Here is a 138702-nt window from a genome sequence, read left to right as displayed (position 1 = left end):
GTCTAGGCAATGTAAGAATTGCCAAGTCTGGCTCGATAAATACCTTGTACAATTTGGTCCGTGCGAAACCTTGCACAATGCCGTCCGTATCAGCGATAACCAATGGACAGTGGTCTCATCTCAAATCGGCTGGCTGCTCGAAATCAACATCAGTTCTCAGCGCGTGTCATGAAAGTCGTTGATAATGGGATTGTGTCGTGAGCATACGTCCCCTCCCAAAAGAGAAGTGTGTTCTTGAGCTTCATCCCCAGAAAACCATTTCGCATGCTGTTGAGTAAACCGTCACTCTCACATACGAGTTTACAGTTGGTGACCTAATTCGATGAAGCGTTGACTGCATTAGAAGGCATTCCAACCAATACGATGCTACAGATCACAGTCTTTCTTGCAGAGCCATTATCTGATGTTCACGGGAGTCAAACTCCGTTGGACACAAAAATTTATCATTAACATCACATTTGCGAGATTTACATTCACACACAACGACTTACACGAACCTCTAAGGGGTTCTGGAGAAAAAAATATGCTCACCAAAATTTTCAAACCCACGAATATACATATGATAATCTTGAAGTTTCCGCAAGATGCATTGTCAGAAAATCATCTGTGACTATATCAGACAATGACCGTGGCTGATGTTTTAGAGAAACATCGCATCACAAAATGCACAGTCATCACGCTCTCAGACCTTGAAGAGACGCAAGAACTAAATAAACCCAGTGCTGAAGACACGCTGTATGCTTAGCATTTACAAAAACAACATATAGAAACGACAAGAGATCATACTCGAATCTAAACTTGACTGGCTAATCAGTAGTATCCTTACAAGCCCATTTCTCGTTTTCTTGATGTTTATGTAATTAAAATAAAGAATAAAATAAAGAATAATGGAATTTTAATCGGGTATTTAATTCACTTATTTACCTGTCAACAATACCGGAGAAAACAGATAAGTGTCAATATATACTAGAAGTTATTTTAGACAGATGCTTTCATTTTCCTGTAGGTTAGAAGTTAGGGGGGGAACAAGTCTCCATACTTTTTATTGACTTCTTAGCAGTCAGCGTGGGATTTGGTGCGGCCGTCTATGTCATTGCCGCACCCATCTTGCTCACCATGGAAATAGCGTCGGGGGTCTTGAGGGTGTCAGTTGAATTCATTTCAAAATAATAGAAAATAATTCTGAACTGTTTCCTCGATATCAGTATAGATATGTAATTGAAAACACTATATTCTGAGGCACGCTTACAAGTGCAGTCTCCAGTCTAGCAACGGTGCTTCCGTGTCAAATACAACTAAGCCTTACAGGGAGATTCGTGGAATAACTCATTGTACCTCTCGACACGCTGTTACCTTCGATGAAAAATTGAAAAATATGGTGGAACATCGAATGATGGTCGATGCTGGTTCCACTATTTATTGACCACAAATACTGCTCAGACGGAACTGCGGCAGTAGCCACATCATGAATACTACTGCAAGAAACAAATGGTAAAATTGACACACAGAGAGTAAAAATTCACAGTCACATAGGAAATGTTTCTGTCATATAAGTACATTACCAATAGTTAATATTAGAGCATAACATCTGTCAGCAAAGGTCAGTAAAATACTAGAATGTCATTATTCTAGATATCAAAATTTACATTTAACTTAAAAATTGTATGACTATTAAGCGTTAACCTCAAGTTTGACACTTGAGTTTGAAAGTGTGAACATTCCAACAACTCCCTACAATAACCAAATTTCAGAGTTGTCAGCTGTTGTCGAGAAATAGGATCTGTCTCTATCCATATTAACTTTTCCATCAAACTTCCGGTATTCCCAATCCCGAAAGTGTGAAGTGTTGAAGGTCTCGTGTTGGGCAGAAACAACTAAATAGATAGAAACATGGCTCTCAAATCACATGAAAGTTTGACTACAGGTGTTCAAAGTGTGAAAGCGCAAGTTTGACAACTTTTTAAATTTCAACATCACGTGATGTCAAACTTTAGTTTGCTGTGTGAAGGCCGCTTAATGCACAATACAATATAAAATGTAGGCTATAGATTGCAAACAACTGAAGGTACCAGACACCACGGAGACTAACAGTTACTTTGCTCGAAATTTGCGATTGCGGTCAGATAATGGCAATAATTGTCTCCCATCAGATTAAGTGTAACGTATGGTCGGCCAAATGGCAGAAATACTGCAAAGTAAAAACTGATGATGAACTTCTCTAATCAAGCATAATAAGTGGTTTTCTATCAGCCTTAGCTAAATATCGTATTGGAGTAAATGTCATGATTTATGATTACAGCGACCTTTGTTCAGAAAACTGAGGGAAGGTTTTCATTTAACACAGATCATCTCCGAGGTAGAACCAGTCTTCGTTTGAGGAAACAGTGTCATCGGGCATCGGTTTGGAGATAGGGTGACACTCGTTTAATCCTCCGTTGTAGCTGGCACCAACACAGGTGTCAGACATCACACAAAGAAGGAAACACGTCAACCTGGACTGCTGAGGGAAGGACGCAGCACCAGGGGAGAGCAGGTACTTTCCACGTACCACTCGATGCCAAGTAGAAGCACGTGGACCTGTGTTACGAAACAATATGTCCATGGTTAAGTGTTTCGAGAGTCTGTTATCTACACTGCAAAAATAGACTGCATTCTCAAACGGATAATCATGTAACTCCTAATTAGAACGCAACATGTTCTTATACAGGGTCCTGATAATTAAGCCCAGGACATATAGATATGTGTGCGTGTGTGTGTGTGTGTGTGTGTGTGTGTGTGTGTGTGTGTGTGTGTGTGTGTGTGTGTGTGTGTGTGTGTGTACATATACTTATATGGCATCATTAGTATTCATTTTATATAAAGGGAATATTTTAAATTTTATTTCCTTTCCTGCTGCGTATTTGTCGTTGATGGCGCTTACAGGGATGCACCTGGTTTTGGGGTCCTCGATCTGCTGTTTATGGACGCGCATTCCGTCCCCCAAGCACTCCGTTTGTCCAATGTATTCTTCATGATACCCTTGGCACTTAATAAAATAAATAATATGTTTTGCGGAAGCACTCATCGACAAATGCTCAGCAGGGAAAGAAAAAAAATTCCCTTTTTATGAAACGAATAAAACTGATGATGCCATGCAGCGTAAAGCTTTTCATTAAAGAATTGTGTCCATCGTTGAATAAGTAACAATGTGTTTGAATAATACTTGTTTTTCTTATGCATTTAGTACTGCAAATCTTAAAGTCGCCAATTGTGACGACATGAAAACGTCGCTTCACAGCATTTGTATACAGTTGCATTGTGACGTCATGACAAAAGTGACGTCATAACAATCTGTTTAACTGTAACTGAGAAAGAGAGAGACCACACCAGCTTAGATATATATCACAACCGTGATATGTGTGATAAACGTGTAAGTCTAAAAGGGTATCATCTATTTTTTTATAATTAATATGGTACAATACACAAACAATACAATGTTCACCCTACACATGCTTGTATAATTGCAGGCCAGTTAAAAGGTAACAGGCTGGTTCATTATAATATAAGTGTCTTAGTGCTCCGAATTAAAGTTATCGCTGCAGGAAAACGGTGTCTAAATACCAACATGCGCCATGTCTACAAACTGCTCTTGTGAAAAATCATGGGTTCGTTTCTGGACAGTAAATTATCATTTGCATAAAGTTTGATTTTAACTACTGTTATGTAGTTCGACAATGTGCTTAGCTTTACCCTCTGAACAGTAAATTGTTACACCTGTTATCACACACAACATAGTTCTTTGAGGGTTCTCCTTAGTTAGGGGCACTTACCTTTTTCAGGGTCTCTATTATGAACTCCGTGAGATGCTCAAGGTTTCATCTTAACTACTTTTATCTAGTTCGAACACTTGGTTTCAGTTCGTTGAAATATTCATTGTAAGAATACCTTGGTTTCCGCTATTGCGGAAGTGGATACTGGGTAATGTAGGAATCTGAGTAACAGAAACCAACTGGAGCCCCTACTGGAAAGTGGGTAACGAAAACGCACTGGGGTCCATACTGGAATGTGGGTAACAAAAACGCACTGGAGCCCATACTGGAATCTGGGTAAGATAAACTCACTGGATTCCAACCGGATTGTGGGTAATTTGTGAGTTTCCGTTTTCCGGAAACTTGATGGAAATGGAAAGAAACGGTCCGGAAACCTAGAATGAAACTTAAGTTTCCATTTTGTGTCAGTTAGGTTTCAAATGTCCGGAAACGAAGTTATTTTTGCTGTGCTCGTCACAATCAGACGTCTCGCTGGGTTGTCTACTACTTTCATCTCATCTATTTTCTGACTGAACGACTGACAACCGTGTTGTATATATGTGTTTTTTTATCTTGTAAATGACTTACAGAATTATGCTTCCCAATAATCTGATGGCCATCGATTGTGACGGAGCAATTGTTATGTTACCCATGAAGTTTAAACACCAGTATACGGCAAGTTCACTAACTGCACTTGCGAACATCTGTTCGCTTCCGTACAGCAAAGGTTTTATACGTATCATCATACACAACATAGTTCTTTCAGGGGACAACATATTTAGCGGTACCTAACGTTTTCAAGGTCTATATTATTAACTCTGTGAGATGCTCTAAAGTTGATTTTAACTACTGTTATCTAGTTCGAACTTGCTAACTTTACCTGGGCGTATTCCATACACTTCTATTTCACAGACGGTTAGAAGATCCCGATAGTGAGAAGTTGTAGGTTTCCAAATCCGAACGAACCTTCCCAGTACTGCACTCTCACACTGCACGTTTCCAGTAAGGCCAAACACACCGACATAGGCTTTACAGACGGTCGGAGGTGCTACTGAACATCTAGATGGGTTTGTCTTGTAGATCTCAATGACAAAGTCATGAAGGCGCTCAGCTGAAAGCATATTGTTGCATAGAGGTAGTCTGTTCATTACAAAAACTTTCGGTAACTTCCTTGTTGTAGTGGTGTTTTAGTGATATAAAGAAACATATAATTCCACGACTTCGTTTTATACTTGCATAAAATTATAGGCATCATCGACCTAGCTAACTGTGGGGAATGCGGACTTAAACTTACGGACTTCGTCACCTCTGTTGTAGATTGTGACGTTGTGGACCTCATACTGGCCCAGGAGATCTATGACAATCCAAGGTGACCTGTCATTGTCAGCTGTGGAACTACAGACTCCATGATGCCAGTTTGTTCCAGGATGGCCATCCACTGAATTCTCAGCAGCACCAGAGACTGAATCCCCCGAAAACAAGCTACTCATCCATGCCGGTTTGTACAGCGCAAGGTTCTGGCCACAGTATACTTGTGCTGAAAACACAAGTTAGAATCGATAATCTGTCCTCTTTCAAAATCAGTTCAAGAGCAAGTTACCCTCCACAGAATTACCAAGTGAACGTAGAATAAATGAATGCAGTGCGACAGCTTTATATATTAAATTCATGTATAAAGACTCACAGTCACAAAAGCCCTTCCACTAGACTGTATGACAAGAGAAATGATTCCAACTTTTTCAATCATCTACTTTCGCTTACTGTCGGACAATATTCCAACATTGTGTGTATTGATCATGCCTTACAGACCGTACTTCTGATCCCTCTGTCAAAAACTGGGTAAAACTCTTCATACAGAAAAATTGAAGTACCACAGTCAATATTCAGATTAAATAGCAGGCTTCTTTCGGAAATCCTGCTCTCACGATTTCGACTTGGAGACGTCTTTTCACCATATCCATTTATTACATGCGTTGATCTGCTCTCCATTGCATTCAAACGTAGCCCAAAGATCAATGTAATCAAAGTCAAAGGTCAACACCAATTGCATCGTTGGATATGTGGACGACTTCAGATGGTTCAGAAGAAAGCTCATCTGAACTGGTTAAAATATTAAAACAATTTGTTGTGATGAACATACTTTTTACATGGCAAGGATCAAATGGAAAACGTTTGCTGGTGAAATGAACACTGTCACATTTCAGGCCACAGGTATCGACGAAATGAGTGAATTACATTCTGAAAAACAATTTTCAAATCCTGGCAATGTTGCTTTTCACAGAAAAATAACCTAAAATAACCTACATACATAAGTCCTACAGGTGACATTACAAATTGCCCGTTATATTATCATGAACAGCAAGTGAAATAAATGTCAAAATACTTTGAAAAACGTCATGCGTGCCTGCGTGTGCCCACATCCTGGTTGCTGAGCTAATGGAATCACACAATTTATGAACAATTTAAGGCACAATTATTTGATGGAACAAATGTGTGAAGTGCCGTTTTCTTAGAACCTGCCTAACGCTAAAGTTAAACAAAATAAGAACATTTAAAAACGTAAACTGCGTTTGTGTGGTTCAGTGTTAATTGCTCATGGCCGCACTCAGCAACGTTCACAAGAAAATGTGTTTACTTATAAAAAGATGCAAACTGGTTATCTTTCATAAACCACCATGTCCATTTGGTTGGCTCTCACTACGGTCTTTGGTTCCTGAACGTATATAGTAACCTGGAATCCACAGTGTTGTTTTACACTGCACACACCGATAATATGACTCAGTGAGCGAGGAAATACTGATACATTATAAAACCATCTGCAACAACTATGATGCCCAAAAATACGACATACCAAGAGTTTTCCAAATCAGCACACCAGTTAACAGTTTGTCAGTTTTCATCCTGAAGCTTGCCTAACCCTGCAGTCTGCTGCTGGCTTTGATACCAATCCTGATAGATGTAGCGGGAATGAGAAGCGTTGTGCTCCTCCGCTTCATCTAAATAATACACGCAGTGCTTTTAGGTATATAACAGAATGTAGGGCAGGTGACACATAAGTGTGCCACTATTGTAGACTGATGCCGTTTATTTCTAGAAGCATTTGTCTAAGTGGCATAAATGTTCATACATCATTCAACTATTCACGTCCAGGGCAATTCCCCAGCAGGATTTACACCCCGTACCTTCAGGAGTGTGTGGATTTTGACAAAATTAGTTGTTGATACAACTATAGTTCGTTCGGGTTCAACAACAAATTATTGAAAACCATAATGGAACAGCGCCTGGCTATTGCTGGGGTCATCTCATCTGGCTGCCCCGAGTGCTGAATGTGTATTGGTGCAGCGGCAGCTGTTCTATCAGCCGTTTCTCACCCCACGGTGTGAAGCGTAAAAATAACACAGTATTACATGATGGTTTCTTAATCAACGTTTCCTTCATCCATGAAAAACGTTAGATTTCAGATCCTGTTAGGTTCAGAGGTTTCAAGACCATGTGTTTTATATATGTTTTGTGTTGTTATCCCTATTTCGAGATATTTAATCATTAATCATTTGGACTGCAACCGACTATGGTGTAATTAAAATAACCCATTCTTTTTTAATAAAATACATCTACAAGACGAACACTGTTGAAACTCACTCTTCAAAAAAAAAGGAACGCAAAATGAAATTCTAAAATGATACAATTCTGTACACATATGTTAACTCAAACATTCTTTTTAGGTTACACATTGTTTCTGGGTTGTTTTAGAAGATCATGCTTGACCAAACGCAACCAAAAATGATTTTGAACGGTTTTATCGATCAGGATTGTCATGATTGTCATGCAGCACGAATATCAGGCACACTGATTGTTTCTCACGTGCAAAACATGAGTACAACATGTGACTATAAAAGTACTGTACAGCAAAATGGGACATCTCAATGCTGTCGGGCGACATCAGGCAATTGGACGATTGCAAGCTGTCGAATAAAAGAGTGAGGCCGCAATGATCTTCAACGTTCATCCCAGCACAATAACTCGATTGTGGGATCGATTTCGTCAAACAAATTCGACAAATGACCGTCCAAGATCAGTAAGACCTAGAGTCACCTCACCTACCCAAGCTCGGTACATCCGGCTAACCTACTTGACCGCCATCCTACCGACCGGGACACACCACAAGAACCGTTTCGACCCCGAAGAGTATCCAATCAGACATGAAACCTGGCAAACTTGAGGCGAATATGATTTAACGATAAATTCCGTTATCTCCTCAGGCGACTTGACGGTAGAGACCGTGTTTACAGACGACGTCATGAACGTTTTGCTCCTACCAGCATCAGACAAGTGGACAGATTCGGCGAGGTGAGTGTAATGGTGTGGGGAGAGATTTCATACACCCGCAGATCGGAACGTGTGGTTGTCCAAAGCAGCCTGACGGCCTATCAGTATATCGACTAGATTCTCCGTCCACACGTCCTTCACCTTGTTGACCGTCAGTGGCAGCTCTTCCAACAGGACAACGCCCCACACAGCACGTGCCACCGTGGACTACTTGGCCAGTAACACCCTCCTCCCCTTGCCCTCCAGACCCCGAATCTAAACCCAATGGAACACCTTTGGGATCAGATCGATAGACGGGTACATCGACGTCGTAATCCACCACAGAATCTTCAACAGTTGTTCCACATGCCGCAGGAGGAATGGAGAAGGATTCCACAAATCTGTACCCAGGGAGTGTCGGGCAGTGCTAGCAGGTGGAGGTGGACATACGAGGTACTGACTTCAACACTGCCTAATGGACAGCAGTAATTACTGTGATGACTCTTCAGTTCTACTGGACAGTATTATCGGAGTAACCTGTCTGCGGATTTATTGGGCATGTACACGTCACTTTCAGGACAAGAAGCTGTATCACAATGGTGTGTGTATGAAATCAACTGAACAATATCGTTCAAGTCACACTACAAAGGTTTTCCGAAGCGGGATTGGAACCGCAATTCTCTCATCCGTTGGCGGACGCTCTAACGCACGGCCACCGGCCCGACGAAGACAAATGGATTAAATTATCTAATTATAGTTACTGTCATCAAATTGACTTTACGCGCCCTTCAGTTATTGTTATGCAGCTTCATTAAATGATTATCTACGTTGTAATTGCCCATCATTGTGTAATATATGATAGAGAAAACACTCCTCAGTGTTGGTAGACAATGTAAAACCATCGGTCCGCCCCTCGGGATTTCCCGCCCCTTCCGGTTTTACATTGTCTACCAAAACCTCGTGTTTTCTCCTATACAACAATGAAAATATATTTTACTACCACCTCTGATGTCAATGGCACTAAATCTTCAGTCCATTGAACACGTAAAAATAGACCATATTAACATCCGTACGTAAGTCACAAAACTTGCAAAGTTAAATTTAAACTCACCAATATTTTAAACGTAGTATTTTTGTCATTTTATATTTCTGCTACATTTCCCTACAATCGCCATCGGCTGGTGTCAATCAAGCTAGGGTCCATGCAGGTGGCAAATGTAATGTAAGCCCCTTTGGTCCCTGGTATAGTGATCTACCATCAGTTGTTGGTGATCTATAGCCTATTTTTATATTATGTATTGTCCAAGTTTTAACTTCATATGATAGTTTTAAATTCGAACTGTGATATTCTAGTTATTTTACCGTACTTTGAGTGCGGATTTTATAATATATACATATTCTTTAAAATCATGTTTGTTCTCGTCACGATATGGCTGAAATATGGCCGATGTGACATTAACTTTTAACTCACCTACTCACTCACTATCAACATCCCGTCGTATAATTTCCTACAATCTTATAAAATCCGAACGGTTCAAAACTGCGTTGAAAAGAATGTCCCAAAAAAAGATGGCAGTCAGAGGACTGTTCATTGTTCATTGGGGCGGTGGGGTAGCCTAGTGTTTAAAGCGTTCGCTCGTCACGATGAAGACCCGCGTTCGATTCCCCACATGGGTACAATGAGTGAAGCCCATTTTCTGGTGTCCCCTGCCGTGATGTTGCTGGAATATTCCTAAAAGCGGCGTAAAACTAAATTCACTCACTCACTCACTCATTGTTCATTGTCCATTCCTTTCAAAAGAAATGAGTTGCGCTGAATTGGGTTTTACCTCAAATCGGCATTACTCCAGCCATAGAGTGATGAGATCAAGTTTGCATTCATAACCATTTTTAAATCCCACTTCCAAAATAGTTATATTTTTAAAATATAAATAGTAATTGCATTATTATTTTAAAACGGATAATGTCATAGCAGGACAGATATGAATGGGTATTAAGACAGTGTTTAATGCGACAGCTGGTCACAGTTTCGCCCTGACCACTTAGATCAGTGTCAACTGAAGAGGTCGACATCCACACACACGATGATGCTGGTCAGTGTTCTATCTGACATATGAACGACCTCAACGTATCACATGAGCAGTCATTCCACTGGGGAGGGGTTCCACGAAGTTGCACACAATCTTCATTCACAATGGCGAAATGTCTGAAATCTACGACGACATGGCTTGGTTGATTTCGACGCCAGTTTGTGTAGATGGGGCGAGTCTTGTCCGTCCAGTAGTAGGTATCGTTTTTGTATATATCCTTTAGTCCGATCCATTCTACAATATACAAAGTGTAACAGTAATTGTTTTCAAATAGTGTCATTCCAAAACAGCAGTCCCACACCCACAAAACTTGGAAAGGGGGACAATCTATTATGAACCATTTCTACTTTACCACGTGATCTCGCCAGTTTCTATCAGGATTAATGTTTGTTACCGTAAAGCTGATTAAAATGCTTATTTCAATACGTAAATCCGGGCCTACATTACCCTACATCCGGCTAATGCGCCAGCCATTAGATGCATCAAACAGAGCGTGCGGGGTCGAATCCAGGGTCAGTACTTCATTAGGTTATTGCAATCTAAACTATCCTACCTCACACATGAATGTCGCTTTCTGATTGGATAAGCGCTATTCTATTATTTTCAATGTACCCCGCTTACAGGTGACGTACTATTTTGAATGTACACAGCTGGGAATTCCGAACTCTTCTGGTGCTTCACGGTAGTACTTATTTGTCTCGAATACCATTGAAGCACGGAAATTACCGATGTTTTGCGATTGAAAATCGATGGAAGGGAGATAACTAAATCTGTTTACCTTGTGTCGTCTGCAAAATGGCGATTCGCCTCACATTCAACAGAAGTGCTTCAAACAGCTCGAAATTAAAACTCAGGTGTTCGGTAAGAGTTGTTCACTGGTCCCTCGGGGTCCATGGGCTTATGTACCCTCGATGTTTGTTTATGTTCCCCTCGCCCTGCGGCTTGGGGAACATAAGCAAACCTCGAGGGTACACTCGCGACCAGTGAACAACTTATAATGTAACACTCGCTAATCTCACTACTTTTAAAATGACCTTGTGTATTCGTGTATCAAAATAACAAGACATACACAATAATATTACAATATCTACAAAGATATATTTCAGTAAATATGGTATGGGCATTGGAGAGGTTGACCAATGACATAAATTCACATCATCAAATAACAACATGCATAAAACTTATACAATGTCTGATTGATAATGGTTATTGCTAATTATAAACGGTGTTCATCTGTTTCGAATGGCCAGCTCAAATGTAAAGTAATCCAGACAGATGTCTTACGATCCAATTTTTAGAAATCACATAACAGATTCAGGTGGAGGACTGACGCTGTAGTGGGGTCCAAACGTCTTCAAGCCTGACAAGGCATCGAGATTTACATGTCAGTTAATTAGAAGCAAATTTGGTTGTCATTATGAAAAGTAGTTATTGATATCACAGTGTACAGAGATATCCCTTTATATCAGTGTTGGTTTAATACATTTCACAAAGAGGACATCGGACCCATGTCAATTTCAAGATGTCTTAACGTAATGTGCATTTGAATATGCTTGAAGATTATACAAGGAAAAGACAGTGTTGGGGCCAGTAAAATCAAAAGTGGATCATATTTTATGCAGGGTTATTTTCGTGAAAAATTACAAAGGGACGATTATTTTGTCCAACATTTATGTCAATTAATACTTGGACAACCAAATCGATAAAGTGAGTGTTATATTAGAAAGCAACCTTCACAATAACACAGCATTTGCACATTACATCATCGGAACGAGAGCCCAGTCAGATAAATTTCATTGATTAACTTGCACGGATAATGTGAGTTCAGACAAGGCAAGCGCTTGCCTCATTGTCTCAATTTTTCCAGAATGTTATATACAACGTTATTCTAAGCTGTTCCCGAAGATCCTCAGTATTCCGTACCCAAAAGCATCTAATCAACGAAACGTACACACAACTGACTGCTTCTACTTAACAATAGTAATACCGCAACAACTAACTATTGTCAGCGCACAATGTTATGATCTTCTACTAAATCTGACCACAAATGTAATACAATTATGGCATTGGTTAATAACGAATTACACAATTACACTGACATCGCAAAAGTAGAACTTGGATAATAAACAACTCCACGTACCATCTCCTACGAGAGAAAAGATTATTCCGATTTGAGTCTCTTTATACTTTGAGTCAATCCGCAGAAGCGTTCCCCCGTCAGCTTCACAGACTTTCAAGGCATCGTCCCATCTCAAGCTGTTGGTATATGACTTCACAAACACTGTGTGTTTACCATCACGAAGTTCTTTGTAACCTGTAGCAATAACAACAAACTATTGCATGCTTAACTCACCTACGGCAATGTACAGTTCGTACGTGTAAAGCTTAAATTCATACCATCCAACGAATTGTGGGCTTCTTCATATGAAATGGAAATTGTAATCATGATCCTGACACATTGTCTTTAGTATAGGAAGGAACTCTACCATCTTTTGTATTCAATAACAGGTAACAGGAGAACAGTGTTCAACCAGACCAGCAAGTCTTGACTACCCGATTCCGTTATTCACATTTATCAATGTGTTTGCTCCTATCTTCATCTGGAGAACTGCAGACAACCCTGACCGAGAATCTTTTAGTCACGTCTAACGATAAGCACAGACTGATGGGGACCAATGGTCATACCCGTACCCCTTTCAGGAGTGACTGTAATGACGTGACACGTAGCAGATATAATGAATATTTTACCCAAATTCACTCTATTCAAAACACGACCCGTGAAGGTCCCGGGATAGAATAGACCTTCAACAACCCATGCTTGCCATAAAAAAAGGCTACTGTGCTTGTCGTAAGAGGCGACTAACCCGAACGGTTGGTCAGGCTCGCTGACTTGGTTGACACATGTCATCGGTTCCCAACTGCGCAAATCGATGCACATGTTGTTGGTCACTGGATTGTCTGGTCCAGACTCGATTATTTACAGACCGCCGCCATATGGCAGGAACATTGCTGAGTGCGGTGTAAAACCAAACTCACTCACTCACTATTCACAATACGAACCGTTCCGTTTCCATTTAGATTCGATATCTTTGCTTTGTTCGTGTTTATACTGGTTGATTTTGTCCTGGAACGTATCCTGCAATTCTTCCTTTCTGCAATTCGGGGACACGCTGCGTTGGTCAAGGCTCTTGGAACAGTTGTACCAGTCTGAAGCAATTGGTTTAGCATCCCAGATTTCCAATGAGCACTGTGTATTGGTTGGTTTCTTTACATGCCTGTAGGTAATTTCACACTTATCTACAAAAGAAACGTTCCAAGGCAGAACATTAATCCGATGAGTCACTACGCAGTTATCAATTCTCAACTGATGACACAAACCTGTCTACAATTATTGATATACACATTGGTATACTAGTATACCACTGAACAAGTAGGGGATATTGCATTTAACGAGCATACAACAAGCCATTACCCATGGATATGGGAAAAATCAATACATACCAATACATATGAAACATTTCCAAATGAATGGAGGAATTTGTCACATTTTTCCTTATTTTCTCTTCATCACTGTTTCCACTTTGGCTTCATCATTTGCATTTTGTCAATCTTGTAAATCCAACATCTCCTACTTTTTAATGGTATGTGTGAAACGCGATGTCCGTCCATTGGTTAAATTCATATCACACAGACCTGGGAACATTTGAGGCGATGGTTTTCCTTTATTACCATGGGCGATTCCAAAACTAATCTTCTGCCAAACTTAATATCCTCTAAATGACCTCTGGAGAGATTTTCAGATTTTCGAATAGTATTACCACTTTTCCACGTCGGAAACAACACAAAAGGTAAGAACTTTTATTCTTGTCATTTTCACATCAAATTCAAACGGTTTCTTTAGAATTTCAAAAAGAAATGTTCCGTTTCAACATGTCTCTTGTATACCGTGTAAGATGTTGAGTGTAAGCTCGGTTTGGCAGTGGTTTGGGCAGTAGGGGAGTGTGTTACGATAGCCTGCATGTAGGTTACCCACAATTCATGAAGCAAAATGGCACTTTTATATATATCAAATCATGAACTGTAAACATTTACCAAATAGACAGGAAATTGTTGACAGGTTGCGGCTGTTTGGTCCTGTGCCTAGACAGCGTATGTCGTGTACATGTGTGAAGTCATCCCTTTGTTCCTAATGAAAATATATCAATAAAGTACATTCAACCATTGCAAGATTTGTCTCATAAAAACATCTAAAGGGTGCAGAACTTTTTATGATAAGCTTATTTCCAATTATATATACCGAAATGTTTGTAAAATGTGGCAGCTATTATTCCCGGAAACAGATTTAGACTGGGAAAAAATATTTACAGAATACAGAAAAGGTTTGCAAACAACAAAACTCATAGATTTTCAATACAGATTTCTGCAAGGTGCTATTTATACTAAAACAGAATTGCTTAAATTGAAGAGAGTTGATAGTAATATATCGCTGTTTCTGCAAGAATCTAAATGAGAGTGTGTGTCATGTGTACTGGGAATGCCAAGTGACTAGAACGTTTTGGAGAAAATTACAAATTTGGCTTAACAATTCATTCCCTCATCCATTTCACTTTACAAAACATATGGATTGGTTTGGTACTCTACACCGAAATACATTACTAAATCACATCATCATTGCAGCCAAAACACACATTTATGTATGTAGTATTAATAATATACATCCCACATAAATTCATTTACAAAAACCTTAAAAGAAATTTTCTTTGTCGAGAAACATATATGCCAAAATATAATAAGATAGACCATTTCAATCATAGATGGGTTCGTCTTTTCCCAGAACTTGGATAAATTGGAATGTTTCCATATATCTGTCATATATCACCTATATCAACCTGTATATGTTTATTATCATAATGTAATATAAATTATAATTTCTGTATATCATCCATCGATATGTACCTGTGCTTTGTATATGACACTATATGTAATTACCTGAACCAATAAAAAAGTACATTCAATATGGCCCTGAACTTGTTTGTTCAAAAGCAATTTGAAGAAATTCTTAGAATCATTTTTGAACTATTTCCAGTAGGAGATTTAAATATAAGCGTAAAATTAAGTATCACCGTAAACTTAATTAACGGTATGTTACCAGGGGCGTAGCTACTATTAAAAGCTGGGCATCACATGATATTTGCTAGAATGGTTCGCAAGCCCTCAATAATATCTAAATATAAAGTTTTGCAACATATCGGGCTTACAGGAAGAAAATGGCTTGCTACTCGCCTAGTCACGCCGATTCTTGACGGTAAAGGGCCCTTTAGAGTAGATTCTAACATAGTTCTGAAGCACATGACACCACAAGAACCATTTTCCTGATGACAGTCAAAGAAATTGTACTTACGAGTTTTTGTGATGTGTCATGTTTCTCACGCTTCCCCTTCGGTATGAAATGACAGGTGAAAAATCGAAATTGCAGGGCTACCGGTCCACACATCCCACTTTTGTTACAAACGGCTGTACACGTTTGGACGTGCTGTATCTTAACGGGTCTGATATGGACCAATACAAGAAGGATTAATACAGATGAAACTGTCCGCTTCATTTCTGATCTTCCTCGGCAGGTTTTTATTCGACAATGTGTCATTGACATTTGTGAAATTTGTTTCAGCATTGTTTCCATCCAGACAAATAGACTGCTCATATTTGGGCTATACTCATAAGAGATGCATAGCGATGCTATCTCAAAGAATGGCGGATGTCATAAATATACATTCCCGTCATATCTTCCTGGTTGATCTTCATAGCTAAATAACGTGTCAAAGTATTTCAATAAAGAAGTCTCTACTAAACAAAGTTTCCACAGTACTTATTCAAGCGAGTTTATTTAGTGTTTCGGCCATGTTCCCTGGATGTTCCTTGGAGTAAAGTTGAATGATTCAAATATAGTTTCACGCACGTGACTGACAGAACATTTGCTAAATTAACGTCTTGCGAACATACTATACTGTTACAAGTAGTATAATTATGTATGATAGTGCAAAATGTTAGAGAGAATAAATACACACAAGTGTTGGCGACAAACATTTAATGCAAGATTCTTCACATCTGGATAAATTGTAACATCAAAACAAATCACAATTACGACACACTCGTGCGTATGGAGTCATTCCTGAATTTGATACTTTCAAGGAAGGTCTGTTTAACGTCTGTTCCTCATGTAGTTGTATTTTACTTCATCTGTGACTGATGGCTTCTCAAATCTCTCGAGAACATAGAGTGTTGATGTCATATGGTGCACAATCCAAACTGAAATATCAAATAAATACATTTTAGAAAACAAGTCATTTGGATGACATTTTCAGTAAACCATTATTAACACATGTCAACACTTTACAGCATTTATCATTTATGAGCACTGTTACAAATTAGTATTTAGTTTTAGGAAGACGGATATACCTTTTCAATATATAGGCCTCAGGGGCCAAATCTGATATTTGAAAGATTTGTCCGGTGTCACACGTATGGAAGATCTCAAAACCATGTTTCAATAAAGGCTAGATATCAATTATAAACCTGATGCCATTCGAATACCGAAAATACTATTTCTACTGGCACTGAATGCATTTGCTTATCATAAATATGCAGAAAATATATTACAATAATACACTGGATCATCAAATGAACATGCAATGAATAAGGATTCTGTTCTAAGGATCACATGTGCTAAGCATGATTTTACTGGGTGATTAAAAGTAACCTGTTGTTAGAATCATACTATATTAACACAAAAAAAGCAAAACACTGTACATAAGGCACTACAGGAATACCTGTAGTGACGTCGATGGATTCCCTTTCGACTGAAATCGAACCGATATCAACAAATTACTCTTAAAACAACCATTCAAAATCTTCAGTACATCTCCTTTCATTATGAACAATATGCACCTTTGTTATTATGCACACCACAGCATGAACCCGTCAAACTGCTAAAATAATATTTGTGTGAACCCATCACACTGCTAAAATAATATTTGTGTGAATCCGTCACATTGCTAGAGATAAGATGTGTGTGAACCCATCACACTACTAGAAAATAATATTTATTTGAACCCATCACACTGCTAGAAATAATATTTGTGTGAACCCATCATATTGCTAGAAATAATATTTATTTGAACCCGTCACACTTCTAGAAATAATATTTGTGTGAACCCATCACACTGCTAGAAATAATATTTGTGTGAACCCATCACACTGCTAGAAATAATATTTGTGTGAACCCATCACATTGCTAGAAATGATATTTGTGTGAACCCGTCACACTAGTTAAAATAACATTTGTGTGAACCCATCACACATTCTAGAATAATACGACTATTCAAATATAAAGAGATGCTCACAATAAACCATGAACGCAACGTTGTTCTGTCGTGCTTTAGACATCAGAGGGGTAGAGGCCCAACAATCTGTTAAAGATTGTGGCATAATTTTCTACTTCATTGATAGTTTTAATTCATGGCCACAGATGCATCACAATTACGAATCTCTTAAAATATACGAACATCACTTTGTTAACTGAGACAATTAATGCAGTGGTATATCATCATAATTATTATTATCATCATTATAATCTATTAAACACGCTCGTTTAAGATTAGAGAATGACCCGACATGCGTCTGCAGATTCTTGAAGATCAATGAAGATGAACATGTGAATAATTACGCGAAGCTGTTATTGATATTCTACACTACATTTAATCACAAATTGACTCCCTTTAAATATGTAATGTTTACAAGTTGCGAGTTTCTATTCTTTACACAATCGATTTGAACCCTTAGTTATGATTCTTTATTACAACCACCGCTCCGCTATCCCATTGTTTGGTCCTATAGTTGTGAACAACAAATTGAAATGCATGCAATAAAAACTAAAGTTAGAGTTCATAAAGATAAGCTCTGTGAAATAGTTATCAAGAACAGAGGTTTTGTTTTGCACATCCTTCCTTACTCCCCTCCTCCTCCTCCTCCTCCTCCTCCCCCTCCACCACCACCCTCCCTCCACCATACGTTAGTTTCCCGATATATGTACGATCTTTATGTGTTGGCTTAACATTCGCCCTGAATGCCCCGATGTGGCTTGACTCGCTGATACTATCGCATAGCATTTCCATGACAGGCCCATCGAGTAAATTAGGTCTTTATAAGACTTGAACGCCTTCAGTTTCTTGAGGTCGTATTCGCCCCTGTTGTAGCTTAAATAGTTGGAAATTTCATACAAACAAAATAAGGGAACATACAAACAAAACATCCGAATACAAGGCAAGCATAAAGGGGTCTGTGAATTGGCATCATTGTTCCTGCAAACTGGTTGTAACATCTCTCTCAGGATCGTCCAGTGTCCTGTCAGGATCCTCTTCTAAATCCAGTTTTCTCAAGCAAGTTGCTAATGCATTAAGCACTTCTTTCCAGTGTCCGGAAGTGGTAATGACATATCTTTTCAGAAAATATGTCAGTTCGGGCACTTAAAAATTCTTCTGGAAATCCATGATGTAAAAAATCAATACGAAGAAAAACTGTCTCCTACTGTATGGAAGCCATTTTGTGAAGACAGCGTGACCTTTGTCGTGTCATCATGAAGCAGAAAATGGACTATTATCAATTCCTTATCAAAACTGACATATGAACAATACTGACACATTTGCATAATGACTACTCCCAGTTTGACCACCCGTCCAATACACAACTTGTTCGTGTCGAGTGGAGTTTAAGTGCTAGCTCTCTCCTCTCCTTAGATAGACTGTTTCGCCAACATCTATAAACAATGACCCCGGGTTCATACAATATCTATTCAACTAATTACATAGATCATTGTTGTGGACGAGTTCAAGCATATACATACATTGGGTTACACGATATATAATGTACACTACATAGTAAGTCAATTAAGTAGTTATTGTGTTGTATATTGTTGTGTATGTTGGGCCGCACAAGTTGTAAAACTGTGAAGGGTCCGCCATTGACAGCTCAATGAATTCCTGATACTTAAATAGCCCATTCAGGAAGCACATGTACCGTAAGTCCCCATGGTCCCGAGAGTGGTGATCTACCTTTAGTTACTGGCAACCTATAGCCCATTTTATATTGTATTGTCCTCTATAGTTAAAGAAAGTAATTATGAGTTTCTGTTAGGTTCATCATGGTTTCAATTTGATTCAGGGAAATTGAGTTAACAGCCCTACAATAAATTCAACGACATCATCGCGCTCGGTAAAGATGGAGCACGTATTTGTGTTATAAAGTTAATAGTTTGTATGGAAGTTGGAGGGATTTTATCCAATTTTCATTAAAAAAATCTACCTGTACTATCTGTTTACAACGTTTTAACCCAAGTAGAGGAGTTATCTCACTTGGCTTCTATAGGTGGGCTCTGGGATGTTCCCTTATTGGTAAGTAGACAAAATGGGAGCAATCAGCTATACAGGTACGGATTATTAAGTGTACGGGTGCTCCATGACATGTGTGTATTCATTATGAGTGATCAAACTGGGAGTAGGAATAATGGAGGGATACCGCCATGAACAGTGTTTACCACTAAACAATTTTAGACTAAGACAGATGTTCACAATTCGGTTGCAGCCTCTTTAGTAAAACCACAGTATAATATAAATTATTTGTTTCGTTCACTCCCGCCTTTTTTTCAAAAATGAATATATTTCACAAATAATCTTTCGTCAATCAGACCGAGGCAGATATTTATTAAACATTTATTCCTGGTATTTGTAACAAAGAATAACGTTTTGTTTCGGCGATTCTTAAGTCTGATAACATTTATGAATAAACGATGCCATTTAAAAAGTGTCATATTTAACATTTGTTTATTTGGGATTTCACTTTCTCAGAAAGGTACTGATTTAATAGTACTTTTTACTCATGAAGTGAGAACAATTTACATTTGTCAAGGGGCACTTTAAGTAGGTTATCTTTTCTACTAAGGTAATGCCTCTGACGAGAGTGCGAGTTCGGATCCAGGATAGAACTCAACCCAAACAACAATATTGTAATTACTGTGAAAGTGAAACCCCGGAACCACCATCAGTCAACGCGTATTATTTCGACATTCAGACACATACGTTTAACATAGTTTATCATAAAATCAAAATCTGTTTTCTGTGTTTACGCTTTGGAGATAGTTTTCCACGGAAAAACTCATGTATTTGTCTGTATCAACCGTTCTAGCAAGTATTTTGGCTTTTTTAACCCAACCTAAACAGATCTCATGACGGCAAGAAAACGTCAAACAATTGCCTTGATCGATGCTCATGCTGTTGATCACTTGATTGCGAGCGAGGTACAGCTGAGTGGGGCGTTAAACATCAAACAAAACTAACCATACACATTGCACAAATTAAATTATGTCCTAATTCATAAAGAAACACCACAAAATATTTAAAAACTACGAAAATGGAGTGAGAGGGACTTTTAAGTCACTGGCAACATTCAGTCTAGTAACTGTGTTATATGTATATGTGTATACATATGTGAAAAGCAGCACCGGCATGCCATTCCTATTTGACGTAGTAAAATATGTATACTGTATGTGAAGAAATGGAGACATTAACCGCATGCTTAGCTGTTCAAAGCTCTTCAACATGAAGTTAGAAATGGATTGGGGATTGGAACCACGAATCCGAATTTTGTTCACAATCGGTATTGGAAAGAAAAGAAGAACAAAAACAATAAATGTTTTCACTTTCAAAATCCATGGACACGTCTTAAAACCTTACATTTTGGCGCCATGGTGACAGTTTTATTTATGACAACCATTGTCTATTCGGCAGCAACCAACTTACTTACATACGAGTAAATATATACAGACTGAGAAGGAGAAAGAATGCTATAAATTAGTCTTGTGTCTCTGGTAATGTCTCATAACACAGGCGTCTGTCTATACATCTCTTTCGACTTGTTCTTGTTGAACTCTCATGTTTTTACAGTCACATAGTGCCAAGTAGTTCGTAAACCAGTATGGCTGACTAGGAACACACGCGAACAAGTACTGCAACATATTTAAAACATGAAGCACCCAGTAATTGGAGTCAATCAGTGATTACCACAGGTTGCGGAACATGCCTCTAAGGCAGTATACATAGTGGTAGTAATCATGATCTGAATGAGGATCCATAATGTACAATAGTTTCTATCAAGGTTATAATTAGGGTTCAAACCTGAATCTATGTCTTTGCAATTAGTATCGACAAGATCTGTAACCGTGAATGCTTCCATTGACAATCAAAACTATTTCCATCATATAGCTAATTATAATATACTGCTGAGTGAAGTGTTAAACAAACAAACAACAAACAAACCAAGGACATTCTTTCATGCTATTGTCGGATTCTTTGGCTACATCAAAGATGGTGTTATCGTGGTTATGTTGTATAAGATATTCTGAAAGATACATGACACGACCACTGCTGGAACAACTTCTAACAAGTTGGGACTATTGCATTCTTTCCAGGATGATGAAACAATTTACTCTAGTCATTCTTTAGACAGCATGACTTCTCATCCTTTCATACTGGCAACATACCTAGACCTACATTTTCGAAGCTCTGTTAGCGTTAAGATAGTCGTAATTTAATGTTAATGTATGGCACTAACGACTACCTTAATGCTTAGAGGGCTTCGAAAATTTAGGCTCAGAGTATTAGTCACGGTCAAGGGTCTATATTTTCGAAGCTCTCTCAGCTCTAGGATAGTCGTAACGTAATGTTGATGGATGGCATTTACGATTATCTTAGTGGTAAGAGAGCATCGAAATCTAGGACCTGACGATTAGACTTGTCTCCATTGGCGACCGTTGTGCCCCTCAAAAATCATCAAACATGGGCCGGGGCATTCGCTCATGAATCAAGAATCATGGTTTCAGATGAGTTCATTAGTGGCTTAGTGGCTTTGACGTGTTTAGTGACGTCGACGTGAATGCAATGTGCACCTGAGCCTGAGATCTTATAACACATTTGTCAGTGGATCCGTCATAGTGTATGTTGTCATCACTGACTGAGGGTATCCCAGACTCTGGAAATCTTTGGATCGCAGGACTCTCGTGACACAATATTGACAGCATTTATTAACACCTGTATCTATGCTTCTTCTTTCAGTACGACACGTGCTCACTTCGTTTGTGCCACAAGGAGCCGTGACCACTGCCCTATATATCACTTTTTTACACGATACGTATGACTCAGCGTCAAAGGCCGTCGAGCTCGGGTAGGTCTTGCATGAGGAGTGTTGAGTCTATGAATGTTTGACAAATCCACGAGGTATTGCGCACTACTGACACACAATTTTGACTTCTACTTAACTCTATTGTACTTCAAGTAAGTTTACGATCATGTATTCCTCGGTTGTACTCTGTTGCCAGTCCGTTCATTAAACGATACAATAATTGCTTGAAACAAATATCTCTTACAAAGTTTGAAATTGTAAGCTATTTTTGAGCATGTGGTGATTTATTATACATGGTTAAAGGAAGAAAGATGCATTTGGACCAGATGTTGGTGGTAAGTCCTTCTGATCCGTATTATAGCTAATTAACCTTCCAACTTATGTATAGTTCTGAATTTGATTGGATTTACGAATACATCGGTACCACCTGTTTTATGAAACCGTGTGTCCCATCATACACGGAAAGGCTGACATACAAACTCTTACTTTTCAGTAATGTTTACAAATTATGGATACATAATGCCATGAGATAGTGATCGGATGTAACACATGTTCTACTCAGCTGATGTTGTGATTAGGTGTTTGACTGTTAGAGTGTTGGTTCGAATCCCGAATGAGACTCAACCCAACAACAATACTTGAATCTGTACTTTGCCAAGACGGTGAAATCAGAATGAAATACCATCATGAGTTTGTATAAAGCGAGATCCGCCATAACGTTACATGAAGAGACCCTTGAAGGTCCGAGTTCGAACATTGGCTTTCAGTAACCAATGTCGTAAGATTATTTACAGACCGCCGCCCTATAGCTGGAATATCGCTATGTGAGGCGTAAAACTAATCTCACTCACTCAGTCAGTCACCCATCAAGTCTGACCACCCGATTACGCCTTTCGCTTCTGAAGACAAACATGGTCAGTCAAATTCTACATTTTCGGCACACAACTATGAAAACTTGTATTTTCCTGATTTGGGCATGACATGACATTTGTTTGGGTGTACTAACTGTTGGCACACCAGGAACTGTACAGAAACTAGTATCTCTATATATGTCAGTCAGGTGGCCATGTTTGTTTGATCAATAAAAACGCACATCATCAAACAAATGATGAAAAAAGTGTGTTGATCACTGAGGACGTATAGTACCACTTGGAATGATCGACGATCTGGAATAGCCCCGGAGACAACCGCGGAAACCACGTAAACAAAGGCACCGATTTCACTGCGGCAGTCAAGCATAATTGTTGATACAGATCAGCACGAAGGGGTTGGTCATAAGTGTTTATACGATGATTACGATACGTGTGTTCTTTTGGTTTCTAGATTTTGTCGGTAAGTAACTGCCCACTTCTCTTAATGCTGGATTCGCATGAGCAATGTTTTATATGGTATGTTACGGGCGCTAAAGTAACTGATCGCTTTCATTTTTCAGTACCTTATGTTTCACTTGATACCTACGGAACGTTTGGAGTCAGTTGCTGTTTGATTTCTTTAAATCACTTTGGGAATTGAATACTGCATTCAAACTAGTGGTGTCCATAATTTGTGCGGTTATCGTCATTTCACATTAGGTTATTGTGAAAGGTAAAAAACAGTCAGATTTGTCTACGATTTGTGCCATGGGTAGAAATGATTATGGTTAGGGATATGTATGTGTGCAAATTGGTAAAATGTAACGCAATGTCAAGATCAATGCATGTTCTTATGATTTGAGGTGTGTTTGGGGTGGAGTCTGGACGTGCAAACTAGGGCAACATTAGGGTTTTGTTAGCAGTGAACGATTGTCTGTTAATAATATGTGGTGTGAATAGAGCTGTGACGATATAGTGTAGTATCGACAATCTTGATACTTTATCGGACGATAAATATATCAATACTTTTTTCGTATCGTGATACGTATCGTTGAGCTTAATATTGTCAAGTTTCACTAGAGAATGGTGGTTATTTCAAAATCTACACTGTTACTTGATATGAAAATATACGTGTTTAAAGAAAATAATTTAAGATAGCATATCGTGATGTTCACCGAATCGAATGGTATTCTTCCAGTATATTCTTCAGCTCGGGGGCTAAAATTTCGAGATTTTTTATAATCTTAACCACGTATTATGTTAGAAACGTGACTGTAAATCTTCAAACACAATACAACCTTTTAACCATGAAATAATAACATATTACATTGTGAAATATATTAATCACATGAGTATAACGGGTCCGCGTATTGATACGGGTACCCGGATTACCCGACCGTCCAGGGTATGCAGGTTACCCGTCGCAGCCCTAATATTAGCTTTAAGTGTACATAACAACTGGCTTGAAGGGTGATGGTAGGATACCAGATTGAAGTAATTTTTGCGTGTCGAGTTGGATATTCCTCCGGCAATTTCGACTGGTTGCCCACGGTAGATGACATACATGCCCAGTGGGTAACGCAGTCCCGAACTGATCGATAGTAATCGAAAGCTGCGTGACACTCAATGGGTTTATTTAATTGTGACATTTCAAGTATCTGGGGACAGGGGTATGCCTCCCAAATAACTTTCAAATAAACTTAAACTTACCATTTTATTTTTAAATTTACGATTCTTGTTGTTTTAATTTGACTAACACTTCTTAAAATCGTTAGCAGCTGAAGGTATGATGTAAATCCAGCTAGAGTCCATGTAGGTAGCAAAAGTACTGTAAGTCCCCATGGTCCCTACCTTAAGTTGTTGGCGATCTATATTTAGGTTTTATATTGTACTGTCCAAATAGTACCATTAGTTTTTACTTCCGATGCTAGTATTAAATTCTAACTGTGGTATTCTAGTTGTTTTACGGTACTTCCTTGACAGGTTTTTCAAAATACACATGTCATGTATGTTCTCGTCACGATATGGCTGCAATATTGCCGATGTGACCATAAATACTCACTCACTCACTCACTCACTCACTCAGTGATATGCCCGGCTTGTGCACCCACCATGGACGGATTCTTTAACATTGCCCTGAAGTTACCTAAGTCTAAGGTAACCTTAGTGCAATGTTAAAGAATGGGAGTTAAGGTTAACCTTAGTAAAGGCTGTTTCGTGAAAAGAGCCCATGAACTGAAACTAAATGTACTGCCTACGTACGGTGATGTCAACACCCTGAGTGATTATTATCAAGATACCAACAGTGTCGGTATTTATTGGAATTAATTTGCATGTAATACTTAGGCTCATTTGTTTTCAGGGATGTTTTTAATAATTCTTCAAATGTATTAACTGTTTTGGTGTTTGTAGAAATATCTGTAATATTTTGAGTGTTTATGTAAGTGGGTGTGAATGGTGGGGCATTATGTGTGTGAGTTTGTGAGTGAGTGAGTGAGTGGGTTGGCTTTTACACCGCTTTTAGCCAAATTCCGGCAATATCGGCCAGGGGTACCAAAATAGGTTTCACTCACTGTACTTGTGTGGGGATTCGAAACAGGGTCATCGGCGTGACGAGCTAACGCTTTACCACTCGACTACCCATCCGCCCAGTGAGTTTGTGAAGAAAGGGAGACAGAAAGCAAATTTTAGGCAAGCGAGAGCTAGCAAATTAGTTGTATTGTCTTTCAGATCATTACTCGAGTATGTGGTACGCAACATCTTTTAGTTTTGTCTTCATATAGCCATGTACGAGGGGAAGTGAATGAGATTTTAGCCTTGCATAGGAAAACACAAACTATTGGTATGAACCACATTTATTTTTCAACATAGTCCCCTTGTGAGTCAAGACACTTGTTCCATCTTTTCTGCCAGGCGCTGATGCCATCTCTGTAGAAGGCGCCATTTTGGTCCTCAAACCAAGCCTCACTAGCAGCAATAAGCTCATTATCATCCTGAAATCTACGACCACGCAAGTGTTTCTTGAGATTTGGGAACAGATGGTAATCACTTGGTGCCAGGTCTGGAGAGTAGGGGGGATGCGGCAAGATTTCGTACCCGCATTCCTGGACAGCAGCGGCTGCAAGGCGAGCGGTGTGTACTGGAGCATTGTCTTGATGTAGAAGAATACCACGTCTGATCTTGCCCCGGCGCTTCTTCTTGATTGACTGTCGCATTTGCCTCAACAAGTTAGCGTAATATTCCCCATTCATTGTTCTTCCTTCTGGTAAGTAATTTATGTGGATGACGCATTTGCTATCCTAGAAGACTGTCGCCAGAACCTTCTGCACTGATCTGGAGGCTTTGAAATTTTTGGTCCTGGGAGAAGTGACATGTTTCCATTCCATGGATTCTTATTTGCTCTCAGGATCATAGTGGTGTATCCAGGTTTCATCACAGGTTACTAGCCTAAAGTGAAAATCTTCTGGATTCTTGTTGTATCTGGTTAGCACGGAGTTGCTTATGGTGACCCTTGTTTGCTTCATTTCATCTGAAAGCATTCTTGGCACCCATCTTGCGCACACCTTAGACATGACGAGATGTTCATGAAGAACTGCCTCGATGTATCCGTGTGATATGCCTGTGGTCTCCTCTAACTCGTGGAGTGTGATTCGACGATTGTCCAGCACAAGTCTATGCACTCTGTCAATGTTTTCCTGACTAGTGCTTGTTGTTGGGCGACCTGGACGGGGGTCATCTTCAAGACTCTCTCTACCATGCTTAAATTCATTGACCCATCGTTTGATGGCAGCAGATGAAGGAGAAGACTTCCCATAAACTGCTGAAAGCCTTTCTTCAATGTTCTTCGTCGAGTTTCCTTCAAGAACTAAAAACTTAATTACTGCTCTATACTCAATTATATTCATTTTCACTGCCGTGAGGGGGTCTCTTTCTGTCACTGTGAGGTGTTCAATAACTTCTGGGAGTAGGATACCAAAACTTATATATCACATCAGCTACACCCCAAGGTTCAGTGTTGTACCATAGGCTGTGACACCTGGGTATGAAAAATGCTCAAGACTCGAAACTTATTGACATCCCCTCGTATTTCATTATCATAATTGTGTCAGGTTGTATGATAATTTTGGTCGTTCGGGTGAACCACACATTGAATTTAGGTGCTTTTCACCAATTGTCAAGTTGATCTTCCGACTCAATAACCTGAAAAATCAATTCGTTTTAATTTTTGCCAAGCAAACATAGATCATTCTCAATTGCAAAATAACTGCTCAAGGACTAGCTATTGATGTGTGAAACGCGGACATGCTACTGACGGATACTGGAAGAGTTGGTGGTTGCCTCCCACCGACTTTCAGTAGACTGGCTAAAATCATCAATCATCTAGTACTGTTCAGGTGAATGAGTTTAGTTTTACGCTGCGCTAAACAATATTCCAGCTATATGTCAGCGGTCTGTAAATAATCGAGTCTGGACCAGACAATCCAGTGACCAACAACATGATCTGCGATCTGCGCAGGTGGGAACCGATGACATGTGTAAACCAAGTCAACGAGCCTGACCACCCGATCCCGTTACTCGCCTCTTACTACAAGAATAGTCGTCTTTCATAGCAAGCATGGGTTGCTGAAGCTCTACTCTACCCCGGGACTTTCACGGGTCACTGTTCGGGACTGTCAATAGATTGAGTGAGTAGGTCTAGTTTTACGCCGCGCCTAGCAGAATTCCAGCCATAAGAGACCAACAGCATGATTGCTTGTCCTCCCGATTCCGAGAATCAGCTCTTACGACACGCATGGGTTACTGAAGATGAATTCTAATCTGGATTGTAAAGGGTGACTTTGGGATCGTCATGACTGACAACACCTAGGGAGGATACATCCTTCGGTGTGACGAGCGAAGGCTTTAATGACAATACTAGACTACCCCCACCGGCCCAGGTTACAATGAACACGGGTAGTGGGGTTGCTATGGTAGTGTGTGGTCCTGTGCATATAGCTTTGGTCACAAATCAGTTGAAGTCAAGCAACATTGTGCGCAAAGAGCTCTTGAACGGGTGACAATGTTGAGCAGCTTGACTCCTAACAGTTTCTAGGACATGCGTTCTTTCTTTAGGCAAGTGTCTTTCCCAAATGAATTCCGCCTGAAATGGGTACCCGGTGGGATAAGACATGTGACTATTAACCTTCTAGTGCCTCACATGTGGCTTAGGTTACCCGGGATAACAATGGAACAAATATCAGATTGTTGTCTTTGAGTGTGCTCATGCATGTTGCGGAATTCAGCCCATTACCGAGTTCGTTCGAGTTCGTAATAACCATATCTTTTAATAATTTACTGTAGTTCAATATTTCATTTCCAGCATATGTATCGTGTGCATCCAACCTTGCGTTAAACAAACCAGTTTGGATGAGCACTGTCATCAACAGAGACTTTTCAACTATTGGCATTGGCGACAACGCTGTTGATGGTAACCGTGCGACAAGTTGGGGCGGCTGTACTGGCACTGAGTATCATGATCTATCCCCATGGTTCGTTGTGGATCTTCTTGGACAGTACGAAGTTCATAACGTTACCATTTACAACAGAAGTAATTACCGTAAGTGAATAAATGGTTTCAAAGGTATCACCAATATCCCAGCAATATGACGGCTGACCAGACAATCCAGTGATCAACAGCATGAGCGTCGATCAAAGCAAATTTGGATACCATAACATGTGTCAACCAAGTCGGCAAGCCCGACTGTCCTCTTACAATAAGCATGGGTTACTGAAGACCAATTCTTCACGGGTCTGTGGCAAGGGTTTTGTCCTCTCTATTTTAGTAATATTCCAACCACTACCGAGTCAGGGTGCACAAAAAATGGGACCACACCTGCCAGTAGTTCTTTGAATGAAGCAGGTGATTGGCGCCAAGACTATTTCCGGTCAGGGTCAGACTTGGACGATGCGTCTCGGTTGCGAGAGTGTATTGCGGCTATTGACTAGTTTAGTCTGATGCAAGGTCTCCTGAATACTTATACGCTTAATGAAATATAGATATATTTGAGAATATAGATCATCACAAATGATGACTATTGATCTAAACTAGTACTGGAGCTGGGAATCGTGGCAGATGTTTCCCACACAGATGTGTTTCCAACCGAAAGTATGGTACCCATGCACGTTCTGAGAGACAATATGCTCTGGCCACACTGACTGACTTAAACATTAATGTTACTGTAGAGGTAATATTCTACTACAGGTTTTCTTCAGATTTAAACCCAGCGTACAATTTTAATGTTACAAGCAATGAATTCATATTTTATTTTGTATTTCACGTAATTTTCACAATTCAGTAATCATATAACTGATTTTTGATAATATTTTCAACACTATTTAAATCATGGATGGCCAAAGACTCCTGTTAAGTTATATAATCGAGACTGATTATTCTCTGCGTTATTATTTTTCATTTTTTATTCATCAATAGTTGATCAAATCCGGTTTTGCTAATCTGCATGAGTTGCATTGCGATGCCAGACCATGTTTTTTCACTTGGAAAAACTCGAGCAGATCGTTTTGGGTATACTATAGAAGATTGTTTGTTATTTCAGGCTACCGTCTGCACGATTTTGTTATAGAGGTTTACAAAGAAAACCCGTCACGATGTTCAAAGGCACGTGCAAATGTCTGCAAACACTATCCTGGTGTGTTTGGTTTGACAGAAACCCTGCAGTGTGAGACAGAAATCTCCGGGAGGTTTGTCCGGATTTGGAAGCCCACGATTTCGCAATATCACGATATCCTGACATTGTGTGAGGTCGAAGTACATGGAAAACAACCAGGTGAGGTCAATATACAAAGTGTCACTTTGAGAAAATAACCAAAGATGTACTTTGCATTCCGGAAAAAGCTCTTCGCATTTGCCATAAATATTATAAGTCAATTCAGATATTTATATATCAGTTCAGATATATTTTGATTTTATTCTCAGATTTACACTGATACACTTTAAACCGTTTATCGATGTTCTGAGTATCAAGACCTACTTCAATAAACCAGAAAGTTTCAGTCAATGCCATGAAACAGCCAATATCAAACGATGCGGTGCCGGAGACTGATTAAAGCGTTGGCTCGTCACGCCGAAGACCCGGGTTCGATTCTCCATGTGGTTACAATACGTGACGTCTATTTCTGTTGTCTCCCGTCATCATATTCCTGGAACATTGCTAAGTGGCGTTAAACGATACTCACACACTCAAATCAAATAGTAATGAAAATGTCTGGTTGTTTCAGAAACTAGTCCATGCAGGATTTCAAATGGCCCAGTAATACTTGGCAGACGTCTGAATTCAGCGAACATGACCCTGGTGTCTACCGACTCGATGATAACGTGTGTTCAACGATGTTTTTTAGCTGAGACTTGTGTTGGGGTGAACTACAACGCCGTATCTTGGGAGTGCGAAATCATCACTCGACCAAGACCAGTAGATACAGTTTCCTCGGAGTCACACTGGCTTTACTATGGACATGATTTGTGTTAAAATGTGTACGTCAATGGGACATCATTCATTATCTTACCTTCATGTAGAAGACTTTCATTTCATTGGTCAATGTCGCTTCAACAAGTTTCCGTATCACCCCAGTCATATAGAAAATACATTACTCACTGCCACGGTAACCACCCAACTCTCCACCCAGAAGTTGTATCGTGAAAACTCGTATGACGTCATAAAACGCATGACGTTCGAAAACATTTCGATTAGCTGAGATCACTATGTAGACATTTATTTCACCGACTTTCACTGATATACGAGGGGATGTCAATACGTTTTGAGCCTTGCATAGAAAAACACAAACTATTGGTATGAACCACATTTATTTTTCAACATAGTCCCCTTGTGAGTCAAGACACTTGTTCCATCTTTTCTGCCAGGCGCTGATGCCATCTCTGTAGAAGGCGCCATTTTGGTCCTCAAACCAAGCCTCACTAGCAGCAATAAGCTCATTATCATCCTGAAATCTACGACCACGCAAGTGTTTCTTGAGATTTAGGAATAGATGGTAATCACTTGGTGCCAGGTCTGGAGAGTAGGGGGATGCGGCAAGATTTCACTCTTAATTTGTCTAAACCTACACACTGCCTTTTTCTTTATATCTTAATACAAAATACTGAAATATCGTATACAAACAAATACTGGATGATTAAAGTATACAGTTTACTTTTAAGAGAACCTGTATTGACATTTTACTTTTTACACATGGTACCACAAGGGGGCGTCAAACAAATGTCGTGGTGCCTTGACATTTATATTACATAATTAGATTCGGAACACATTTTTCTACATGTGAAAAATGTTCACTTAAATTACCAAAACATCATGTTTATGAGCTCGTATATGTCACTTAAGTCATGGTTTGTGAAACCGTTTGTACGGGTTGGATAATTCAGTCGCAACGTACGCCCAATGCATGTAAGTCAATATTTAACGTCACATCGGCAATATCTCAGCCATATCGTTACGAAAACAATTTACAGAATGAAAATGAAAACATTTGGAAGATACCCCTTCTCAACGATGGACAACAAAAATACTAGAGCATCACAGATATGGATATAAAACTGGCATGGAAAACTAAAACATTTTAATTGAAGCTGACAATACAATATAGAAAAAGGCTATAGATTACCAGCATCTGAAACTAGGACACTATCCTAGGAACTATGGGACTAACAGTACATTTGCTTCCTGCACAGGTCCTAGCTGGATTTACACCATCCCCCGAGTTGTTAGCAATTTAGACATATCTAGCCATGCATTAAAATTATACATGCTACAACTAAAACAGTCGAAGGTTTAAATTGACTTTGAATGTTTTGGGACTTACGTACCCTCTGAGGAGGACAATAATTTTACAATACTTCAACCCCCTTTGTACGAAAGCCTAATGCTGCCACTTTTGTAGCATAAAATAACTTTTTCAAAGACGATTCTCGCTACTTCGATTATTTACTTGTTCATTTCAATAATTTTCTCGTAACTTCGAGTATTTTCTCGTCATTTCAAATATTTTTCGTTACTTTCTTCTAGAATTTTCTCGTTACCTCAAGTTTCTTTCTAAAACTTCAAATTTCGAGTATTTTTCTGTTGTTTCAATTTTTTTTTTCGTTCCTTCGATTAATTTCTCGTTACTTCGAGTATTTTCTCGTCGCTTCGAGTTTCAGTCAAAAACTTGAAATTTCGAATATTTTCTCGTTACTTCAAGTTTCTTTCAAAAACTTGAAATTTCGAGTATTTACTCGTTGCTTCGTTTTTTTCTTAATTTCTAAGTTTGATGAATTTAGCATGTATATTTTAGAAAATCTGCTCCGAGCAAGATGACATCCTCATAATCACACACACCCTACACTACCCGAGTTTCAGTGGTCATAAAACAAACTTTCAGTTGAATAGGGAGGTTGCGCACCTTTGCAACCACGGTATCTTCCTATAAGGCAGACCTCTCAAAAGACAGACTGCTTGAAACAACACACTTTATGGTTGTTTGCATAAGGCTTAATTAAGCTGATAATAATGGCATCTGCCCAGATATGTAATTATAAAGTATATCTTTTTAATGCATGTAATGAATCATTATTTTTATATGGAGATCTATTGCATCAAAGATACAAAATAAAGTGCTCGAGAACATTCTCAACTTCTCAAACAACTCAGTTCTCTGCTACTTTTCACTCTAATTACTAGTAAACTAAGAGAGATGGGAATGTGTTGTCATTATAATATGCAGTGACTGGTAGCAGAACAGAACAGAATTTTTATTCTTTTCTCAAAAACACAAAAGGTGAAACAAAGAACATACCAGTATACATAAATATAATTAAAATAATTACATGATATCATTTGAAAAGGCACAGTGTTTCATATATTTGGATAATTTGAGCGTGAGTGGTTGATAAATCACATTACATGAGAAAAATACATGTACAGATAGAGGGATTCACAAAGAAATATTTTGTTAAGAATTATATTCGTTGTTCGCCAAGTGGTGGGCATATCAGTAAAACATGGAATTCGTCACATATGGCTTGACTACAAAGATTACAAAGTCGGTTTTCTTTCAAAACATTCAGACTGCGCCCTTGGTAACCTATGATTTGTTGTCCTAAATTTTGTCAGTGAAATTCTACTTTGAAAGGTTAATTTAAGGTAAGGTTCTGGAATAAGTGCAATTTCATACATTGTGCAATGAAATCCTTTTGATGATTGCTTGAATTCCAAGATTGTACAAACTGGTCTTACTCACTGTACTCTCATTAATTGAATAGGAGTGGAGAGCATGGCTGAGCTAATTAGTGTACTCATTGAGTCTATCTTACGGGAAGTCTGTCTTTTGGGAGTGAACCGCAACTGAGAATTAACTAAGAAATGATATTAGATAACTTTGAGGATTTCACTGAAGTCAATGTGGTCAAAAAGCATGCCATTTTGGTATGAATATCAGTACGAATTGGTTTCCTTCCAGTCTCCACATACAACATGTAATGGCGAGCACTTTCCTTTACGCGAAGCAGTTTTCTTGAAAATATTAAATCAACATTTTCAATAACACCTAAAGTTTCATATGGTCAGAGGTGGTGTAACCATTTCTAAACCTAATGTTGTCTATTTTATCTGGGCACATACCACAGTTTTCAAGGGTACAGCTTAATTAAGCCTTATGCAACCAATAGTCCAGGAGTAGAATCTCAAAAGGGGCCTAGAAATAGGATCTCGTAGCCTTCCCAGTACTGATTTGGTTTAGTGTGATGTCTTGGGCTCATGAAAAGGCCTGCAATACTCTCAGATTGTGGTATGAGCGTTTATTCACAGGCCATTTATGCGGTGGGTGTTTGCTGCCCGACAACATCTCAAAGTTAATCATGGACAGTTTTACTGCTATCAATCTGACCATTTCATTTGGAAAAAGGATGTATAAATGTTTTTACATATGTTTGCTTTTGAAAATAATCAAAATGACCATCTTGAATTGTCATGTGTTGTCTTGTGTTCTCGGCAGTTAAATTTACATAAACATTAACACCGAATGTGTCCATTTACATCCAATGTTGATACTTTTGATGTTTATTTTACACTTGTCTCTTCGAGAATGGTGATTTGGGTACAAAACAAGTATTTTTGTATGGTCATGTCGTGGTAAGATAATGTTTTACAGCTTATTCTTTCAGACAGGGGATTTTAGTGATTCTCCAACTTTTCATGGAACTGTGTGGTGGTGATTTATTTATTGAGAGTTTACATTATTCTTGTAACTAGAATCAGTTGTTTTTGTTTCTTGTTTACTTCTAGAGTGACAGCATGTTATATGGAATTGTTTCATATTACCCAGAATTCAAACTGGCTGCCACGCGGCTCCCTATAAATCTTTTTACAGGTTACTTTGTATGCATGAAAGTATTGATATAACACTCTTTTAATGTTGCTAGTACTCCCTTAATTCGGAAATGATAACTTTGGCCCTGTTGTAGCTATTCAAAGTGGTTTGTCAGATAACTCTTAATCAATTTTGATAAATTCAGAGGCTTACAAGAAACACTCCTCCTCACTTACTTTCATATCATAGGTTGCATCATGTCAGAATTGGAGTCATCTACAAGCCAAATCTGTTCGGACAAGAATCACCTGCCATACAACAAAACATGTCTCTGTGTACAATGCATCAGTTCATCTACATTGAAGTAGTCTCCATGCTCGCATTTACTCGACGTCAGTTCAACCAGTCCACGGGGAGCAGGATCTCTGGACATCAGAAAAGGGATAAGCTGACCAATACAAATGCTCCAACCAGGGCCAACTGGTGAAGGAATCTTCACGATTGGTTGTATCCACACATGCACATGGTAGTTGACTCGCTTAATAAGACGTGTAGACTGTTGGATGTTGGTGGGAGGTTTTGTCAATACTTCATCTACAAGCATCACTATATTATTTGGTACATACATAGCATTAGAAACCTGACCACAAATTGTGAAGATCAAAATTGTTGTGTAGAGCCTCTCATCCCTGGGCTTTACAGACCTTTTTTTAATCAGTGTAGAAGAGGAGGTTTTCAGTTTCAGGTACAATCGATGTAAAGGTGACCAAAGGTTTGTCTTGGAAGAATTCAGCTGATGTTAATCCTTTTGCTCTGTTTAGCATGCCAGAAGCTGTGAATAATATCCTTTGGGACAAGAACTCCACTTGCAATGTTCAGGCATGGCGCGTCATTAATTTGGAAGATTGAATGGATTTTCCCATCGATCCTGATTAGCACATTGACATTTCTGATGTTCCTTTTACAATCGCTCATTGAGATGGAACATGAAGAAAAAAACACCAAAGGCGATTTGTAAGAGGAACTTTAAAAGAGAGTGTTTGGTCCTTCATTGCCCACTAGCAGAGGAAAGAGAATGCTGGCTCTTCATATAGTTAATGGAATGGCAAAATTGCAAATGTGCACAAAGGGAACAGCTTCAAAATTTGGAGACTTGGCTGATATGCATTGAGATAAATTCGGAATCGAACTTACTGTATTAGAGTTGATGCTGGGACATGTATGCCAATCAAGAGTCGGTGAAAGTAGGGGAGCAAATCAAACATGATCGTCAACGTCACAAGAAGTCAAGATTGTTGGTAAAACACACCACTACCAAGACATTGGGACAAATCAGCGGTCCTCTTAACATTTCTAGTCTTGTCGCAGATACGAACAAATGATGGAGTTTTCTTGATCCGGCCATACTACCTCTTGGTAGGCCCGAACGACACCAAGGTACATTTGTAGTTCTTACGAGTTCTTATCCCAACGTCCAGAATAGCTGAGTTAGTGAGTGAAGGGTTTTGACAATTAGTGTAGGTTCGATCCCTCAAAATGTTACTTTTAAAGCCATTCTCAAGGATTCTCAGGTTTAGTGAAGTCCTGTATTTCTTATGTCCTCATTTTGTGCAGTTGATTTGGTCTACCGAATATGCCCTTCCCTGAAACAAGACACAAGAAAGGTCATTACAACATTGGAATTTCACAAGAATTCCGTTAAATTTTAAGGGAATAAATCGGAATTTGATACAATTATATAGAACATGTATTAATTTATATGTTTTATTGTCTGCAACCAGATCTTAATATACACACAGGCAATGTACGATTATACAAAACCATTGAATAGATAAATATACAATCTGCGACCATTTACATGCAAATCTGAATAAACAGATGTACAATCTACGATTATGTAAAACCTGATCTAAATCCACAAATATGTAACATACAACGTACGATGACTGGAAGATGCATCCACACCATGACTTGTATCTACGTGACAGCTGATTCAACAAAAGTACATGTAACTGAAAATGTAGCCAAGATGTATTCTAAACACTGGCTAGTAAATATAACATCCAATTATCTGAAAAAAATAGCCGACTAGAAGCAAGGATTAGCTCTTAACGTCGTATGGAGAATAAAAAAGAAGTGGTTCTGAAACTTGGTAGAAAGAATAAAAAAGAAGTACTGTTATCAATAAAATGTGTCATGTGTTCAAAGTTACATTGTTGGGGTTTTTTTCAGAATATTGCAAAACTTGGAGTATATCATATGTACATTGTAAATCAACTAGGTGTCAATATTGTGGTTTCAAATTCATATTCCTTTAACGTCAAATTCATCCATATCGAGAGATTTAATTCATTCAATAGGTATGATCCTTCTTTGTCTACATCTTTAGACCTAGTTTGCACAAGGAAAGGATGAACAAACCCATCACTGAACATGATGGGCTAAAACACTTCAGTGTCCATCATAGCACCATATCTTGATGACATACATACAGTGATAGATGTGGTTTGGGTGTTCCAGTTGTGTAGTGTCGGATCTAGTTGTGTCATTATTGTGTTGGTGTCTGTGGTGTCTATATCTAGTGGTGCATGTGGTGGTGGTGCCCCATGCATTGGTGAATATTTTTGGTGTTCCATATAATGCCGGTGGTGGTGTGCCATGACATTGTATTGGTGAATGTGATGGTGGTGTCTCATGTACATGTATGGTGGTGTCCGATGTTGAGATGATTTCTCACTTTAAACAACAGTTAAACCAGACTATTACTATTTCTAAATTAGTATTACTATTTCGAATCCAAGTAATTTTACCTTGCCAGTTGAAAATTTAAGTCTTAGAATTTTATTCAACTTAGGATAAAAGTTGTTTAAGAAATGATCACAGATTCAAATCGTTATTACTGGTTTGTATTGCAAGGGGGTAAGAGCAGCAGTTAGAACAGTGAAACAAGAGCAAGTGCAGTACGTGATGAGCGTTAACTTAGACCAACCCAACTTCTTCTCGGCGTTTTATTTAATATGCATACCCCCTTGTAATACAAACAAAGAAAGTGATCAGAAATTATGATCGTTTGTTAAACAACATTGATCCTAAGTTGAATAAAATTCTGAGAATTAAATGTTCAATTGGCAACGTAAAATTATAAAAGTCTGCCATCTTAATTTCACTTTAGTCGATGTATTTTTTTTGTTTAAAGAGACATTCATCGGTACGTTTTCATGGTAAACAGGGTGTAATTGCAGAATAACATGGGTGAGTCAGGAATTTTTGTTTCGTTTTGTTTCAATAAAGAATATTACCAGGCCTCAGTTGACTCAAACTAAATCACAAAAAATGTCTCTGTGTAAACACTTGTGATTGGGGTATTTTCAATAGCTTTAATCCTGTGTTTCGAGTTCAGCAACTGGGATTATGATACGTAAAGTCCCAGTTTGCCATTTGGTGTTTCCAGCTGCTCACTGTAAGTGAACGACTGAAGCAAGCGACTGAAGCTTGGAGTCTGAAGCTTTTAACTGGCCCAAAACCATCATTAATAATACTACTTTCGTGTGACAATGTACTCTGCGTGTCTACTACTGTAAACCCTCCAGTAGAAGAGGTAGCGTTGCATACGTTGAGGGAACACGGTTCCATGGATTTTTTTCTCAAAAAACGTTTTTATCTCTGGTTTTACATGTCGGGCCTCAGTGAACAAGGACAATGTAGAGACACATTCTGCGGCAACAATGTTGGTATTTATTTTCGAGGATTTGCTACTGTTCCATGTTGGGAATGATGACATTAAAAAACATAATCCGCACAATTGGTCCAATTGTACTTGTGTGTTTCTTGTTTGTTTGTTTGTTTTTGAAAGCTGTGAACTCGAGAAAATCTGTTTTTGTCTATGGAAGTCGGATGTGCCAGACTTCATCGCCATGTAGGAGTGTTTGTTTTGTTTTGGGGGGTTTCTTCTTGCCATACACTGCCATACACTACTAAACACTGCCGACATAAAAACACACCAGGAAACAAGTCCAACATTAAAACAAAAATACATGAGTACACAGCCGTATTATAATATCTACAAACCAGAACTAACAATTCAAAAGCCTATCAACATTACCAGATCACATCGCAGAGACTTTTAGTTCAATGTATGTACCAAACAATCAAGTGATGTCTGTAGATGAGACAAGACATTAAATGAAAGGCTCCCAACAACATCCAACAGTCTAGAATATCACATTGAGCATTGAGCAACTACCCAGTGCATGTTTGAAAACAGTATCTGCAGCCAATCATATTCCTTCACCAGTTGACAATGGTTGGAGCATTTGTGATGGTCAGCTTATCCCTTTTCTTTTGTTCTGATGTCGAGAGATTCTGTTCCCCATGGATTGGTTGAACTGACATGGAGTAAATGTAATAGAGTCAGTATGCCAGCAGAGACATCTATGTCATTGCAGATAGACTGATTTATTGTGCACAGAGACATCTCTTTTTGTATGGCAAGTGATTGTTGCCCGAACAGCTTTGGCTTGTAGATGACTCCAGTACTGACATATGATATGAAAGGAAGTGAAGAGGAGAGTTAATTGTGAGCTTCTGAATGTATAAAAAGTGATTAAGAGTGATGTGACAAACCACTTTGAATAGCTACAAGAGCTTAGACGCAGTTATCGACCGTGAAGCATAGTTTTCTAATACTTTGGATAATGTTATTTCATCAAATATTTTAGGAATGTCAAGCTTTTACTAACCATAACATTGAAATTTAAGGTTTTTTCTATACTGTGTTAAACATGTGACACCAACTACAATGGCGGCCACCTTGGCAGCCAGTTTGAATTCTGTGTAATATGAAATGATTCCATATAACATGCTGTCACTCTAGAAGTAAACAGGTAAAAAACAACTGATTCTAGTTACAAGAATAATATAAACTCTCAATAAATAAATCACCACCATACAGTTCCATGAAATGTTGGAGACTCATTAAAATCCCCTGTTTCAAAAAAATAAGCTGTAAAATATCATCTTACCACGACATGACCATACAAAATTACTTGTTTTGTACCCAAGCCACCATTCTAGAAGAGACAAGTGTTAAAAATACACCAAAAGTATCAACATTGGATGTAAATGGACACATTCGGCGTTATTTTTATGTACAATTAACTGCTGAGAAAGCAACTCACGACAATCCAACATGGCGGCCAAAATGACGGTCATTTTGATTATTGTCAAAAACAAACATATGTAAATAAATTATACAGCCCTTAGCAATACACAAAAGTCCAAATGAAAGTGATCAGATTGATAGTAGTAAAACTGTCCATGATTAACTTTGAGATGTTGTCGGGCAGCAAACCAAATGTCATGAAATTGTTCACAGACGCCCACCACATAAAATGGCCTGTGGAAAAACGCTGATACCACAATCTGAGAGTATTACAGGCCTTTTCATGAGCTCAAGACATCATACTAACTGAAAATAATGTCAAACCAAATCAGTACTGGGGAGGCTACGACATCAGGTTTTTCAGCTGCCTCCTGATAAAAATGCCTCCTATAAAATGTTTTCTTTTAAGCGCTCTGTCTTTCGGGAGGTCGATACTATCCGAAGCACATTTCCTAAACTATTCGTGATACCTTCAGACTTCGTACACATATCAAACATGATGCCATTTGGCGTTTAAACTCAGATATGAATCTGTTGCGGTTTGAACCCAAATGTGCCTTAGGCTGTGGATATGAGGATGTCATCTTGTTCGGAGCAGATTTCCTCAAACTATATATGCTAGCTTCATCACATTTGGCACACGTGTCAAGGATGATCCATAGATGTGCCATTTAATAGTTATACCCAAATATGAATTATATTTTATTTTATTTTTTTTTTTATTATATTATTTTTTTCTGCATCCACGGACACGTGACTAGGGCTGTGGCTATGAGGCTGCCATCTTGCTCGGAGCAGATCTCCTAAACTATACAAGCTAAATCCATGAAGCTTAGAAATTAAGAAAAATATTCGCAGCAACGAGTAAATACTCGAAATTTGATGTTTTTGACCAAAACGTGAAGCAACGAGTAAACAGTATTGAATCGTTGAAGATATTGTTCTGTTGAACAGACTCAAAGATAATTTATATGTCAATTCTGTAACATTATTGATTATGTTTCATTTTATGTTTATTAGTCCTGTGTATGAAAATCTAACAAAACGTCTACCACAATTGTCTCATCAATGTTAAAGCGTTGTCATCCTTGCTTTTGTTATTAAGAACCTTCAAAACAACACCAAGTATCCCTATTTATTTACAATGCAAAGTCAAAGAGTTGACTCGTTAGAAATGGATTATATGCCTCATCGTTAGTATGCATCTCTTTTGAATGTAGACCTATGGCATTTCATGCAATAAAGCTGAATTATTGATGTGTATTTATGATGTATTTACCGAGCAAATGTGCTAACAATTATGAAATTCATTTCTTACGTCACAGCGTGCGTACATAATTGTGTCCCTATATTTTATGACCCGTGAAGGTCCCGGGGTAGAACAGGCCTTCAGCAACCCATGCTTGCTATAAACGGCGACTATGCTTGTCGTAAGATGCGACTGACGGGATCGGGTGGTAAGGCTCGCTGACTTGGCTGACACATGCCATCAGTTCCCAATTGCGCAGATCGATGCTCAAGTTCTTGGTCACTGGATTGTCTAGTCCAGTCTCGATTATTTACAGACCGCTGCCATAAAGCTGGAATATTGCTGAGTGCGGTGTAAAACTAAACTCACTCACTATTCACAATACGAACCGTTCCGTTTCCATTTAGATTCGACATCTTTGCATTGTTCATGTTTATGCTGGTTGATCTTGTCCAGGTACGTATCCTGCAATTTTTCCATACCGCAATTCGGGGACAGGCTGTGTTGGTCAAAGCTCTTGGAACCTTTGTACCACTCTGAATCGATTGGTTTAGCACACCAGATTTCCAAAGAGCACTGTGTTCTGGTTGGTTTCTTTACATGCCTGTAGGTAATTTCACACCTATCTACAGAAGAAACGTTCCAAGGCAGACTATTAATCCGATGAGTCACTACGCAGTTATCAATTCTCAAATGATGATACAAACCTGTCTACAATTATTGATATACACATATACTAGTATACCACTGAACAAGTAGTGGGTATTGCATTTTGCGAGCATACCACATGAGAAAAATCAACATACACCAATACAAATTCCTTTTCAAAGGAATGGAATAATTTGTCACAGTTTCTCGTAATTTCTTGTAAATCCAATATCCCCCTACTATTTAATGGTATGTGTGAAATTCTCTATCCGTCCTTTGGTTAAATTCATATCACACAGACATGGGAACATTTGAAACAATATTTCTGCTATATTACCATGGACGATTCCAATACTAATCTTCGACCAATACTTAATATCCTCTAAATGACCTCTGAAGATTTTCAAATAATACTGATACTTTGGTTTTCCCTCGCCGGAAACAACACACAAAAGTTTTACGATTTATTCTTGTCATTTTCACATCAAATTCAAACGGTTTCATTAGAACTTCAAAAAGAAATGTTTCGTTTTTAACATGTCTCTTGTATAGCGTGTAAGATGTTGAGTGTAAGCTCGGTTTGGCTGTGGTTTGGGCAGTAGGGGAGTGTGTTACGATAGCCTGTGTGGAGGTTACCTACAACGCATGAAACAAAGTTGCATTTTTATATATATTAAATCAAGAACTGTAAACACTTACCAAATAGACAGGAAACTGTTGACAGGTTGCGGTTGTTTGGTCCTGTGCCTAGACAGCGTATGTCGTGTACATGTGTGAAGTCACCCCTTTGTTCCTCATGAAAATATAACAATAACGTAATTCAATATGGCCCTGTACTTGTTTGTTGCAGAATTTTTTGGAATCTCCAGCAGACTGATCGATTTAAGTATAATTTCCGTCACCGTATACTTACTTATCGATATGTCCCCAATGGGCTTAGCTACCATTATGGATACGCAATACTATCTAAATATAAAGCTTTGCAACCTATCGGCCTTACAAGAAGAAAATGGCTTGCTACGCGCGTGGTCAGGCTGATTCTTGATGGCAAAAGGCCCTTTAGAGTACATTCTAGCCATGCTGTCACAAAGGATGGCGGATGTCATAAATATACATTCCCGTCATAACTTCCTGTTTGATCTTCACAGCTAAATAACGTGTCAAAGTATTTCAATAAAGAAGTTTCTACTACATAAAGTGTCAATAGTACGTATTCAAGCGAGTTTATGTTGTGTTTCAGCCATGTTCCCTGTAGTAAAGTTGAATGATTGAAATATGGTTGCAGGCACGTGACTGACAGAACATTTGCTAAATTAACGTCTTGCGAACATACTATACTGTTACAAGAAATATAATTATGTATGATAGTGCAAACGTTTAGAGAGAATGAATAAACACACATGTTGGCGACAAATATTTAATGCAAGATTCTTCACGTCTGGATAAAATTAACACCAAAACAAATCGCAATTCTACCATCACTTCAGTAAATACTGGATTGTGATTGGTTAATCAAAGTCATCCAGAGGTATATAATCACGTTATATACCTCTGATTTTCCAACACGTTAAGTATTTGTTTAAAATCTGAATAACACGGTAATGGTAGAATGGAGATAAACGTATTGTGTTGGAAAATCAGCGGTATAAAACAAAATTATAGTAGCTCTAAATTTTGTATTTAAAACCTCACGCTACGCGTTCGGTTTTAAATCAAATTTAGAGCTATTATAATTTCGTTATATACCTCTGATTTCCCAACACAGTATGTTTTATTTCCTAATTATGACACACGTGCGAACTGAGTCATTCCTGAATTTGACACTTTCAAGGAATGTGGGATTTACTTCATTTCATTTATTGTTCGTTATTGGATTTGCAGTGCGCCGTTTGCAACGTACGGTGTGCGAATATTCTGGGTCGATGCGTTCAGGAAAGGTTTGTTTGTTCTGTTACGCCTTACGCAACGTACCCTTGGCCTTTCTGTTGCCAAATCACGGTTGCTGAAGATCAGTTCTAAGCCTGATGAATGAAAAGTCCTTTGAATCCATAGTATGTGAAGCACTACAAAAACAAATGATAATGTCATTCGATCACCAACATTCTGAATATGTGTATCATAACTTCTGGCTCATTGGATCCATATCTTTTAAAGGTAACAGGCTTATCATGCTGCATCGAACTCTTCTCCTACAGACAAGGTCCATCCGTGACTGATGGCTTCTCAAAGCTCTCAAGAGCACGGAGTGCTGACGTCACATGGCGACATGCACCATCCAAACTGAAATATCAAATTTAACAAACAGTCAACTGGCAACTAATGACATTTTCAGTCAACCATTATTATCACATGCCAACATTTTACAGTATTTATCATTTACGAGCACTGTTACAAATTAGTATTAAGTTGACAGGAGGACAGATATACCTTTTCAATATATAGGCCTCAGGAGCCAAATCTGATATTTGAAAGATATGACAATTTGACCATTGAAACCATGTTTCAATAAAGGCTAGATATTAATTAACACGTCACGATTTAACTCTGGACTCACAGACGTCCAGAAACTCTCCGCATTGTGGCCACTCTCTCACAAGCAATTTGACAAAAATAAACATGCAGCTGTTATGAATATGTGCTAAGGATGAAAAAAGGAAACAAAGTCCTTCGAAAACTCAACATTTAAACTCGCTCGCCCATGGGCATGCCCATGCGACTGAACAGGGAACAGGGAACAGGGAGCAGGGAACAGGGTCCCATGGGCATGCCCATTGGTGGGAATGTTTAGTTTCGTCCAGAATTAATGTTCTGGAGGCTGTAAATAAATGGAAGTATGTTCATAAGTATCATTACACAAATGTCAACTCATTTTGACTTAATTCGGCTAATTTAGAGCGAATTTTATAAATCCCAGCCATGGGCGAAAAACATTTGGCCCATTGGCAAGAATATTTCCTTTCACTCAAAACACAACATTTTCTATGTTTTGGAGTTGGGAAATGAAAGAAACTACATGTATGAGTATCTTGGCAGAAAATTCAACTCATTTTCACTTAATTCAGTTAATTTAGAGCGAATTAAAACAAATCTCGCACATGGGCGAAAAACACTTGGCCCATGGACGAGAATATTTCCTTTTACTCCCAATGCTTCGTTTTCCATGTTTTGGAGGTAGCAAATGAATGAAGGTACCTTTATGCGTACCTTGGCACCAATTTCAACTCATTTATGGCTTGATTTAGAGCGATTTAAATGTGTCTCGCTCGTGGGCGAAAACATGTTGACACATGTGCAAGAATATTTACTGTTACTCCAAATACAGGCTTTGGACGTTGTAAATGAATGAGGGTACGTATATTTATAAGTATCATGACACGAAATTCAACTTATGTTGACTTTATACCTCTAATTTAGAGCGATTTTGAAATATCTCGCCTATAGGTGAAAAACGTTTAGGCCATGGGTGAGTATATTTCTGTTTACTCCAAATACATATTTTTCTTGTTTTGGGGGTTGTGAATAAATCAGGATCTATTCATAAGTATCATGACACAAAATTCTACTCATTTTGACTTAATTCAGCTAATCTAGAGCGATTTATAAAAATAGGTTGTCAGAGTGATATATAGTATATATGTGATATAGTATATATGTGATAGATAGTATGAATAATTATAGAGAGATTACCCTCCTTAGCATGTTTAGCAATATCTTTACTTTCATCATTAATATAAGACTCTTTCAGTAGGCAGATACTTTGAGGGTATGAGAATAAGGCTTATTTGCGAGAACATTTACCTTTACTCAAAACACTGGTAGAAATGGCAGTCCTCAATGACGAAACAGTTTGACACAAAGGCGAGCTAACTTAATTTAAGAATTTAGTAGTTTGAGTTTGCATAACAGCATATGTCAATGTCAATATAACTATCCTGGCACTTAAGAAAATTCTTTCTACGTTTAATGAAAACACAACGGAAATGTTTCAGTTTATCCTCATTATCAAAGGTCATTGAAAAAAAATAAAACAAATCATTGATGAAAACAGTTTATGTGAGAGTGTGTTAATATACTAGTATACCGTCATGTCGGCAATAATTATCCATATTCTTACGTAACTCATTAAACATCGATAACGAATAGATGTATATTATAAACCTGTCAGTAGAAGAATATCAGTCAGATTTAAACCTAGCATTTAATGTCCATATAATGGACAATACACAAAATACAAACAGGCCATACAACACGAGAACAGAGTCGCACCGGAAAGGCTAAAACGTAAATTTCGATTTTGCCGGGATTTTGTTAGGGGAGTATCGCCAAAGCTATAGATGCGGTGCTGGGAAGCACAAACCATGTCGAGAGTAGAGAGATATCTTTTCAAAACATTATTATAATCTTCTTCGCTTGTTTTGAACTTTATATAAGTGGCTTCTTCGCGTGTTTTGAAAAACATTGGAGGAAGCTTTGTGAGTATTGGAGGAAGCTTCATGAGTAAAGAAATCTGTTTCTACTTTCAAAACATTGTCATAATTTTAAAAGTATTTAATTAGAAAAAAAGGAAAGAAGAAAAACATTGGAGGAGGACAAGTCAAACCACCTTGTACTTGCCGTGTTTCCGTTCGTTCGGGCAGCTCCATTTCTGGATGAAGGGGTGGCAGGTCTATATCAGTTGTTATTTTACGGCGTTTCGGCCATGTTAAAGACATGTGCAACGGATCCGGACATTGAATGATTCCTTTAAAGATAAGACAATATGAGAGCATTTTCTCAGTAAACTCTTATTTGACAAGCAAATATGCTCTCATTAATGCAAAACTGCACGAGATTTGCAGATATATTGTACTTTGTATTTTAATGTTCTACACTCAAAACAAATGTCATTACTTTACAGTTGCATTGAAGTAGCTATGGTGTATCTTTTGGTGATAAATAAGGAACACTAGCCGACTATAAACCCGTCTAGTTTATGTCATATAAACTACGGCGCAGCTGACGTCTTGCACATGCATCGATGTATAAATCAATTACCATCTATCAATGTTCGGACAAGGTCTCACCCACGTTTTACAGAAAAAAATGAATTACATTTTAAATGTGCGGAATTTTAAATAATAAATCTAAATCCTGAGAGTCCAAACCATACCAGTAAAGGTGACATATTATTAATTCTAACGTTTCCGATACAAATACCTGCATCAAACCCTTCAGTTAAATAGTTCCTGCTGACATACGCCGTAAATAATCTATTGAAACTAAACCGAAACCGTCGGCATTCATCTCAAATTAATGAAAGTACATGACTGGTCATTTTATATATCTAACTTTTTCTACACAAATACCTGCATCAAACCCTTCAGTTAAATAGTTCCTGCTGACATACGCCGTAAATAATCTATTGAAACTAAACCGAAACCGTCGGCATTCATCTCAAATTAATGAAAGTACATGACTGGTCATTTTATATATCTAACTTTTTCTACACAAATACCTGCATCAAACCCTTCAGTTAAATAGTTCCTGCTGACATACGCCGTAAATAATCTATTGAAACTAAACCGAAACCGTCGGCATTCATCTCAAATTAATGAAAGTACATGACTGGTCATTTTATATATCTAACTTTTTCTACACAAATACCTGCATCAAACCCTTCAGTTAAATAGTTCCTGCGGACATACGCCGTAAATAATCTATTGAAACTAAACCGAAACCGTCGGCATTCATCTCAAATTAATGAAAGTACATGACTGGTCATTTTATATATCTAACTTTTTCTACACAAATACCTGCATCAAACCCTTCAGTTAAATAGTTCCTGCTGACATACGCCGTAAATAATCTATTGAAACTAAACCGAAACCGTCGGCATTCATCTCAAATTAATGAAAGTACATGACTGGTCATTTTATATATCTAACTTTTTCTACACAAATACCTGCATCAAACCCTTCAGTTAAATAGTTCCTGCGGACATACGCCGTAAATAATCTATTGAAACTAAACCGAAACCGTCGGCATTCATCTCAAATTAATGAAAGTACATGACTGGTCATTTTATATATCTAACTTTTTCTACACAAATACCTGCATCAAACCCTTCAGTTAAATAGTTCCTGCGGACATACGCCGTAAATAATCTATTGAAACTAAACCGAAACCGTCGGCATTCATCTCAAAATAATGAAAGTACATGACTGGTCATTTTATATATCTAACTTTTTCTACACAAATACCTGCATCAAACCCTTCAGTTAAATAGTTCCTGCTGACATACGCCGTAAATAATCTATTGAAACTAAACGGAAACCGTCGGCATTCATCTCAAAATAATGAAAGTACATGACTGGTCATTTTATAAATCTAACTTTTTCTACACAAATACCTGCATCAAACCCTTCAGTTAAATAGTTCCTGCGGACATACGCCGTAAATAATCTATTGAAACTAAACCGAAACCGTCGGCATTCATCTCAAATTAATGAAAGTACATGACTGGTCATTTTATATATCTAACTTTTTCTACACAAATACCTGCATCAAACCCTTCAGTTAAATAGTTCCTGCTGACATACGCCGTAAATAATCTATTGAAACTAAACCGAAACCGTCGGCATTCATCTCAAATTAATGAAAGTACATGACTGGTCATTTTATATATCTAACTTTTTCTACACAAATACCTGCATCAAACCCTTCAGTTAAATAGTTCCTGCTGACATACGCCGTAAATAATCTATTGAAACTAAACCGAAACCGTCGGCATTCATCTCAAATTAATGAAAGTACATGACTGGTCATTTTATATATCTAACTTTTTCTACACAAATACCTGCATCAAACCCTTCAGTTAAATAGTTCCTGCTGACATACGCCGTAAATAATCTATTGAAACTAAACCGAAACCGTCGGCATTCATCTCAAATTAATGAAAGTACATGACTGGTCATTTTATATATCTAACTTTTTCTACACAAATACCTGCATCAAACCCTTCAGTTAAATAGTTCCTGCGGACATACGCCGTAAATAATCTATTGAAACTAAACCGAAACCGTCGGCATTCATCTCAAATTAATGAAAGTACATGACTGGTCATTTTATATATCTAACTTTTTCTACACAAATACCTGCATCAAACCCTTCAGTTAAATAGTTCCTGCTGACATACGCCGTAAATAATCTATTGAAACTAAACCGAAACCGTCGGCATTCATCTCAAATTAATGAAAGTACATGACTGGTCATTTTATATATCTAACTTTTTCTACACAAATACCTGCATCAAACCCTTCAGTTAAATAGTTCCTGCGGACATACGCCGTAAATAATCTATTGAAACTAAACCGAAACCGTCGGCATTCATCTCAAATTAATGAAAGTACATGACTGGTCATTTTATATATCTAACTTTTTCTACACAAATACCTGCATCAAACCCTTCAGTTAAATAGTTCCTGCGGACATACGCCGTATATAGTCTATTGAAACTAAACCGAAACCGTCGGCATTCATCTCAAAATAATGAAAGTACATGACTGGTCATTTTATATATCTAACTTTTTCTACACAAATACCTGCATCAAACCCTTCAGTTAAATAGTTCCTGCTGACATACGCCGTAAATAATCTATTGAAACTAAACCGAAACCGTCGGCATTCATCTCAAAATAATGAAAGTACATGACTGGTCATTTTATAAATCTAACTTTTTCTACACAAATACCTGCATCAAACCCTTCAGTTAAATAGTTCCTGCGGACATACGCCGTAAATAATCTATTGAAACTAAACCGAAACCGTCGGCATTCATCTCAAATTAATGAAAGTACATGACTGGTCATTTTATATATCTAACTTTTTCTACACAAATACCTGCATCAAACCCTTCAGTTAAATAGTTCCTGCTGACATACGCCGTAAATAATCTATTGAAACTAAACCGAAACCGTCGGCATTCATCTCAAATTAATGAAAGTACATGACTGGTCATTTTATATATCTAACTTTTTCTACACAAATACCTGCATCAAACCCTTCAGTTAAATAGTTCCTGCGGACATACGCCGTAAATAATCTATTGAAACTAAACCGAAACCGTCGGCATTCATCTCAAATTAATGAAAGTACATGACTGGTCATTTTATATATCTAACTTTTTCTACACAAATACCTGCATCAAACCCTTCAGTTAAATAGTTCCTGCTGACATACGCCGTAAATAATCTATTGAAACTAAACCGAAACCGTCGGCATTCATCTCAAATTAATGAAAGTACATGACTGGTCATTTTATATATCTAACTTTTTCTACACAAATACCTGCATCAAACCCTTCAGTTAAATAGTTCCTGCGGACATACGCCGTAAATAATCTATTGAAACTAAACCGAAACCGTCGGCATTCATCTCAAATTAATGAAAGTACATGACTGGTCATTTTATATATCTAACTTTTTCTACACAAATACCTGCATCAAACCCTTCAGTTAAATAGTTCCTGCTGACATACGCCGTAAATAATCTATTGAAACTAAACCGAAACCGTCGGCATTCATCTCAAATTAATGAAAGTACATGACTGGTCATTTTATATATCTAACTTTTTCTACACAAATACCTGCATCAAACCCTTCAGTTAAATAGTTCCTGCGGACATACGCCGTAAATAATCTATTGAAACTAAACCGAAACCGTCGGCATTCATCTCAAATTAATGAAAGTACATGACTGGTCATTTTATATATCTAACTTTTTCTACACAAATACCTGCATCAAACCCTTCAGTTAAATAGTTCCTGCGGACATACGCCGTATATAGTCTATTGAAACTAAACCGAAACCGTCGGCATTCATCTCAAAATAATGAAAGTACATGACTGGTCATTTTATATATCTAACTTTTTCTACACAAATACCTGCATCAAACCCTTCAGTTAAATAGTTCCTGCTGACATACGCCGTAAATAATCTATTGAAACTAAACCGAAACCGTCGGCATTCATCTCAAAATAATGAAAGTACATGACTGGTCATTTTATAAATCTAACTTTTTCTACACAAATACCTGCATCAAACCCTTCAGTTAAATAGTTCCTGCGGACATACGCCGTAAATAATCTATTGAAACTAAACCGAAACCGTCGGCATTCATCTCAAATTAATGAAAGTACATGACTGGTCATTTTATATATCTAACTTTTTCTACACAAATACCTGCATCAAACCCTTCAGTTAAATAGTTCCTGCTGACATACGCCGTAAATAATCTATTGAAACTAAACCGAAACCGTCGGCATTCATCTCAAATTAATGAAAGTACATGACTGGTCATTTTATATATCTAACTTTTTCTACACAAATACCTGCATCAAACCCTTCAGTTAAATAGTTCCTGCGGACATACGCCGTAAATAATCTATTGAAACTAAACCGAAACCGTCGGCATTCATCTCAAATTAATGAAAGTACATGACTGGTCATTTTATATATCTAACTTTTTCTACACAAATACCTGCATCAAACCCTTCAGTTAAATAGTTCCTGCTGACATACGCCGTAAATAATCTATTGAAACTAAACCGAAACCGTCGGCATTCATCTCAAATTAATGAAAGTACATGACTGGTCATTTTATATATCTAACTTTTTCTACACAAATACCTGCATCAAACCCTTCAGTTAAATAGTTCCTGCGGACATACGCCGTAAATAATCTATTGAAACTAAACCGAAACCGTCGGCATTCATCTCAAATTAATGAAAGTACATGACTGGTCATTTTATATATCTAACTTTTTCTACACAAATACCTGCATCAAACCCTTCAGTTAAATAGTTCCTGCTGACATACGCCTGTAAATAATCTATTGAAACTAAACCGAAACCGTCGGCATTCATCTCAATACAATGAAAGTATATGATTGGCCATGTTAGAAATCAGGTCACTGAACACTAACACAAAGGCATTCATTCCAAATCAATGACTGGTCATTGTACATGGTCATGAAAGCACATGACCGGTCATGTATTAAATCAGTAAGTTTCACTGAACTGAAAGTGGTATTTTGTGACACATCTTTTCAAAAGAATTACATATCTGTACATCCGTGTACAAACTAGAAACTCAAGATAAAACAACACCTCTCAAGTGAAATGATCATAAAAAATCAGAAACTGCTGATGATAGTTATCCCAATGTTGTCACAACTGCTGAAAACTATTCACTTATAACCATTGATAAGTCTCCACTGCTTACAAGAGCGTTGGTTGTGTCCAACAACTTGGCACTTGGTACATCTTTTATCACACACTCTTCTCTTTGACCATGTCAAGTATTCAAGTCTCTTTTGTTTAAGCATTATCTGTTTAAAAACTTCTCTACCCCTGTGTGAGGTAGAGCGAAAGAACCACCTGGCTGCACAGTCATTCAGTGTCCCTGATCTTCACATCAACATTAGATTTTGTTACGGTTAAGACTTTACCGTAACAACAATTCAAGAAATCCCCTGTAAACCATCAAAACAAAGACAAGTCATAGACGTTCAAAACAAAATTATTATTATGCAATGAGAGCAAGGTATACAAAGTCACAAGTCAATATAACAATGCAGATTACAAATACAATTCAAAAGAGACAAAATGTAAGTCAGTGGGTCACAAAATACAATAAAGCAAACTCACCAAAGTCTTGGTGTGAAAGAGAATCAACTATGGCAGAATGTCAACACAGCGATCGGTGCGACAGCAGATAATGTAGATTCAGGCGTTGCAGGGATTTCAAGTGTTGGCAGCGATGTGAATGAGTGTGGGTGTCGCCCTCCACACGGCAACCAGCCTATTTACATATAAACTAAGTCATTTCCCGAAAGTTCGGGCACAAACGAACATCGTCAACACTGCAGAATGCCCTCGAATAAGTCTCCCGGAAGTAAACATTGAAAACTAGGAGCAGATAAATTCCGGAAAACCAGAATGCTAAAAGGGTTGACCAGCTATTAAAACGAAATGTGACCCATCATATTTAATATTCAAAACCCTAAATGTTGTGACCCAATAATAATTATTACTTAATTAATAACAAAAATATACAGAAAATACATACTCGTATCACTCTTTTGTCAACTGAATGTAAACGTGGTCTGGTACAACCATTAATAATTCATGATAAGCTTTGTTTGCCATCTTCCTGTCTAACATGGAAGAGACTGCTTCCATGCTGTACCTCCCGACAAAAGCCACAGACTTCCTACAGTCACATAACATCTATCTTCTTTTCTTGTCATTAATGAAATAGTTCCTGCAGGCATACGCCTGTATATTATCTATTGAAGCTAAAACGAAACCGTCTGGAACCAGACAGACACGACCTTGATGCTATCACTGCCCCATTGGTCATATTTCTTAGCCCATCCTACATAGTGGACCAGACTTAAAGTTTGCTGTACCCCATCTACTACCCTCGTTGCCAACATTTCCACATCAAACAACTACCGGTCATACCAGCTGTGCACTGAACGTTTGTGGAGGAGGTCTGTAGTCTGGCCTACTTCCACTGCTACTGCTGCTGCTGCGTAATGTAGGTGGCAACCTGTCTGAATATAACAGACCCGTGAAGGTCCCGGGCTAGAATCGGCCTTCAGCAACCCATGATTGCCATAAAAGGCGACTATGCTTGTCGTAAGAGGCGACTAACGGGATCGGGTGGTCAGGGGTAGAATAGGTCTTCAGACTCGATTATTTACAGACAATCTTAGTGGCCACAATAAAGAATAAAGAAGAACTTGACTTCAGCGTCTCAACGACCAGCTTCAGACACAAGAGATTTCCATAATGAGCTATGCCGATCACACCTTGTCAAAGTGACCACAATGAAGTATGTACTGTGTACAGACACTGGTCGTTTTGCCAGTCGGGCAAATTGTATATTCAAGGAGTAAGAGGATTGTGAGGCATGGTCGACTGGGTTTCTTTGTTTAACTAATGCCACACGGTCTTCATCAGAAGAGGGAATGATGTCTGTTCAGTTATGACATTGCCATTCTCCATATGTCTCCATTTTCTCCATACATCTTCATGTAACTATTTTGTCTCTTCAGTTGAAGTCAAATAATTGGTATTAGTGTCCGTATTAGGACAGTAGATTTGTAGTAAAGTTTCAAGTCGGTAAGTTATAGCTCACTGGCTTCTATTCTCGATTCACCGCGAAGATAGACAAGATAACTTGTGCCGATAATAACTTCTTTCACGCATTCGTTTAATTTTTAGAAGAAAAACATATATTTAGTTGAAAGGCATTTGCAAGTTATAGTGACAGTTTTACGACTTTTAAAATTGTTGGGGTGTAATTGAGGTGTGTAAAAATATGGCATTTTTCCGATCAGTTCTGATCCATTGTTTGAGTGTTCTAGTTATGTCTTCAAAAACATCTTTCACATACACTTGTAATTCATATGAGGGCAATATACTATCAGGTGAAATGTGTTTGCAAGTAATAGTGATAGTTTCATAATCTAAAATAAAATGTTAGGGTGTATTTGACGTGTGTGAAAAATATGACATATTGCCGATCTGTTCTGATTCGCCATTGATGCTTGAGGGTTATAGTTCCATAACTTCTTTCTTTCCTGTTGATCTTATTATTTGACAAAACTGGGAAGTTGTTTTAGAACGCTTTGTGATAGGTTTACACTTTATCTTTGAGCGCAGTTTGACAGTGTCTGTTAACATTTTGTTAATGTCCATTCCATTCCCCACATGCAATAAGATATCTGAATTAATTATTAATGTAAACAAAAATGGCTCAAAGTAGATTTTTTACAAAGACAGCTGATGTTAACAAGTGTTCTCGCGATACTTTAGAGATACTCGCGTTCTTTAATATGTTTTGGGAGGGAAGGCCGCGGTGTATCATTTATTCTTTCATTCATTCACATATGTACTTCTTTCTTTGTTCTTTTTCTTTATTTCTTTCATTCATTCACATAATGTTTGCTCTTAATTCTTACTATTATCCATTCATTCATTCATTGTAAAATTCCTACTGATACAATAAACTGGCTGAAGTTGCGCTGGGAAAGTGCCAAGTCCCTATGCGCGTTGGAGCATGACGAAGCACACATTAATTAGTACAAATGGTAAAGAAAGCAAGGGAGTTCATTTACAACCTCCAAAACAAAAAAAACTAACCTATGTATTTTGAGTTCAAGTATCCTCATGCCAATAATGGTTGTACCCCCAGCAAAAAGTCGAAAACTGTCCATGTTCCAAAAATGTTCCAAATTTTTTCACATGCATGTAAGCTCGAACATGCACTCAAATACAACTTGTCAGCCCGACAGCATGTAAAGCACGTGCTTTTTTACAGCGATACCCGTGCGTGCTTCGATACACACGAATCGCACTGAAAATGAACTATGCTGTTGTCAGACCATAAATCCCCTGCCTGTGCCTTTTGGTGTTGAAACTTTATGTCCCTACAATGCCGAAGTCAACGTTCACTGACATAAGGAATTAAATCATTGGATTGAGTCGGGCACACATAGCATGATCAGTCTGCAATTTAACGTAAGCAAAAGAACTGTTCACATAATAAAGAAACCATCGAACACACCAGTCAGAACTCCAAGGAAATCCACAGGTCGCCCTCGGAAAACGTGATGGCCTTGCACTCATCCGTTTGGTACATCGCAACCGCCGTTTGTCTTCAACGTCACTGGGGGACATATGGGGTCACCTTATTAACGTCCGACTTAGCCGTCAAACTGTTAGTGATTCAAACGAATCACGTTTCTTGCTACTTGCTAAACAGGATCGACGACGGGTGCGAGTACGTCGACTAAAAGGAGAATGGTTCAGGGATGACTGTGTTGAGGATTTCATTCAGGGTGGAGGTGGATCTGTTCTTGTGTGGGGAGGCATTCACTACAATGATAAAACTGAGTTACTGTTTCTACAGGAGAACGTCAATCAGCGGACCTACCGACATGTCCTTGAACACACTTGCCAGCCACATGCTCGCCGTGTTTATGGCAATAACGATGTGGCCTTACAAGATGTCAACAACCTCATTAACAACATGCCAATCCGGATTATCGCCCTCATTGACGCACAAGGGGGAGCAACACGTTACTGACATTACACAAATGTTTTTGAATGATCAGACTCTCTTTCTATCAGTGCCCTGACAGTACACGTTTCATTTTGTAAAGACCACATTGCCCCAAACTGATGACATTACGTCTTGGCAATTAGCTACTGTTTACGTATTCTTCATTTAACGTAAAAATAAGTTCGTGGTAGAAGCACTTGATTGGCTTGTGTTGCATGACTATGATGATGAGAAGTTAATGCGAGTATTAAATCTTTGCTTTTCTATCATTTCTACTCTTTGTTTTTGTACATTTTCCAGTCTTATAAATAAAATTAAAGGGGAATTAAGTCAACATGGGTTGAAATTTGTGCTAAGATGCTTATAAACATAACCTCATGCATTTACAACCTCCCAAACATGGGAAATGATGTGTTTTGAGTAAAAGAAAATATTCCCGCCAATGGACCAAATGTTTTTCGCCAATGGGCGAGATTTATTAAAATCACTCTAAATTAGCGAAATTAAATGAGTTGAATTTCGTGTCATGATACTTATGTACATACTTTCATCCATTTACAACCTCCAAAACATGGGCAAATATGTATTTTAAGTAAAAGGAAACATTCCAGTCCATGGGCAAATGATTTTTAATTTAAATCGCTCTAAATTAGCAGCATTAAGTCAAAATGAAGTGAATTTTGTGTCCTGACACTCACAAATATACTTCCATTCATTTACAAACTGCAAAACACGGAAAAAAGATGTATTTTGAGTAAAAGTAAATATTCTCGTCAAAGGGCAATTCTGTTTCGCCCATGGGCGAGATTTTTAAAATCGCTCTCACTTTTGCGAAGTCAAGTCACAACGAGCTGAAATTTGTATCATGATACTTATGAGCATACTTTCATTCATTTATAACTTCCAGAACATTAATTCTGGACGAAACTAAACATTCCCACCCATGGGCATCATGGGCGAGCGAGTTTTGAGTTTTCGAAAAACATTTTCTTTTTATATCCTTAGCACATATTCATATCAGCTGCATGTTTATTTTTGTCAAGTCGCTTGTGGTCACAATGCGGAGAGTTTCTGGACTTTTATGGGTCCAGAATTAAATTGTGACGTGTTAATTATAAACTTGATTATATTCAAATACTGAAAATACTATTGTTGGCACTGAATGCATTTACTTATCATAAACATGCAACAGTTATAAGAAGGATATTAATACAATAATATACTGGATCATCAAATTAACATGCAATGAATAAGGATTCCGTTATCATATGAGCAAAGCATAAGATTACTGGGTGAATAAAAGTAACTTGTTGTGAATAACATTTAAAAACATTTATACTAAGGATATTAACACACAAAAAACAGAACGCGGTACGTAAAGCACTACACGAATACCTGCAGTGAATAAGGACTTTCGATCTGTTCGCTTTCGACTGAAATCTAACCGATGTCAGAAGATTACTCTTAAAAGAACCATTCAGAAGCTTCATTCCATCCCCTTTCATCATGAACAATATACACCTTGTTAATATGCATACCACAGCATGAACGTGTGAGGAATTAATATTTATGTGAACCCATCACACTGGTAGAAACAATATTTGTGTGAACCCATCATACTTGTGATGAATTAATATTTGTGTGAACCCGTCACACTGGTAGAAATAAGATTTGTATGAACCCATGATATTTGTGAGGAATTAATATTTGTGTGAACCCGTCACACAGGTAGAAATGACATTTGTGTGAACCCATCACACTGGTAGAAATAATATTTGTGTGAACCCATCGCACTGGTTAATATAACATTTGTGTGAACGCATCACGCATTCTAGAATAATAAAACTATTCGAATATGAAGGGATGCTCACAGTAAAACATGAACTTAATATTGCTCTGTCTTGCTTTAGACATCAGAGGGGTAGAGGTCCAACAATCTGTTAAAGTTTGTGGCATACTTTTCTGCTTCATTGTTAGTTTTAATTCATGGCCACAGATGCATCACAATTAAGAATCTCTTAAAATATACGAACACCACTTGGTTTACGGAGAAATGTAGTGGTATATCACCATCATTGCTATTATCATCAAAATGATCTATTCAACATGCACGTTTAAGATTAGAGAAATGAAACAAAACTTTCAGTGAACAAGTGAGCCAATATGCGTCTGCAGATTCTTGAAAATCAATGAAGATGAACACTTGAATAATTACTCGAAGCTGTTATTGATATTTTACACTATATTTAATAACAAACTGACTCCCTTTAAATATGTAATGTTTACAAGTAGCAAATTTCTATTCATTACACAATCGATTTGAACCCATAGTTATGATTCTTTATTACAACCACCGTTTCGCTATCCCATTGTTGGGTCCTATAGTTGTGAACAACAAATGGAAATGCATGCAATAAAAACTAAAGTTAGAGCTCATTAAAATAAGCTCTGTGAAATAGTTATCAAGAACAGAGGTTTTGTTTTGCATATCTTTACTTACTTCCCTCCCCTCCTCTCCGATATATGTATGATCTTTCTGTGTTGGCTTAACATTCGTCCTGATTGCCCCGATGTGGCTTGACTCGCTGATATTATTGTATAGCATTTCCGAGACATGGCCATCGAGGTAAATTGTCTTTATAAGACCTGTGTACGCCTTCAATTTCTTGAGGTCGTATTCGGTCCTGTTGTACCTTAAATAATTGGAAATGTCATACGTACAAAATAAGGGAAGATGAGTCAAAACATCCGAATACTCGGCAAGCTTAAAGAGATCTGTGAATTGGCATCATGGTTCCTGCAAACTCGTTGTAACATCTCTCTCAGGATCGTCCAGTGTCCTGTCAGGATCCTCTTCTAAATCCAGTTCTCTCAAGCAAGTTGCAAATGCATTAAGCACTTCTTTCCAGTGTGTGGAAGTGACATATTTTTTCAGAAAATGTGTCAGTTCGGGCACTTAAAAATTCTTCTGGAAATCCATGATGTAAAAAATCAATACGAAGAAAAGCTGTCTCCTACTGTATGGAAGCCATTTTGTGGCCTTTGTCGTGTCATCGGCAACGGTCGCAATGGAAAAACATCGAAAATATCGGGCGATCTCGTGAAGCGGAAAATGGACTATTATCAATTTCTTATTAAAACTGACATATGAACAATACTGACACATTTGCATAATGACTACTCCCAGTTTGACCACCCGTCCAATACACAACTTGTTCGAGTCGAGTGGCTTTTAAGTGCTAGCTCTCTCCTCTCCTTAGATAGACTGTTTCGCCAACATCTATAAACAATAACACCGGGTTCATACAATATCTATTCAGCTAATTACATAAATCATTGTTGTGGAAGAGTTCAAGCATATACATACATTGGGTTACACGATATATAATATACACTACATAGTAAGTCAATTAAGTAGTTATTGTGTTGTATATTGTTGTGTATGTTGGGCCGCACAAGTTGTAAAACTGTGAAGGGTCCGCCATTGACAGCTCAATGAATCTCTGATACCTTAATAGCCCATGCAGGAAGCAAATGTACCGTAAGTCCTCATGGTCCCTAGAGTGGTGATCTACCTTCAGTTGTTGGCAATCTGTAGCCCATTTTTATATTGTATTGTCCTCTATAGTTAAAGAGAGTAATTATGAGTTTCTGTTAGGTTCATCATGGTTTTAAATTGATTCAGGGAAACTGAGTTAACAGCTCTACCGGGCAATATATTCCAAAATATATTCGTGTTATTCAGTCAATAGTTTGTATGGAAGTTGGAGGGATTTTATCCAACCTGTACTATAAGTTTACAAAGTTTTAATCCGAGTAGAGGAGTTATCTCACTTGGCCCCTAATCATTATAAGTAGGCCCTGGGAGTTTCCCTTATATATATTTCAAAAGTAGACAAACTGTGAGCAATCAGCTATGCGGATTATTAAGTGTACGGGTGCTCCATGATGTGTGTGTGTTTTCATAAGTGATCAAACTGGAAGTAGGCATAATGGAGGGATACCGCCATGAACTGTGTTCGCCACCAGCAAAACAATTTTAGACAAAGATAATTGTACACAATTCGGTTGCAGCTTAAGTGATTTCTTATCAAACCTAAACTCACTCACCCTCACGTATTGAGTAAAGGAAATATCCAACAGCAGTAAAATATAAATTATTTGTTTCGTTCACTCCCGACATGTTGACTTTTTCAAAAATGAATATATTTCACAAATAATCTTTCGTCAATCAGACGGAGGCAGATATTTATCAAACATTTATTCCTGGTATGTGTAACAAAGAAATAACGTTTTGTTTCGACGATTCTTAAGTCTGATAACATTTATGAATAAATGATGCCATTTAAAAAGTGTCATATTTGACATTTGTATATTTGGGATTTAATAGTACTTCTTATGCATGAACTAAGAACTGTGCCAATTTACATTTGTCAAGGGACACTTTAAGTAGGTTATCTGTTCTACTAAGGTAATGCCTCTGACGGGTTCGGATCCAGGGTGGAACTTAACCCAAACAACAATATTTTACTGTGAAAGTGAAACCCCGGAACCACCATCAGTCAACGCGTATTATTTCAACATTCAGACACATACGTTTAACATAGTTTACCTTAAAATCAAAATCTGTTATCTTTATTTAAGATATGGCGATTGTTTTCCATGGACAGACTCGTGTATTTGTCTTTATCAACCGTCCTCTAAAGTATTTTGCATTTTTAACCCAACCTAAACAGATCTCATGACAGCAAGAAAACGTGAATTCCCAATTGCGTCGATCGGTGCTCATGCTGTTGATCACTTCATTGCGAGTGGATACATTGGAATACGCCTGAGTGGGGCGTTAGACAACAAACCATACACTTTTGCTCAAAATACAATATGTCCTAATTCACAAAGAAACACCAAAAACCAAATTTAAAAACTACGAAAATTGTCTTAGCAGGAGTTAAAAGTCAACGTCGCACTGGCAATATTCAGTATAGTAAGTGTGTTGTATGTATATGTGTATATATACACTGATTGAAAAGCAGCACCGACATGTCATTCCCATTTGACGTAGTAAAATATGTATACTGCATGTGTAGCAATGAACACAATATGTTTAGCTGTTTACATGTTTACATGTAAAGCTTGGCAACATGAAACTAGAAATGTATTGGGGAATGGAACCACGAATCCGAATTTTGTTCACAATCGGGATTGGAAAGAAAAGAAGAACGAAAACAATAAATGTTTTCACTTTCACAATTCATGGACACGTCTTAAAACCTTACATTTTGGAACCGTGGTGACAGTTTTATTTATGACAACCATTGTCTATTCGGCAGCAACCAACTTACTAACGTACGCATGAGTAAATATATACAGACTGAGAAGGAGAAAGAGCATGCTATAAATTAGTCTTGTGTCTCTAGTAATGTCTCATAACACAGGCGTCTGACTATACATCTCTTTTGACTAGTTCTTGATGAACTCTCATGTTTATACATTCACATAATGCGTTTCGTGAACCAGTAAAGCTGACTGGGAACAAACACGAGAGAGTACTGCAACATATTTAAAACATGAAGCACCCAATAATTTGATTCAATAAGTGATTACCAAAGGTTGCGGAACATGCCTTTAAGGCCGTGTACATAGTGGCAGTAATCATGATCTGAATGAGGATCGATAATGTACAATAGTTTCTATCAAGGTTTTCTTTAGGGTCCAAACTATGAATCTATGTCTTTGCAATTAGTATCGACAAGATCTGTAACCGTGAATGCTTCCATTGACAATCAAAACTATTTCCATCATATAGCTAATTATAATATACTGCTGAGTGAAGTGTTAAACAAACCAACAACAAACCAAGGACATTCTTTCATCCTATTGTCGGTTTCTTTGGCTACATCAAAGATGGTGTTATCGTAGTTCTGTTGTATAAGATATTCTGAAAGACACCATGACACGACCACTGCTGGAACAACTTCTAATACATTGGGACTATTGCTTTCTTTCAAGGATGATGAAACAGTTAACCCTAGTCATTCGTTATACAACATGACTTCTCATCCTTTCATACTGGCAACCTACCAGGGTACGAGTCATGGTCCAGGGTCTATATTTTCGAAGCTCTCTCAGCTCTAAGATTGTCGTAGAGTAATGTTAATGCATGGCATTTACGATCTTCTTAGTGGTAAGAGAGCTTCGAAAATCTAGGCCCTGGCGATTAGACTTGTCTCCATGGGCGACCGTTGTATCTAATGACGTCGACCTCAAGGCAATGTCTACCTGAGACCTCATAACACATTTGGCAGTGGATCGGTTATAGTGTAGGCTGTCATCACTGGTTGGGGGTATCCTAGACTCTGGAAATCTTTGGATCGCTGGACGCTCGGGACACAATACTGACAGCACTTGTTATCACCTCTATCTGTGTTTCTTCTTTGAGCACGACAGGTGCTCAACTCGTCTGTGCCACAAGGAGCCGCGATCATTCCCCTACATATAACTGCCTTTACATGATACGTATAAATGACCGTCCAACTCGGGTAGGTCCTGCACGAGGAGTGTTGAGTCTACGAATGACAAATCGAAGTGGTATTGACACACAATTTTGATTTCTACCTAATTGTCCTTCAAATTAATTTACGATCATATATGCTTCGGTTGTAATGTGCGCCCAAGCCGTTTATTAAACGATAGAATAATTGCCTGAAACAAATATCTTTTACAAAGTTTGAAATTGTAAGCTATGTCTGAGTATGTGGTGAATTTATTATACCTGGTTAAAGAAAGAAAGATGCACTTGGTCCAGATGTTAGTGGTAAGACGTTCGGATCTGTCTAACAGCTAATTAACCTTCAAACTTATGTATAGTTCTGAATTTAATTGGATGTAATAATACATCGGTTCCAGTTGTGTTATGAAACCGTGTGTGCCATCATACCCAGGACTGACATACACAATTTCATTTTTCAGTAATATTTACAAATTATGGATAAATAATGCCATGAGATAGTGGCCAGATGTAACACGTTCCACTCAGCCGATTTACTGTTTACAGTGTTAGGCCGTGATTAGCTGCCTGACTGTTAGGTTGTGGGTTCGAATCCCGAATGAGACTCAACACAACAAAAATACTTGAATCTGTACTTTGCCAGACAGTTTAATACAAATGAAATAACATCGTGAGTTTGTATTAAACAAGATGCGCCATAACGTTACATGAAGAGACCCATGAAGGTCCGAGTTCGAACACTGGCTTCCAGTATCCCATGTCATAAGAGTCGACTAACGGGATCGGGTGGTCAGATTCGCTGACATGATTGACACATGTCATCGGTTCGCAATTGCGCAGATGGATGCTCATGTTGTTCATCACTGCTTTGTCTGGTCCAGAATCGATTATTTACACAACCGCCGCCATATAGCTGGAATATTGCTCAGTACGGCGTAAAACTACTCTCATTCACCCATCAAGTCTGACCAACCGATTACGCCTTTCGCCTCTAAAGACAAACATGGTCACTCAAACTGTACATTATCTGCACACAACTATGTACATAAATGTTTGTTTGATCAATAAAGACGCACATCATCAAACAAATGATGAAAATAAAAGTGGGTTGATCATTGAGGACGTATAGTACCACTTGAAATGATCGATGATTTGGAATAGTCCCAAGAGGCAACCGTGGAAACCAGATAAACAAAGGCTCCGATTTCAGTGCGGCAAGCAAGCATAATTGTTGATACAGATCAGCACGAAGGGGTTGGTCATAAGTGTTTATACGATGATTACGATACAAGTGTTCTTTTGGTTTCTAGATTTTGTCGGTAAGTAACTGCCAACTTCTCTTAATGTTGGATTCGCATGAGCAATGTTTTCTATCATATGTGATCAGCGTTCGAAATGGTCGCCGCTCCGGAGGCCCAGCACCGGTTGTTATTGTATCGAGCCGGCAGTTTCAAATATTTGCAGGCCCTTGTAGCCTTCAGTAAATTATCCAACACTCTTCCTTTTTTCAACTCGAATCTTTCTCACTATGTTTTTCATTACGGTCGCGAATCATTCATGATCCATCTTGTTACGATAACTTACTTTTATTTATTTATTTTTTTATTTATTTATTTATTTATTTATTTATTTATTTATTTATTTATTTATTTATTTATTTATTTATTTATTTATTTATTTATTTATTTATTTATTTATTCAATTTCAAGCGGGAATGTCCACACCAGTCTTTAACCAATAAAGGATTCGCTAACAGATTTTTAGATACAGCCTAGAACTGTGTGCAGCGTAGTCCGTCACGTTTGTATTGGTTTGACTTTAGCAAAATGGGCCTGCCGATTCCATTCAGGGCTTGTAGATTTTAACGCCTGCAGGCGGATGATCAACTGGCAAGTACTGTACTGGATGCTAAAGTAACTGATCACTTTCATTTTTCAATAACTTATGTTTCACTTGATACCTACGGAACGTTTGGGGTCATTTGCTGTTTAATTTCTTTAAATCAATTTCGGAATTAAATACTGCATTCAAAATTATGGTGTCCATAATTTGTGGTGGAAATGTACGGTTATTGTCTTTTATTTTAGATTATTTTGATGGTTAAAAAACAGTGAGGTTTGTCTACGATTTTTGCCATGGGTAGAAATGATTATGGTTAGGGATATGTATGTGTGCAAATTGGTAAAATGTAACGCAATGTCAAGATCAATGCATGTTCTTATGATTTGAGGTGTGTTTGGGGTGGAGTCTGGACGTGCAAACTAGGGCAACATTAGGGTTTTGTTAGCAGTGAACGATTGTCTGTTAATAATTTTGTGTGAATAGAGCTGTGACGATATAGTGTAGTATCGACAATCTTGATACTTTATCGGACGGTAAATATATCGATACTTTTTTCGTATCGTGATACGTATCGTTGAGCTTAATATTGTCAAGTTTCACTAGAAAATGCTTGTTATTTCAAAATCTACACTGTTACTTGATATGAAAATATACGTGTTTAAAGGAAGTAACGACAGATAGCATGTCGTGATGTGCCTCGAATCGAATCGTATTGTTCCAAGATATCGCGATACGTATCATATCGTCAGTTTTCTGGGTCATATATCAGAGATCATGGCATGTGTCGCAAAAGCAAACGAAGGATTCGCCATGTCATGCAACATAGCTATAAGGACTGGGAAGGGTCTAATGTTTAAACCCTGGTACCCTATCCCTTATTACCCTACCCTACCCGGATACCCGTTATGTTAATTCCTGACATCAAATTTCAAGAATATCAAGAAATGGCAACATATTCTTCAGCTCGGGGGCTAAAATTTCGAGTTTTTCTAATCTTAACCATGTAGTATGTTAGACACGTGACTGAAAATCATGTCTAAATCTTCAAAAACAATGCAACCTTTTAACCATGAAATAATAACATATTACATTGTGAAATATATTCGTCACATGAGTATAACGGGTCCGCGTATTGATACGGGTCCAAGGGTATCCGGGTTACCCGCAGCAACCCTAATATTAGCTTTAGGTGTACATAACAACTGACTTGAAGGGTGAAGGTAGGAAACCAGATTGAAGTTATTTGTGGATATTCCTCAGGCATTTTCGATTGGTTGCCCACGGTAGATGACATGCCCAGTGGGTAACGCAGTCCCTAACTGATCAATAGGAATCGAACCCTGCGTGACACTCAATGGGTTTAAATAAATTGTGACATTTCAAGTACCTGGGGACAGTGGTATGCCTCCCAAATAACTTTCAAATAAATTTAAACTTACCAGGTTTTTTAAACGTAGTATTCTTGTTGTTATAATTTGGCTAACACTTCTTATAATCTATAGCAATTGGAGGTATGATGTAAATCCAGCTAGAGTCCACGTAGGTAGCAAAAGTATTGTGAGTTCCCATGGTCCATTGTATGGTAATCTACCTTAAGTTGTTGGCGATCTATAGCCAGGTTTTGTATTGTACTGTCCAAATAGTACTATTAGTTCTATCTTCCCATGCTAGTTTTAAATTCTGACTATATTCTAACATATTTTAGTTGTTTTACTGTCCTTCGTCGACAGGTTTTTCATATGTGCACCCGCATGTGCACCCGCCATGGACGGATTGATATGGGTCGAGACTGACATGCTACTCCATGGGAATGAATTTCTTGGCATCACAAATGTCCGAGGACAGTGATATGCCCGTGAAGTAGGTTAGCCACCAACAGATCAATATGGATCAAACCCGACACGTTTCCAAATGGGTTTGGACAGTGTGACATCTCTGGTCATATGACCATGGTGGACAGATCAATAGGGATCTGTTTATAACTAGATTCCCAAATCTACATGCAGGAGAAGCATTTTAGCCTACCACTACAGATCTGGGGCTCCTTTCACAAAGCAACCTCTACTAAAGTTAACCTTAACTCCCATTCTTTAACATTGCCCTAAAGTTACCTAAGTCTAAGGTAACCATAGTGCAATTCTTAAAGAATGGGAGTTAAGGTTAACCTTACTAAAGGTTGCTTTGTGAAAGGGGCCCATGAACTGAAACTAAATATAATGCCTACGTTATAAGTTGTTCACTGGTCGCGAGGGGGTCATGGGCTCATGTACCCTCGAGGTTTGCTTATGTTCCCCAAGCCCTAATGTGGTGATCTACCTCCAGTTGTTGGCAATTTATAGCCTGATTTTATATTGTATTGTCCGAATAGTGATAACTTCCCACACTAGTTTTAATTCCATTTGTGATATTCTAGTTTTTTTACTGTCCTTTGCTGGCAGTTTTTTATAGTAGACATATACTTCATTTTATTATTAAATGTTCTCGTCACGATATGGCTGAGATATTTCCAATGTGACGTTAAAATATTAACTCACTCACTCATTATGTTCCCCGAGTCCGCAGGGGCATTAACAAACCTCGAGGTTACATGAGCCCATGGACCTCGAGGGACCGGTGAACAACGTATTTATCTTACCGAACACCTGAATTTTAATTTTGAACTCTTTGAAGCACTACCGTTGAATGCGAGGCGAATCGCCATTTTGCAGACGACAGACGGTAAACAGATTTAGAGTTATCTCCCTTCCATCGATGTTTCAATCGCAAAACATCGGTAATTTTCGAGCTTGATGCCTGATTCTATGTTATTCGAGATTAAAAAGTACTACCATGAAGCTCCAGAAGAGTTCGGAATTCCCAGCCGTGCACATTCAAAATAATAATGCATCGTCTGTAAGCGGAGTACATTGAAAATAGAAGAATAGCGCTTAGCCAATCAGAAAGCGACATTTATGTGTGGGGTAAGATAAACGGTGATGTCAACAAGTTTCTTTCTATCAAGATACCAACAGTGTCAGTATTTATTGGAATCAATTTGCATGTGATACTGAGGCTGATTTGTTTTCAGTGATGTTTTTAATAATTCTTCATATCTAGTAACCGTTTTGGTGTTTGTAGAAATATTTTGAGTGTTTATGTTAGTGCGTGTGAATGGTCGGGCATTATGTGTGTGAGTTTGTGAGTGAGTGAGTTAGGTTTTAGCCATATTCCAGCAATATCGCATTTGGGGGTACGAAAAATAGGATTCACTCATTGTACCCATGTGGGGAATGGAAACCGGGTCTTCGGCGTGACGAGCGAACGCTTTACTACTCGACTACCCTACCGCCCGGTGAGTCTGTGAAGAATGGGAGACAGAAAGCAAGTTTTAGACAAGCAAGGGTTAGCAAATCAGCTGTATTGTATTTCAAATGATTACTCCAGTGTGTGGACGCAGCGTCTTTTAGTCTCCATTTTTATTTCATTATCATAATTTTGTTAGTTCAGGTGAACCACACACTGAATTTAGGTGCCTTTCACCAATTGTCAGGTTTCAGTAAATTGATCTTACAACTCAATAACCTGAAAAATCAGTTCAGTTCATTTTTGCCAAGTAAAAATAGATCCTTCTCAAATGCAAAAAGTAACTGCTCAAGGACTAACTATTAATGTGTGAAACGCGGACATGCTACTGACAGTTACTGAAAGAGTTGTTGGTTGTCACCCACCGACTTTCAGCAAATTGGCTAAACATCGGCAAACTAATACTATTCAGGACTGTCAATAGAATGGGTGAGTAAGTCTATATTTACGCCGCACCGGGCAGTATTTCAGCCATAAGGCGGCTGTCTGTAAATCATCGGATAATGATCAGACAACCCAGGGACCAACAGCATGTTTGCTGTACCTCCCGATTCCACGAATCCGCTCTTACGACAAGCATGGGTTACTGAAGATTAATTCTAATCTGGATTGTAACGGGTGACTTTGAGATCGTCATGACTCACAACACCTACTGAGGACACATCCTTCATTAGAATCTCAAGATTTCATCCGAAAATACCAGGGGCGAGTTAAAATTAATGTTCCACGTCGCCGTTTCTCCGAAATCGCTTAAAATCGAGCGGGTAGAGCGAGCCAGGCGACCTATCAGATGTCCTTTGTTATGAAGAGGGCGAAAAGCTGGACAACTAGCCTGGGTTGAAGATCGACGTCAATATGGAATTTGAAACCACTAGCAACGGACGAAAGTCGATTTCTGTTGTTCCTGGCTGATTGCTTACTTTGTGTTTGGCACCGCAGAAACACTTCATATACAGAACGGAATATATTAGAGCAAATGTCGTTTATGTGGGGAGTCACTGACGTGGTGTGCCTCTCACATGATGGTAAATTTGTCCTTTGGGAATATCAGACAAAAGGCAAATTAACAACGGTATATCTCTGACATCTGGGAGATTATTGTAACCCGTTTTGTTTACCATTATCTGAACCCCATGGACGACAGTACCTGATCACACAGTACACGTGCCGTTGGTTCATTTCTTGTCAAGGAGGCGGAAGCAACTCCGCCTGTCCCGTCAGGAGTCCAAGTATAAATCACACAGAGCATGTTTGTGACGTTATGGGTCACGTAATAATCCAGAAATATGCAAGACAGCAAAATATTGAATTGGAAAGAGTCCAAAATCAAGAATGGAACGCATAGGTCAACGTCACGGACAACGTCCGATACAGTCAATGACAAGCATGGGTTAGTGAAGACCCACTTCTTCACGGGTTACGATCTACGCGGTTCACGGGATACGACGCGATAGGATTTGAGTGAACTTGGAGGAAACATATATTGCTTCATATCACGCCGTGAAGACGTGGGTGTCGAATGATTTAAAGTTTGCAATGTGGTGCATTTGTCAGCAGTGATTTATTGCTGAAGATTAAGGGAAACTAAGAGTATATTGCGACTGACTACAGGTATGAGTAACAATTAATTTCCTATACATGTACAGTGAAAATCGACGGATATAACGAACTGATTTAAGAGCCATGATATTGGTTATTGATGTTAGCCGAAATTCGTTTACGTTTATAGTGAGTGAGTTTAGTTTTACTCCACTTTTTGTAATATTCCAATATCACGGCGGGGGACTCCAGAAATGGGTTACACACATCGGTGTCTTCGGTGTGACGAGCGAAGGCTTTTACAATACTAGACTACCCCCACCGGCCCAGGTTACAATGAACACGGGTAGTGGGGTTGCTATGGTAGTGTGTGGTCCTGCGCATACAGCTTTGGTCACAAATCAGTTGAAGTCAAGCAATGTTGTGCGCAGAGAGTTCTTGGACGGGTGACAATGTTTAGCAGCTTGACTCCCAACAGTTTCTAGGACTTCAGTCCTATTCCACAACGACATTTGATACATGCGTTCTTTCCTTATGCAAGTGTGTTTCCCAAATGAATTCCGCCTGAAATGGGTACCAGGTGGGATAAGACATGTGACTATTAACCCAGCGCCTTACAGGTGGCTTGGGTTACCCGGGATAACAATGAAACAATAATCAGATTGTTATCTTTGAGCACTCCCATCCGTGATGTGGAATTCAGCCCCTTATAAATGTGATTGTTATCATTAATTTACTATTATAATTAAATAACTGGTTCGTTCTAACTCGTAATAACCATATCTTTTAATAATTTACTGTCGTTTGATAATTCATTTCCAGCATATGTATCCTGTGAATCCAACCTTGCGTTGAACAAACCAGTTTGGATGAGCACTGTCATCAATAGAGACGTTTCAACCATTGGTGACAACGCTGTTGATGGTAACCGTGCGACAAGTTGGGGCGGCTGTACTGGCACTGAGTATCATGATCTATCCCCATGGTTCGTTGTAGATCTTCTTGGACAGTACGAAGTTCATAACGTTACCATTTACAACAGAATCGATTACGGTAAGTTTGAATAAATGTTTTCATAGATATCACCAATATCCCAGCAATATGGCGGCTGACCAGACAATCCAGTGATCAACAGCATGAGCATCGATCAAAGCAAATTTGGATACGATAACATGTGTCAATCAATTCGGCAAGCCTGACTGTCCTCTTACGATAAGCATGGGTTACTGAAGACCAATTCTTCACGGGTCTGTGGGAAGGGTGTTGTCCCCTTTGTTTCAGTAATATTCCAGCCACTACCGAGTCAGGGTGCACAAACAATGGGACTAAGCCTGCCAGTAGTTCTTTGAATGAACCAGCGCCAAGTGATTGGCGCCAAGACTATTTCCGGTCAGGGTCAGACTTGGACGAGGCGTCTCGGTTGACCGTTCACACTACAGCGGTTGTACACCACTGATTACGACAGTTGCGAGAGTGTATTGCGGCTATTGACTAGTTTAGTCTGATGCATGGCCTCCTGAATACCTATAAGCTTAATGAAATATAGATACTCAGTTCCATAGGATATTTGAGAACATGGATCGTCACTAATGATCTATAGTGGTCTAAACTAGTACTGGCGCTGGGAATCGTGGCAGATGTTTCCCACACAGATGTGTTTCCCACCGAAAGTATGGTACCCATGTACGTTCTTAGAGACAATATACTCTGGCTACACTGACAGAATTAAATATTTATGTTGAGGTAATGTCTACTGCAGGTTTTCTTCAGATTTAAAACCAGAGTATGATTTTAATGTTACAAGCAATGAATTCATATTTTATTTTGTATTTCACGTCACAAATTAATAATCATATAATTAATTCTTTGATAATATTCTCAACACTATTTAAATCGGGGATGGTCAAAGACTCATGTTAAGTTATATAATCGGGACTGATTATTCTCTCTCTTATTATTTTTCATTTTTGTTTCATTAATAGTTTATCAAATCCGGTTTTGCTAAACTGCATGAGTTGCAGTGCGATGCCAGACCATGTTTTTTCACTTGGAATAACTCGAGCAGATCGTTTTGGGTATACTATAGAAGATTGTTTGTTATTTCAGGCTACCGTCTGCACGATTTTGTTATAGAGGTTTACAAAGAAAACCCGTCACGATGTTCAAAGGCACGTGCAAATATCTGCAAACACTATCCTGGTGTGTTTGGTTTGACAGAAACCCTGCAGTGTGAGCCAGAAATCTCAGGGAGGTTTGTCCGGATTTGGAAGCCCACGATTTCGCAATATCACGATATTCTGACACTGTGTGAGGTCGAAGTACACGGAAAACAACCAGGTGAGGTCAAAATACAAAGTGTCACTTTGAGAAAATTATTAATAATATACATCGACATTCAAGCCCGGAAAAACCGTTTCGCATTTGCCATAGATATTATTATCAATTAATTCTGATATTTATATATCAGTTCAGACATATTTTGATTTTATCCTCAGATTTACACTAACAGACTTTAAACCTTTTATCGATGTTCTGAATATCAAGACCTACTTCAATAAACCCCACCACCTCAGGCAATGCCATGAAACAGCCAATATCAAACGGGTCGGTGCCGGAGATTGATTAAAGCGTTGGCTCGTCACGCCGAAGACCCGGGTTCGATTCTCCATGTGGTTACAATACGTGAATCCCATTTCTGTTGTCTCCTGCCATGCTATTGCTGGAACATTGCTAAAAGTGGCGTTAAACCATACTCACACACTCAAATCAAATAGTAATGAAAATGTCTGGTTGTTTCAGAAACTATTCCATGCAGAATTTCAAACGGTCCAGTAATACTTGACAGACGTCTGAATTCAGTGAACATGACCCTGGTGTCTGTCGACTCGAAGTTAACGTGTGTTCAACGATGTTTTTTAGCTGAGACTTGTGTTGGGGTGAACTACAACGCCGTATCTTGGGAATGTGAAATCATCACTCGACCAAGACCAGTAGATACAGTTTCCTCGGAGTCACACTGGCTTTACTATGGACATGATTTGTGTTAAGCTGTGTGCGTCAATGGGACATCATTCATTATCTTACCTTCATGTAAAATACTTTCATTTCATTGGTCAGTGTCGCTTTCGCAAGTGTCCGTATCACCCAGTGATATGGATGACGTCTAGAAAATACATTACTCACCTCCACGGCAACCGCCCAACTCTCCACCGAGAAGCTGTATCGTGAACACTCGTATGACGTCCATAAAACGCATGACGTTCGAAAACTGTTGATAAGCTGAGATCACTATGTAGACATTTATTTCATCGACTTTTACTGATGTGTTTAAGCACTCTCAACATTGAATCTTTTGCATAATCAACTCAAACATAATTAACCATTTTATAGCAGGTTTAAGGTGTGTCAGAATAGTTGGTTTGTACCCAAGAATTTCGTCTAAATCTAAAACTTTTCGTTCAGAAGCTCGGTATCCATTGAAGCAATATGATTGGCCGTCAAGGGTCAGGTGTATGATTTTGGCCAATCACGCTCCTCATATACCTCGTATATGTCACTGAAGTCATGGTTTGTGAAACCGTTTGTACGGGTTGGATAATTCAGTCGCAACGTACGCCCAATGCATGTTAATGAGTAAGTTAATATTTAACGTCACATCGGCAATATCTCAGCCATATCGTGACGAGAACAATTTACAGAATGAAAATAAAAACATTTCCAAGATAACACCTCTCAACGATGGACAATAAAAATGCTAGAGCATCACAGATATAAAACTGGCATGGAAAACTAAAACATTTTAATTGAAGCTGACAATACAATATAAAAACGGGCTATAGATTACCAGCATCTGAAACTAGGACACTATCCTAGGAACTATGGGACTAACAGTACATTTGCTTCCTGCACAGGTCCTAGCTGGATTTACACCATCCCCTCAGTTGTTAGCAGTTTAGACACATCTAGCCACAAACTAAAAATTCAGTGGAATCTGTCAAATTCGAACTCGACTGGGACCGACTTAATTGTCCGAATTACATGGAGTCTGAATTGTCCAATTTGACAGGAGTTAGCTCCCTTGATGACGAAGTTGGACTTTAAGACACAACAGTGAAACATATAATAAACAACAAAACACTAGTGTAAAATGAATAATTATTTATTAAGTGATTCATGGTCCAATTTTACTTTGCACTTACGGAAATACTGCCTCAAGTCGGCCTGTTTGTGCTCGGAAAATCGCCGACGTAGCTCAACATCCTGTGTCATTGCCTCTAAGCTCAAAAGAAGCTGCAACATTCTCTCATTGTTATGGTATGCAAATTGTCTCATTCTTTGTAACATGTTCATCATTTCAACATGAGACACATCTGACATCGTTCCATCATCATCATCCGGGTCATCCGTTCATATGTACACATATGCTACGGCTAAAACAGTTTAAAGTTTAAATTGCCTTTGAATGTTTGGGGACTTACGTACCCTCAGAGGAGGACAATACTTCAACCCCCTTGGAGGGTACAGGCACTAACAATCTAAGTTACCAATCTAAACTACCAAGCATTAAAATACATCCATCTACAGGACAAACTAATCTGAATTCATCAATGGAATCAATTTTTTAAAAAGAAATAATTAAATGAGAACTAACAGTGGTAAAAAGATCCTTAAGTGTTTTTACAGTGAATACTAATCCTTACGATAGAGAATCCAGTAGTCAAGCAGGTTACGCATGCATTACTTTATACACAGCTCTTTCATGACATTCAAGTATTGATGAAAGTCTAGATACAATTCATATCGTCAATTTAGGTCGATGCTTGAGCCAGCAGTGTATTCTAAGTCATTATCTTACAGACATTTTCGCAATCCTTTCATTCGTTTTAGATTAAGCCATGTTAACAGGATTGAGTATCGGCAACTAGATTGAATACATGACACGTTCTTGGATAATAACTTCTTTGTATTCTTTACACGATGTTTCAGAGCTAATTTTCTGGCATTCGATCACCTGGAGGAGAATAAGAATAATCCATAGAAAGTGTCACGTTGTCATGTTTGTTCGGCTTCTAAGTGTCTTTAAAAAACGTCAAGTAAATTGTATTGCAATATATTGCGATTCAGGTACCTGTATTTCGATATATTGAGTGAGTGAATGAGTGTAGTTTTACGCCGCACCTTTCCAGCTATATGGCGGCGGTCTGTAAATAATCGAGTCTGGACCAGACAATCCAATGATCAACAGCATGAGCATCGATCTGCGCAATTGGGAACCGATGACATGTGTCAAGCAAGTCAGCTAACCTGACCACCCGATCCCATTAGTCGTCTCTTACAAGTGTAGTCGCCTTTTATCGCAAGCATGGATTGCTGAAGGCCTATTCTATCCTTCGATATATATTGGGGAATTAGGTGTTTGACAGTGAGTGTCACTAATTTTGCAGTGAGTCTGCCTAAACATACACTCTGATAACAGCAATCTCAAAAAACGTTCTTTTTAAGGATTCTATTTCCCCTTTTAAACAATTTATAGTACAGCAGTATGTCGGTTTGTCACTGAATAACGAAGAAAACATTTTATGTGAGTTTCAGTGTGTGTAGATTCTGATTTACATCTTAAATATAACCACAAAAACTTCATATGTTCTTTACCCAATATAACTGTTCTCAGAAAACATATTGCAATACGTGTTTTCTGAAAAGCGTATTTCGATATGCCGGTGTATCGGTAATACCGTGCGGTCAAATGATTTAGAAATTAATCGTTGAAGATATTGTTCTGTTGAACAGACTCAAAGATAATTTATATGTACATTCTGTAACATTATGGGGTATATTTCATTTCATGTTTATCTGTCCTGTGTATGGAAATCTAACAAAACGCCATCTACCACAATTGTCGTATCAATGTTAAAGCATTGTAATACTTGCTCTCCTATTGAGAACCTTCAAAACAACACAAAGTATTCCTACTTTGCGGGAACTCACTCACTCACTCCTATATTTTACACAGATACATTGTTCCTAGTTGGTGGGGGGGGGGGCGGCTAGTCTAGTGGTCAAAGCTTGGCGCATCACACGGTACAACGTGTGAAGCCATTGCTTGTGTCCCCCGCTATGATATTGCTAGACTATTACTGAAAGCGGGCGAAATACTAAACTCACTCACTCATGAACCTGACGACATGCCCCGCTTCTCCTGATTGCCACACGTTCCGGGAAACGGTTTCAAGACTTCCAATGAGTTGTGTGTGGGACTAATCGTTATTCTACCAGTGAGACCCTTTACAACCTTTTCACTGTGCCTAATGTTACGGAAACAGCGCTGATGGCCTTGACAAAAATATTTCTCCTTGTACTTAAGTTTTATTGTGCGATAAGTTGTTTTAGTGCAGCTGAAAGCAGATCAATAAAGTTCGATTGTCTTAGTCCATTTGAGGAAGACGTGTAATCAGCACACCATCAATATTACAGCTTTCTGAATTCTCGAAATCAAACGTGGTTTGAAGAAGACATGGTTGTATGCTAAAAAGCATCTGATGGTACCATGTTCTTGAAGCAGAATATTTGAACACATGTTGGCAGCTCTTCTTTGTTGTTGTTCAACATGGTTTTAGTCAGAGCACAACAGTTGCTATGAAGACTTGTGCCCATAAGGCACGCCAGATTCCAATGGTGTTTGTTTCCACATCTTCAAGCCCGGTGTGCAAACTCAAAAAAGACTACAATGGATATCCAGTTAGTGCTGATTTCCAGTTTCATACACAGTGCGTGGTCTCACCATCCGTTTTCAAAGAGGATAGCAAAAAATGTCTCAGCTACTATATATGTAAAATGAACTGGATGACAGCATTGCTAAAGGTAATATCATTTGTCATTTTATCAGAGAATTAACAAATGATAAAGACAGGAGGTAAACAGGAGGTAAATATTTGCGTATATGTAATTATACTGTTAGAAGTAATTACATGTATACAAGTAACATGCAATAGTCATGTTTAAATAGACTGTGTTTTTCAATAATATTTTCTTAGTTCTCAGAACAATGAATGTATTCACATTTACTCGTCCTTTCCTTTCATTTCTGACATGTTTGTTGTGAGAGAAACCGTAATTGCGACACCTGCTTCGGAGATGGTTTCTAAGTTTTAGTCCTAGGCCAAATGCTTGAAAAGTCCCCATCTTTTAGGATCTCTCAGCAGCAGTAAGCGTGTTATTCAGTAATTTGTATGACACCTCCCATCCACCAAAAATTCTTGTTGATGTGGAACTAGCTACAGGAGGTATCAGGTTACTAAAAACTAACTGGGTTCAGTCCACTGTTGAAACAGTGTCCACATGTTCATAAACAAACTGATTGAGAATTGGTCACATTGTCTAATGTGTGGTGACAAGCACTGGTGTTCAACATGGCCAAGATATGCAGTATGGGTGATAAGGCTGGGTGTATCATATTACCTGATTTTCATGATATCTCTACGTTTGGCCTAGGAGTAGTTTCAGATTCCAGTTTTAGGTTTCGCCATAATAGAGAACATGGTTTTCCAGAAACCAAACACCAATTCAGCATAATCGAAGTCTCCATTTGGCTACTCCTCTGCAGTTAGATAAGTGACAAGACAATGACGGCTATGGGTGCCTGGTTAGAGTACGATAATGTCAAAGTTTAACCTTTTACTTTACTTCTGAAAAAAACATCTACCATATGATAAATGTCCAACAGCCCTTTCACTGCATATTATGAAGTCTAAAGATATTAACATGATTAGCATTTATGAACTTTGAAATTCACTTATATTCTGAAAATTTGTTCAGGGGTGTGGAGGCATGTCTAAATATGAAACCGTGGACCTGTGAAGATCCGGGTAATAATTGATCGTCAGTTACCCGTGTTTGTCGTAGGAGGTGACTAACGGGGTCGGGTGGTCAGGCTGCCTGACTTGGTTGGCGCATGTGAGCGGTTCTCAATTGCGATGCTCACGGTCCCATGTTGTTGTGGTGTCCCATGTAGTGGTGTTATTCCATGTAGTAGTGGTGTAGTGGGAAGGTCAAGATGCCAAGTCTTTATAGATCACCTTGTAGGTGAGGACGTTGCACACCTTCGATGGTGAAATGAGGTCTAGCCCAAGATGTAATCTCTACGTCCGAGAAAACCACTTCCTTTCCCGCTGATGTAAGCCAGGATTGTGCGATGAGTCATCTCTATTTTTTCCGCGAATGCATTCGCGAGTTGTCCGAGAGGATTCGTTGGACGTCGTCCCTGGGCCGCACGTTCGAGAGATCTTGATGTCTGCTTGCATCCCTGGAGTGGTCGTCAGTACAGGTCCTGACTCGCCGTCTCATCGATATCGTCAGCCGACAACTGATGTCATTCGGAATCCTATTCCATTCGTTCATAAGAGCGCCTGCAAGTTCTTGTCGGTTCGCTGGAGGTCGTGGTCGTCTTCTCACCTATCGGTTCAGGTGATCCCACAAATGTTCTATTGGGTTTAAGTCCGGTGAGCGTGGTGGATATGCAAAAACTTTGATATTCTGGGCGTTCAAGACGTTCTGGACAATTCGCGTTGAGCTCTGACGTCGTAGCACGTACGCAGATGTCGGACTTCCCGTGTGGTCGTCAGGGTTTGGTTGCATGATTAGTAAGTATGTGGGCGAACCGTTTCGGCCTTAAAGGACTTTACTAACTTGAACAACTTTGCACAAAAAATCAAAACAGTGCTCACTTTCTTTTGCTCATGAGTTTACATATTTAAATGTTGAAAAAAAGAGTGTTTTAAATGTAATGAAATTATTGAAAAAGAAGAACACGCTTTATTACAGTGTCATTTAGTGTTGAGTTTAGAAGAGCTCTTCTCATAAATGACTATTCAAACATTATTTTTACATTCCACGTACGCAATGTTAAGTGTACCAAAACGTCGCATCATGATATAACACAGAAGTTGTCATGCATAAAGTATTATACCGTTTTTCATTTAAATAAACGCCACTTGGAGTTAAAGATTACAGTGAGTGAGTGTGAGTGAACTTTTACCAATAGTTCACCAATGTCACGGCGGGGGACACCAGAAATGGATTTGACAGATTGAAGCTATGTGGAGAATCAAACCCGAGTCCTGACGAGTGAACCCTCTGTAAGTAATCGAGTCTGGACCAGACAATCCAGTGATCAACAATATGAGCATCGATATGCACAATTGGGAACCGATGACATGTGTCAATCAAGTCAGCGAGTCTGACCACCCGATCCCGTTAGTCGCCTCTTACGACAAGCATAGTCGCCTTTTATCGCAAGAATAGATTGCTGAAGGCCTATTCTACCCCGGATCTTCACGGATCGACAGACTTTGGAGAAGTATATACGAGTAGGATATGTATTGACAGAAGCCATGGGAGTTTATTCCACATACAATGAAAACAACACTAACTTATCCAGTTCAACTGACCCTCCTTTCACTGCATCAGTCGTCTTGTCCAGAACCTCGTTCTCGCGTCAACTGGCCTTTCACTGTGACAGTGATGAGGAGTTGGAGATTTTACACACGCTTCCGCCTCTTCTTCATGCAGCCAGTGGATATGAATGGCTCCCATTTCTCAGATGCATCATATACGGTGTAACCTATCTGATTATTGAATTTCTGCACTTGAGCAGTGATGAGATATCATCGATCACCAGAACCCCTCATACAGATGTTTCATATCAAACCACACAAACTTTTCAAGGACAACATTTTTAAAAAAATAATAACATCAACGCAAAAGGTGTCGAAGAAGAAAACTGGTCGTAGAAAAAAGATGGACCAATTGATCGCAACATCAAGTTTTCCTGCAAATATATATTTTCCAGTAGGGGCAAGCATGTGTCATAATGTGCTTATTGATAAACATATTCCTTCGAAATATAAAGAGAGTTGCTGCCCTTAAGTTATTTTTTCTTGCGTGTGTTGGGGGCTTTTTTTTCTTTTTTTTTGTTAAGTTCTGTTCTGTTCTGTTCCGTTGTGATTTTGCTTGTTTTTGTTTGTTTTGGGGGGGGGCTTGTGTCCTGTGTGTGTAAACAGTTGGTGATGTATTGAACGTTCCATACGCACAGTAATATGCATCGCGCCAGTATGTGATGATATATGCATATGAAATAATACGGTTCCTGTTTCCACATGACAAATATATGCAAAAGCTATCGGCAAGCAATATCCACGTTATGAAGTCTCATTTCGACGTCGCTCAGTCTGCGAGACATGTACTGAGACACTGTAAAACTGTCAGACGCACATTCAGTTTTCTTCTCAAGTTGCCAAAATGGTTATATAGATCTAAGTATATAGTCTTCCGATAATAAAACAATGTCCCGCGGGTTTAATCTTAATGAATATGCACCCGTGAAGATTCTGGTTTAGCGGCCCATGCTTGTCAGGAGGCCACTAACGGAATCGTTATCATATCCCAGATGCATATATCGATGTTCATGCTGTTGAGCACAGGAGTTACACAACACCGCTATATAGCTGCGGTACTGCCGAGTGCGGCGTTAAGCAACAATCAACAAGCACTGTGCAGACTGTAAATGCTGTTTGCCACACGACATACACATGGTTCCTTGTAAAAAGAATAGACCACTTTGGTAATTTAAACATTACACATATGAGTTCAACAATCATGGTGAAACACAATCATCAAGCACAATGATTAAAGAAGCATATAATAGTCAAACCTTTGAACGGCGTTTAGAAGCGGAACGCATAAGAAAAACAAGATTTCGATACAGGAGCAAGTATACGCTGTGAAACGTCGTGTTATTCACACTAAGGAACTTGACATCCATACATTCTGCTTTTAGAATATAATAATGGATTTCGTATGATGTTGGAAAATTGTAGGTTCACCTCATCCACCTCTTCCACCTTGCAAAGTTCTGTTAAACTCTTCTTCGGGAGAGCTCTATATACACCTTATCTTCCTTCTCCTGCCCGGTCTTATTCTGTAACAGCTTGAGAGAACATTCTGTAACTACTTGAGACAATCTTCTGTAACCCCGAGTTCAGCAAGCTGTTCCTGGACTTTTCTGAGATAGTCGCGATCAGGATAACCGTCACCCACTCTTCGGAACATGAAAAATGATACGCACCATTAACATTTGTCAGATCTGTAGCAATCTTTTGATGTCTTGACAACGTTAGACAGTATTTAACAAAAGGATGACTTAAAGAATTATTAACTTCTGCTTTGATGATACCTCAGTCAGAGAGTGAGTTTAGTTTTGCGCCGCCTTTAGCCATATTCCCTCTATATCACGTCAGGGAACACCAGAAATGGGATTCACATATTGTACCCATGTGGTGGGTTGGTTCCTCATGTGGGAATCGAACCCGGGTCTTCAGCGTGACGAGCTGCCACTAGGCTGCCCCGTTGCCCCTGAAGATAACGTAAACACCAGGGACTCGAGTAGATACCAAGATCAAAGTTTTCATTCCACTACTACATATGTTAAATAATTTTGTACAGGACAATGAACCCCATTCCACATCTGCTGGCCATACTGATTACCTTGATAATGTATAAAAAGAGGATTTGACTGGTTTTGTTAATGATCGGTGTCGGTATAAGCCATTTACTTGTACAACTGGATCCCTTTACTATGACGAGAGACATTCAGTGCACTGTGACACTGCTGATACAAAGTCACTCACTTTGGCGATTAACCGGTAAAGATCCGGGCTAAAATTGGTCTTCAGTAACCCATGTATGTCGTACGAGGCGACTAACGGGACCGGTTGGTCGAGGTCCCTGCCTTGATTGACACATGTCATTGTACTCCAGTTGTATAGATCGATGCTCATGATGTTGATTACTAGTTGTCTGGTCTAGCCTCGATTATTTACATACAACCGAAATATAGCTGGAATATTGCTGATTGTGGCGTTAACAATAAACCACCTTTGTAGTGGTGAGCCCTATGAGCTCCACTGAAAAGATACATTCCAAACAGATATATCATCTCTAAAGGCAATGCCCACGAGATTTGAACCCAAAATAAAACGTCATATATTGAAAAAGTGCCTTGCTCACGACACAAACTGTGCTCAGTACTACAACACAGGAGTCAGATTGCAACTGCTTAATTACGACAAAAACATACTTACTTGCTTGCGTCCCTGACCTTCGACGTCTTGTGATGAATGCAGTATTTCAGTAAATAGAGTCCAAGTGGGTCGTGGTAAATCTGGAATGTCAGTTTTCTCTTCCAGGCGACCTTCAGCAAAGCCAGCACCTTCTGTCCTTCGGGAGAGTTGGGCAGGTAGGCCGTGAATGTATCACCATGGTACTGGGTTCCCGGTTTTGGATGTCCCTTCTGATAAACAAAATTAAGTTTATTTGTTTATCAGCAATGTCATAACTATAGGACAGCAGAATGTAAATAATCGAGTCTGGGCCAGAAAATCCAATGATCAACAGCATGGGCATCAATCTACATTACTGGCATACCAAGATGCACGTAAACCAAGGCAGCGAGACTGAAGAAAGGATCCCGATAATCGCCTCTAATCACAAACCTGGGCCTTGGCCAATTCAAACCCGGATCTTTATTCGTTCATATTCACTAATAATCTATAACATGAGTAAACTAGATTAGTGACTCACCGCTTGGATTCCGCCTAGAAATACATATCTTATCATAATGGTGTCATATTTCCTGTTGCCTGGTAACTCGTCAGGGATGACCGTTGTATTCATTTCTCCGGGCGGCATACATCCGGTTTTGCACACGGGACATAACAATTGTTCTTTGACTACCAAGCAGACTTTGCAGATGATATGTCGACACTGGAGAGTGATAGCTCCCTTTCCTGTTAGACATTTCCTGCAAGGTTCACTTTCTAAAGCTTCCACTTTCTGCTTTAAATATTGCTGAAGTTCCTTCCGTCCAAGCGACTCAGAAGCTTCAACGCATATTCTGTTCAACAGGGACATGAAATCATGTTTGACTGCAATAAAGAAAAGTTATAAAGCACTTCAACATTTTTTGTCATACAGAAATTGTATCTAATGTTATTCGAAGTTGTGATGCATGTTAGACTTCTCCCAAAAACTGGACTTCAACAATTTTAAAACATGAACATATTTTAAAAGGATTTTTTTTATGTTTCACTCATAACCTCTAGCGATAACCTCGTCTTCTTGTACACTGCACACGTTGTAAAACCATGGTCATATTAAATCGCTGATAAGAGGAGTCCATTCCGTCTGTATTTCAAACCTCAGTTTTATGAATCTATGGTAATTTAAACTATGGCAAAAAGCAGTCATCGGGTATTTTAAGCAAAATATTCGGTCATTTAAAATAAAAAAATAAAAATATTATCATTTTTTAAAAATATATATACATGTAACTAGAGCTGCATCTCTGAAAACATATAAATCCCGTCACTTTTGTGTACGCTTATTTCAACTAATTCATTTTGTATTGTGGGCCTTTGGCCTTTATCTGTCTGTCTATTCGGTCGTTTGACATCGTTAAAGTTTTTTTTAGCAAATGAATTGAAACATCTCCAAACTAAAGGCTAGTTTTGTAAGGTAACCTAATGCAATCAAAACCTTTAGTGGAAACTGTTGTTATGAAAACAGTATGGTGTTATAAAAGCAAACAAAAATGTCCAAAACTTCGATTTCAGGAAATTTTACATAATCCAGTCTGGACATTATTTTAAACATTTCGTAAAAGTTATCTTGAAATGTTAGTCATTGGTTAGAATTTTGATCACTTGTTTGTCAGACCAGTACTGGCAGGCTCACTCTAAGTGAACGTTAAAATATTGTACCTTTTGCAGATAAAAATATCGTAACCAGTGAGGGAAGGAAATGGCTAACAAACTGAATGTTTGTAAGCATATCACTCTAAAATTCATACTTGATATTCATCATTTCATGTTGTTATATATATGTTGAGATTATTAATGACATGAATGTCTGTCGGTTGGTTGTTGTTTAACATCGCAAGGCAGCAGTATTCCAGCTATATGGTGGTTGTCTGTAACTATTCGAGTGAGGAGCAGACAAACCAGTGATCAACAACGTGAGCATCGATCTACACAATTGGGATACGATGACATGTGTCAACCAAGGCAGCGGGCCCGACCACTCGATCCCGTTAGTCACCTCTTGCGACAAGCACGGGCTACTGAACACCAATAGCTTCGCGAATCAGAAAAGAATTTACTACAGTAGGTACAAAAATGTACTGTCTCTATTTCCTGTGATGAAGAATTGTTATCATATTACCTGCATGTTGGGTAGAATCTGTTGTGGTCGTAACGTATCCTACTTTTGAAATCAGTGTTTCCAACAGGGGTCCATGACATGCAGTAAAACTGACAACAGTTTCTTCGGTTTCTGGCTGGCACTGACCAAATGATTCCTTGAAACCATCTTTGATGGATGGGTACATCTGGAGCATCGCCATAATGTCACCTCTTTCCTTGGCCTGTTTAAAGTACAACATCCTCGACTCGATCAATGTTAAGGACGACTTTGTTGCTTCAATATTCTTTTCAGCCCGGGAAACCATACTCCTACATTTTTCATCGATTTCTGCATTTATGTGATCCTCTGATTTCTTGATGGCACATTCCAAACGGGCAAGAAACTGAGACGCATGGTATTTCGCATCATTTGCTGACTGTTGAAGTTTTCGTTTGCGTCGTTTCATGGCCTCCGCTTCATTTTTCAGTCGTCCTGTGAGGGCCTGTAAATTCTGCATGGCTGTTTCAAGCTCACGTGACCTTTTCATGGCCACATCCTGAAGGTTCTCCAATGTATGGCCTTTGTGATCCAGAACTGTGCAAGAAAGACAACACGCCGTGTCGTCAGTGATACAGAAGAACTCCAATAGATGGCTCGTGTGTCGATGACAGTAATGCCCCTTTGCAACTGGTTTTTGCTGAGGTAGCAATGGGGTGATGACGTGATCACTTGTAAGCCTGTGACGTCGATGTACAGACGTGCATTCACTACAGAGATTTAAGGAGCATTCCTTACAAGACGACTCTGCTGGTTTTCTATCTGGACAATCTTTGCAAAGTTCAATTCCTCCATGCAGCGTCTCCACGCACTCCACAAGTTTGTACCTGACACCATCTATGGGCACTGACTTTGCATTTCCTGGTATCTTTTGTACCTTACGACATAAAGGACAGTTGATCTGGCCTTTACCCTCTGTGTCCAGAAGTTGCTGCAGGCACTGCGTACAGACAGCATGGAGACAGGAGTGGAGGATACGAGGACATCTCTCCGACTCGTTGAAATGCTCCAAGCACACAGGACACTCCAGAAACGTATCTTTCAGATATGTAATGTCTATTGTATCTTTCGACTCCGACATACTGGAAAAGAAATGTCACATGTGTCGATAAACGGTGACCTACATCCATGAGTGAATGAGTTTAGTTGTCCGACCCTTTTGGGTGAGCGAGTGAGTTTGATTTAGCAATATTCCAGAAGCTGCACGGAGGGGAACACCAGAAATTAACTTCACACACTGTACCCACGTGGGGATCGAAACCAGTTCTTCCGCGTGATGAGCGAAAGTTTCAAACGCTAATTTACTCATCCCTAATCCATTAGACATATCTACGAAAAGGATACCTATGGCACAAGCAGGACTAAATCATAAGCCAAGCGTTTATGAATCACCTATTCTTGGGCTTCTGTTCCCCACATGGGTACAGTCTGTTAAGACTATTTCCGATTTTCCTCGCTGTGATATTGCTGGAATAAGGCGAAAAACGGCGTCAAGGCATACTCACTCACTCAATCAATCAATCAATCGGTCATATTGGCTAGTTTTGTGTTACTGTTAAACAAGCAAAAATATCTGTAAGATGATATTGAGTACCAGCAAAGGTCCCTGTCATTTTACTTTCATTTCCTTAAAGACATTTAATGTAATTTTTCGTTATTCATAACATCCGTGTTAACACTTACTGTAACAGGTTAACGTAAATCCTTTGCTGGTCACAAACTCGAACACGCTCTCTCTGGACACACCAACTGTACACTGTGCTGGATGTATGCTCCGTCAACGACGATGTTGAATGGTTTTAAAAGGAAGGTATTTAGCTGCTTGCCTTGTCGGACCACACTTCCCGTTTTGAGTGAGGAAGACATGACACATCACGCTGTATCAGATAAGCTGTCATAGATCAAGTGGCTGGGTTTGGACAGGAGAGGAAAACATAAGCGCCCCGCGTGTCACCTCGGGCCTCCTCCAACACTACATTGAGGCATAAGTGAATGGGTGAGTTAACATGAGATAACATGACATCGGTACATTTTCAGACAAACCGTGACAAATATAATTATAAATTCATAATACATACGTATAATGTATAAAACTCTATCAACAAAAGACCGTGAAGTAATTAAAACACAGTTATCACTTGTTCATCATATATAAAATGCATTGGTGATTGTGAAAAATTGGAAAATGGGAAAATTAGTGAATCGTTTGAACACCGATTTCGCGGGCTTTTTTTCATCGCGGTTGTTTTTTCAACTAAATAGGTTGAACTGACATTTTTTATGATTTGTGTCTGTAAGTGCACACCGAACGGTATCAGAATCTGCAAAGTTTGTGTTTTACGTTGTATGTGACCTTTAAAGTAGATATCTTTAAAAGTTGAAAACAAGTTTGGACAATACAATATAAAAATGGGTTTGATTTGACGTATGAGTAACATGACTGATATGTTTTAATCTGTAGTCTTCCTTAAACACAATTTGCATCATGACTTTGACAAAATTGGCAAACACCCGAGTCCAATAAATATGACCATTTTACTTTGAAGAGCTCAATTAACGAGTGCAAAAACCACGATGCATTATTCACAGAAATTTTCTTTCTCAATTTCTGCCCTGGGAATTATGAAATCAGAACGTTTTCACTTGTACGTAACAAAATACTACTCGTGAAGATCCAGGTTAGAATTGGTCTTCAGGATTGCAGGTCTGTCGCAAGAGGCGACTATAGGGATTGTGTGGACAGACTTGCTGACTTGATTCCCTTCTGTTACCTATTACTGCTTACAGGGGTCAGTGGGGTTTCTTCATACACTAGATAGAATGTGTCACTATCATGATTATGATAGACATCTTATATGAAGAACTCAATTCGTTCGTTGGTATGAATGTAACTTTATGTCATCGTATCCCATAAATCGATCCTCACGGTGGGGATCACTGGATGGTCTGCACCAGACATGTTAACAGATCGCCCCCATGAAACTGGACTATTGTCGAGTTTGTTTAACAACAAACAAACGCAACAAACCGATGAGTGGTGGTGACTACAAAGCTGGTTACAATTCAACAACAGGACAAATCCCTTACGAGATCTCTGCTAAAGTTGAAGTGACTGATAATACAAAGGATCCTGTTAAACTACCTGTTGAAATACCCGTTCAAACGTCTTTTAAGCACGAGTCGTTGAAATCGTCGGAGTATGAATCGATTATAGCTGAATCACGCAATAGCTGCTGGCATACGGCTCTGCGGAAAGACAAATGTGACTACCTTGTCGGGAGAGGCGACTAATATGACCTGCTAATCAGGCTCGCTGACACATGCCATCGTATCTCATTTGCATAACCTGATGCTCATGATGTTCATCACTGGACTGGCTGGTCAAGATGAGAATATTAAACACACTGCTATTATGTACCTGGAATATAGTTAAACAACAAACAAGCCCAGCATACAATATATTCATAAGTTATAAAAATTCAGATTTGGAGTGGTGGGGTAGCCCTGTTGTTACAGCGTTCGCTCGTCAAGCCCAAGACCCGGGTTCGATTCCCCACATGGGTACAATGCGTGAAGTCGATTTCTGGTGTTCCCTGTCGTGATATTACTGGAATATTTCGCGCCGTGACATTGCGAAAACCAGCATAAAACCTAATTCACTACTACAACTGGCATTGCAAAGCGGCATCATTATGTCAAGTTACTGTTTATAAGTAAACATGGCAAAAACGAAAAACAAAAGTAAAAACATTGGACATGTTTTGAAGTTATGAAAACGATCGATTTTCATTTGACTGTGACCACAACTGGACAGCACGTGAACACAATCCAGAACTGATAGATCCAAGGTAGAATAGACCTTCAGCAACCCATGCTTGTCGTAAACGGTGATTCTACTTGTAGTAAGAGGCGAGTAGCGGGATCGGGTGGTCAGGCTCGCTGACTTGGTTGACACATGTCATCGGTTCCCAGCTGCGTAGATCGATGCTCATGCTGTTGATCACTGGATTGTCTGGCACGACTCGATTATTTACAGACCGCCGCCATATAACTGGAATAAACTCACTCATTCACCCACTACTCACAAAAGCTCAGTGCACTGCCCTACTGGTGACACAGCTTCGGCCGTAGCCAGACTTAGCCACGGATCGCCAAGCACCATTTTAAATCGTTATCAGACACAGCTGTCTACACCTGAGCTATTCAGATCCGGCCGGCCAGGTGTCATTAGCTGTTCATACAGTTTCGTCCCTGACTAAATAACCTAACCACGGCCACCTCTACAGCTGCAGCAACCAAGATTGAGTAGAATTTCAGTCCAGACAGTGCGCCATGATCTACGCGCAGCTGCTCCGAGATGACCCGTTCAAGGCATGATTCTGACAGATAAACAATAGCGCGACGTCATTGGTGCCTAGAACACTATGAAAAAGTGGCGGTGGGATTGCCTAGTGGTTAAAGCGTTTGCTTGTCAAACCGAAGACCCGGGTTCGACTCCCTACAATGTGCGAACGGGGAGTCTGGGTTAGTGACGAGTCACGTTAAGAACCCTCCCTATGCTCACATGCACTGACAGGGAACGTGGTTGCAGCGAGAGTGTAGTCTTTGAAACTTTGATGTAAGTAGTATTTGTGATTTAGCATCAGGAAGGGAAGGGTAGGGTACGATAAATAATCTGTATACCTACAAAATCATAGCTACATGAGAGTAAAATTCGCATTTACTCATATTTGGTTTCCATCAGTAACAAGTAAATAAATGTTGTTTAGAAAACTATTGACCAGACTGGACGAATCATACCCTGTCTCTTCAATGTGGTGACTGGAAATTACCTGTGACAATGTATGAATTTTCCGTTACCTCAATTTCCGCTACATTACTTATCTATGGCAAAGTTATCGTTGCAAACATCACTCCAATCTCACCGTAACCAAGTTCCCTATGAGTGGCGTGGACTGGGCATGTTGTATGACGGGAGTGTTATGGTTTGGGCTCCTATCTCCCATATCGATAGAGCAGGAGGCGACAGGGTAGTCTAGTGGTTAAAGCGTTCGCTTCGATATTTTGTATATTATGAAAAAAAGCAAACATGAATATGGATCTACCCTCCTAATATCAGACCAAATTCTTTCTAAACTATCCTTGGGGTTTACATCTCTGGCTTCCGCCTATTTACCCTTTTGTTAATTCGCTGGCCTTAATCAACCTACTGCCTTGCTAGTTCTGTTTATTACCTTGCGTTTTCTTTTGTTATTGTGTATATACCCCATCTCGTCATGTTTCAAAGAACGGTGGGATAGCCTAATGGTCAAAGAGTCTGCTCGTCATGCTGAAGGCCCGGGTTCGATTCCCTTCATGGGAAGCCCATTTCACATGGTCACACAGATGAAATCTGCATTATCATGATACATTATGCAACAAATGAACGCCAATTGTCATTTTTCAACGCTGACAATAGCCACAACATCCAAGCACTATCCTGGTTCCCAAGGTCTCCAGACCTACGCCCAAACGTAAATTATAAGATTCTTGTGAGAAAGAAAAAGCCACCACACCTAGCTCAGTTGACACAAGCACTACAGAAAAACATTCTTTTAAGCACTTGGCTTCGTAACCGCTCAGTTAATTTTGTAGAACGCAGTGACACATCTAAAACACATTGACAGAAAAAAGGAATACATATTTTATTCAACAAACGTCCAATCCCAAGCCAAAGTAACTGTAAAGATATAAGAAGATTAAGAAATAAAAAATGCTTCATGCTTAAAAGCAGTATTCAGAATTACAAAGAAACGCAAACTGTAAACTGTATACATCAGTATGTCGGTACGTATAAAGATCCAGTGTAATAGAATATAAGGAGCGTTATTAAGATAGAATTGTCCCGACAAAAAAACAACTCCTCAGAATCACAATAACGTCAATAGCAATTCTGACAATCCCACACATGACAATGCTCCATCAGACAATCCCACACATGACAATGCTCCATCAGACAATCCCACACATGACAATTCCCCATCAGATAATTCCTCATCACCCGGGTGACAATTCCCCACACAGTCAATTCAACACACTTTAGTCTTTTATGATTTGTGTTGTTGAGTTGTGGAGAATGTGAAAGAATGAACAAATAATTGATAAAAAGTCAGTATCACTTTTGTTGTTATTTATACTATTTAATGTGTTGGGAATTGTCCGAGTGTTGAAATGTATGTGTGGTAAATGTACGTATGAGGAATTATTTGGACCCCATCTTAAACATAGACTCTAAATCTCTAAATGGAAAATGGGCGTTCTCTTGCGGGCTGGTATCGATACATGTCACAGAGATCGATTATCTAAAAATATCGGATACGTAACTTGTAGCTAAAGTACCATAACATATCTGAAAGAAATGAATGCATTTCACATCACAGGTGAGTAGTTACATGTTTTGTATGGAATATTAACAAAACAGAACATAATTTTTAAGCAGAGCGCGAATAAAGTTCTAAATTTGTACACTGTGTAAGAAAACAAAACGGCTTCTATCACAATAGTTAATGTACAACATTTTCGATGACAGAATTGTTATATCGATAATTTTTATAATTATATATATTGTGATAATTGTTGTAGCGGTAATTATTAACAATCTTTAACGATATTTCCGATTACAGATAATTTTAGTCATTCCCACCCTTATGGTACTCTTCACCACATTATCCTTAAGACTAACAAAGGTAGTCAAAATGCTAACCACTTCAGTGTACAGGTATATACAGTCATGGGGACAATCAAATGATCCAATCAACATCATGTGATGGAGTAATAGCTAAAACAAAAAGGAAAGTATCGGTAAATCAAGTATTGTCAATGGCGATTCTTCATTGAATACACAAAGCAACGTAAGCATATCATTTTAATATATTTTTTCTATTTATAATTAAAAAGCAACCAAAGGAAATCAGTCATGTGTGCAAGGTAACAATACACTGTACCAATACACTTGAAAAGAATATTATTGACATAAATAATATTACATATGTATTTTCTTAAAAACAATACCGCAATTCAAGTCACTTTTCTGAACAAAATTATAATCCAAGTGCAAACTGAAATTATAAATGAATGAATGATAAATAATTTCACGGGTACATGCTAAATTTCCCACAATGCACAATCAACAAATGTATTTGCTATGCAATATGCACATGTTATGTCTATATCCATGATATTGTATTACAATAACATTCAAGAGATGTATTTGCTATGCAATATGCACATACAATATTATGGATACAGGCATTATATCACAGTTAGTGCAAAAGGAAAGCATTAGTTGAAAATTGTATACCTTACTACAGCAGACTTTGGTTAGCTGATCAGGAATATGTGGAAACAACACACTAAACCTTGCATAAGAAAGCCTTCTCAGTTACGTACGGGGATGATATTTATTAGAAAAGATGCATGTGTAAGACATTAAACTCAAATGTCTTGTTAAACCAATGAATTTGGTTTCACTACTAGTATGTGCTTAACATAGGTAACGCGACAAATTTATGACTAATTAGTACAATGCAGGTATACACTTTAACTATGATCTAATGAATATACTATAGAGGAACATATTAAGAACTACACAAAAACAAGTCAAAACAAATATCTGAAGATATCATAGTAATTACTAATTTAGTCGGGATCAAGTTAACAAGTTAAAGCGTGTTTTCTAAGGAGCCCGTTTTTTCTACTACATTAGAGCCAACTAAAGTACGTGCATTGCATTGTACAGTATTATATCAAGTGTTATAAGTAACTTGAAATGTCACATCAAATCGAGATCAATCTATCTATATATATGTCTCTGAAGTAATGGCATTTCGCGGCTCCTATTGATGGTGTATGCTTCCAGTAGTCATTATCATTTACCATTAAATATATGGACATAATGAAACTTAAAACAGGGATGAAATTCTGTAAATAATATCCCAGGTCACGTTAGGGGTTGAGGCGTTCGCCCGTCACGCCAGAGACCCGGGTTTGAATTCCCACATGCGTACAGTGTGTGAAGCCCATTTCTGTTGACATTGCTGGAATTACTACTATTGCTAAAAACGGTGTAAAACCATTGATCTAATCTTCCATAATTGCCTGCTTAATGAGAAGACAAATGATTCACTCCGATACACCTTAATTTTACCATGCAATATAACCAAATTTTTTATCTTTTTTTAATTAGACCAAATTTCAGTAAATCATATGTTCATAAAAATGTGGGTGACAACGCAATGTTAACAATTTTATTTATGATAACAAATCGATGTATAAAATTTGAAATGGTTTCAGATGAAGAAAGTATACGATATTATCCTCATAAATATTTTCCTAAACAAAATGAGTCTAAAAGATACTCCTGTTTCTATATTCTTTTCAAAAGAATTTGAAGCAATTATCTATCTCTTCTGTAATCGTTGTCATACTAAAACGATTTGGGAGAGTTTGGGAGTTTGATTTTACATCAGAAAACATCTTTACTTGGCCATAAACGGGAAAATAATATTTTTTCAGTGCAATATGGGGAGTTTGATTTTACATCAGAAAACATCTTTGCTTGGTTATAAACGGGAAAATAATATTTTGTCAGTGCAATATGTCTTGTTGTGAGACGAGTAAAATCCATACACAAAAAATATCAGAAACGATCCCTTCTTTGGAAGGTGAATATAATACTTTTTAATATATATAAACAGGTAATATATACACACAAAGCAAGTATCAAGTAGATATCAAAATACTATGAAATTATAAAATATAATGCTTATTCTATATGTAGTAGCAGCCAGTTCTTTACCTTCTGGTTATCCTTCCACAATTGTTTTACTGAAAGTACCCAGAAAACATATCGTAAGTGTATATAATCACTACTACCACTATTGGATACACGGAGATAAAGTATGCAAAACATATATATTCATTATATGAAGTGAATCTATTCTACATATATTACACTGTGGAAATAACGATGGTGAAAAAACGTACACATTCATAATTAATATTGTTTAAGCTAGGATTCACCGAAAAGTGTGAGATTGACATTTCAGAAAGGTTTTCACATTCTGCGGTGAGTGAGTGAGTTTAGATTTACGTCGCACTCGGCAATAGTTCAGCTCTATGGTGGTTGTCCACTTATAGACATGTACATGTCGTTAGTTGAGGAAACATTGAAGCAATGGTACTATAAAACCTACCTGCCCATCGTACTCTTCACAGTAGTCGTTTTGGTGCTGCAACACAATCTCATACATATCATTATGTGTTATAATAACTAGCGACTTCGGGAACCTGTATCTTACACACTGAATATCACATCCCCATAGTGCGTTTGTTGACTTACCATTACAAACGTTTTCAAGAACATTTACCTTCTTTTGGAGTAGGGGCGGTGGGGTAGCCTAATGGTTAAAGCGTTCGCTCGTCACGCCGAAAACCCGGGTTCGATTCCCCATATGGGTACAATGTGTGAAGCCCATTTTCTTGTGTCCCCCGCCGTGATATCGCTGGAATATTGCTAAAAAGCGGCGTTAAACCAAACTCACTCACTCACCCACTCTTTTGGAGTAATTTATCAGTATCAGAAACAGCAGAAATAACATCAGCAAATATTTGTGTTAACGGGTTTTGTCAGAAAAACTTCTTCACCTTCTTTTCCCAGAGTTTAGATTTACGTCGCACTCGGCAATAGTTCAGCTCTATGGTGGTTGTCCACTTATAGACATGTACATGTCGTTAGTTGAGGAAACATTGAAGCAATGGTACTATAAAACCTACCTGCCCATCGTACTCTTCACAGTAGTCGTTTTGGTGCTGCAACACAATCTCATACATATCATTATGTGTTATAATAACTAGCGACTTCGGGAACCTGTATCTTACACACTGAATATCACATCCCCATAGTGCGTTTGTTGACTTACCATTACAAACGTTTTCAAGAACATTTACCTTCTTTTGGAGTAGGGGCGGTGGGGTAGCCTAATGGTTAAAGCGTTCGCTCGTCACGCCGAAAACCCGGGTTCGATTCCCCATATGGGTACAATGTGTGAAGCCCATTTTCTTGTGTCCCCCGCCGTGATATCGCTGGAATATTGCTAAAAAGCGGCGTTAAACCAAACTCACTCACTCACCCACTCTTTTGGAGTAATTTATCAGTATCAGAAACAGCAGAAATAACATCAGCAAATATTTGTGTTAACGGGTTTTGTCAGAAAAACTTCTTCACCTTCTTTTCCCAGAGTTTAGATTTACGTCGCACTCGGCAATAGTTCAGCTCTATGGTGGTTGTCCACTTATAGACATGTACATGTCGTTAGTTGAGGAAACATTGAAGCAATGGTACTATAAAACCTACCTGCCCATCGTACTCTTCACAGTAGTCGTTTTGGTGCTGCAACACAATCTCATACATATCATTATGTGTTATAATAACTAGCGACTTCGGGAACCTGTATCTTACACACTGAATATCACATCCCCATAGTGCGTTTGTTGACTTACCATTACAAACGTTTTCAAGAACATTTACCTTCTTTTGGAGTAGGGGCGGTGGGGTAGCCTAATGGTTAAAGCGTTCGCTCGTCACGCCGAAAACCCGGGTTCGATTCCCCATATGGGTACAATGTGTGAAGCCCATTTTCTTGTGTCCCCCGCCGTGATATCGCTGGAATATTGCTAAAAAGCGGCGTTAAACCAAACTCACTCACTCACCCACTCTTTTGGAGTAATTTATCAGTATCAGAAACAGCAGAAATAACATCAGCAAATATTTGTGTTAACGGGTTTTGTCAGAAAAGCTTCTTCACCTTCTTTTCCCAGAGTTTAGATTTACGTCGCACTCGGCAATAGTTCAGCTCTATGGTGGTTGTCCACTTATAGACATGTACATGTCGTTAGTTGAGGAAACATTGAAGCAATGGTACTATAAAACCTACCTGCCCATCGTACTCTTCACAGTAGTCGTTTTGGTGCTGCAACACAATCTCATACATATCATTATGTGTTATAATAACTAGCGACTTCGGGAACCTGTATCTTACACACTGAATATCACATCCCCATAGTGCGTTTGTTGACTTACCATTACAAACGTTTTCAAGAACATTTACCTTCTTTTGGAGTAGGGGCGGTGGGGTAGCCTAATGGTTAAAGCGTTCGCTCGTCACGCCGAAAACCCGGGTTCGATTCCCCATATGGGTACAATGTGTGAAGCCCATTTTCTTGTGTCCCCCGCCGTGATATCGCTGGAATATTGCTAAAAAGCGGCGTTAAACCAAACTCACTCACTCACCCACTCTTTTGGAGTAATTTATCAGTATCAGAAACAGCAGAAATAACATCAGCAAATATTTGTGTTAACGGGTTTTGTCAGAAAAACTTCTTCACCTTCTTTTCCCAGAGTTTAGATTTACGTCGCACTCGGCAATAGTTCAGCTCTATGGTGGTTGTCCACTTATAGACATGTACATGTCGTTAGTTGAGGAAACATTGAAGCAATGGTACTATAAAACCTACCTGCCCATCGTACTCTTCACAGTAGTCGTTTTGGTGCTGCAACACAATCTCATACATATCATTATGTGTTATAATAACTAGCGACTTCGGGAACCTGTATCTTACACACTGAATATCACATCCCCATAGTGCGTTTGTTGACTTACCATTACAAACGTTTTCAAGAACATTTACCTTCTTTTGGAGTAGGGGCGGTGGGGTAGCCTAATGGTTAAAGCGTTCGCTCGTCACGCCGAAAACCCGGGTTCGATTCCCCATATGGGTACAATGTGTGAAGCCCATTTTCTTGTGTCCCCCGCCGTGATATCGCTGGAATATTGCTAAAAAGCGGCGTTAAACCAAACTCACTCACTCACCCACTCTTTTGGAGTAATTTATCAGTATCAGAAACAGCAGAAATAACATCAGCAAATATTTGTGTTAACGGGTTTTGTCAGAAAAACTTCTTCACCTTCTTTTCCCATTTTCTCACTAAGCTTATAAAAATATGAGAAACATTTGTGGACTTAAATGCTACCCTGGCCAATACTAACAGAACCTCCTAAGAGCACATTCGGATCTAAAGACGCCTTCAATCTAAACTTTGATAACATATGTTGTCAATCTCGAGTTTGAAAGCGTGGACATTCCAACAACTCGCCACCAGCTGCCAAACTCTTGTCAAGAAACATGATCTGTCTGGCTTGGAATAGTGTCGAGTGCGTTATTAAATTACAACCAGCTAACTTATACACCTGTACATATGCATGCTTTTACATCATCTAGCATATTTTGGAGCGAATGTGAAAGGAGCAACTCTACTTAAGACATGTCGTTAATTGAGGAAACATTGAAGCAATAGTACTATAAAACCTACCTGCCCATCGTACTCTTCACAGCACTCTTCATAGTAGTTCACATGGACCTGCAACACAATCTCATACATATCATTATGTGTTATAATATTTATAGACTTCGAGAACCTGTATCTTACACAATGAATATCACAACCCCTCGGCACGTTTGCTGACTTATCAATACAAATGTTTTCATAAACATTTACCTTCTTTTGGAGTAATTTATCAGTATCAGAAACAGTAGAAATAACATCAGCAAATATTTGTGTTCTTCACCTTCTTTTCCTATTTTCTCATAAAGCTTATAAAAAACAAGAAACATTTGTAGACTTAAATATGATTAACATCTGTGAGCTTAAATGCTACCCTGGCCAATACTAACAGAACCACCCAAGTGCACATTTGGACCTAATGACGCCTTCACACGACAATCTAAACTTTGACAACACATGTTGTCGATCTCGAGTTTGAAACTGTGAACATTCCAACAACTCGTCACCAACACCAATCTCAGAGTTGTCAAACTCTTGTCACGAAACAGGAGCTGTCCCTACTCTCACAAACTACTCCATCGAACGTTTGGTATTTTCAAACTCGAGTTTGGCGTGTGAAGTATTGACAAACCCGTGTTCTTCAGAAACAACCAATCGCTATTAACGAACAGCGCACGGATGGAGACATGGCGCTCAAACGACCTGAAAGTTTGACAACATGTGTTTGACATGTGAAAGCGCGAGTCTGACAACATTTAAAATTTCAACATGTGTTGTCAAACTTTAGTTTGACGCGTGAAGGCCGCTTAACACTGATGCTAAACGAGAATACACTGCAGCAATAGTATTATATAACGTGCCTTAGCATTTTGTTTTCAGCATCAGTAGTGGAGGCAACGTTTTAAAACTTGTCATTAAGTATTACAATTAAACAGCCAACAGCAAGTCATATGTCTAATACACAACATATCACAATCTGGTAAAGCCTAGGTTGTCTTCAACAAAAAATACGAAAGATTAGTTTCATCGTTCAGGAAGGGGGTCACGGAACTCTTGCTTGACCTCAGTACAACCGGTGACCAACAACGTTTCACATCTTTCGAATGGTCTCATGGTTGTCAGTTGACAGTAAGGAACCGATAATACTTGCAGGAACCCATGCATGTCTGGCGATGGCGCAGTTTAGAAGCAGAACTGTTTCTTGAATATACGTTTGTCGTCGGAAATCTAGTACAGGAAGTAAGCTGGGCCCCGTCTCGCATATCGCAATAAGCTTAGTATCGGAAGCAGAGCCTCGTGAGACTTACAGGTTGTACATGGACAGATGGTGATCGTTAAATCATCATACAAATGTGAATGCCAGACAAAAAGACTTTTAATGGTGAAGGTGAGTGAGAACGGTTCAATGAAGCCATGGACAAAATTTCAATCCTATCATGGATGAAATTTATTTGTATTCACACAATGCCATGTACTTTGCCAAACTGTGCCCACTTTGTATAAATGCGTGACTCCAAATCGTTTGTTTAGTATTACTTTCTCACCCCTGTCGGACATGTTAAGCTTGAACCCGGGTCAAGCGGAGTGAACAGGGTCTTCTCACTTACCCATTTACCTCAGCGTTATGCCTTACTCACTCACTAACTTGGTTGTCGCTTCTGTTTTCACTCACCATGACAAAGTCAACAGCTTAATGAAGGTTCTCTGCGCATCTTTAATTTCAATCACTAAAGTGATTTCCGTTTTGTTATAGTATCCGATTAATGAAGATACATACGGAATATAAAGGAAAATATATACCGATACAGTGGAGTACTTTTCAAACCCTTCTTTGACACATTAAGCAAGAACGGGTGTGTTGAACTTCACTGCGTTGAACCGGAAGCTGGCAGGGGTAATAGAGGCGAAGGACGGTCTGATATACCACGAGTTGCGTTTAAAATGTTGAATAAAACCTATTTCAAGTGAGTAATTATTAAATATGGGGTTGGAAATCTGAGAGCACAACCTAGTGAGGAAATGGGAGTGTATCTTTGATGGTAGCGATATTTTATTTTGACATGAATAACATTTTTTGAGCCGAAGCGAGGGAAGTGCGTTGTCAACCTTTACTCGCTTCGCTCGCATATAAGAAGACTGGTCATATTCTCTACGTTGTTCAACTTCATTTGCGCTACGGTTTGCCTGTGACAGGGATACAATTACAAAATCATTTCTCATATCGGCACAGGGGGGCATAATTTAAAAAGGCAAGGATTTTTGTCTTATTCCATTTAGTGTGCACAAGTTACCAGACAATCGATTTGAGAAAATTCCGTTTTCTCAATTTTCTTACATGAGTTATTTGGAAATATGGTTAACATCTGTGGGCTTAAATGCTCCCTGGTGGGTACCAACGGAACAATTAAAACAAACGGAAGGTCGTATTTGGTTCCAACACAAACAGAGCTGTTTTGTGCGGGCTTGTCCGATTAGAGCGAAACGCTTTCTGTAACACAATCGTAAACTTGCCATTCTGTATTTCATTACAGTGTGAGGACAATTAGGTAACCAACAACAAGTTATTAGATTCCATATAAGCCGTATCACAACCTCCCGTAGCCTTTGTTTACTTCAAATATAAATAGGCATCGTTATTTTTGTATATTGAAAACACATGTTCATGTATGCGTCTTGTAGTTGGCTATTCGGCAAACGATGGTGATTAGTATACCGCAATGCAAATGTGAAATACGAAACATTTTTATGGAGGAGGTGAGTGAATAAGAGCAGTTCAATGAAGCTATGGACAGTCTTTCAGTCCTATCGAGGCTTGTCAGCAAAATACTGGATTAAAGTCTTACCAGTATGACATCTTCATAGCAAATAACACTGGTGATAAGGCCACTAAACAAGTGGGTCTGAGTAGTAACAACAAATTGACGGGGTGCTTAAGCTTGCTTCGCAGTCTATAGTTTGATTAATTCGGTGTCTGCACACGAAGCAGACATTTTTTATTCCTTTGATGTTCACCAATCTGTTTTTTTTAACTGATCGGTGTTTGTTTAGGGGCATAACTATGAGATGCCCTAATTAGCTAATTAGCTGAACAGTGTTCAATCAGAAATAGTTATCAGGATTAACTCTGAGCTTTATTCAAAATAAAAGTGCCAACAAGCCCGATGATGCCTGATGCACCAGCCTTGCAGACTATGTGACCAGCCAGTGGATGGAGGGGATGCCCATACCCACCAGTGGAACCACCACGACACCACGGGACCACGAACCAACAATCATCTTGAAGGTAATCATAGTCGTCTTAACAAGATTGTGAAGAAGGCCCATCCCAACATATTTGAGGCCTTCACAAAGTCAATTGAGGTGTCAACTGAATCAAAACTACAGCAGTACCAGGCTGGAGGGAAACCACCCTCAAAGAAGAAGAAGTATGTGAAGTTGGAGGAGACCCTCCAGAACCTGAAGCAACGCCTCTATAACAACGAACGTACACTAATGGACTATGCAGATTCTGCATCTTTCAACTTGAAATTGTGCTAAATTGTGTCAAAATATATGGTACTGCTGTAGTTTTGATTCGGTTGACACCTCAATTGACTTTGTTAAGGTGGTATAAGGTAGAAAAAACTTCATGCATAGGTATATTGTTTAAATTTTTCACTTATTGCTTTAATAACAACACATGTCCTGAAATTTGGCAAAATAACATCATATTCCCCACCAGGAAACCGAACACTGACCTACGTGACCCCTTAACATATCGGGGCATTTTGCTCAGCATCGTGCCGTGTAAACTTTACAGTGTCATTTTGAAGTTCCGTCTTTCTCGTGGATGGTGGATAATAACATATTACATGATGACCAAAATGGTTTTAGGAGAAATAAGGGAACTTACGATCATTTCTGTTTTGTATTCAGTAGTTAGTAACAGAAAGATTGCGAAACAATCCACGTTTGTTTGCAACATCGACGCCATGAAAGCTTCAGACAAAGTGGATAGGGATTGTTTGTGGTATAAGGTGCAACGCTTAGTGACAAATGGTAAATTCTACGAAGCTAATAAATCAATGCATGATAAGACAATCAATCAAGCGGATATCAGTGGTTTTCTCACTAGTCCGTTCAGTATACAATACGGTGTCCGACAGGGTTGCGTGCTTTCCCCAACGCAGCCCTTGTGGACCCGCCAATTAATTGTCCATTGTTAATTTATATGCGTATAGGACGAGGGAAATCACTGTGAATCATTAACGATTTTTTGTTATGGAGGAGGTGAGTTAGTGAGAACGGTTGGACAGCAAAATACTGGATTAAATTCTGTTAAACCCAAATGACATTTTATTCTACATTGCATAGGGGTCGTTTCATGAAGATAAATATGGAATATTCCAGAAAAGGTCATGCGTTACGTTTTCGAATGATAAAATGACATTTAATTACACCATGGCATGCAGAATTTGCACGAATTGTGTCCACGTTTTGATAAATGTATGACGCCTAATCCATTCTTGACTATTAATTTCTTACATTCCTATCGGACATATTAAGTTTGAAACAGAAACAAGCGTTTACCACTAATGTCTCCCGTCGTTAAAGAAGATTGTAATATATAAAACATATTTACTACTTTTTACTTACTGGTCACACCCAAGAAGCATGAAAGATAAGGTTAACAAGAGCTTGAAGAGCGGTCAAAGAGTCGAGGTGACCTTGAAGATAAGGTCAAGATCACCAAACTGGTGTGTGTGTAATCCCCCAATGTATAGTCTGTCACCAAATCTGAACACGTTGTGAACACAAGTTCTTGAGAAATCGCGTTCATAAGAGTTTGAAGCGTGGATAAAGAGTCATGGTGACCTTGAAAATAAGGTCAAGGTCACTCAAATAAAGTCGTATCTGCATAATCCCAAAATGTAGACTGTCACTAAATATGAAGACACTGGGTATAACAGTTCGTGAGATATCACGTTAACAAGAGTTGGACAAGTGGCCAGAGGGTCGTGGTGACCTTGAAAATAAGGACAAGGTCACCACAATCAAATGGGGCCTGTGTAATCCCTCAATGTAGGCTGTCAACAAATTCTAAGACATTGGGTAAACAGTGCATGAGACATCAGGTTAACAAGAGCTTGAAGAGTGGTCAAAGAGTCGAAGTGACCTTGAAAATAGGGTCAATATCGTCCAAACTGACTGGTGACTGCGCAGTCTCCCACTGTAGCCTGTCTTCTTTGAAGACACTGGGCACAACAGTTCATAAGATATCGCGTTACCAAGAGTTGGAAAAGTGGTCAGAGGGTCTTGGTGCCCTTTCAAATAAGGTCAAGGTCACCACAATCAACTGGTGGCTGTGTCATTAGTCAATGTAGGCTGTCACCGAATTTGAAGATATTGGGTATGACAGTTCATGAGATAACGCGTTAACAAGAGCTGGAAAAGTGGACAAGGAGTCGTGGTGACCTTAAATAAGGTTAAGGTCACCAAAATCATATTTAGTTCATATTCAGTTATACTTACACCGTTTGTGTTACACACTGGGCAATTTGTTTGCTTACTGAGCACCTGGTCAATGCAGATCTTACAGAAACGGTGTCCGCACCATATCCCTTTTGCATCTACGATATAATTCTCACAGATAGCGCACGTTTCTCTTTCATTGGAGTAAGACTTCTTTTCAAAATGATCAATAAGTTTCTTCTTAGTCTTGTATTTCAAAGCAGCATCAAACACTTCATCTAAACACTGTAGAAGTTGATCATTTTCTGTAAAAAAAACAGTAATTAGCATGATGTAAAATGAAAAGTTCATATCACCACAAGAGAAGACAAAGCAAAGTTGGCTTAACGTCGCTTTCAAGGTCATTGCACTTACACTGCGACGTAAATGAATACAACTGCCAACACTGCTTACAGATTAGGTGCACACGAGTCTTTTCTTTATCTTGTCAGGACAAGGCAGCGTCAAGCACGATGTTTACACGTGTTTGGGTGAGACATGGTCTAAGAATTCAGCCCCCGTCTTCTGTTTTCAGGATCATCATAAAACATTATAATAATAATCATCGACACGCATATATACCACATGGTTACTTGGGTTTCAAAAGTGTGTGTTATATAACAGTATCATGTAACAGTTGTGGAGAAGTACTGAAGTGAGTGAGTTTAGTTTTACGCCGCACTCGGCAATATTCCAGCTATATGACGACGGTCTGTAAACAATCGAATCTAGACCAGACAATTCATTGATCAACAGCATGATCATCGATCTGCGCAATCGGGAACCGATGACATGAGCCAACCAAGTCAGCGAGCCTGACCATCTCAACAGTCGCCTCTTTCACAAGCAGAGTGACCTCTTTATGGCAAGCATGGGTTTGCTGAAGGCCTATTCTACACCAGACCTTCACGGCTCGAGACGTATTGAAACCACTGACATAAACAAATAGTTAGTCCCAGGAAAGATATATGCGCCTACCGTTCTGAGTGTCAGTAGACTCGCTCACGCAGCCTACTTCTGATCCCAATTTTTCGACAACATTTCCATTTGTGGGAATAAATGTCACCACAATTTCTGGTGCCGTTAAGCCACCTTGCCCTGGCCCATCGGCTGCTGCATCCAAACTTCTCTTGATGGCAGGATACATCTGAAGAATTTCCACAACATCAGCCTTTTCTTTGGCTTGTGTGAAGTACGTTTCAGTTGACTCCGTTACTGCAAGAGTTTGGTCTATCGCTTCTACTTCTTTCTCAGAGAGAGACAACATTCTGCTACTTCTTTCGTCGATGTCCCCTACTAGATGTGATTCTCTTTCATTGAGTATATTTGTCAACTTTGCAAAGTGTGCGTTCACATCAGATTTGGCTTTTACCTGGGCCTGTGCGATAGCAGTTTGACGTCTTTCTTCTGACAGTCGCCTCTGACGCAGTTGTTGCGCATTTGTGTTGACTGCCCTCATCGATGCTTCCAATTCCCTTTGTCGTCTCTCAGCTGCTTCATCTAGTTTCTGGAAGTCGTGGCCTTTATGTTCCACAACTGTGCAGGAAAGGCAACACAGCGTTTCATCACTAGCACAATAGAACTCCAGCTGGTGTTTCGGATGATGTGTGCAGAAGTGGCCCTTGGCGAACGTGTTCAGGGGCTGTTCCAGCACACCACTCAGGGATATGACGGGATGGTCGTGTGTCAGCCGATGACGCCTGTGTACATATGCGCATTCCTTGCACAGATATACAGAACATTCCTGGCATCTTGACTCTGCTGTACTTCCTTCGGGGCAGTCTGTGCAAGGCGCTTTTCCTTCCTTTTTGATCTGCACAAAATCTACAAGTTTTGCTCTGACCGGATCCACGGGCAAAGTGTCAGGATTTCCTGGGATCTTGTGGACTTGGCGACATAACGGACAAGTGATCTGCCCTTTCCCCTCCTTGGCAAGCAGCTGCTGAAGACACTGTGTACAGAAGGCGTGGAGGCAAGAGTGGAGGAGACGAGGACGTCGGTCAGTCTGGTTGAAATGTTCCACACACACAGGACATTCCAGGAATGTGTCCTTAAGGGCACCTATGTCCACATTGTCTTGTGGTTCTGACATTCTGTAATACACAACCCCGAATATTCAGAAACCTTAGTGAGCATTATCCATCTTAAGTTATGATTTATATATCACTTATTGCAATCTTTATAGACTTATATCTTCCAATAACACGAGTAAATTATCATTGTAACAGGGTTCAATGTTGATATTACTGCTTTAACAACATTTATATGACACACTGTCTGATGACATGAAACACGGAAAACATAGGTATATCTGATTTAAAGCAAGAACTAGTTTTCGGAGTGCTGTATTTGGACACATCGGGTAATATAAGTTGTTCACTGTTCTTGAAGGGGGACAAACACCGGTAATTTCCTTATATCATGCGTCATTTAGTGTTATTCGAGACAAAGAATTACGGTATTCCTAGTTGGGGTACACTGAAATGTTACACGCTTGTAAGCGGGTACGTTGAAACTAATAGAAGAGCGCTCAGACAATAAAAAACGACATTTATGTGTGAGGTAAGATAACAATACATTGTGCTGACAGTTTCCAGGAAAGCACTTCTCGATATATGTGGTCGTATAGTGTTCAGTCACACACTGTCTGTTGTGTGATACATAACACCGATATGTGAAAGTCGAGATGAAGATATAATGATAGAAGATATACCTGGGTTCAGGGTTCCATCAGTTAATTTCTAACGGACAGAAATTATTTCGCTTGGCATTTCTACACATATCATCACACCTCAGGTGTGTTGATCAATGCTCATAATGTTGATCATTGGATTGTCTTGTCAAGACATCGAAAGATGATAAAACAGATAAACAGATAAAGTGGAATTCGTCAGGCGAACAGGTAAGTAAAAGATACTTCCCATTATATGTTAATCTGTCGATAACGTGTTATTGAAAACTGATCCCAGCATCCTATGAGAAAGACAGTATGAGAAAAACGGTGAACCACGTGAACCGATTTTAATATAAAAAAAATTATTAATGCATACATTTACCACTCATTATCCAATATAACGAACACCTACAATACACAATAAAGTAATATGTATAATAAAATTACATGATTTGAAAAGTTTTGCGTTTTGCATTGACTGTCGATGGCAAACATTAATTCTCTACTTAGACGGATTAATTCCCATTATGACTATTCCCAGTTTGACTACCCGTCCAATACATAACCTGTTCCAGTCGAGTGGTTTTTCATCACTAGCTTTCACCCCTCCACCAGGTAGACTGTTCCACCAACACTTATAAACAATTATAGCTGTGGTTCATACAATATCTGTTAGGCTAATTACATAGGTCAAGTATCCACATATATAGTGAGTTACACCATATATCATTTTCAGTACATGGTTTGTGAAACAAAACGTTGTTGTGCTTTATTTTGAACTATGGGCATTTGAACTATTTGATTTGTGGGATAATTTGACAGTAAAAAAAAATAATAATGAGACAAAATAACACAAAAATGATTGGATAATAAATAGGTTTGTTATGGCTGGGTATGCCTAGCAACAAAATGCTGCAGAAAATCGAGTTTTTTAAAACTTGTCTTACACTGAGTATAAATATAGATTGGACAATCACTGGAAGCGGTTACTTTTAGAAATGAACTGGTGTAATGAGTTGAGAATGTTACAACTTCTTGAGTTATTCAATGCCCCGTGTCCGTATAAAACAGTTTTCACATAGTATCCTTGATTATAAAAATACACCATTGTTCTTACATTTTGATAATTCCGATATGGAAAAAGATGGTGAATGACGTTATAATGACCACATGAAAGCTTGGATGTTCCCGATAAAGGTCGATTATATCTGTCTTATTTAAGTCACTGCAGCCGAGCTTGATGCGACAATGGATGATTTGGCAAAGTGATTTAATAACTCCCAAATTTCAGTCAAAGAAATTGTGATTTTCTGTGGGTTTATCGTGGTTCGAATTTGATTCAGGTAAATAGCGTAAACAGCTCCATCGAGCTCCATCACGACATAATAACGCTCGGTAAAATGATTGAGAATATCTTTGCTCTCTACAGTTAATGTTTGCACGTATGTTGAAATATTTTATCCACTTTTCAAAACAAACGACCTGCACTATTCACTTGGCTTCTAATTATTACAGCTACGTCCTCGGAGTCTTACCTGTACGTTTATTTCAAAGATTAGACAAACTGGGAGCAATCAGGTATACAGGTACAGTACATTATTAAATTTAGGGATAGTGTATATGTTCATGTTCATGGATAGTCAGACTGGGAGTAGTCATAATTGGAATATACCGTTAGATGTAGTAACACAGCGACCAGTTATCGCCAATACCTGGCTGTAGCGCTTGCACAGATAGCTTAATTTTAACACTCGCTTTTGTGATGCGTCTTGTGCGAAATACTAGACGGCAGGGCAACTCAAGCTATCTGTGCAAACACTACGGTCAGTTGTTAGCAATAACTGGTCGCAAGCCAGTACGTTTTGACAAAAGAAAACTCTTAGTTTCGTTTTGAGTACCGCCATGTTCTACTCACGATTTGTCCCAGGATTTGTAGGCCATGGGTATCAAACAGTTACAAAAACATTACTACTTTAAACTGTAACATCGTCTGATGGGCATATTCAGATATTTCTTCTTATATTAAAAGGTACTTGAATATCACAGTAATCCCAACACATACACCAAAGCAATCCACTCTGTGTGTTTGTTTTCTTGTGTCTATACTGACAATATGTCTAACACAAATGTGTGTAACAAATATTCATGACCATGAACACTTTATACTTACCTTCCTTAAGCGTTACCACGAATCTGTCTTTGAAAACGCACTTAGTGCCACCTGTTTAGAGGGAGAAGATCCGCTGTCATCCCTGGTTTCTTGTACAGGGAGATAACTCAAAGGTGTAAGGTAATTGTTTCATCATAGATTAAATTAGCATTCACATCTGAGTTCCAAAACTACGGAAGCCTATTAGGGCCACGCTACGCTATTTTTCGGCATCTTGTATCTTGAGAATTCAACTTACTATCTTGAAAATTAAACTTACTATCTTGAAAGTTCAACTTAGTATCTTGAAAATGCAACAGACCATCTTGAAAGTTCACCTTAGTATCTTGAAAATTCAACCTACCTTTCTTGAATATTCAAGTACGAATATTGAACACTCAACTTAGTACCTTGAAAATTCAACATAGTATCTTGAAAGTTCAAGATAATTAGTATTTAAGTGAAATGGTCTACATTCATCGTATGCATTTCAATCTTTCCTTTACATGAACTGTGCGAACTTGCCGATGACAGTGGACCAAAGCAGAGATAGTATCATCTTCATGCATTTTCCTTTAGGATTACCTAACGCCGAGATTCTATGCTTTCTTGCACACTATCATGGCATGATTATAACGGAGGCCAATCAAACAAACCAGCCAGTCTTTTCCCCAAAATGAAATTGATTTATTAAATGACATTATTTCTATAAAACTTTGCGAATTGAAGTTATATGAAGTTAATTGCTGTGTCTCTGCTGCCGCTCGAACCTTGGAGGAACTTCACACGGTTTCCGAAGAAAAGTCTTCTACTACTAAGAACAATAAACCAAAGAAAAACCGGTTCCAAGTACAATTAAGAGAAACTAGAAAATATATTTCCTGGATGGAACTGTGCCTGAAATTAAGATCGTCAGGGTATCCCTTGTCAAAACGACAAAAGGCAATTTGGAGAAAATTAGAATTACAGTACGACACAACAAAAGAAAAGGTACTTCTCCAAATTGTCAATTCCCTTAAGACAAAAATACAAGCTTGGACTGATATAAAGAACAAATGGGAAAATGAAAATCTAATACAGCTGCAGGGCCTGATGGCATTCGAAACCGGTACTGGAAACTGTTCCCTTGTGTCCAAACACCATTACGTCACTGTTTAACTCTCTTGTGGACACAGGTGATGTTCCTCCATGGTTCTGAATAAAGGAAACTTGACTGATCTCAAAAACTTCCGCTGTGTCACATGTTTGAATACTCAATACAAATTATTCACAGTCGTTTTGACAAACCCCGTGTCACCTTACTGCTCTTCCAATGACAGAGAGCAGAGGTGGGCGAGAAAGGGACGTTGGGGGTGCAGGGATCAACGTCTTGTACAGAAAATGTGATCACCGCAACATCTCCATGTGATGGACTGACTAGAAAAAAGCATACGACTCTGTCCCTCACGAGTGGATTCTGAAGTCTCTTTGGTGTATTGACCTCCCTGGGCGACTACTTGATTGATTTACTCAAGTGTTAATTAGTTGCTGGTCGACTCAACATGAGATGTACTCGCAAGGGCAGATGCAGACTTCGGAATCTATTCCAGTCAGAATGGGAATTGTCCAGGGGGACTCCTTTAGTCCTTTGCTTTTTTGTCTGTCTTTGAATCCTTTGGATTTTCTGCTCAATAGGGCTACCATCAAGGACCTCCTCAGCACAGATCCCCAACACTTCCTACTCATCTCCTCTACATGGATGACACCGAGCTCCTTGCCAAAGGAGATGCCAATTTGAAAGAACAGTTTCTTCTCCTTGTCGAGTCCTTTTCTAATGATATTGGCATGACATTTGGACTCGACAATTGTAAAACTCTTCATTTGAAATGAGGCAAGGTAAGTAATGACTGATCGGTCAGGTTACAAGGGGAGTTATTGAGCATCTTCTGGAAGGTCAGGCCTACACCTATCTTGGAATGCAAGTTCGAGACAAGCTCCAGAATGCCCAGATTCAAGATAAACTTCGGGCCGAGTATAAATCTTCTTTAAAGAAAATCTGGAGCTCAGAACTAAATGCTCGAACCAAGGTCAAAGCCACCAATACTTTTGCTGTGTGAGTCCTCTCCTATTCCTTTGGCGTAGTTGATTGGACAAAACAAGACATCCAGAGGCTTGAGAGCCTGACCAAGTTGATCATGTCTGATAACAGCGCACACCAACCTCCTTCTTCTCTTAATCGTTTATATGTACCAATTCGTGTAAGACTCACAATGAAAGCAACGAATTCCACGGCTACTTTAAGCGTGCCAAGTTTGTTGGACACAATGTGAAATTTGAGGTTGATTTTGTTGATGGTGATGTACTGCTGGATGGTACGACGATGGGAATAAACCAGGTGAAGTCCTTTACCAAGTCTGCCCACAGTCGGACCTTTGTGGAGAAGATGTCTGAGAAGCCATTACATTGTGTATATGCAGTGTGTGGAACAGAACAGCAATTCAACCGATTCCTTCGCTTGGATGAAGTCGGCTGGTCTCAAATGTGAAACTGAGGGCTTCCTGTTTGCTGATCAGGATCAGTCACTTCCCACTCTCAAACGCCAGAATGTGATTCTGAATCAAAATGTTCATGCAATGAATTCACAGAGACTGTTCAACACCTTGTCAGTGGATGCCCTTCATTGGCATAAACAGCATATCTTAAAATACAGGATGGCATGGCTTGCTGCTTTTATTTTCGTCTCCGCCATGCCTATGGCTTTGGCCCCGAGGTCCATCCATGGTACGACCCTGAACATGCCCAGGGCTTCCTGGAAAATGATGATTTCAAATTATACACAGACTGAGACGACTTCCAGCCAACAAACCTGATATTGTCCTTTTTGATAAAGCCAATGAAATTATTTATATCATTGAATTTTCTGTCCCTTTTGACAGCAAAGTGATTCAGGAAAAGCATGATAAATATGCGGACCTAGCCTTTGAAATGTCTCGCTTGCATCCCAAGATCACTGTCGTCAGGCTCCCAGTTGTTCTCGGAGCCCTTGGTTTGGTACCTCCTGATCTCTTTGCGCAGATCAGGAGAGTGCCAGGGTTTTCCACCGGGAGCACAGCCAATCTGGGTAATGCAGAAGGCTGCAGTGTTAGGGAGCCTCCATATTCTCCGAAAAGTACTTGGTGGGTTCGTCTAGGCAGTGTTTCCCGGGAGACGTCCCATTCACTGTCTGAGCTGCGTGTAGAGGAGGCGAGGGCCCTAAACTGATGATGAGTATTACCGACCTGACTATGCCAGGATCACTCGAACCCTCTCGGCTGCATATCAATCAAATTCGGAACTGTGGCGAACTTACCGATGACAATGGACATATCCGTCCACGTGCCAAGCGCTGAAATATAACGACGGCGCGCAAGGCGGCGTTTCTTGCGATTCCTTACTCCTTCTAGGTCAGTTAAGTTCATAAGTATCAAAATGGTTTCCTTTGAAACTATGAGTCCGTTCTCCTGACATTTACGATGCATCCACCTGTAACCATTACAATTTCCGGATGTGTCACACTGTTGCAAAATGAACAAAGCCACTTCCATGATATCATAATGGCCTTTTCTAGTGTGAAGTTTGCATTTGGACAAAATCCTTTTAAATGTCCTTATACTTATCGTCATGTCATGATACTGTGCAAGAAAGCATAGAATCTCCGCGTTAGATGATCCCAAAGAAAATTACATGGAGATGATACTATCTCTGCTTTGGTGCATTGTCAAGTTCATGTAAAGGAAAGATTGAAATGCATTCGGTGAAAATGTAACATTTCACTTAAATTCTAATTATCTTGAACTTTCAAGATACTATATTGAATTTTCAAGGTACTAAGTTGAATGTTCAATATTCGTACTTGAATATTCAAGAAAGGTAGGTTGAATTTTCAAGATAGTAAGTTGAATCTTCAAGAAACCGCGTTGCATTTTTAAGATATTTCCTTAAATATTCAACAAAGTTAAGTTTAATTTTCAAGATGGGGTGTTGAATTTTCAAGATGCTAAGTTTAATTTTCAGGATGGGATGTTGAATTTTCAAGATACTTAGTTGAATTTTCAAAATACTGTTGAATCTTCGAGATAGCAAGTTGAATTTTCAACATACTAAGTTGAATTTTCAAGATACAAGATGCCGAAAAATAGCGGAGCGTGGCCCTAATAGGCTTCCGTACAAAACCCCATGAAAAGCATAGAAAATATTTTGTGGAAACACTTTCAGCTATTATTATTTATGATTTCAGATGTGTTTTTATGAATGATATACGGGGATTATTACACATTTTTAAATTCGAAAACAATATAAAATAATCTTATTATTATTATTTTTCTTACATAATACGTGCAACATTAAACACATCGTGTTAGAAATAGTGATCTCTTTATTAGCGATTATTATTTTCTCTACACAAAGTATTCGAGTCTGGTCCAGACAAACCAGTGACTGATATCATGAACGTCGTATCAGGATGTGGGGACTGATGTCAAACCACCTGATGTATTATTTTCCCCTTGCCCATTCTGTTCCGGAATCCTCATTTGTCTGTTAGGAAGTTAAGAACTGGCCAGTGAAATATACATTCTCGTGCTTTTGTTCTACAAAACGGGGACCGACTCCGTGGTGCAGTGGTTAGAGCGCCCATCCGGAGGTCGCGGTTGGATCCCCGGCCACGTCATATCCAATGACGTCAAAATATGGTAATTGTTGGCCCCTGCCTGGAGTTCGGCATTAATGGGTAGGAGTGCGGTATAATGTGTATGGGTGGGGTATTCATGGTTAGCTAGCTCTATAAAACCAACTTAAGTGTGGACTAGTACAAGCAGTCACACATGCACATGTGAGCGATACATTCTCAAATACGATCTTCATTGAATTTTATGACACACATGAACGTATAGCCTGGAGATATCGAGGATGAGTCACATTGTACATGTTTCACATCTGTAATATTCTCAATCAGTCGTCTTGTCCCCTGAGTGTTGACAAGATGACAAATGATCCCATGAAAATGACACACACACACACACACACACACACACACACACACACACACACACACACACACACACACACACACACACACACACACACACACACACCAAAAATTATTTTCAGGCCCTTACAATGCTACTGTAAATCTTTTTGAAGCAAGTCTAGATTTTCTCTGGCTCTGAAACTCCCATCTCACTAGGGCTTCCATCTATTGAATTTAAATTTGTTTCACTAATATACGTTTCAATCTTTTGTTTCATTATACTAGCAAATTGCCATGGCACAAACAATTTCTTCCCATCATATCAATTATTTATTGTTTTTGCTATTATCATTCAAAATATGAATGTACTGATTCTCAATTTTGGTTAATATGCAACACCGACACATATGGCATAAAATTAGTATAAATCAATAATTTCCTGTAACATCACATTTGTATCAATACACATGGTAAATATTGATTTTTCAAAATCTTGTTTATGATGATAGTTAAAGGAAAGAAAGAAATATACATCGTAAGTCTGGATGTTTCTAGATCAACAATCTAAACATAGCACGACGGCATTCCCAGAACGGAAGTGTCGATCTGTAGGCACACGTTTCACATGATGTAACTTCCGATAGATCAGCCAATCAAATAGTAGACAAAAATCTCGCGATGGTTGTAAACAGATGACTGTATGTTGTGCTGATGTGTATTATTTGATGTAAGCTACAACCTATAGATGGGAAGAAGGAGGGGACGAAGATGGTTTTCACGCATAGTAGGAGTAATTGCGTCTTTGGCAGCACTGTGCTTAGCAAAAAGTAATGTAGAGGCGTCGAATGATCGGCCGAAGTCCTGCCCCAATCCGGGGCAGGAGTTGGCGCGTGACAAGTAAGTTGGCACTTTTTTCATGTTCATTTTATGACAGTGTAGTTAGCACTAATTTCAGGTTTTACTGCAAGTTTATATGAACTATGGTAGTCGGAAATATTTTGGTTGTGGTTTCGTTCAAGGGAGATAACGCTGTATCGATCAAATCATGCAGTGTGAACGCCACACACCCTGTTTAGTTTCAAGTGCCCGTTGTATGGCCCTGTTTTTCCAGGCACGCTGATTAAGTTATAAGCAGTGTTTATAGTCTGGCATTACCAGTAAAATCTTAATTAGTCAGCTTCCCACATTGGCTTTTATTATGTTATGACACGTGAAAGTATGTCATGTTGTGATGACCCTTGAACATGGCGATCGGATTGGAAAACCTGATTGGACGATTGGGGCACACCCCCGTCCTTGACATTGTATCATTCACCTGATGAAGAAGTAAGAACATACTTCGAAACATCGTGACCTTTCACAATAAAGAAATTGTCATTCATAAAAAAACACATGTCTTTATTGTATCATGTTATTCATTAGTAGCCCACACGTTGTCGGAAATCAATTTAATTATGTAGACGAACCTGATGTGCACATTTATCAGTCGATTTTCTAGGTCATACCATGTGCATGACCCTTAGACTTAGTGTGTTTAGTATCAGAGTGTATCGTAATAGTACAATCATACCAGTAATTAGGGCACTCCAGAACATCCATGATCAGTGATGATACACAGTATATATTTAGGCAGTGGCAGATGTAAAACATTAACACGGTTAACAGGGGATCCTTGTCATTGCCATGATGTTACCAAATAAATATTAAGTGATTCCCTGGATTCTGATAACTAACATCAAATCTTCAGGGCCATCCCCAGACATTTACATTTCAGCAGATGGTTTATGAACCATTTGTTGTTTTATGTGGCCTGTGTAAGAACGGACACAATATAGGTCCTCAAATGCCTATTCACATGATGCATGTAACTTGTAAGATGCAACTAAATGAATTGGAGGTCAGTTGACATTATTCTATCAGAAAGTATTGTTGGCCCCAGTTCGTAATGTCAATCAATTGCTAATAATCCAAATATCATTATTACAATGAAGCATGATATAATTAATGAAGAAGTTTGCCGGGAACAAAGAATAGTGTTTACTTATCCAGTATATTTAGTTAAGTGGTTTTTACTTAGGCGGTTTCCACTCTATATTATAATATGTGTGCCACAGGGCAATGATCAATGTTTCCCTGCACTGTTGGCATCCGCTTGTAGTACTTATAGCTACATATATACCATTTCCTCTTCAAGGCAGTGTCCTGCAGCCTATGCCTAGCCTTGACATAGGCTAGAGGTAGAAGCTGAAAAAGAGGTCACTTAATTGTACTTCTGATTTTGACTTGATTATTTACAGATGTCCCAGTCATCAGAGGTACCACATTTTGCTCCCAATGTTTTCCTTGGAAAGCCAGATATCTATGATTATCAGTTTCATTGATTATGCTGTAATTTTTAGGCTATCACAAATGAACTTGTGCCATCTACAGAGCTGTTATTGCGCTATTTATTTGTAGTGGAGATAAAGTCCTAATAATGGTGACAGCTGAAATGTTATCATAATTATCAGGGATGCCAATTTTACGCGAAACGTCAGATTTAACTGCAAATCAATCAATCTTGAGATTCCTCTAAATCCGGGGTGAGGTCATCTTTATCAACGTCAAGTACTCACATCTGTCTCTTGGGCTATCAAATTTCACTTTAGCCAGTTGCCATCCCTGGTTTATTGACATGAGAACAAAATTCTTTTGACAGACATGCCTGCCATTTTCGAATATCCTCTGGATAAAATATTGTTGCAGCAAGGATGTACAAAACAGAATTTGCTATATATCAGTGAGTGGCAGGATTGACATGGGTTGACATTTACATCTATAAGATGATTTTTCAAAATGGACAATGTAATTGTAAAAGTGGATGGTAGATGTGCAGCGAGGAATAAATGGTTCCATGCAATGCACATATAGTACATATCAGAATTGCTTCTCTATAATTATGATGTGTGGATTGTTTTTGTTCAGATACAAGTCTGACTACTCTGGGCTAGTACAAGTAGCCACACATATGCACATAGGCACATCATCATACAAGTGGAATAATCCTAAGAAAGATGTTAAACCCCATTTTACCGCATGTTCGCATTTGAAATAATAATATTGCCATATTCATGGTGTTTGTGTACACTATACAGCTTCAATGTGTATTTATGGAATTGTTAAGCGTCACAACATGCTTTTATGTTTTGAGTAGATAATCATGTCACTTCCATCGTTGAATCACACATTGTGTGAACCATGAATCTTTAAGCCTGAATTTTGTTCCTTAAATATCGTTTAGCGTCTTAAGTTATAGACAGAGACTTTGGATTTCAACATGAACAAATTTGAAGGGTCAAGTAGCAAAATTACCCTCATAGTTGATTATTTATGATGTTTACTAGAACCGTAAAGGATAGTAAGTGGTTTTTATTCTCATGATTGTAGGTTAAGTGTTTTAGGCTATACACACTAAAGTGAAGGATCTATGAAAGCCTGTTCTTTCTCAGAATCCTGACTGTTTTCATCTACACGAACCCTTCCTGTTTTCTTAAAGTTATTTTTTATCATTTATCATTTCCTTATGCAGAAATATTTTCCTGTGTCTTATATCATGTTATATAGACATACTTCCCATTTTTTCAGCATGGTTACAGAAACACTTTCATTCCTGTAAACTGCTAAACTGCCTATTGTTTCTGTGTTCAGTTATAGTAACCATGGTAACAGGCAACATTTGACTGTTGTACAGATATGTGATGGTGGTGAGTACCCTGGATGGACGAGTGTCAGCTCTGGATGTTGGAGACAAAGGGCAGCTGATGTGGTCAGTTCAGGCTGACTCTCGGCCTCTGCTTTCTTCAAGTATCAGCAAAATGGAGGTAAGTTTAAACTTGTTGGAATAAACTGATAAATTGATTAACATTGAGAATTTTTTGTGTTTCATTTTCTTATAATTCTTGAATACAATATTTCAGGGCGTGTTCTGGCCCAGTTTTCAGGTGGAATTGAACAGTAACTGTTCAGTCTTGCACGATGATGGGGCTTTAACAGTTACTGTTCTGTTTTATATTAAGTCATTTAATCACTGGCCATGTCATCAGTCATTGCTCCAAGTCATTGTGTTCCTCACTTGAAGTCTGTGTTCCTTGAATAGCAAAATATCAATGTTTATTGCATGTAAGCTGGGCGGTGGGGTACTCTAGTGGTTAAGGCGTTCGCTTGTCACGCCGAAGACCCGGGTTCAATTCCCCACATGGGTACAATGTGTGAGGCCCATTTTCTGGTGTTCCCCGCCGTGATATCGCTGGAATATTGCTGAAAGCGGCGTAAAACCAAACTCGCTCACTCACTCACTCACTGCATGCAAGCTGGTATGAAAGTCACTACATTTTGCAGTTTTAAGTTGTATTAGTGCCAGTTCTAAATGTTTAAATTAAACTCTGTTAAATGTTGTACCCAGGAACTGTGATTAGGATTTACTCCTAAATCATGATGTCTTATCAGTGTAGGACAAGATTTTCAGTAATTTGAAAATACAGAATGTATTGTTCTAGGCATATAATCTGGGAACTACATCACGGAAATATGTTTATATACACCGAAACATCTGATGTTTTAACACACTGTGTTACAACTGGAATTTGGCTGCTGCAGCTGGGTTCTTCTCATACATTGCACCTGGTGCAAGCAGGATAGCATCTCTTGAATTCTGCCCTGCATATTCTCTTGAAGATATTAAGAGCATGCAGTTGTTGCCTAATTTGTTGATTACAGCATGTAACATGTGACCAATACTTTGAAAAAAGGTGCAAATAAAAACAAATTAAGTACATTGTAATTTGAAGGTACAGAATGTTTGTTCTTGGTATGTATTCTGAATATGGCAATAAAACATTTAATAACTCTCCCATGTTTATTCAGGATATCCATCAATATACAGTTGTCCATCTTTTGACTTTTTCAAACTTTACAAGATTTTTCTGATGTTTGCATTTCTTTTCCCAACCAAAAGAATAAACTGTATTTGTCTTGTAATTTTAGGTGATGCGCGAAGGTGTGCGGACTCGACTCATTCCATCACTTGATGGCGGCCTGTACCAATATGATGGAGACAGTATTGAAGCAGTTCCTATGACAGCAGAAACACTGCTGTCTTCATCCTTCAGATTGTCTGACAACACAATGATGATCGGTGGGAAGGACATTCGGACATATGGACTAGATGCCACTACCGGACAGGTGAATAGGTGTCACATATATAGTCATCGTCGTTGCTTCAGGGGATTTTATGCATCATATCATCAATGAATACAAATGACTACATTTATCGGTTGAGTCCCAACCAGGATTCTAACCCACACTGTTGAGTGAGGTGCCTAATTGCCAGCACCCATAGTCAGTGTTCTAACCCACACTGTCGAGTGAGGCACCTAATTGCCAGCACCCATCTAATCCACTCAGCCACAACATTGGAAATTAGATGACTTTTGTCCAGATCTAGTATATTGTCTGCCCATCTCTATTCTGGCACTGGTCCCGTCACATAAGCTATGAATTCACAGTGCCTTTAGAAAGCGGTCAGATGCAGCGTATGTCATATTTACGATCAAGGAAGGGTGGGATATGGAAGGCGGGGTACCGCACTGGTTAAGGCATTTGTTCGTAATGCCAAAGACCTAGGTTTGATTCCCCACATGGGTTCATTGTGTAAAGCCTTTTCTGGTGTACCCCACCATGATACTGCTGGAATATTGCTAAAAGCGGAATAAAACCCAACTCACTCACTATTTGGAATCACGCTTTCTCAGTAAAGTACAGATTCCATTTTGGACTCTCAGTCTCAGAGTGTATGATCTGACTTTGTAAACAAATGTCTCATGTAGCTTGTCATGGTATATTTGCAGCTCAGTATATTCTCTCATAAAGGAGTTAGTGTTTGATTTTGGTGGAAATTTTCAAGATGTTTTTGCTATTTGTGCATAGATCCGCTACCTGTGCACAATGGCAGGATGTCACGATCTTAACCAGGGTGATCCCCTAGCTGAAGATGACCTCATCGTCATCACACGCAACACTCAGACTGTGCGTGCCGTGGATGCAAGAATCGGGGCGGAGAAGTAAGATCTTCCATTGTTTGCTCCAAGTCTCATTTAGAATGTGTAGTGTAAAGAAAGGGTCGAGTTATTATTCAAAACTTCAGCTTTCAGTGCCCCAGTACAAACAGATAGTGCTGTTGTAGAAAGAGATGGATATCCATGGGATATCCCTGTCTTTCTTCAGTCTTACTTCAGCTCTTAATGTTGTCTGTATATTTTCTATACAAGTTATTGTGCCAGAGTAACATAACTGTGTCAAGAAGTGAAGCTGTCGAACTGGACACTGGCAGTGAGAGGATCATTGTTTAACTTCACACCATGTACTGAGAATGCTATTGTGCAATGTTTATGGAATATTATGAAATGTATCAAGTCTGGTTAGGGTGTTGCATCCATCCATTCAAAACATTAGCATGGATAGTCTCTTCATTGAATGTGAGCATTGCAGAAATTGTCAACTAAGTTTATCGCCTGGTCTCACTTAGATTCCACTATGTACCCATTTCTTATGACATTTATTGTTTTTTGTCATTAGGTGGAACTTCAGTGTAGGTCGCCATGAAATAGAGATCATTGATGGTAGAAAATCCACTCGCCCAGACGAGATAGACGAGGATGATGATGATGGTGTCACCATAGCAACTTGTAATCCAGGTGAGAAGCTTATCTGCTCATTCAATGCCATCTTTATGCTCTTGATAATGTATACTTACTTGCTCGTGAGATTTTTTGGAAGGAGGTAACTAGTAATGCAAATAATATTTCATGACCAATTATGTTGGTGTGTGATAGCAGATCATGTTTCCTTTTAGTCTAAAAATTGCTGTATTTCTGTTTTATCGCTGCTTATATCAGAAAATATCGTAAATATCAGCAAGAGGTAAAAGATGCGAACATCCTGCACTAAGAAAAAAACATCTGCAAAAACATTCCAGATTATGATTGCCTTTGAAAAGAAACATTTACCTCAAATATTTAGATGGTTTGGATTATGCATCCAAGAATCTGAAAACAACCGTTCTTGTGACCTGAAGGTTCTGTTTGTGGTGTTTTAAGGTGAGGGTTTGTCACCAGAAGAAATGTCAGACTTGGAAGGTTACCTGAAGATCATTGTGCCGGAGGGAATGATCGTCGCCCTCAACCCTGAGGACTCTGTCAGTGTTATGTGGCAACACAAGGTAAGAGTAAACTCATATTCGATGTGATAACCGCACACCTGTGAAGATCCAGGTTAGAATTGATCCTCAGTATACCATGCTTGTCATGAGAGGTGACTAATGGGATCGGGTGTTCAGGCTTGCTGACTTGGTTGACACGTCATTGCTTCTTAATTCCACAGATCAGTGCTCATGCTCTTGATCACTGGACTGTGTGCTCCAGACTTGATTATTTACAGACTGCCGCCATAAAGCTGGAGTATTGCCAAGTGCATCACTAATCTAAATATACTCACTGACTCACAAAATGTTAACAAAGGATCCTATAATGTGATTGTTAATGTTTCTCAGTGAAAAGTATAATCTATCCCAGTCGTAACACTTTTTGTTGTGGTGCACAAGCCATTATGACACATCCACCTATTGAAACACACATCATATTGTGGTTGACAGCACATTGTGACATGCTTTCTATTTAGCGGTCAGCAGTTCCATCCATCCATCCACTGTCTATATTTTTCATGATTTCAATGGAAACGGTTTGGACATAGTCCAAAAACATCAACTTGGACTTTAAGTAACTCAGATGATATGTTATATCAAAGTTGAGGGGGTGGGGGCGAATTTGTCCTCCTGTTGATGAATCTTGCTACCCAGACAAGTCTAATGGTGAACTGGCGCAATATTGATGATTTTGGACTTATATGCACTGTGCAGCATTTTTTTCCTCTGAAGTGAAAAGGCACTTTACTGCACCAGACCAGGTGATATTGTAATCTCCTGATGACTCGTATTGTAACACATGTCTGTTTCCACTAGTTCTCCAGCCCAGTGGCCAATGCATGGTTAATGCACCAGGGCCAGCTGAAGCAGATGAGTCTGTTTGACACACGCCATGTTCCCGCCATCTCCAGCTTCCAGCCGCATGACATCGACAGCCCAGCAGGGGATCCACTGCTCTATGTTGGTGAGTTCCGCACAACTGCAGTGTTCATGTTTCACACAAATAAATCTACATTCACGCACAATATTATCTAATTGCGTCTGCCAAGGAAACAACAAAATAAAATAAAAGTTACACTCATGTAATTTCACATGGGAATGATGACAACATGTTCTTAAATGCAAGAGAATGGCATGTAAATTTTTAAATTTTACTGGAATGCCTCTTAAGAATGCAAAGCTTTTTCCTGCCATGAACACTGAACTGTCTGACTCTGGATTAGGAGATAAACATCATGTGTTGGCCAATATCCGGGTGTTATTGAGTATTTGAAACACAGGAATACATTTGGAACAGATGGCGTCAGCCAGAGGTTTCAAATGAAATATTCCTGTGCTTCAAGTATTCAATAACACCCGGAAATTGGCCAACACACGGTGTTTATCGACATTGTAAACCCAAAAGTAAACCAAAGGGTTTTACTGTCTGCACTCCTTTACATCGAGTACAGGAACAGCAGTGAAGTGTCATCCATTTCATCTGGTTCCCATGGTAGCATCTGGAGCTGCACATATGTGACGTCATTCTAACTTTACGTCACAATATGATTTGAATGATGTCACCACTGTGGATGACGCAATAAAACAATTGTTTGCGATGTTTCTACGTGTCAATACGTAGTGAACAGTCTTGCAATTTCCGGGAATCAAATCCCATTTGATCATGTTTTTCAACTAATCAGATTACAGAACACAGTGACATTTGGTTTACAATAGTCACTTAAACAAGGAGGCTATCTTGGTTATTGTGTACATCTTGTGTATTCAACAACCCTAATTCTGGGTATCCTTTCTGTAAATCAAGATTATGTAATTTTGACCAATACTTGTTGATGTCAAGATAAAAATAATTTACTTTTATGATGAAACAATGCTTGCAGAAAAATAGGCTTATCCATGTACATGCTACTCTGATTGTTAACTATCTATCAATGTCCATTTGTTCTATAGGCATGCATCAAAACCAGCTTTATGTCCAGCCTTCTGATCAGATGCAGGAGACAGTTGCTGCTGCAGCCGCCACTGCCGCTGCTGCCAACAGCCTCCAGACTGTGCCACTACGAATCACATGGAGACCCTACCTCAATACAGGTAACAGAAAACAGTTTCTCTGTAGGTCATCAGTCTAAGTGCATTCACTGGAGTGAGTAAGTTTAGTTTTACAATATTAACAATATTGTAGCAGGGACACCAGAAATAAAGGTGACACATTGTACCATACATGTGGTGAATCAAGCTTGGGTCTACAGTGACTATAGCAAGCGAACATTTTAACCAACCCTTCTGGGTGTGGGCATACCCACATACCCATCTTCTTATAAGAAGCCACTCAGGTGTGATAATCCCCCTGTGAAATAGTATCAAGGACTAAATGTGATAAAATATCAACTACTTTGTACTCAATGTTCATTTTTGCTTATTATATGTATCTACAAACACATACAACACTATGCAGCCTTATAACACAAGCTATCCAGTTTAACAAGGTAAACAACAAGTGGTATTCGAGATCACATGTGTACCCCTTTGACCAATGGAAGTTGTAAGATATGTTATATTTGTGATTACACTTTCTTAGTAATTTACGAAAGTGCAATCCTAAATTTAACATATGTTACATTTGACCACTTTCTAAGTGGCATTGTGTAATCAAAGTGGAAATTGGCACTCGTTTGGCTGTAAACTACACATATATAATGTGATATCAAAAGTTTACTCACTGTAATTTTGCAGATAGAAATGTAAATTTGATCAGCTTCCTTAGAAGGGAAGGTACATTTGATGCAGTAAACTGCATTTATAACAAACCCTCATAATGAACTGATGGATACAAAGAACCATGTGTTTGGTTCCAATTACTTGATGTATATTTGAGTTTAGCTTTAGATAAGTTATGACATACTAGTTCATTGTGACTATAGTTTACTGTAATACGTTCTCAGTTGTCTACACTTCATTGTATAATGAATAAAATATCATGAAAACAGATTTCAAAAACCCTACTGCAGCACAATGATTCTTGATTCAAGTTTTTAATGTCCAAATTGTTTTGTCCTCAGCGCCGTCACGGACGCCTATAATGAACACTGACCCCAACAAACCCCGAATAGCCGAGGGAATGGACACTGGGCAAGCTGAAACTTCACTCATCTCCTGGCATGAAAACTACCCTTTTGGTAATACAGCGCCCACCATGAACTGAACATAAACATACACAGAAGTTCAAATCACATTTATCTCGTCTGATAAACTACGTGGAGAATGTACAGCTGTACAACTTCTTTGCTATCTAGAGGCTAAATGGGATAACAATCCTGTCATTGAGTCCTTGCAGTTGGAACTAAAAAATCCACCTGAGGGTATCCACAAGATACACTCCATGCCGATCTGGCATTGTGTAGTCTCTGTACCATTGTACATTTTCTTTATTATTAATGAATGTTATTAGTTAGTAAGACAGCTATCAAGCAAGGGATGATTAACCTTTGACGAAACAAACTTAACAACCAAATGATTAAAAGCTAAAATTATGAATTCACATTTTTCATGTTTCACATTGTGGTTTGTAACACAAAATATGGTCACACTCACATTATACTATGTTATGGAGAAGCTGATTCCAAATTACAAATACAATGCAGAACTAAATGCAGAAAAGCTTCACTTCACTTTTGGAGAAACCACTGGTCCTCTTGTACAATTCTCTATTGAGCAGATTGCAGTGTCTGATGTTAAAGATTTGACATCACAGTTGATCTTTTGTATTGCTTCCTACAGACAATGGGTACTATCTGTTCCCTGACTTCTCCCCATCAACGCTTGCCATTGAGGAAGGTCCGAATAGTAGCAGACCAGATGGTGGTATGAAAGTGATGGGCATGAACATACAACTCTGGACCTGGTGGTGAGATAAGAGTATAATATTATTCCATCATAGAAGTTACATATTGAGTATAAAATTATAATTTTAGAATCATTATTTTACTAAAAGCCAAAGAACGTGTATTAGCTGTTAGCATTGCTTATATATTCCTGAAAGTTAATGTATATGTTCAATCATTATGAGCTTTGAATAATTTTGTGAATTTTTCGCCTGATACTGCACAGTATAATTAAGGAAAATTGTTTCTGTTGGATTTTCTTCACAAATAAAAAAAATTATCTCCCCTAGACTTGCTCACTAAGGACCTTTCTGTTCTTGATTTGTGTTGGTTTTATTGAGCATTTTATGTGTATTAGTTTTTGCGTTAGATTGTAATTCATCAGTCCTCTTTTGAGTCAAACTGTTTTATCCTCATAGTAGACAGCTCATTGTGTATGATGTCTGCACACAGGAAGGAGATGGTCGCAATCACCCTGATAACGGTGGTGGTTCACCTGCTGCTGAACAGAAACGCCCACAGAGAAGTGCCTGACTCCAGCAGACAGGTGAGTAAACAGTACTTCTTATCTTAACTAGTCACAGAATTTGATTCACCAATGAGATAGATTAGCAATTATACAGTCAGAGGGTTTGAAGTTTATTAGGTGTGCAATAAGTATATATATTACAACATTAAATAGTTATTAATATCTTTGGGAGGCATTATCAATATGATTACTAAACTAAAATTGCTGAAGTCTTAAACCATTTATATTCTTCACATTCTAAAAGTAAGCTTTAAGACCCCAGATATTGCATGGAACTTTAAGTGATATTAGTTTCCCATGTTTTTTCTATGGAAAGGGAACAATTTCTAAACAATTTGATGTGTTCAGGTGTCTACAGACAGTACCAACAGTAAGGGGTCAGAGACCTCACAGTCTCTGCCAGAGCCACAGAAACAGGAGGAATATACGTCCAGGTAACAAGACAGTCCAAGACTTTGTTTGTTTTTTATAACATACTCAAAACATTTCAGATTACTCAATGCTTAAAGTGCTGTGGAAGAGATTTCCCAGTTCAGATGTGAAGGTTTGTTTTATAGTGAGCACTGTTCCCTGAAATGATTCTTCATTACTGAGTGAGTCAGAGTGGTACTTACTCGTATCCTTAACCATCTGTTGGTTTTTCTGCTGGAATTTCAGTCGGTTCATGAATCTTGTGGATTTAAGCTTCTTTATTATTTTCCGCACAATGTTTCAGGATCATTACAGATCCCTTCCTCAGGTGAAGTGACCAGAATGACTGCAATGATCTTGAAATATTGTGTTGGAAAGAACAAAGAAGCTTAAATTCATAAAATTTGTTGGTCATCTCTAACAATCTCTAAAAGACATCATTTCAGGAATTGTCCATATATTTTCTCGGTGTAGACAGGTGAATGTTTCTGGTTAATTGGCTTTAAAGGGCAGAGTTTGATGATCATTATCAAAATGCTGGTACTAAAAGACAAATTTAGGAAGGTCTAGTCATTACCATTATCATTTTTCATTGACTTGCTCGAGTAAAGCTTATTTTGTAACCCAGCTAGGAAAGTGTCTAAGAATATTAACATGAGTCTGTTGTCTTGTAGGTTCAGCCAGGACTTTGACTGCCTGCACTGTTTAGGAAAAGGAGGTTTTGGGATTGTGTTTGAAGCCAAGAATAAAGTGGATGACTGTAACTATGCTGTGAAGAGAATCTGTATCCCAAACAGGTGGGTAGATGGATGTAGTCAAGTCACACTTGCCCAATCTTGGGGTCATAGATAGCCCAATGCTTGTGTGTCCACTGTCCATGACGGCCATGGATGAGGTGAAGCAGAGTCTTTGATTTTCTAACAGCTGTCTCGTTTTGATCCTAGTATACTACTTCCATGCTTCCTGTATCTATTTTAGAGGAATATTTAATATTTGAGTTTATGAAATGGCATCTAGGTTCATGTGTGAATAGTTATATCAAGCATGGTTTAGTTGATGCTCGTGGATGAAGTGTTTTTGTAAGGAGAAGAATGTTGGTATATATATATATATATTGATCTGCACGTAACCCAAGTTCCCAACAGATTACAATCTGTAGCTGTTCTCTCATCTCTCTCCTCTGTCACTCACTCACCCACCAACCCAATCACAGACCCGCTGACTCGCACAACAACCCACCCACCCACAGACCTGCTCACTCACTCACCTACCCACCCACCCACCCACCAGTTCCAAGGATGATATTCAGTAATAGTGGCTACTTTTCAGGGAAGGTCAGAAGGAGCGGGTTATCCGAGAGGTGAAGGCTTTGGCCAAGCTGGATCACGTGGGTATTGTCCGATTCTACCATGCATGGCTGGAGACACCCCCTTCAGGATGGCAAGAGGAGAGAGACAAACAGTTTGAAGACAGGTAGGTCATGAGAGTCACTTATTGTGTCATTCTACCATCATTTGGACAGATTGATAGACATTTCAAATAACATTATCTTCCTCTGAATTTTGGGTGCATGCATCACAGTGGAATATTTTAAAGACATTTATTTCTCAAATTTCTTTCTCATTCTCTGTCAGAGGGAAGTAATACATTTGATTCAAATTACTGGGAACAGAAATTTGCTAAGACAGTGTATTTCAGCTTGTGAAATCTCAAAAGAGATGTCATATCTTGTTACTGTTGGTGATGTGATGTCATAGTAATGATTTGAGCTTTACCTACAACCTAACCTAGCAAGGTCTTCCATTTGGGTGACCACTTAGTGTTGACAGACTTAGTATCTTTGTACTGTTTATTATTGCCCATCGAGGACACAGCAGTGTAATATTTTTGTGGCAACATTACAATAGTTTAATACCGCTTGACGTATGACATCAAAATGGTTCAAAGTTGTGTCGTCACAGTGCTAATGTCGTCGCAATTTTACTTGCTTGACTCGTGGATACCTGAGAGTCCTCACACTGTGGGCAATTTTGCCACAGTTTCTGTCAATTTATGTTGGCAAGTAAGAAAGAGAATATTATACTTGCTTCCATGAAATACCATATTTATTACACTTGTTAAAGATTTAGTATCAAACTCACTTTCACTCGTTTGATACCAAATCATTAACTCATTTAATAAAAATGGTATTACACAGAAGGTCATTTAGTTTCCTCTGATATATATTGATATGGTAAACAAGATCATTTAGCAGCCATGCAGCCAATATAAGTACTTTTTTCTGTAATTCAGTGAATGCCTGACACCGACACCATGCAACTCTGTCACCAACTTATCCTCCATGTCTCGATTCCCACCAAACCAGGCCATGGAACCAAGTCTCTCAGACCTCAATCCTTTCGTTAACAAACTAGGAATCCTACCCAAAGAAAAGTCTTTGTCTCTCAGCCGTCTCAACCGTCTTCGAGAAGGAACCAGTCAAGAGTTTTCTGCTCATTCCGATCAGGATTTTTCCACAGATGAAAGTGGGTCTTTCAGTTACAATGGTGCAGAGCCAGAGAAGCAGCCCACAGAGGATGAAGATTCATTCAGCATTGAATTCATGAATTCTCAGTCAGGTGTAGCGCAATCTAAGTCAACTGACATTCCCTTCCAGTCCTATCTCCAGTCATCGAATACAAGCTTGGACCAGTCACATCAAGGTGATGCAGACTCGTTTAGTATTGTGTTTGAAGATTCAGGGTGCAAAGAAAAAAGTAATGACCTTTCACATGATGGTTCAGGAGAAACAGACTCCCATGTTGTGTTCAAAGACCATTCCATTCGGATTGAGAAATCTGAAAGCTCTGATATTCTGAGCAAAAGTTCTGATAGACACATCTCCATGGAGGACTGCCACAGTGTAGGAAGGAAGCTTCCTACTCCAAAGCTTTATGTGTACATTCAGATGCAGCTATGTCGGAGGGAGACACTCAAAGAGTGGATGTGTGCAAACACTCTGAACCGGGATAGGAATACAGTTCTAGATATATTTGACCAGATAGTGTCTGCTGTTGAGTATGTACATGAATGTGGACTTATGCACAGAGATCTCAAGGTAAGATCAAAAGATAATCATTTATCTTTCCTCACACATAGAATATTGCCGACGTTAAATATCAACTCACTCACTCACTGCTCACAAATAAATGTCAGTTTCTGATTGGCTGAGTGCTCTCTATTATTTCCAGTGTTTCCCTCTCACAAGCACGTAATATTTTCTGTGTACTCTGCATTTGGTTCTCATTTGGTACTTTGTGGACGTAATTTTTTATCTCGAATAACATTTAATCGCATATGATGTACAGAAATTTCCAATGCTTTGCGAATGCAGATCAGTGGAAGGGAGATAACTCTAAAATGTTGTTCGTGTCGTATGCAAAATCTAGCGATGGCTACACAAAGATTTGTGCCCATGCTCCAAACAATTCAAAAATAACATTGAGGTGTTGGGTAAGATAAATATGTTGTTGACTGGTCATCTGGTCATGAGTGAGGATATGGGTTGATGAGCCTGAAGTAATTTTGTGTCATTTTTAAGAAGGGATATCATTACCATCATTGATCATTAATGACTGTTACATCTGGGGATGATTTTGCAATGTATATTATTTTCAACTTGACAGTGACATTTTTTAAAATTCACAATACTATTTTCCCTGTTAAAATAGCATTGACTATGTTTCAACGCAAATGCTGAAATACCAACAATGACTTACTTATTCATGTTATTTGCAATTTTCAAGACAAACTTGAACTTGTTCAGTCACTGTTCGCAAAAAGTCAATCTGATGTGAAACATATTGTCATATTTTTAGTGTTTGCAAGATGGTATTTTAATTTTTTTTATATATATATTCAGACTAACTTTTGGGACATATGATATTATGATTGTATATCACAATAATTTTTGTATATTGTTCAAAATTTTTTCTAAGTATTGAAGTCATCTATATTGTGTAGATTGATGCTAAGCATCTCAGTTTCTGGATTGTGTAGACTCGATTGTTTACAGATTGCCATCTTCTTGATCATATAGCCAAGATATTTCTTTACAGCTAGTGCTGGCTATTGATATAGCTCAAGGATATTCATAATTCATTAATTGTTTACTAAATGTCAGTCAATCATTGACAAATTCTGTAGAAGTAACCATGGTAACTTTGGACAAAAATGGCAAAGAGGTCTAATAGAAATCACCTTACATCACATTATGTGTGTACTTGGTGAGAGGTGACATTGGATTATGAATAAAACAGTATCCTGAAAATAATTGAGAAAATGTGCAGCAATGAAAATGCAGCTTGGTGGATTATGTCAGTAAATTAGCTCTATATTTCATTGCAATAGTTAATGTTTGATAATAGTGATGACAAACTTTCATAACGATAATCATTGATAATTCTTTAATAATCTAATAGTAATCTTTCTTCTCAGCCATTTTAAAAACCAGCAAACAAATATGCTTAGTTAGTCATTTAGTTAATAAGATAACATAGTCAAGATTCTAATACAGGAAGATATTGTTGTAATTACAGGCGCTACATTTCCACTCTTGTCTTCTATACAGTGGAATCAAAGATCATATTCTGTTTCATTCCAGCCTTCAAATATTTTCTTCTCTGTGGATGGGACGATCAAGATTGGAGATTTTGGTCTTGTGACAGCACTTGTAGAATCACAGGACCTTGTCGGAGAAGCTGGTGATGCTTACGCCAAGCACACAGCTGAGGTTGGCACACAGCTCTACATGAGTCCAGAGCAGGTAGCTAGATATATCACAATTTTCATATCATAGCTATCATTCACTTGTTTAGAGATAACTTCTGTGTTGTTTGACTTGTGAAGATCTAGGTTAGAATTGTCACCATATGCCAGTTGTGTAGAACGATGCTCATGCTGTTGATCACTGGACTGTCTAGTCCAGACTCAGTTACTTACAGACCACCGCCATGTAGCTGGAATATTGCTGAGTGTGGCCTAAAACTAAACTAACTCAGTGTTGTATGTGACAACATTTCATCTGTAATTCTTGCCCTTTCACCTTTTGTTTTGATCATTTGCATCATTGGTACAGACATATACGCTGTGAGTGGCGAGCTGATGCTTCTATATGATTAAAATGTTTGCATCGTGCCAAAACCAACAGTTTGATTCTCTTCAAGGCTCCAGATTATTGTTTGACCTTGAAGTCGTTTCTTGTGTGCTTCTCACTAATCCCAGTGGTATGGCAGGAGAATTACCCGAAATGTCTTGAAACTCTCTCACTTACTGTTGGGCCATGAAACTGACATGCCAAGCAAAGATTTAGATTGCAGTAGTTTCTGTTAGTGCAGTGTCATATTGTTGGATCACGTGTGTTGTATTGTTGTACAGATTGCTCGGCGTCAGTATGACCACAAGGTGGACATCTTCTCCCTAGGGATGATCTTGTTTGAGCTGCTGTACCCATTCTCCACTCAGATGGAGCGGATCAGGACACTCATGGAAATCAAGAAACAGATTTTCCCAGACAGGTTCAAGCGAGAAATGCCAAAGGAGGTAGGTAGCCCATTCTTTCTTTTTCCTGTGCCTGCTTGAAATTTGACATGATCTAAATTGATATATCCTTGTAAGGACTGAAAAGCCACATTAACAGCCTAATGGCTGCAAAAGTTGTATGTCCCTCAGGGAGTTGAGATTGATAATGTGATACAGCGTTATGCTGTTATGATTGATAATATGATGTGCCATTTAGACTGACATCCAATAATTGAAAAGAATACTAGCGCCTTGAGCATGTACAAAAAATAACTATAATAATATCCGGTCTGTGATACTGTTCCTTTGATAATGTATAGACAGTCCTGACAATAATTCTGATTGTGTAGTGTAAATCTATTTCCTGCAGCTCTATACATATGAGTTAGTCAGTAATATAAATATGTATGAAAATTCATATCATATTGAAACGACTACATGTTTCAGACATTACAGAACAATCTTTAATAATGAGATTACAATATTTTTCCATTCGTCAGCGTTTAGGGCCCATTTCCTGAAAGGGACCATAGCTCTACAATGATCCTAAGCATTAAGATTTGTGAAATGGGGCTGTACATTAAAAATGCAACAGTATTCTGCTGACAGTTGAGCATTACTTTCAGCAATGTTCATGAAGAATTGAATCTGTGTTAGTTCTTTGATATCTTTCTTTCAGCATACAGTGGTCAGCTGGCTTTTATCACAGAAGCCCACTGAGCGTCCATCTGCTCGCGATATATTGGAGAGTGATCTTTTGAAGGACTTTGCCCCATGTAGACAGGCCAGCAGGTTCCGCACTCGCACTATCAGCAGTGGAAGCAATCACTCTGGCAGTTAATGAATGGCTCGTTACTTGTCTAAGCTAAAATATGTTTACTTGTGTCAACAATCATGTGATAGTATGTACTTGAGATACAACTGGGGCAGGATGTTCCACACTGACTGCAGAACTTGACAACACGAGACATTTGAGGGGGCAAGACAAGCAAACAAAACATAATAACCTGCTTGATGTATGACAGGCGATTCAAGAGGCCAAGAGTTTTAACAAAGACACAAGATAAGGGTGAATTAGGCAGGGATTTGAGAGCTTTTTTGGCAGGGACTGAAAGGTTTTTTTTGCATTGATTTGAGCGCTTCAAATCACTAGAAGTGATTCTTTGTTCCTGAGAAGCTGTATATATGAGGAATGTCAAAATTAAATGTGCTCCTGGCATACTTAAAGTTTGCTGATTTATTTCGTCTTGCAACTACCTTGATCTCCACCTTTTAACATTGGGGTCATGACAAGAACCCCTTGCATTCTTAGCTTTGAACAGAGCATAAGGACACCATTACGTAATGTGATGTTGCCAGTTATTCACTGTTTCCAACATTCCAAATAGTCCAGGGAATTTTTTATGTGAAGCATGTTAAAGTAACTTTGAAACTGTCTAAAAACTGTTTAAAAAAGATTCAAGAATCAACTTTAAGAATATAGCAGGCATGTATGAAAAAGAATTATATCTTGGTAAATTAGTAAGATCCTGAAGATCAGGATAGCTGTTTCATGTCTGATATACTAAGTGTACATACCGGCTCTAAGGAGAATGTGGATGGTTGATTAAGGTAACGGTAAGCACCAACATGCTTTACCTTGCTTTTTGCTGTCACAGACATGTCTACTTACCATGCATAGAGTTTAGCATCAAGTCAAACCCACAAATCTGGCCAAAATATTTATTCATGAATATCTTACATCATATTGCACAGGAGCTGCTTTCATAATGTAACCTTTACTAAGGTTACTAAGGTTAACCTTAACTCCCGTTCTTTAACATTGCACTAAGGTTACCTTGGTGACTTATGATCACCTAAGTGCTTTCTGAAAGGAGACCCAGGGATTGATAATATCATTAGCTTGTGGATTATTCAGACTTTTCACTTGAGTAAAAAAATTGGAATAGATTGTAAAAAATGAAACCGGGCACATATGCAGCAGAAGGTGGATATATTGATTTGTAAACAATTTTACATATTTCATATGATTGTCACATTATAACTTAGTCATATCTATTTGAGCTGATCATACCAATTAATTTGATGATTTTGTAACAAATAGTGTGCAGTTGCTGGTAATTGAAGGGTTTAAAGGTATTGGTACCAAAATGGTTTAAGATGGTGTTAATCATATAATTAGTTAGGTTTACAGAGGTAGTTGTAGTATGTGTGAGAACAGCAGAAAGTTTGGGCAGTATTGTACATATGGTGATCACAGTATGTCATCTTCACTTGTGCCATCCATTCAAGTGTCAGTACCACTTTGAACTTGAATGCATTCATGTGTCATGATGAATCAATCTTTCTGTGTAAATACTTTCTTATTTGGTATCTTTGTGTTCAGATTTGCCTCATAACTGCAAAACCGTATGTGACCATCTTCCTAAGGCAAGAATGTTTCCTTTATGTAAAAGGCCTCTTTCTAGCTTTGTTAGAGCGAGATACATTTTGGCTGGACGACAAATCAGTGCATAGACCAATTAAAACTTGATTAACATCACCATTCATTTTGTGAACTGCCATGTAAATCTTGTCCACAGCAGGATTTGCAGTGCAGTGACAAATAGGTGTTGACAGATATTTTCCAAAATCTCTTCATGTGTCTTCACAAGGTGATGTACTCTGCGAGGTGAGACTCATTTGCAACAGAGATCTTGATGGTTTTGACTGGGGGCCTTCTCTTTGTTATAAGCAAATGCTAGTGTCAGGAGAGGTGGAATCTGATAGGTCAGAGCTTGATTTCTTGACACAAATTTAAGTTTTTACTCAAATTTCAAAATGAGTGTGACAATTTGAAACAGCTTAATTTCTAACTCAACTACATTTCTAAAATCAAAAAGCCATAACAACTTAACTGACCATCTGCTAAACTTAAATTTTCTACTAAGTTTGAGCTAATATTAATTTCAGATTGTTCGGGGAAATGCATTTTCCTGTGTTTTCTCAAATTTGAGTGAAAACTTCAACCATAATCAACACTCAGACTTTGTTTTTTTTCAAGAAGTCTGGGCCAGTAGGTAGTAACTAGTTGTGAGCTGTCTTGCCTTGGGAAGATAAAATGTGGCAATGTATCCTGTCAGCATTCGTGGCATCATTCCTCTAGCCCCTGGCCCCATATTCCCCTGTTGTTACAAGACACTATTTAGTCCCTCTATCCCCTCACCTGGCTGTCCTGTTAGTTGTACTCGCTCCCCTTAACTGGATTACAGGTTAGCTTGTAAGGTTCGGTGTTGGTTGTGAATAGGTGACTACCAGTACTTAAAGAATCATAGGTCACTGACAACTGGAAATGTGGTCCCAGAACCAACAACCATGTGGAAGGGTAACACAAACATCTGAAGGAGAAGGCAAGTAAGCTTGCCCTGACATATTTGAGTAAATTATTTGTAAAAGTAATCATCTGCTAATCACTAATGATCACTGAACCATGATTTTCTATTATCTATACCAAGTACCGATAGACACCTACTGACAACCAACACCATGATTTCATTAATCATGTTAATAGCAGTAGTTAAACAAGTTACAGGGGAGTGAGTACAGGTAACAGAACAGCCAGGGGAGGGGATAGAAGTACTAATTAGTTTGTAACAACAGGAGGCTAGAGGGATGGAGTCATGTACATACATCCAGTCTATGAAGTTCTGCAGTGTCTGTCGACCTGGTTACTCTTCTTAAAATGTACCTTGCCAATTTAGATATATTCTATGGTTAACCTCAGGAATGATGTTTCAAAACCTTCTGATACTGCTTTATCGTGTTTGCCATGTTAAGCATGGGAGGATACAATGTGTCTTGGTGGACAGCTAACAGGTTTGTAGAATCTTCTATGTTAAAATATCTCTAACCATGTTAAAATGGTTCATTCCTTGACAAAAGCATACATTAGTATGTTTGTAATCATGAAACCAATGTATGTAAACAAAGTTTGTAAAGTTCAAATTACATGTGCCAAAACAGTTTTCTTTTCCTTCCCACATATTCAGTCACTACATTTTCATGCCAAAAGAGTCAGGCTTTTGATTATTATCAACAAACATCTCACTTAAAGATCTGATACATACGTGAACAAATACATTATTACTGATAAATCATTCATGGAATATATATTGAAATGTGCGGCATGTGAGGGCTTGAGGCTTATCAACATGTGAGACTTTTCTCCTTTTTTTTTAAGTGTTTTAACTCAATTTGAAGTCTTTAGTTTCTTCAGGGTTTTTCTTGGAACAAAACTGCGGACCAAATTTATGATGTTGAAATGCATTGTTTCAAGATAACCAATGGTATTGGTTGTACATATGTGTATATGTTGCTGTATATAATGAATACAGTTATAATGTTATTGTTAACATTAATTTATTTGTATCATCATGGAATATTCATTGAGAAATATGAAATGTAAGTGTGTGTGTTCACTGTTTTTTCTTTAATTCAAAAATGGATTTATCTAGACACGCCCAGGTGCTGATATTCAGCCTTGTGTCATGTAAATAGAATTCAGGAGAAATTCTGAATTTGTGATGAAGATTTCTCACTTCTTCAAATTCTATGAAATTATGGAGGTTTAAAAGTCTCAGAGACTGTGTCTATGCAATACTGGGATTAATTTCTTTCTACACCCTTACAAAACATACATCAGCTTTTCAGTAAATGTAAGCTTTTATTTCAGCTGCAAATATACAAACCCCTCTCAACTGCTTCGATTGCATGATTAATAAATATAAGTACTTTGGACCTTAACTGAGCAATGTGATTTGTGCTTTTAGGCAGTCTCTGGCACAGTTTGCATTTGTATCTCAAAAAAATAGCACTGATGCTCAAAAGAGGCCATAAGTAGTACAACTGTCTTGATGTGCACTCATTTAAAATGTCCTCGTCTACACCACTGTTTTGACGGTGATTAAGAACTGTAACTTTGACCTTAAAAAGGCTTTGACTACTTGTTATGTGACAACTAAGATGCAGGGATTACCATGCTTGCTACAAAATGCAGTATTTATGATGCAAGTTGTAATTTGCCAATATTTGTCCCAAGCATAATTGTGATAATTTTCATATCTGCGTCACATCATAGCCAGTTAAATGTAAATACTGCTTATTTCATATTAAGTTGTAACTGTTTGTTAGTGATAAATCATGCATCAGTGATGTAAATATTAACTGAATATTCATATCACCACATGGGAGTCATTCAAAACAAAATGTTGAAATAAACTTATAAAAAAAACAGTTCTTCTCTTCTTTTTTTTTTTTTTTTTTTGTTCATTACAAACACCCTGTGTCTGTTCATGTGTCTTTGTGTCTCCAGCAACTTGGTGAGTTGTACAAGGCCCTCAGGGACCCTTCAAGATTTATGGCTATGAGGTCTGATGATGTCTTTTATGGAGTTGCAATGCACAATGTGACACGTGCGCGCACCGCATAGAGGGGGAGAGAGAGAGAGAGAGAGAGAGAGTCCTATTTTGTGACTGAATTTCACGTGAATACAACCAATTGTAGCACCAGTATCTACCCAAACTGTAGTTTTAACCTGTTTGACAATGACTTGGATTGTATTTTTGGTAAGGGAGGTGATTATAGATACTTGTTCTTGAGGACATGGAGACGGAATTGTTACAGCTATCTGCTGGTTGTTTTGGATTAGAATTAGGAATGCATTTGCAGGCACTGACTGGTGTTCTGTACTTTGGGTATTTAAAGTTTAAAAAGAACTTCAGAACTCATACATCCGACACAGAATTTACAGTTGGTTCTAAAATGAGTACGATTTTGACATGAACTCTGCAGCCATTGCATCTGCGTTGATGTCTGTCATACTGAGAGTTAGGAGCTGGGATTTGTTGAAACCACATGGGAAATATGATAAGAACGGGATGGATTAGTGAGGAATTTTACTGACTAGGAGTGGTTGCTTGTACATAGTGAGGTTGGTTTTATTGAAACTGCCTATTTTGATGGTAAAGAATGGATTGTTGCTGGTATTGCTGATGATTCAGTGGCCGTTGTGATCTCTTCCGTTGTGCTGGCACGGGGGTATGAGCTGCAGAAGCTACTGTCTGTTCACGTTTGACCTCTGAAAGAGACTTCACAAGAATATAGACAGCTTGCCAACTTGATTGATCAGGTTCACTTGTGACGCCATAGAACTTTAAATGTCTTCTTATCTCCGCAAGATTGGCATGAAGGACTTCTTCCATAGATTTGAGATCTTTGTTGAACATCTACCTCTTGAGTGATTGTAGCAGTCCTTTAACCGTAATGGTTATCGTTAGTTTTGCATGGATGTCTGTCTGCAGTGTTGTTCTTTGACCGAAGGACAAAACTGCCAGGTCAAAATGACTTGACCGTCTAAACCGCTGGAGGAATTTTTGTCTGACGTTTCTAGGGTCAGATTTGATATCATCTGACTGTCCCTATTTCCAGTGTTTTGTTGGGCCTTCAAGGACGGAGGGGAGCATCTGGCATACGTCCACTATGTAGTAGTGTCCTGTATTCTTGAGTAGCGTGGTAATTGAACGGCTGATGTTGCTGGGTTATTGATATAGGCTGGTTTGAAAGGGTCGAGGCGTAGTTGTTGTAGTTGATGTTCCTGAATTGCCAATGGTGTAGCTGTTGTGGATATTGATGTGTAAACAACCGTTGATGATGAAGTTGGTTTCTGCAGAGAGGAGATTTTTCGAAAGTTCACCATTGAACTTGCGATGGGTATTATTCAATTTATATCGTATAACTGACAACATTCATAAATTTATATATATCTTAGTGCATTGTCTTCATGAAAATATCCAAACTGTAATTATGCTACCAATCTCAAAAACTACCATGTTCCTACATTCAGAGACGCATACTCACAATATCAGTTTGCCTGCAAACACCTGCCACGAAAATGAGTTGTTCGGTTCTGAAACAAATCTGTTCTTAAACATACATGATATATTACTATTACGAAAGCATGTTATTATTATATTTTACATATGGCATATGGCATGTTGAAATTTTATACCGAATATATCATTGTAATTATGAGGTATGTGTGGACACCATTTATTTGCTATTTTTAATATATGATACTACCGTTGTATACGTATTGCACATGCATCGTTTGATAATACAATTACATGTAAAATTCTTCTGCCATTGTATACATATTGTTCACGTACTTTGTGATACGATAATTACATGTAAAATTACTCTGTACATTTATGCAGGCATGCACTCGACGTAGTACTGAACGTGTCAGACGTCTGATGACGCCATTCGCAATTCGCTGATTTCCATTTCTTGGAGGATTGGGTAGACGGCGGATTTGTTGATCCAGGTGGTCCCACAAATGCTCCATAGGGCACAAATCAGGTGAACAGGGATGCCATTGCAAAACATTAACATAGCCGACATTAAGAAACTGACGTAAATCACGAGCCACATGAAGCCTTGCGTTATCGTGCTGAAACAATGCACTATGACAACTGTACGTAACACCAAGTCAATGTAACGTTGAACATACAAATTACCGTCAGTAACAACTAGGTCTGCCTTCTCATGTCCACATATCCCACCCCATATCATTGCACTTTCGGCACCAAAAGGTACAGTCTCTGAGATGCAACACTGCGCTGCCCTCTCACCTGGAGAGCTCTAAACCGTTGGAACCGACTTTCATCTGTGAAAATCACATGCTGCCTATTCTGAATCTGTCAGCGCCTAACTTGACCTAGACGTCGACGTCGATATTGCTTGTTCAAAAGCATCCATCTGATTGGGCGATATGCTCCGATATCATGCACACGAAATCGACGACATACTGTGTGACCACTGATGTGATGACCTAGTGCTACTGCCGCTGATTCCGTCACCGTGAGGAATCGGTTTCGTAGGTGAAGCACCCTCAAATGACGATCTTCATTGAGCGTGATGACACGTGGTCTACCACTCCTTGGCAAGTCTGCCGTACTGCCAATTCATGGTTTGGCCTTTCAAATTGAGCTGCTACTAACAATTACAGATCAATATCAAATTGTGACCATGTGGAAAATATATGAGAAACAGCGTTTTAAGATTATATGTGTTTATTGTTGCTAAAACTTTCATAAATAATTGTCAGTGTCAATATCAAATACAGAAATATTCTGAACAGGATAAAGAAATCAGAGCTGGAAGGACCTCATTTCCAAAACTGCCCTTCAAATACGAAATCGGAAAAGGTTGTTTGTTCTTCTTCCTCATTCATTGTCCACATATGTGAGGTCTACTTCGGGTCTGCTTGGAGATGCATGTTAACTGTCATAGAGCACCTGTTGCAATCCTCCTTAACATGTCTCAATTTTTCCACCATGTGGGGGCTGAACTGGGTGGCTAGGTCAACGTGAAGGATGTGAGACTTCACTGTAAAGGACCAAGAATATTACATTGTAATAGAACATATCATCATGAATTTATGCTGATATCACTATGTCTGGCTGATTTGTGCATCACAGAATTATATTATTTGAATTATTGAATTATTGAAAATATTAGTAAACATTATAGGAAACAAAACTGTCACCAGTGTGAATTCATTATATACTCATGAGAAATAGGTATCAAGGATTGGGAAAGGCAGGGGCCATTGAGCATTTTACACATTGGAATAAACAATGGCCCATTAACATTTTGAAGTTAACTATTGATACAAAGGAAGTAACCCAATCCAAATTCAGAAAACGGTTAATAACTCTGAAAATCCCCAATTGGCAAAGTTCTCTATCCCAATCCCTGAATATACCTATAAATATTATAATACGTCAGTAATCACACATGGCCATGGCCCTAATTACATGGCTTATACCCATCCACCCCCTTCTCCCACCAAAAAAACCCCATCCCTGTGGAGCATTTCCCCTAACCTTTGGACATGATGATTGATGTGCACCACCCGTCCTTACTCTACAATCTACAAAATCTACCCCTTATAACTACTAAAACGTCACGTCTCTCTCGCATGTTTTAATAGTTTTCAATACCCCGATAGAGAAATGACCTGTGATGCGTTACTTAAAAAAAATATATATATATATACAAATAATAACACACTGGTGTTACTGAACCTCTTGTTTTGAACAAATTTTCCTTTAGCTGCTCTAGTTCCTTGTTCATTTTATCAATCTCAGTCAGGGCACTCTGGTGGCAATGTGTTGTTTCCTGGGTGGAGTTTTCAGTGGGTACATCATTCATCGTGCTGTAATGAAGAAAAAAATGAAATAGACAAAAAACGTTCAAAGGGTGACAGTGACTTTGAAGGCAACAGAGACCATAAGCATGTAATGGAATTAGGCTCCTAAAATTATCATATGGTCTCTCATGGAAGGCGATGTCTATAGTCTGTTTGCAGTGAAAACGTAAAACGAATTTCACTCTAAACAAAAAACAATACAACAAATAAAGATGAAATAAGATTTCGAATCCTCATAATTTTACCCTGCCAACTGAACATTTAAATCTCAGAATTTTACTCAGCTAAGGATAAAAGTTTTTTAACAAACGATCATATAGTTTCAAAATCACTATTTTTGGTTTGTGTTGCAAAGATGTATATGCACATTAAGTGAAAAGCACAGAGAAGTAGGGTTGGTCTAAGTTAACGCTCGTCACGTATTGTACGCACGTGCATTTGTTTCACTGTTCCAACTACTGCGTTTACTCCCTAAAAAACAATAAAGGAGATTTCAATCTATGATCGATTAATTGTTAAATGGTAGTTTGTTAAACAATTACAGTATTGTAATTTGACAACACAATAAGAACTATGCAACGTATGAGCAAAATCGACACTGCCAAAACTCTGTAGATTTATCTATATTACTCCATAACTTCATGCGAAATGCTATGAAAACGTAATGTGAATACTATCAGTATACGGTAAAAACATTCAGGCTATCACAGACAATGACAGTTACCGGTTATAAGCCCATTGGTCGTAGTAGGATGAATACATTGCACTGAAATGAGAAAGAGGTGGGTCAACTGAAAACTGGTGTGGTTCGAAGGTTATAGAAAGTAATGACATGTATTCACTTA

At 38.7% G+C, this 138702-nt stretch overlaps 6 protein-coding genes across 8 annotated transcripts; 3 read left to right on the top strand and 3 right to left on the bottom strand.

The window, feature by feature from the left end:
• Positions 1 to 2335: 2335 nt before the first annotated feature.
• On the bottom strand, positions 2336 to 18348 carry LOC137264923 (uncharacterized). Its single transcript, XM_067800276.1, has 8 exons — positions 18192 to 18348; positions 13244 to 13480; positions 12324 to 12497; positions 6701 to 6784; positions 5083 to 5325; positions 4669 to 4899; positions 4491 to 4499; positions 2336 to 2577 (listed from the first exon to the last, which is right to left on the bottom strand). The coding sequence occupies exons 1-8, from the start codon at positions 18346 to 18348 to the stop codon at positions 2336 to 2338; spliced, it is 1377 nt and encodes a 458-aa protein (XP_067656377.1).
• Positions 18349 to 23690: 5342 nt separating this feature from the next.
• LOC137266416 (fucolectin-7-like) lies at positions 23691 to 30796 on the top strand. The gene is made up of 4 exons (XM_067801909.1): positions 23691 to 23743; positions 28622 to 28858; positions 29856 to 30086; positions 30538 to 30796. Exons 1-4 carry the CDS (start codon positions 23701 to 23703, stop codon positions 30783 to 30785), a joined length of 759 nt encoding a protein of 252 aa, XP_067658010.1. The 5' UTR covers positions 23691 to 23700; the 3' UTR covers positions 30786 to 30796.
• Positions 30797 to 44370: 13574 nt separating this feature from the next.
• LOC137264922 (fucolectin-4-like) lies at positions 44371 to 72063 on the top strand. The gene is made up of 4 exons (XM_067800275.1): positions 44371 to 44446; positions 69839 to 70069; positions 71123 to 71353; positions 71816 to 72063. The coding sequence occupies exons 1-4, from the start codon at positions 44371 to 44373 to the stop codon at positions 72061 to 72063; spliced, it is 786 nt and encodes a 261-aa protein (XP_067656376.1).
• Positions 72064 to 79565: 7502 nt separating this feature from the next.
• Positions 79566 to 85097, bottom strand: LOC137265633 (tripartite motif-containing protein 42-like). The gene is made up of 5 exons (XM_067801066.1): positions 84992 to 85097; positions 83291 to 84390; positions 81653 to 81996; positions 81154 to 81362; positions 79566 to 80111 (listed from the first exon to the last, which is right to left on the bottom strand). Exons 2-5 carry the CDS (start codon positions 84387 to 84389, stop codon positions 80021 to 80023), a joined length of 1743 nt encoding a protein of 580 aa, XP_067657167.1. The 5' UTR covers position 84390; positions 84992 to 85097; the 3' UTR covers positions 79566 to 80020.
• A 3870-nt stretch (positions 85098 to 88967) lies between these two features.
• Positions 88968 to 106133, bottom strand: LOC137266060 (E3 ubiquitin-protein ligase TRIM56-like). 3 transcript variants are annotated; one of them, XM_067801561.1, is made up of 7 exons: positions 102159 to 103278; positions 101202 to 101446; positions 95718 to 95765; positions 94282 to 94317; positions 92542 to 92577; positions 92145 to 92173; positions 88968 to 90125 (listed from the first exon to the last, which is right to left on the bottom strand). In XM_067801561.1, exons 1-6 carry the CDS (start codon positions 103270 to 103272, stop codon positions 92171 to 92173), a joined length of 1482 nt encoding a protein of 493 aa, XP_067657662.1. In that variant the 5' UTR covers positions 103273 to 103278; the 3' UTR covers positions 88968 to 90125; positions 92145 to 92170. The 3 variants fall into 3 exon arrangements, with proteins under 3 accessions (XP_067657662.1, XP_067657661.1, XP_067657660.1); XM_067801560.1 differs by lacking the exons at positions 88968 to 90125; positions 92145 to 92173; positions 92542 to 92577 and adding an exon at positions 106025 to 106133 and having other exon boundaries at positions 94207 to 94897; positions 102159 to 103273; XM_067801559.1 differs by lacking the exons at positions 88968 to 90125; positions 92145 to 92173; positions 92542 to 92577 and having other exon boundaries at positions 94207 to 94897.
• A 5517-nt stretch (positions 106134 to 111650) lies between these two features.
• On the top strand, positions 111651 to 133876 carry LOC137265435 (eukaryotic translation initiation factor 2-alpha kinase 3-like). Its single transcript, XM_067800833.1, has 18 exons — positions 111651 to 111887; positions 114721 to 114850; positions 116013 to 116210; positions 116955 to 117088; positions 117603 to 117721; positions 118124 to 118245; positions 119044 to 119191; positions 120178 to 120318; positions 121287 to 121403; positions 122005 to 122131; positions 122562 to 122655; positions 122986 to 123071; positions 123723 to 123845; positions 124378 to 124521; positions 125341 to 126145; positions 127691 to 127852; positions 128464 to 128628; positions 129287 to 133876. The coding sequence occupies exons 1-18, from the start codon at positions 111736 to 111738 to the stop codon at positions 129446 to 129448; spliced, it is 3129 nt and encodes a 1042-aa protein (XP_067656934.1). The 5' UTR covers positions 111651 to 111735; the 3' UTR covers positions 129449 to 133876.
• The last annotated feature ends 4826 nt before the right edge of the window (positions 133877 to 138702 follow it).

Source organism: Haliotis asinina, chromosome 15, assembly GCF_037392515.1.
Source record: "Haliotis asinina isolate JCU_RB_2024 chromosome 15, JCU_Hal_asi_v2, whole genome shotgun sequence".
Taxonomy (NCBI): Eukaryota; Metazoa; Mollusca; class Gastropoda; order Lepetellida; family Haliotidae; genus Haliotis; species Haliotis asinina.
Note: the sequence above shows the minus strand (reverse complement) of the source record. Positions and strands in the feature narration are given on the sequence as shown.

Coding starts and splice junctions, on each gene's coding strand:
- LOC137266416 (XM_067801909.1), top strand. CDS start 23,701: ATGATTACGATACGTGTGTTCTTTTGGTTTCTAGATTTTGTCG. Junction 23,744..28,621: donor TTGGTTTCTAGATTTTGTCG/GTAAGTAACTGC, acceptor TTTCATTTCCAG/CATATGTATCGTGTGCATCC. Junction 28,859..29,855: donor TTACAACAGAAGTAATTACC/GTAAGTGAATAA, acceptor TTGTTATTTCAG/GCTACCGTCTGCACGATTTT.
- LOC137265633 (XM_067801066.1), bottom strand. CDS start 84,389: ATGTCGGAGTCGAAAGATACAATAGACATTACATATCTGAAAGATACG. Junction 81,363..81,652: donor TTCTAGGCGGAATCCAAGCG/GTGAGTCACTAA, acceptor TTTGTTTATCAG/AAGGGACATCCAAAACCGGG. Junction 80,112..81,153: donor AAGGTCAGGGACGCAAGCAA/GTAAGTATGTTT, acceptor CATGTTCCGAAG/AGTGGGTGACGGTTATCCTG.
- LOC137264923 (XM_067800276.1), bottom strand. CDS start 18,348: ATGCTATGCGATAGTATCAGCGAGTCAAGCCACATCGGGGCATTCAGG. Junction 13,481..18,191: donor GGAGGAGGAGGAGGAGGGGA/GTAAGGAAGGAT, acceptor TTTCTTTTGTAG/ATAAGTGTGAAATTACCTAC. Junction 12,498..13,243: donor ATCTAAATGGAAACGGAACG/GTTCGTATTGTG, acceptor TTATTGCTACAG/GTTACAAAGAACTTCGTGAT.
- LOC137265435 (XM_067800833.1), top strand. CDS start 111,736: ATGGGAAGAAGGAGGGGACGAAGATGGTTTTCACGCATAGTAGGAGTA. Junction 120,319..121,286: donor GAGACCCTACCTCAATACAG/GTAACAGAAAAC, acceptor TTTTGTCCTCAG/CGCCGTCACGGACGCCTATA. Junction 128,629..129,286: donor AGCGAGAAATGCCAAAGGAG/GTAGGTAGCCCA, acceptor TCTTTCTTTCAG/CATACAGTGGTCAGCTGGCT.
- LOC137266060 (XM_067801560.1), bottom strand. CDS start 103,272: ATGTCAGAACCACAAGACAATGTGGACATAGGTGCCCTTAAGGACACA. Junction 101,447..102,158: donor GTCTACTGACACTCAGAACG/GTAGGCGCATAT, acceptor TTTTTTTTACAG/AAAATGATCAACTTCTACAG. Junction 94,898..95,717: donor GTGAAGAGTACGATGGGCAG/GTAGGTTTTATA, acceptor ATTGTGTTGCAG/CACCAAAACGACTACTGTGA.
- LOC137264922 (XM_067800275.1), top strand. CDS start 44,371: ATGGGCATGCCCATGCGACTGAACAGGGAACAGGGAACAGGGAGCAGG. Junction 70,070..71,122: donor TTACAACAGAATCGATTACG/GTAAGTTTGAAT, acceptor TTGTTATTTCAG/GCTACCGTCTGCACGATTTT. Junction 71,354..71,815: donor AGTACACGGAAAACAACCAG/GTGAGGTCAAAA, acceptor TGGTTGTTTCAG/AAACTATTCCATGCAGAATT.